The sequence below is a fragment of the Brassica rapa genome, chromosome A03, assembly GCF_000309985.2.
Source record: "Brassica rapa cultivar Chiifu-401-42 chromosome A03, CAAS_Brap_v3.01, whole genome shotgun sequence".
Classification (NCBI taxonomy): Eukaryota; Viridiplantae; Streptophyta; class Magnoliopsida; order Brassicales; family Brassicaceae; genus Brassica; species Brassica rapa.
The window spans coordinates 26,779,842-26,910,580 of NC_024797.2; the positions used below are offsets into that span (position 1 = coordinate 26,779,842).

The 130,739-nt window shown below is 37.2% G+C and overlaps 25 protein-coding genes, 1 long non-coding RNA gene, 2 other non-coding genes and 1 pseudogene across 49 annotated transcripts; 12 read left to right on the forward strand and 17 right to left on the reverse strand.

The window, feature by feature from the left end:
* Window positions 1–2,181: 2,181 nt before the first annotated feature.
* Window positions 2,182–13,467, reverse strand: LOC117132792. 2 transcript variants are annotated; one of them, XM_033287897.1, is made up of 4 exons: window positions 13,300–13,467; window positions 5,221–5,387; window positions 4,882–5,106; window positions 2,182–4,796 (listed from the first exon to the last, which is right to left on the reverse strand). In XM_033287897.1, the coding sequence occupies exons 2-4, from the start codon at window positions 5,359–5,361 to the stop codon at window positions 2,688–2,690; spliced, it is 2,475 nt and encodes an 824-aa protein (XP_033143788.1). In that variant the 5' UTR covers window positions 5,362–5,387; window positions 13,300–13,467; the 3' UTR covers window positions 2,182–2,687. The 2 variants fall into 2 exon arrangements, with proteins under 2 accessions (XP_033143788.1, XP_033143787.1); XM_033287896.1 differs by lacking the exon at window positions 13,300–13,467 and having other exon boundaries at window positions 5,221–6,520.
* LOC103861478 lies at window positions 8,860–13,473 on the reverse strand. 7 transcript variants are annotated; one of them, XR_631559.3, is made up of 7 exons: window positions 13,300–13,473; window positions 13,048–13,214; window positions 12,757–12,918; window positions 10,484–12,672; window positions 10,020–10,181; window positions 9,730–9,871; window positions 8,860–9,432 (listed from the first exon to the last, which is right to left on the reverse strand). XR_631559.3 is itself a non-coding variant. In XM_033287898.1 (4 exons), the coding sequence occupies exons 2-4, from the start codon at window positions 13,186–13,188 to the stop codon at window positions 10,567–10,569; spliced, it is 2,409 nt and encodes an 802-aa protein (XP_033143789.1). In that variant the 5' UTR covers window positions 13,189–13,214; window positions 13,300–13,473; the 3' UTR covers window positions 10,302–10,566. The 7 variants fall into 7 exon arrangements, 1 of the variants encoding a protein (XP_033143789.1); XR_631558.3 differs by having other exon boundaries at window positions 10,020–10,187; XR_004456364.1 differs by lacking the exon at window positions 9,730–9,871.
* A 761-nt stretch (window positions 13,474–14,234) lies between these two features.
* LOC103861479 lies at window positions 14,235–15,020 on the forward strand. Its single transcript, XM_009139191.3, has one exon. It carries the CDS (start codon window positions 14,477–14,479, stop codon window positions 14,858–14,860), a length of 384 nt encoding a protein of 127 aa, XP_009137439.1. The 5' UTR covers window positions 14,235–14,476; the 3' UTR covers window positions 14,861–15,020.
* A 2,971-nt stretch (window positions 15,021–17,991) lies between these two features.
* Window positions 17,992–21,154, forward strand: LOC103861480 (heat shock 70 kDa protein 6, chloroplastic). Its single transcript, XM_009139192.3, has 8 exons — window positions 17,992–18,640; window positions 18,720–18,972; window positions 19,059–19,138; window positions 19,215–19,357; window positions 19,441–19,539; window positions 19,662–19,851; window positions 20,000–20,398; window positions 20,561–21,154. Exons 1-8 carry the CDS (start codon window positions 18,077–18,079, stop codon window positions 20,963–20,965), a joined length of 2,133 nt encoding a protein of 710 aa, XP_009137440.2. The 5' UTR covers window positions 17,992–18,076; the 3' UTR covers window positions 20,966–21,154.
* Window positions 21,155–21,780: 626 nt separating this feature from the next.
* LOC103861482 lies at window positions 21,781–24,375 on the reverse strand. 2 transcript variants are annotated; one of them, XM_033287900.1, is made up of 7 exons: window positions 23,773–24,375; window positions 23,324–23,691; window positions 22,940–23,240; window positions 22,616–22,852; window positions 22,385–22,533; window positions 22,215–22,292; window positions 21,781–22,128 (listed from the first exon to the last, which is right to left on the reverse strand). In XM_033287900.1, exons 1-7 carry the CDS (start codon window positions 24,047–24,049, stop codon window positions 22,048–22,050), a joined length of 1,491 nt encoding a protein of 496 aa, XP_033143791.1. In that variant the 5' UTR covers window positions 24,050–24,375; the 3' UTR covers window positions 21,781–22,047. The 2 variants fall into 2 exon arrangements, with proteins under 2 accessions (XP_033143791.1, XP_009137441.1); XM_009139193.3 differs by having other exon boundaries at window positions 22,385–22,539.
* Window positions 24,376–24,392: 17 nt separating this feature from the next.
* Window positions 24,393–26,974, reverse strand: LOC103861483 (uncharacterized protein At5g49945). Its single transcript, XM_009139194.3, has 3 exons — window positions 25,917–26,974; window positions 24,942–25,145; window positions 24,393–24,858 (listed from the first exon to the last, which is right to left on the reverse strand). Exons 1-3 carry the CDS (start codon window positions 26,877–26,879, stop codon window positions 24,628–24,630), a joined length of 1,398 nt encoding a protein of 465 aa, XP_009137442.2. The 5' UTR covers window positions 26,880–26,974; the 3' UTR covers window positions 24,393–24,627.
* Window positions 26,975–32,562: 5,588 nt separating this feature from the next.
* LOC117132793 lies at window positions 32,563–33,138 on the reverse strand. The gene is made up of 2 exons (XR_004456367.1): window positions 32,843–33,138; window positions 32,563–32,698 (listed from the first exon to the last, which is right to left on the reverse strand). It is a non-coding gene; the product is annotated as an uncharacterized LOC117132793 (long non-coding RNA).
* Window positions 33,139–35,009: 1,871 nt separating this feature from the next.
* Window positions 35,010–35,641, forward strand: MIR824 (microRNA MIR824). The gene has a single exon (NR_120800.1). It is a non-coding gene; the product is annotated as a microRNA MIR824 (primary transcript).
* A 3,160-nt stretch (window positions 35,642–38,801) lies between these two features.
* LOC103861486 (GATA transcription factor 25) lies at window positions 38,802–40,895 on the forward strand. The gene is made up of 7 exons (XM_018657741.2): window positions 38,802–39,123; window positions 39,209–39,289; window positions 39,390–39,523; window positions 40,111–40,218; window positions 40,307–40,412; window positions 40,523–40,582; window positions 40,665–40,895. The coding sequence occupies exons 1-7, from the start codon at window positions 38,872–38,874 to the stop codon at window positions 40,707–40,709; spliced, it is 786 nt and encodes a 261-aa protein (XP_018513257.1). The 5' UTR covers window positions 38,802–38,871; the 3' UTR covers window positions 40,710–40,895.
* Window positions 40,889–42,387, reverse strand: LOC103861485 (thioredoxin-like 4, chloroplastic). 3 transcript variants are annotated; one of them, XM_009139198.3, is made up of 4 exons: window positions 42,244–42,387; window positions 41,445–41,949; window positions 41,292–41,345; window positions 40,889–41,209 (listed from the first exon to the last, which is right to left on the reverse strand). In XM_009139198.3, the coding sequence occupies exons 2-4, from the start codon at window positions 41,889–41,891 to the stop codon at window positions 41,081–41,083; spliced, it is 630 nt and encodes a 209-aa protein (XP_009137446.1). In that variant the 5' UTR covers window positions 41,892–41,949; window positions 42,244–42,387; the 3' UTR covers window positions 40,889–41,080. The 3 variants fall into 3 exon arrangements, with proteins under 3 accessions (XP_009137446.1, XP_009137448.1, XP_009137447.1); XM_009139200.2 differs by having other exon boundaries at window positions 41,445–41,885; window positions 42,244–42,338; XM_009139199.2 differs by having other exon boundaries at window positions 42,068–42,313.
* Window positions 42,388–42,613: 226 nt separating this feature from the next.
* On the reverse strand, window positions 42,614–45,606 carry LOC103861487 (geranylgeranyl transferase type-2 subunit alpha 1). The gene is made up of 8 exons (XM_009139201.3): window positions 45,369–45,606; window positions 45,134–45,296; window positions 44,877–45,037; window positions 44,708–44,812; window positions 43,851–44,609; window positions 43,575–43,752; window positions 43,249–43,420; window positions 42,614–43,155 (listed from the first exon to the last, which is right to left on the reverse strand). Exons 1-8 carry the CDS (start codon window positions 45,482–45,484, stop codon window positions 42,770–42,772), a joined length of 2,040 nt encoding a protein of 679 aa, XP_009137449.2. The 5' UTR covers window positions 45,485–45,606; the 3' UTR covers window positions 42,614–42,769.
* Window positions 45,607–45,625: 19 nt separating this feature from the next.
* On the forward strand, window positions 45,626–47,512 carry LOC103861490 (protein SICKLE). 3 transcript variants are annotated; one of them, XR_004456366.1, is made up of 4 exons: window positions 45,670–45,766; window positions 45,925–46,257; window positions 46,410–47,305; window positions 47,340–47,512. XR_004456366.1 is itself a non-coding variant. In XM_009139204.3 (3 exons), exons 2-3 carry the CDS (start codon window positions 45,945–45,947, stop codon window positions 47,072–47,074), a joined length of 978 nt encoding a protein of 325 aa, XP_009137452.1. In that variant the 5' UTR covers window positions 45,670–45,766; window positions 45,925–45,944; the 3' UTR covers window positions 47,075–47,415. The 3 variants fall into 3 exon arrangements, 2 of the variants coding, with proteins under 2 accessions (XP_033143792.1, XP_009137452.1); XM_009139204.3 differs by having other exon boundaries at window positions 46,410–47,415; XM_033287901.1 differs by having other exon boundaries at window positions 45,626–46,257; window positions 46,410–47,415.
* Window positions 47,392–51,424, reverse strand: LOC103861488 (NADPH--cytochrome P450 reductase 1). 2 transcript variants are annotated; one of them, XM_009139202.3, is made up of 17 exons: window positions 50,927–51,424; window positions 50,729–50,788; window positions 50,559–50,635; window positions 50,410–50,467; window positions 50,244–50,327; window positions 50,122–50,158; window positions 49,903–49,972; window positions 49,584–49,775; window positions 49,410–49,502; window positions 49,101–49,326; window positions 48,928–49,011; window positions 48,685–48,836; window positions 48,511–48,607; window positions 48,210–48,437; window positions 48,021–48,143; window positions 47,814–47,927; window positions 47,392–47,702 (listed from the first exon to the last, which is right to left on the reverse strand). In XM_009139202.3, exons 1-17 carry the CDS (start codon window positions 51,236–51,238, stop codon window positions 47,622–47,624), a joined length of 2,088 nt encoding a protein of 695 aa, XP_009137450.2. In that variant the 5' UTR covers window positions 51,239–51,424; the 3' UTR covers window positions 47,392–47,621. The 2 variants fall into 2 exon arrangements, with proteins under 2 accessions (XP_009137450.2, XP_009137451.2); XM_009139203.2 differs by lacking the exon at window positions 50,559–50,635 and having other exon boundaries at window positions 50,927–51,169.
* Window positions 51,425–53,690: 2,266 nt separating this feature from the next.
* On the reverse strand, window positions 53,691–57,172 carry LOC103861491 (MADS-box protein AGL24). Of its 3 annotated transcripts, none has more exons than XM_009139205.3 (9): window positions 56,947–57,172; window positions 56,496–56,715; window positions 55,529–55,610; window positions 55,247–55,311; window positions 54,573–54,672; window positions 54,441–54,482; window positions 54,297–54,338; window positions 54,073–54,209; window positions 53,691–53,992 (listed from the first exon to the last, which is right to left on the reverse strand). In XM_009139205.3, the coding sequence occupies exons 2-9, from the start codon at window positions 56,675–56,677 to the stop codon at window positions 53,974–53,976; spliced, it is 669 nt and encodes a 222-aa protein (XP_009137453.1). In that variant the 5' UTR covers window positions 56,678–56,715; window positions 56,947–57,172; the 3' UTR covers window positions 53,691–53,973. The 3 variants fall into 3 exon arrangements, with proteins under 3 accessions (XP_009137453.1, XP_009137455.1, XP_009137454.1); XM_009139207.3 differs by having other exon boundaries at window positions 55,247–55,308; window positions 56,947–57,170; XM_009139206.3 differs by having other exon boundaries at window positions 56,496–56,711; window positions 56,947–57,158.
* Window positions 57,173–57,435: 263 nt separating this feature from the next.
* On the forward strand, window positions 57,436–61,260 carry LOC103861493 (annotated as a pseudogene).
* A 103-nt stretch (window positions 61,261–61,363) lies between these two features.
* Window positions 61,364–66,011, reverse strand: LOC103861492 (ubiquitin carboxyl-terminal hydrolase 16). The gene is made up of 11 exons (XM_009139209.3): window positions 65,731–66,011; window positions 64,126–65,428; window positions 63,934–64,019; window positions 63,687–63,772; window positions 63,415–63,577; window positions 63,179–63,302; window positions 62,928–63,085; window positions 62,627–62,711; window positions 62,337–62,549; window positions 62,174–62,235; window positions 61,364–62,067 (listed from the first exon to the last, which is right to left on the reverse strand). The coding sequence occupies exons 1-11, from the start codon at window positions 66,009–66,011 to the stop codon at window positions 61,590–61,592; spliced, it is 3,039 nt and encodes a 1,012-aa protein (XP_009137457.1). The 3' UTR covers window positions 61,364–61,589.
* Window positions 66,012–66,388: 377 nt separating this feature from the next.
* LOC103861494 (rho GTPase-activating protein REN1-like) lies at window positions 66,389–76,480 on the reverse strand. The gene is made up of 25 exons (XM_033287903.1): window positions 76,257–76,480; window positions 75,247–75,739; window positions 73,413–75,169; window positions 73,183–73,318; window positions 73,012–73,050; window positions 72,787–72,823; window positions 72,396–72,472; window positions 72,237–72,307; window positions 72,035–72,113; window positions 71,801–71,945; window positions 71,522–71,638; window positions 71,359–71,436; window positions 71,230–71,285; window positions 71,076–71,145; window positions 70,929–71,013; window positions 70,570–70,813; window positions 70,158–70,388; window positions 69,798–70,058; window positions 69,652–69,710; window positions 69,417–69,477; window positions 69,246–69,329; window positions 69,044–69,157; window positions 68,802–68,971; window positions 68,522–68,690; window positions 66,389–68,434 (listed from the first exon to the last, which is right to left on the reverse strand). The coding sequence occupies exons 4-25, from the start codon at window positions 73,273–73,275 to the stop codon at window positions 68,105–68,107; spliced, it is 2,670 nt and encodes an 889-aa protein (XP_033143794.1). The 5' UTR covers window positions 73,276–73,318; window positions 73,413–75,169; window positions 75,247–75,739; window positions 76,257–76,480; the 3' UTR covers window positions 66,389–68,104.
* Window positions 67,160–67,241, forward strand: TRNAS-GCU. The gene has a single exon. It is a non-coding gene; the product is annotated as a tRNA-Ser (tRNA).
* Window positions 76,481–76,540: 60 nt separating the features above from the next.
* On the forward strand, window positions 76,541–77,974 carry LOC103861495. The gene is made up of 3 exons (XM_009139212.3): window positions 76,541–76,865; window positions 77,315–77,409; window positions 77,558–77,974. The coding sequence occupies exons 1-3, from the start codon at window positions 76,671–76,673 to the stop codon at window positions 77,682–77,684; spliced, it is 417 nt and encodes a 138-aa protein (XP_009137460.1). The 5' UTR covers window positions 76,541–76,670; the 3' UTR covers window positions 77,685–77,974.
* A 386-nt stretch (window positions 77,975–78,360) lies between these two features.
* Window positions 78,361–79,984, forward strand: LOC103861497. 2 transcript variants are annotated; one of them, XM_009139215.3, is made up of 6 exons: window positions 78,361–78,817; window positions 78,881–78,971; window positions 79,039–79,190; window positions 79,276–79,303; window positions 79,482–79,590; window positions 79,694–79,984. In XM_009139215.3, exons 1-6 carry the CDS (start codon window positions 78,551–78,553, stop codon window positions 79,773–79,775), a joined length of 729 nt encoding a protein of 242 aa, XP_009137463.1. In that variant the 5' UTR covers window positions 78,361–78,550; the 3' UTR covers window positions 79,776–79,984. The 2 variants fall into 2 exon arrangements, with proteins under 2 accessions (XP_009137463.1, XP_009137462.1); XM_009139214.3 differs by having other exon boundaries at window positions 78,382–78,817; window positions 79,036–79,190.
* LOC103861496 lies at window positions 79,861–87,405 on the reverse strand. Of its 2 annotated transcripts, XM_009139213.3 has the most exons (20): window positions 86,174–87,405; window positions 85,952–86,085; window positions 85,274–85,411; window positions 85,019–85,137; window positions 84,761–84,928; window positions 84,502–84,595; window positions 84,314–84,419; window positions 84,130–84,243; window positions 83,516–83,679; window positions 83,314–83,434; window positions 82,723–82,947; window positions 82,451–82,641; window positions 82,132–82,299; window positions 81,955–82,060; window positions 81,394–81,531; window positions 81,193–81,309; window positions 80,903–81,106; window positions 80,593–80,790; window positions 80,420–80,494; window positions 79,861–80,344 (listed from the first exon to the last, which is right to left on the reverse strand). In XM_009139213.3, the coding sequence occupies exons 1-20, from the start codon at window positions 86,249–86,251 to the stop codon at window positions 80,219–80,221; spliced, it is 2,784 nt and encodes a 927-aa protein (XP_009137461.1). In that variant the 5' UTR covers window positions 86,252–87,405; the 3' UTR covers window positions 79,861–80,218. The 2 variants fall into 2 exon arrangements, with proteins under 2 accessions (XP_009137461.1, XP_033143793.1); XM_033287902.1 differs by having other exon boundaries at window positions 83,314–83,679.
* A 2,127-nt stretch (window positions 87,406–89,532) lies between these two features.
* Window positions 89,533–93,075, reverse strand: LOC103861499 (glucose-6-phosphate isomerase 1, chloroplastic). The gene is made up of 14 exons (XM_009139216.3): window positions 92,403–93,075; window positions 92,201–92,317; window positions 91,970–92,068; window positions 91,803–91,886; window positions 91,454–91,597; window positions 91,305–91,370; window positions 91,151–91,219; window positions 90,937–91,044; window positions 90,716–90,768; window positions 90,479–90,617; window positions 90,233–90,389; window positions 90,068–90,146; window positions 89,925–89,991; window positions 89,533–89,843 (listed from the first exon to the last, which is right to left on the reverse strand). Exons 1-14 carry the CDS (start codon window positions 92,925–92,927, stop codon window positions 89,709–89,711), a joined length of 1,842 nt encoding a protein of 613 aa, XP_009137464.1. The 5' UTR covers window positions 92,928–93,075; the 3' UTR covers window positions 89,533–89,708.
* A 3,380-nt stretch (window positions 93,076–96,455) lies between these two features.
* LOC103861500 (protein MODIFIER OF SNC1 1) lies at window positions 96,456–103,517 on the forward strand. Of its 2 annotated transcripts, none has more exons than XM_009139217.3 (10): window positions 96,456–96,842; window positions 97,213–97,281; window positions 97,627–97,710; window positions 97,791–97,835; window positions 97,927–98,275; window positions 98,755–98,857; window positions 99,209–99,283; window positions 99,439–100,429; window positions 100,513–100,741; window positions 100,843–103,517. In XM_009139217.3, the coding sequence occupies exons 2-10, from the start codon at window positions 97,253–97,255 to the stop codon at window positions 103,123–103,125; spliced, it is 4,188 nt and encodes a 1,395-aa protein (XP_009137465.1). In that variant the 5' UTR covers window positions 96,456–96,842; window positions 97,213–97,252; the 3' UTR covers window positions 103,126–103,517. The 2 variants fall into 2 exon arrangements, with proteins under 2 accessions (XP_009137465.1, XP_009137466.1); XM_009139218.2 differs by having other exon boundaries at window positions 96,457–96,842; window positions 97,630–97,710.
* Window positions 103,518–104,041: 524 nt separating this feature from the next.
* LOC103861501 (protein NBR1 homolog) lies at window positions 104,042–107,181 on the forward strand. Its single transcript, XM_009139220.3, has 7 exons — window positions 104,042–104,242; window positions 104,440–105,296; window positions 105,400–105,523; window positions 105,624–105,878; window positions 106,054–106,203; window positions 106,303–106,857; window positions 106,940–107,181. Exons 1-7 carry the CDS (start codon window positions 104,213–104,215, stop codon window positions 107,039–107,041), a joined length of 2,073 nt encoding a protein of 690 aa, XP_009137468.1. The 5' UTR covers window positions 104,042–104,212; the 3' UTR covers window positions 107,042–107,181.
* On the reverse strand, window positions 107,118–108,111 carry LOC103861502. Its single transcript, XM_033288841.1, has one exon. The coding sequence runs from the start codon at window positions 107,964–107,966 to the stop codon at window positions 107,448–107,450; it is 519 nt and encodes a 172-aa protein (XP_033144732.1). The 5' UTR covers window positions 107,967–108,111; the 3' UTR covers window positions 107,118–107,447.
* Window positions 108,112–108,346: 235 nt separating this feature from the next.
* Window positions 108,347–110,353, reverse strand: LOC103861503 (alpha/beta hydrolase domain-containing protein 17C). The gene is made up of 5 exons (XM_009139222.3): window positions 109,910–110,353; window positions 109,556–109,592; window positions 109,237–109,473; window positions 109,110–109,157; window positions 108,347–109,033 (listed from the first exon to the last, which is right to left on the reverse strand). Exons 1-5 carry the CDS (start codon window positions 110,209–110,211, stop codon window positions 108,554–108,556), a joined length of 1,104 nt encoding a protein of 367 aa, XP_009137470.1. The 5' UTR covers window positions 110,212–110,353; the 3' UTR covers window positions 108,347–108,553.
* Window positions 110,354–113,212: 2,859 nt separating this feature from the next.
* On the reverse strand, window positions 113,213–115,145 carry LOC103861504 (31 kDa ribonucleoprotein, chloroplastic). The gene is made up of 4 exons (XM_009139223.3): window positions 114,561–115,145; window positions 114,192–114,293; window positions 113,581–113,862; window positions 113,213–113,485 (listed from the first exon to the last, which is right to left on the reverse strand). The coding sequence occupies exons 1-4, from the start codon at window positions 115,023–115,025 to the stop codon at window positions 113,423–113,425; spliced, it is 912 nt and encodes a 303-aa protein (XP_009137471.1). The 5' UTR covers window positions 115,026–115,145; the 3' UTR covers window positions 113,213–113,422.
* A 3,337-nt stretch (window positions 115,146–118,482) lies between these two features.
* Window positions 118,483–120,419, reverse strand: LOC103861505 (probable pectate lyase 18). Its single transcript, XM_033288840.1, has 3 exons — window positions 120,174–120,419; window positions 119,231–119,980; window positions 118,483–119,146 (listed from the first exon to the last, which is right to left on the reverse strand). Exons 1-3 carry the CDS (start codon window positions 120,281–120,283, stop codon window positions 118,786–118,788), a joined length of 1,221 nt encoding a protein of 406 aa, XP_033144731.1. The 5' UTR covers window positions 120,284–120,419; the 3' UTR covers window positions 118,483–118,785.
* Window positions 120,420–124,490: 4,071 nt separating this feature from the next.
* Window positions 124,491–130,634, forward strand: LOC103861506 (protein STICHEL-like 2). Of its 4 annotated transcripts, none has more exons than XM_009139227.3 (8): window positions 124,491–127,071; window positions 127,391–128,792; window positions 128,878–129,097; window positions 129,176–129,361; window positions 129,432–129,623; window positions 129,699–130,125; window positions 130,214–130,265; window positions 130,387–130,634. In XM_009139227.3, the coding sequence occupies exons 2-8, from the start codon at window positions 127,437–127,439 to the stop codon at window positions 130,459–130,461; spliced, it is 2,508 nt and encodes an 835-aa protein (XP_009137475.1). In that variant the 5' UTR covers window positions 124,491–127,071; window positions 127,391–127,436; the 3' UTR covers window positions 130,462–130,634. The 4 variants fall into 4 exon arrangements, with proteins under 4 accessions (XP_009137475.1, XP_009137474.1, XP_009137473.1 ...); XM_009139226.3 differs by having other exon boundaries at window positions 124,493–127,071; window positions 127,343–128,792; XM_009139225.3 differs by having other exon boundaries at window positions 124,494–127,071; window positions 127,353–128,792.
* The last annotated feature ends 105 nt before the right edge of the window (window positions 130,635–130,739 follow it).

Here is a 130,739-nt window from a genome sequence, read left to right on the forward strand (position 1 = left end):
ATTTTCTTATTGGAGCATTTTCAGCTGGAATATGAGATATCATTATTTCATCAAAATGTCTGGCAGGCATTTTAAAAATGGATTATCCTACTTTTCATTGTAATCCATTTCACATATCTCATTCCATCAGCTTATCATATGCTTCTAGCAAACTTGCGAGCATATTTCTAAGTATCCATATACTTTATCCCTCTGGATTGTATATGTCTTTATTACATGCACAACTGCATGTTTACATCTGATCATGGGGATCATCTTACTTGAATTTACTTTATCAAGTTCTTTTTCAAGTGCGAACATAATTTCTCAATGTTCCACTCACTAGGATTCTTTAATTCTCTCCCTCGAGATGATGACACTCCATGTCTAAAATCTCGTACTGAATTCCACTCTAGAACTAATAACATATTCAGTTTTCCCATTTGGGATGAATTATGTTTCAAATCCTTTAGAGTGAGATCTTAATTTGGGGTTTGTTTAAAGAAATCACATATTATGAACTTGTTTGATGATTCATCACCATGATGGTTTCCTTTATTTTCTTGACATGCTATATGTGAAAAACTTCTGATTTTTCAACATTTCACAATAATGTCAATAACACTATTGGAGATGGCTATATATCAGTAAATTCCAGATTTATCACTCATTTATAATTTGGCCATCCTTTTCTTATGCATGTCTTTTCATCATAAGCTCCTCTAGAGCTAATAGTATGTTTATATTACTAAATATTATACTTATTTATTATGAGAGAAGAAAGATATTTGTTACCTTTAGCAGTCATGTGCGCGATCCAATATCTGCCAAGAATTTCTATCTTCATCCTGAATCTCAAAATATTCTTCAGGAAAATAATTATCATTTCACATCAATATTTTATTTTCATTTTCTGGACCAACCAGAAAAATCTGAATCATCAAGATGAGTATTCAAGCTATGAAAGATGGTTCGGGCTCATAAGAGACGAAGTTTAATATACTTCCTTTCTCTTTTTCTTTTTGATTCTCAATATAGATCGGCTAAATATTTGGCATACGACAACTACGTACCCAATTTTCTTTCTGGCCGCATCTATAGCAAACTTTTTTTGTTTGCCTTTTATCACCCGACCTCTTTCATTTTTCGTGGAAGTTTCCATTATTTTCTTAGGGACGGAATCTTCTTCCTCATCCTCTTCCACGACTACGATAGGGGGTTTCAACCGGATCTACACCCTCGTCCTTTTCTAGTAGGACCGACTTGATGGTTTAGTATCATGATTTCATTTTTTTTTTTCAAGGAGGATTTACATCAACTCCAACTATTTATTGAATCCTTTCTTTCAAGGATTTAATTATTTTAGATCTTTTTTCATGATACACCTCATCTTATAAACCATCATTAAAGTGGTGTAAATTATCATGACTTTATCTTTTTCTCATCCAATATTGATTATATCGATGATTTTTCAAAGATTATTTTCTCTCAGGTGCATCTTTGCACCCACTGCCCAAGTCTTATAATTATTTCTCGTAATATCAAGGGCATTTATTTTGAGCTTTGTCAAAATTTACTTGATAACATTATTCATAGTATAATATTATAATAAAGATGAGAATTTAAATGCATAAATTAAAAGCAAAAAATAAATGCATAAATTAAATTGCAGAAATTTAAATTGCAGAAATTTAAATAGCATAAATAAAATCGGGAGGCTCAGCTTACCACATGATCCGAGGAGTCATAGACTACCATATTGATCATTTTTCAAAGCCCGAGGAGACATGGTCTACCATTTTGATTTTTACTTTTTATTTACGGAGGCAAAGCCTTCCACGTAACTTTTCTTTTTTCAATTCACGGAGGCGAAGCCTACCACGTGTTTTTCTGATCGTGAAGACATAGCCTACCATAACAATCAGTCGGGGAAGGTAACACCTATCATCCCGAATAATAAACGGAGAAGGCCCAGCCTCATACTCCGAAACAAATAAAATTTAAATAAATTAAGTATATTGAAACACATAAATTTAAACATTACTCGACTGGTTTAAGAACTTTCGGATTGATAAACCTCAGTTGGTCAGAGTTTCGTGCTGATAACGTGTTGTGAACTATTAATTCAGATATATATATCTTTATATATCTATATATATGTGTTTGTGTTTTGATAAAAAGGAACAAACGTGAGAGAGAATCAAAAGATGGTCATATTAATTCTCTTCTTATTGACTTTACTTTTACAAATGAACATGAGAGCAATATATATAAGGGAAGAAGTCGGTTAGGTTGACCGACTTAATACAAAAAGACAAAACAAGATATTTTGCTTAATGGATAATCATTATCTAAAGTTAGTCTCATTTCCAAGACAAGTGTCCATTAGGTGGACAATGGATAATCATAATTTTTAACAAAATCAACATTTTTTCTTTAACTTTTGAAACGCAAAACTATAATTTTATTTTATAGAGAAAATACAAAACAAGGTTAAGAAGAAGCTTGACATGTATCAATGTTTGAATTAATCCTCCTATATATGTTACGAAATAAAAACATGAAAAAAGGAGAAAACTGATGGAAAAAAAAAAAGAAGAAAGTTCATCAAGACATTATAAGTTACCTCCCAACACTTCTGTTATTCTCTAACCAATCAACCAATCCATCCACCTATTAAGAATCCAATCTCCACTATCTGTGAACACTCATCTCCATGGAGGAGGGAACTCCCAACGTGTCTCCGGCTCTTTTCGCTTTCCACCAATGCTAATAGATAAACTCGATGAAGGCTCTACATTTGCTCCTGAATGATCTCCCATAGCTTCGCCTTGTCCAGGTGATAGAAACTGTCTCAAACTTAGCGACTCTCGGTTTCCCATCTCAACCCCAAACCCATAACTTTGATCAAAGCGTGGCTGCACTGATCCATTCAGACTAGGAGATCCACCCGCCAAGCTCATGAACATGTGCTGTTGAGGAAATGGTGGCTGTGCATATGGAGCCGATCCCATCATTTGAGGCATCATCACTGGCGTACCCCTTGCGTCCACCATACCCCTTGGGTCCACCATGTATGGGATAGCTGTTCCAGGAACATATATAGGCGATGATGACATTGACATTCCAGGAGGACCAGTAAATCCGTTGTACCCATACATAGGAGCTGGAGAAAAGGACACACCAGGTGCTAAACCCAAAGAGTTTCCTGTTTTTCCCATGTATAATCCTGTTGCTGTCTCGAGGGACTTACCATTGGACAGGAACGAAGCCATCTGGGAAACAGTCTCTTTTCTGTCAACGTCCACTTTTGTACCTAATAGAGAGATAACCGGTTCATCCACTTTGTGCCCTCCATAGGAGGCTGTGCTCCACGGGTGCTGCCCATAATAGGGACCCTGATCACGTGAATCGATGAAAAACTGTGGCCTGTCATTCAAGTCGAAGTTTACTTCCTTCCCTGATTGCTGAGAAACTGAAGGTGACGCGCTTTGCTGCCCATTGTGACTTAGAAACAATCTCGTTTCCATCTTCAACTCAGAAGGTGGAGGAATGTCATCCTCTTCGTTTGTACAATTCAAATCCAGGTTGAACCTGCTTGATCCTCGGAAATTAGCTTCATGTGAGGACTCTCCACCCCTAGAGTTTGATGAGGAGAAAGGAAACTGTTTCCAGGGAGTCTGATCTTCAACTTGATCATCTCCTACATCCGCTACATTCAGATCGACACATATCACCTGCTTTTCTCTTGAATCCCCGCTAGGAACTTTGTGAGGTGATTCCGAGTGAGATACACTACAAGCAGCCAAACCTTTCGCACTAAGAGATCTTTCCAATTGCAACGGTGCCGCTGCAGGCATACCAGAATATGAAACAGACATAATGTCATCGGTCTCATCAGGACAAATATCTTCATTGAGGTCAAAGCCACATGGGCTTTTCTCTCTCCCTACCTCGGATTTAGCAGGTTCTGCCAGGTGCTTCTCTTTAACATCATCAGCGTTCACCATCCCATTCTCACGTTTATTATTCTTCTCTTCCAGGTGATCTCCAACATGTGGTTCCTCAAGGGAAAGACTTTCACCCACTGATAATCTTTTAGATGGAGAACCTGTGTGTAGATCACCACTGTGGGAGTGTTGCGAATCAGACTGCCCGCTTTCATCAGATAGTTCTTCTGAAGAACTGTGAGAAGCTTCCCCAGAGTCTACGTCTCTTGCCACTTCCTGTGCGACTTTGGTAGCGATCTCCAAGGCATCCAAGATACCAAGGTCAATATCAGCCGTTGTTTTGTCGATTGCTCCAAGGCGCTGGGATATGGTCATTGATCTAGAAGACCTGCGTTTTTTTCTTCGTTTCACTCTCTTCTCTGTGTCTAAATGTCCCTTACCTTCTCTTTTGTCTTCACTCTCAACTTTATCATTTCTACCATGACCACCTGATAATCTAGACGAACTGTCAGAATCCTGATTGTCCGTCACCTGAGCCAATGAAGGCACATTTTCCCTATTATGGGCAATACTAACATCGTGCGACGCGCATACGGTCTCAGACGCATTCCTGCTGACCTCATTTGAATCAAGACTACTCTGCAAAATACTATTTTTCTCCAACTCCATGCTGACAATAACAGAATCAGAAGACACAGCTACAGAACTAGATGACACTGCTCCAGCTCCACCAATCTTTTCAAGAAAATTTCCAGGGCTTCCTAGCTGCTTTTCCTTAGATATCTCAGCACTAACCGGAGCAATTGATGGACCTTCGACACTATCGCGTTCTGAATTAAGAATGCTAATAGAGCTTGCAACTTGTGCCTGCCACCAACAATATAAGCTTGCTTGTATAAGCAAAAAGATCATATTTTGTTTCAATATATTTTCTCAGTAAATTGGACCTTACCTTGGCACTGAGATTAGAAAGAAAAGCTGTACACTCGTCTGGCTGCATCACTGGTTGTGCGTCTTCTGTCTCTTGTTTATTTGAAGTAGCTGCCTTTCCAGACTCTGATTCAATGCTTATTTTGTTTGGTACAGTTGCACTATTATCTTCTTTACTCATCTGCGGCGGCTTACCCAAAGAGACTTCTTCTACACACGCTCCTCCACGGGTAGGATCTCCAGAAGTCTGCAATAACACAAAGCAATAAAGTTGACTGTCAAGTTATCATCTTTGGTAAAATCTGATTCCTTCCTAGGATTCTGAGAAAGCTGGTTATAGGGAAAGGGAGAAGATTATTACTTGGACATAAGCATCGCAGTTGTGAGGATTGGCGGAGAGCTCCGAACCTAGGAATGGGGCAGCCTCGGAATCATCCGCAGAGGGTGGGGCAGGATCTTCCATCTTCTGATCGATGCTCGTGAGTAGCTCAGTGTCATCCATCGTCTCAATTTTCTCCGTCGTCGAGACTATATAACCACCAATTCAATTTGTGATTTTGAAATTAGAATCTATGCAAACGCACTCACACAATTGGTCAATTCCTTTGAATTATAAACCGGTAAGGATTTTGATAAGCTTGAAGTAAGCTCATCGGGGGGGGGAGGGAGAATTGACGAAGAGCAGGGTAGAAGGAAGAAGAAGAAATGAGAATTTAGGGATTTTGATATTTGATTTGTTGATTTTTTCCATAAAGTTTGCGTGATTACATACATATAAAGTATAAACCAAAAGAAGATAATAACTAACAGCCCAATGGACAATAAACCGAGGCCCAAATGGTTCTTATCAGATTTCACGGTTATCCTTAACCTCACATTGATTGTAAAATAATTTTGGGGCCCGGTTGATGTTCGGGTAAATTGAGGCTTTGTGGTTGTGTAAAGTCCTGGAAGCCGAAAAATTGCCAATAAATTTTTTTTAGACTTTAGAAATATGTAAAGCTTTAAAAGCCACTTTTAAACAAAAAAAAAACTGGTTTTTAGTTCTTTATTTTCAACAGCCACTTTTTAATGCTTTTAAACCATTTCTTTTTATTATTTTTTTCTAAAAAAACGTGAACGCTTAAGGTTTTAGGATTTGCTCAATGCCAAAATTATTTCGCTTAGATGATACTAATTTTCCTCATCCATCTGATGGTAAGTATTATTTAGGTGATTCAGAATACGCATTGCACCGTAGATATCTTTGTCTTTATAGAGGAAATACATCTCTTATATACTAAAGCACAAGTCACATGTGGAATATATTTTATTAAAAAAATCTATCTAAAACAAATTCTCATCCCTAATTTCCAGCAACTCTATCCTATTTTTTCTCAGAATCCACGTTCAAAATCACCATGATTTCAAACGGTTTTCTTCTCCTATATACTTTTTGATCTTTTAGTTCACTCTCTGTTTTATATTTTCTATCTTCTCCATTATCAAATCCCCATGCTTATCAAGGACAAACGTTAGTATCTGAGTTTCCAATTCTTTTATCTAAAATTGAATATTTACAGGTATGTTTTTTGGCTTATCTTTACGTAATTACTATCTTTTGCATTAGTTTTAGTATTTCAAAAGGAACATACAGACCTGTAACCCACATTCTAATAGTACGTTTAATATCTTTAAGTTTTACATCTATTTTAGTCAAGGTCAGAGTTCATCTCATGTTGAAATATATTCATGGTCAATTTTACATTGCCATATCAAGAGTCGAAAGTATAGAGATCTTAATTGTTAGTGAGGAGGGGGGGAGGGGGAAGGATACAAAAACAACTAATGTTTCTAGATATTTTTCATCACATTAGAGAATCTTGAATCATCTTTAGGTGAAAATAGAATAATAAGTGTAGCCACCACAAAAAAAAACAATGATAGAGATCTTCAGAGCTTGGAAGATGATGAATCCCATAGAAAGGTGATGAATATTTTCTAGAGTAAATGCAACTTCTTTGTTTGAACGCAGCCATCTCTTATCATGTTTATCGAATATTTGACTAGATTATTAATTTTTAGTGAAAGATATATTAAAATTTCATGATCAAGTAATTTAATAGACAGGGAAATTGATCCGTGCATGGCACGGGAGAACACTAGTATCATCTAAATCAGTTCTAAAATCAACAAGAAGAAAGAAACTACAGAGAAATTTTTAATCGTCACCATTCATGACTTCGTTCAGTGATAGAAAGAACTTTTGGAGTATAGAAAAAAATGATGTATTGTCAAAGACGAAGCAAGGTATAACATATGCAAAAAATTGTGGTGGCAACCATGGTTCTCCATAATTTTATTTGTAAATCAAATCTTGTGGATCCTAATTTTCAGTCAAAAGAAAATGAAAATGAACAAATGACAAATGAGGAAAAAACTTCCAGATACGATTGAACAAGATCTCAGTTCAAAACAATACATGGAAGGTGTTCGAGATGAACACTGCAAACAACATTAGCAACCGTTAAATCTTATTTTTTATATTTAATAAAATGTAATCTTATTTAAATAATAAAAATAATATTTTTTGTTAGAATAAATAATAAAATATATTTACTGCTAATTTTTTACTGATAAATAAAAAGTAGATAGAAAAAAATAAGTTATAGATTTTGGAAATGAATGTGAAATATATACTTATAACAGTCGCAGCTTCTAAAGTTTTTGATGTCAATCAAGCTTTTAAACTTTTCAAAATAACAGTCACAACGTTTAAAGCTAAATTCTCTACAGTCATATTTTTAAAACCAAATCATAAAGCGAAAGTGTTTACCAATCCGACCCTTGGTCTTGAATAGTTTAGTGTAGACGAATTTTGGAACTCAAACCCACTCGCGATTCACATCTATCGACCTCGTTTACATTTCCAAATTAGTACTCCTATATTACACTCAATTAAACACTCAACCCAATTCTCTATCTCCTACTAAGTTTAATGGTAAATGCAACTCTTGTTAATTGTGAAAAAAAACTCTGGTTAATTATTTGAAATAAGTTAGTGAAAAATAAGAATTTCTCTAAAATCAACTCTCAGTTAGGCACCATTTATTTTTCTATTAAACTATAAATACTATAGTATATCACCAAATATCTTATTATGTTTTATATATTTCTAAAAGCCATATAAATTTATATAAACTGAATATTTTGTGAGAATGTAAGTTTTGAATTTCTTAGGGAGAATATAAGTCTTTTTTAACAACTGCGAAAACAACCGTTAATTTAATATTTTTTGTATGCATTATACACTAATGCCTGATAAATGTATGATGTTATAGATAGTTTTTGTAAAAAAATAGACAACGACTCAAAGACCAAATGTGTGTTATTTTCAGTTAGATACATAAAATGAAAATAGAACAAGAATCAAGTGAGACCATAACTTGAAATTGGATTCAAGATGACTTACAGCCATGGATGGTCTTGAGCATAGTGAAGTGAAATATTGGAATAGGGTCTCCAATTTTTTTTTTGAAAATTTTACTTTGAAAAAGGTCTCCAAATTTGTAAAAAATAATTTTATGTTAAAACTTTAATAAAATGTTTATGGCCCCCAACATTTTAGGGACGCCGTGCTTACACTTAGTGGGAGTTATTGGTTGGTGTATTTTGATGGATTTAAAAATTCAAACTAAATCTAGTGTTATTGGTTCTACGATTTTAAAATATGTATTGAAATTATGTGTTATTCGTTTAATGATTCATAAATTCTAATTCAAATCAAGTGTTATTCGTTTAATGATTCATAAATTCTAATTCAAATCAAGTGTTATTCAATCGTACGGATTTACTAATAAATTTGATTTCATAATGTATTTGAATGGATTTGCATGAATTTCTCTGTGAAAAATACAAAGGCCCAAATCCGAAAGAAAACCTCCGGATTTGTAAATACTAATCCGAGAAAATTTGAAAATTTGTATATTTTACTTGGATTTATAAATACTATATGGATTTCTAAATCAATAAAAATATATAAACCAATAACACCTCCTTACAGTATATATACTATATACTCGCGAGTTAAGAACTTCCAAAATCTCAAGAACTACCAAAAGGTGTTTACATGTATACAATGGAAACTCACTCAGCCCCCTTGAACGGGTTTGTCTCTGCTTTTTTGAGTCTCAGATGCGATATTGTCAGTCTACAATATAAGATTTTCTTCAGAGTGCGTTAATAAAGTAGAACAAGAAAAGCTATATCCAAGGGAATGAGAAGAGAAGGGACCAAGGTGCTTTCGCCTATTCAGAACTTCGAGATGTGTCCTTTGAATTCCTCGAACCTTCTATGAAAGCAATCATACCAGGCTAGAATTCTTTGGACCAGATAAAGTATGAACTCAAGACTTGAGGAAAACCAGGAAGAGAGACAGATTCCTCCCAATTTCCACGCCGACTGAAATCCTCTTTTTACCCTTCTTTGGATTTGACCGTTCTATACTGATCTTCTTACCAAGAAACATCTTTTTGTTCTTTGCTATAGCTGCTGCAAAGTCCTCATCATCCACAAAGTCAACATATGCCAGTCCCTGCGAGACACAAGAGCATCAAGAATATTAATCCACCATACTGGCATGCTTCACTAAGACATAAAATAGCAGCAGATAGTCATCGGCAGTATGCATAATTGATATCTATGATGAACAGATTTACCAATCAATGCACCTGGAAAAATATACTCAAGTTCCAACAGGATTTCATCTAAGCATGATCATACGGAAACTAGGAAATTTCCAGATTCATTTACAGTAACAGTAAAGACTAAGAAGAGCAAATACTAATTCAAAGTCGAAAGTACGAGCATTAGACCAAAGAAGAGCAAATACTAATTCATCTAGAGGCTAGAGATGCTTCATTCCTTGCTCATTCAAGCCACAGAGAAGGACTTAATGGAAACACGGCACTCATAGCTTCCCTTGCTTGTCTTAGCTTTTCAAGGTTTGCATAATTCCTGAGAAGCTTTATATACTGCAATAACGTTGATTGTCAAGCATGAAAGTTATCATTTTTTTAAATGAAAATTTGGTAAAAGAAAATCTGTTTTCCTGCCAGATTCTGAGTGGGAGAAGATTTCAAGCAAATGGAAGGTAGAGAAGATGTTATTATTGGATGATACCTTCTTTATTGCGTCTGACTTCCAAGGCTAAAAATGAGTTTCTGGGTGCTTCTTCTACTTCCCCAACTGTTACGTTTAGCTGCTTTGATATTGGTCTGATTATGCATATAATTTGAACCGCTAGATATTCTCCAAGTATTGTTCTTTACGACAGCTCAAACTCTGTTTCTAGGAACCACACAAACAACAGCTCAAACTCTGTTTCTAGGAACCACCATTGTTTGGTTGGTTTAAGAGTTGTATGAAACAGTTCAGAACTGCTACAGTAACATAAAGCAACACTTGAAACGCAAAACTATAGTTTTATTTTATGGAGAAAATACAAAACAAGGTTAAGAAGAAGCTTGACATATACCAATGTTTGAATTAATCCTCCTATATATGTTACGAAATAAAAACCTGAAAAAGGGGGAAAACTGATGGGAAAAAAGAAGAAGAAAGTTCATCAAGACATTATAAGTTACCTCCCAACACTTCTGTTATTCTCTAACCAATCAACCAATCCATCCACCTATTAAGAACCCAATCTCCACTTTCTGCGAATCACTCATCTCCATGGAGGAGGGAACTCCCAACGTGTCTCCGGCTCTTTCCGCTTTCCACCAATGCTAATAGATAAGCTCGATGAAGGCTCTACATTTGCTCCTGAATGCTCTCCCATAGCTTCGCCTTGTCCAGGTGATAGAAACTGCCTCAAACTTAGCGACTCTCGGTTTCCCATCTCACCCCCAAACCCATAACTTTGATCAAAGCGTGGCTGCACAGATCCATTCAGACTATGCGATCCACCCGCCAAGCTCATGAACATGTGCTGTTGAGGAAATGGTGGCTGTGCATATGGAGTCGATCCCATCATTTGAGGCATCATCACTGGCGTACCCCTTGCGTCCACCATGTATGGAATAGCTGTTCCAGGAACATACATGGCCGATGATGACATTGACATCCCAGGAGGACCAGTAAATCCGTTGTACCCATATACAGGAGCTGGAGAAAAGGACACTCCAGGTGCTAAACCCAAAGAGTTTCCTGTTTTTCCCATGTATAATCCTGTTGCTGTCTCGAGGGACTTACCATTGGACAGGAACGAAGCCATCTGGGAAACAGTCTCTTTTCTGTCAACGTCCACTTTTGTACCCAATAGAGAGATAACCGGTTCATCCACTTTGTGCCCTCCATAGGAGGCTGTGCTCCACGGGTGCTGCCCATAGTAGGGACCCTGATCACGTGAATCGATGAAAAACTGTGGCCTGTCATTCAAGTCGAAGTTTACTTCCTTCCCTGATTGCTGAGAAACTGAAGGTGACGCGCTTTGCTGCCCATTGTGACTTAAAAACAATCTTGTTTCCATCTTCAACTCAGAAGGTGGAGGAATGTCATCGTCCTCGTTTGTACAATTCAAATCCAGGTTGAACCTGCTTGATCCCCGGAAATTAGCTTCACGTGAGTACTCTCCACCCCTAGAGCTTGATGAGGAGAAAGGAAACTGTTTCCAGGGAGTTTGATCTTCAACTTGATCATCTCCTACATCAGCTAAATTCAGATCGACACATATCACCTGCTTTTCTCTTGAATCCCCGCTAGGAACTTTGTGAGGTGATTCCGAGTGAGATACACTACAAGCAGCCAAACCTTTCGCACTAAGAGATCTTTCCAATTGCAACGGTGCTGCTGCAGGCATACCAGAATATGAAACAGACATAATGTCATCGGTCTCATCAGGACAAATATCTTCATTGAGGTCAAAGCCACATGGGCTTTTCTCTCTCCCTACCTCGGATTTAGCAGGTTCTGCCAGGTGCTTCTCTTTAACATCATCAGTGTTCACCATCCCATCCTCACGTTTATTATTCTTCTCATCCATTACATCGTGCGGTTCCTCAAGGGAATGACTTTCACCCACTGATAATCTTTTAGATGGAGAACCTGTGTGTAGCTCATCATCGTGGGAGTGTTGCGAATCAGACTGCCCGCTTTCATCAGATAGTTCTTCTGAAGAACTTCGGGAAGCTTCCCCAGAGTCTACGTCTCTTGCCACTTCCTGTGCAACTTTGGTAGCGATCTCCAAGGCATCCAAGATACCAAGGTCAATATCAGCCGTTGTTTTGTCGATTGCTCCAAGGCGCTGGGATATGGTCATTGATCTAGAAGACCTGCGTTTTTTTCTCCGTTTCACTCTCTTCTCTGTGTCTAAATGTCCCTTAAATTCTTTTTTGTCTTCATTCCCAGCATGAGCAGTCATACTGTCATTCGCAACTTTATCATTTCTACCATGACCACCTGATAATCTAGACGAACTGTCAGAATCCTGGTTGTCCGTTACCTGAGTCAATGAAGGCACATTTTCGCTACTATGGGCAAGACTCACATCGTGCGACGCACATACGGTCTCAGACGCATTCCTGCTCACTTCATTTGAATCAAGACTACTCTGCAAAAGACTAATTTTCTCCAACTCCACACTGACAATAACAGAATCAGAAGACACAGCTACATGTCCTACCGAACTAGATGAGACCGCTCCAGTTCCACCAAGAAAATTTCCAGAGATTCCTGTCTGCTTTTCCTTAGATATCTCAGCACTCAGCGGAGCATCTGATGGGCCTTCAACACTATCGAGCTTAAGAAGGTTACTAGAGCTTACACCTTGTGCCTGCCACCAACAATAATAATAAGCTTGTATCAGCAAAAAGATCATATTTTGTTTCAATATCTTTTCTCAGTAAATTGGACCTACCTTCACTGGTTGGGCTTCTTCTGCCTCTTCTTTATTTAAATTAGCTGCCTTTTCAGTTTCACTCTTATCTTCTGCGTCCATGTCATTCACATTTTGACCTTTACTCTTAGCCAAAGACTCTTCTTCTACACACGCTCCTCCACGGCTAGGATCTCCAGAAGTCTGCAATAACGTTGATCGTCAAGCGTGAAAGTTATCATCTTTGAACGAAGATTTGGCAAAATCTGATTCCTTCCTAGGATTCTAAGTGAGCAAAAGGGAAAGTAGATAACGTGGGATTATGATTATTACTTGGCAGTTGTTAGGATTGGCGGAGAGCTCCGTCTCTAGGGTTTCAATCTGATGATTCGAGGAGGGTGGTGGGGCAGGATTTGCGGGTGAAGCGTCGTCCATCTTCTGATCGATGCTCGTGCGTAGCTCAGTGTCATCCATCTTCTCAATTTTCTCCGTCGTCGAGACTATATAACCACCAAATTCAATTTGTGATTTTTGAAATGAGAATCTATGTAAACCGGTTCAAAGCTCTAAGGTTGCGAAACTCACCCAATTGGTCAACTCCTTTGACTTCTAAACCGGTGAGGATTTTGATAAGCTTGAGGTAAGCTCATCGGGCTGTGACAGAGAGAGAGGGGGGAGAATTGACGAAGAGCAAGGTAGAAGAAGAAGAAGTGAGAGAGAAAGAAAGAGAATTTAGGGATTTTGATATTTGATTTTGTTAATTTTTTTTCCATAAAGTTTGCGTGATTACATATAAAGGAAGATAACTAACAGGCTTTATGCCTATAAATAACTAAGGCCCAATGGACGAGGCCCAAATTGTACTTTTATCAGAATTCATGTTTATCCTTAAACCTCAAATTGATATGAAATTTCTTGGTCTTTATTGGTTTAGGTTGACCAATTTTGGAATTCAAATCAGTATGTTATTCATTCAATTGAGCACTCACACCAATTCAATTGAAATAGGTTAGTGGAAAAAATGAGAACTGCTTTGACATCAACTCTCAGTTTACTTCAAAATAAACTAAAAACTTTATTTTTCTATAAAATTATCGTAGATCACCGATGTTTTCTAAAATTTTATTATATTTTATATAATTAAGGGCAGTGATTAAAATTTATATAAACTGAACATTTTGCGAGAATATAATTTTTGAATTACTTAGTAAAAATGCAAGTCTTAAATTTTGTTTTCATGTATAAAACATGTTAGGCATTAAGCTTGAGAAATATACGATGTTATAGATTAGTTTTGTGAAAAAATGACAGTGGACTCAAACACCAAGTGTGTCTTATTTTTCACTTAGATACTTAGAATGAAAATAGAATAAAGACCAAGTGAAACCAATATACTCGCGAGTTAAGAACTTCCAAAGTTTCAAGAACTGCCAAAGGGTGTTTACATGTGTACAATGGAAACTTACGCTACCCCAAAATTATAAAATAATTTAACAGTCTCCCAATTATTTACAGCATATTACTGATACACGAAGTGTGAATGCTATTTCAATCCATTGCATGTAAGGCCAAACATTTGCCAGACAAGTGCACATGCCCCAGCGTAAAAAACGTAATTACAATCTCCACCAGATGGAATATTATATATTAATTAAAAAATTACACGATTCATGGACCTCGACACATTTATAAAAGGCACCCATTAGCTAGATCAGTCCATCTATCCTCATAACATTGGTCAAGAAGAAGTAGAGAACACAACATGAATGGCTACTCCAAAATGGATTCAACCGACCAGAACCCCGACCCGGTCGATCTCTTGCAGACCCAGAAACCCGATCAAGAAACTGCTGAGATGAAACCGAGGCTGAGCAGGAACAGGTCAGTGGCTGCATCAGGGCAAGTGCTTCGCTCACCAATGAAGACTGCTATGTCTATGAGAAGATCTTCGTCTGTCTCTGAACGTTACTGTAGAATCTATGACCAGAGCTCTGCCACGTTTCCTCTTCCTTTCAATGAAGAAGATGAAGATGAAGATGAAGAAGAAGATGATGATAAAGAGAGGATGCATAAGAAGAAGAAGAGCAACAGCATCAAGAAAAAAGCATTCGTAAAGGCTTGTAAGCGATTCTTTGGGATCTCTTAAAACTCTTTTTTTGTTTTTGTTTTCCTCTACCATATAATATAGATATGTTTGTTAAATTCCGATTGAAGTCTTACCACTTTTTATGAAACGTTTAATACAAGAAAATGTATCTTACAATATCATCGACTGTTTCAAATATTCTATCATTGATTTTGACGTATTTTGCTTTCTTGATAAGATTATACTATCTTAAGATTTGTATCTTGTTTTGAAACTCAAAAACTATCAAGAAATCTAAGAGAGTATGAATATTTTCTTGTATTGATTAATGAATCTTGAGACCAATATATATACATATAAACAACAGATTTGGAAGATTACAAACCAAATGTATACGTATATATTCAAAGTTGTGGAGTGGAGTGTATCCGTTTACAAACCGATACTATGGATCACCCATTGCGTTTCGCAAGTCTGAATCCATATAAACAACAAGAAAATCTGTCTAAAGATAATATTCTATACATGTGATCATATCATATAACATTAAGATTAATAAATTGAATATAATTTTATTTGGAAGATGATGACCCTTGACTCCAAGATTGTCCTTTAGTGTAAAAGTCGACCAAGAGTCGTCGAGACCCATGCACTTGCACATGGAGTTCGATTTTTTTTCCATCATTTTCTAAGAGAAAATGTTTTAGATCACTACATTTTAACTATGAAAATAAGAAAAACTTCCAACCCACGTTTTCTCAAAAAGAAAAACTTCATCCAACCCACGTTCGAACAATCTGACCATTAGTTTCTTCAAATGCTTTTTCAAAAAGAAAAACTTATTACGAGGAATATCGACGAGCTAATTGGCAGTTTTGAAGTCCACAAGCTTCAAATCTAATGGAATTGCTTCTTGGTATTTTGTAAACATCTCGTATATATGTTCTCTGATGATTTTTTTTTTTTTTTGACAAAATAACACTATCTAGCTGACTAGCTCCTACAATAGAAGTAATCTTTGATCTTGACTTGTTTTCGTGAGAAGCTATTATTTAAGCTATGCTTGTGAACATATATTTGTCGTTCGATAGAAGCATATCCTTGTTATATTAGAGCAACAACATTGGTGGGACTTGAAACAAAGTCCTTAGAGTTGTTTAGTAATATTTGTAGCTTAGGACTTTTTTTCGGGACTTTAGTGAAATTTGTGAATATTGGTGGGATTTTTAATTGGTCCTTAGGTTAAATTTTTTTTTTTTTTTAAAGTAGTAAAAAAATATTTGATAAAACTTATCACCAATTTGAATTGAAACAACAAACAACATTTTATTATTAAAAACATTATATTACATATCATAAAAAATACAGATTCAAATAAAAGCAAACAGACATTTTATTCATTTGATAGAAACGTAAAAACTACATATAATTTGGAAGATGTCCAAATTTAGTCCATATATTTTCAATCAAATCTTGTTTTAATTGTAGATGGGTTTGTGGATCCCGAACTTCTTTCCGACGACCAGAAGTGTTGGGGGGGTTTTGTAGACTTTTTAACAGTAAATGTAAAATCCTCATCTTGAAATTCCTCAACAGTGTCTGAATCTCGTTCATCTTGGACTATCATATTATGATCATAATACAATTTAATCATTCACATCATCTTCTCAGTCTACATTTTATCTGATCAGAATTAATGACCCAACCATTTAGTACAAGTTATTAGACAACCACAAACCTATCAACTCATTAAATATCAGTCTACATTTCGCAAGTCACAAGCTCTTTCTACTAATTCTATCACAAAGAATCAAGACAACCCAAAGCTACCGTATAAGACACAAAAGAATTCATCACTATAATCCCTAAAGCTACCATAACTATAGCTTTAAATCATTCACAAATAACAATTAGTATAGAATTATTTACTCAAAGGAATTCACAAATAAGCCGAATGTTGAATAAATTCGAAGCATACAATCATAAAAAAAATTACCAAGCTAAAGGGAACACGAAGAATCACAAACACACACCATCGTTAAAACTCAACCTAGTTAAAACTCAAACTCAATCCTAGAATTCTCAAGCCAGTTCTGAGTTTGATTGGATTGCTAAACGGAAGACAGAGAAGAAACACTAACCTGCTTTCGAGTTCGATTGGATTGCCGGACGGAGGTAAGGAGAGATCGTCGTTGATTGAGCGGATAGAGAGAGAATTGGGAGAGGCGCCGGATGATTTCTCCTTCGAACTCGTCTTTCCCCTACAAACACGAAGCATGCAATGAGAGATCGACTTTCAAATCTTAAAAACGGAGGACGGAGAATGAGGACATACCTGTTCTAGCTTCGATTCGGCGGAGATCCTTCGGATTACACAAAGGAGAGGTGTTGATTGAGCGGATATATATCGGTGTTTCGATTCGGCGTAGATAGATCGGTTTCGTCGAAATCGCCGTCGAGAGGAAGAGAGAGACGGAGACCAGAGACACCACGCGAGAAAAACACGAGTTTACCCTACCCCTTCGTTTTACCTACCACGCCATGACACATGCTCTTTAAAGACGAGGTCGAAAACTTCTTAATTAGTCTACGTCCCTCTTCTTTTTCGTTATTATTGGTTTATTTTAAAAAAAAATTACACTAAGAATGTATGTAAAATACGCCGATAATGTTGGTCTTACAATCTATCAACGAAGAGAACAATGCATAAATCTACGTACTTCTGAGTGGGGGCAACGACACCCACAACTATTGTAATGTCTTCTCGGAGTTCAAAGTAATTTGTGTTGAAATAATTATGTTTTTAAACTTTTAAACCTGTAATTATTAAATCTATTGTTATTATTATTGGAAAATTTTAAGTTGTAAATCTTAAAAATTTATGGGGAAGGTTTTTGGTGAAAATCTATCTTATTAAAATAAAAATTCCAAATCAGGTACTTTTATTTATACTATGTTTTAGTAAATCAAAATTTAAAACCTCAAAGTTAACCAAAAACACGAATAAAAATTAATTCACTAAAATCTTGTTAAATAAATACACCCATCAGACTTTTGAAAAAGACAAATGTAGGTTTTGTGTAAAAGGGAAATAATACAGTAAAGGGCCTATCGAAGCCCATAAAGCCCATAGAAGGCCCCTTCCAGAATCTTCTACCGCCACACTCCAGTCTCCACCGTCTTCTTATCTTCTTCCTCCTATTCACCTACCACTACCACTAGGGTTTCTCTTCTCTTCTCACGTCGTCGCCTCTCCTTCTCTCGTAACCTCAAAAAATGGCTTCCTCCACCGCCCAGATTCACGTCCTCGGCGGAATTGGATTCGCCGCTTCTTCCAAGAGGAACCTCAATGGCAAAGCTAACCTCAAGCCGAGAAGCGCCTTCTTCGGCACCAGAGCCGGTCCTTTCTCTGCCCAGACCTCCGCCTTTCTGAAAATGAACACCCGGAAAGGCTCCAGATACGCCGTAGGCCCGGTCCGCGTGGCGAACGAGAAGGTCGTCGGGATCGATTTGGGAACGACGAACTCCGCCGTGGCTGCGATGGAAGGAGGCAAGCCGACGATTGTGACGAACGCCGAAGGTCAGAGGACGACGCCGTCTGTGGTGGCGTACACGAAGAGCGGTGACAGGCTCGTGGGGCAGATTGCGAAGAGGCAGGCGGTTGTTAATCCGGAGAACACCTTCTTCTCGGTGAAGAGGTTTATCGGTAGGAGGATGAATGAGGTTGATGAGGAGGCTAAGCAGGTGTCTTACAGAGTTGTGAAGGATGATAACGGGAACGTTAAGCTCGAGTGTCCAGCCATTGGGAAACAGTTTGCTGCTGAGGAGATTTCAGCTCAGGTATTTGAAAAAGTTTATCCCTTTTTTGCTGTGTGTTGGTTGCTTTCTTATGGGGTTTTGTGTGTGTGTGTGTTTGTAGGTTTTGAGGAAGCTTGTGGATGATGCTTCGAGGTTCTTGAATGAGAAAGTGACCAAGGCTGTTGTTACTGTACCTGCTTACTTCAATGACTCGCAGAGGACAGCTACTAAAGATGCTGGTCGGATTGCTGGGTTGGAAGTTCTTCGTATTATCAATGAGCCCACGGCTGCTTCTTTGGCTTATGGGTTTGAGAGAAAGAGCAATGAGACTATTCTAGTCTTTGATCTTGGTGGTGGTACCTTTGATGTCTCAGGTACTTGACTTTAACGTTTTGCTAAGGTTTTGGCTCTTGATGTTTAGCATCTCTTAATATGTGTGTTTTTTTTTATTGTTATACAGTGCTTGAGGTTGGTGATGGTGTGTTTGAAGTACTTTCTACTTCTGGTGACACACATTTGGGTGGTGATGATTTTGACAAGGTGAGTTTTTATGAGCTTTGAATCTGTTTACTCTTTCTTCGGTGCTTTACTTGATAGATTTAACTTTTGAATGCAGAGAGTTGTTGATTGGCTTGCTTCTAACTTCAAAAAAGATGAAGGCATTGATCTTCTGAAAGACAAACAAGCACTTCAGAGGCTGACCGAAGCAGCAGAAAAAGCTAAAATCGAGCTTTCCTCCCTCACTCAAACGAATATGAGGTACAATTAATTTTCTTGCCAAAACGTTGATTTAGTTCTTTCACAAGCATGCATATTCTGATCAATATAATTTATGTGACCAGCTTGCCATTTATCACGGCCACGGCTGATGGACCTAAACACATAGAAACCACCCTCACACGTGCCAAGTTTGAAGAATTGTGCTCAGATTTACTCGACAGGTAATTTAACTCACAGTTCTTATGACGTATTTATAGCCTCACAAGTTAAGCTATTTGCTTATTCTACTACTATTGATTAACCATGGAGGCTTGAGATTCTTATCCTTGGCTCTATCTTATAGGTGTAAGACTCCCGTTGAGAATTCGCTGAGAGATGCAAAGCTCAGCTTTAAGGATATTGATGAAGTGATCCTTGTTGGTGGATCGACACGTATTCCTGCTGTTCAGGAAGTCGTCAGGAAGCTGACTGGCAAAGAACCCAATGTGACTGTTAACCCTGATGAGGTTGTAGCTCTAGGTGCCGCTGTCCAGGTGTGTTCTCGTGACCTTTTAATCTTCATCCTATTTATGTCGTTATTACTAACACAATTTATGTGCAAACATCAAAAACATATTTGTGGCGAAAAACTTGTTTCGCTGCTGTGAGTTCTCATAAAGTGTCATTTTATTTTGATTACAGGCTGGTGTTCTGGCTGGAGATGTGAGCGACATTGTCCTTCTTGACGTGACACCGCTTTCCATTGGTTTGGAAACCCTTGGTGGTGTTATGACCAAGATTATTCCAAGGAACTCAACTCTACCTACCTCTAAGTCAGAAGTCTTCTCTACTGCTGCTGATGGACAGACAAGCGTTGAGATTAATGTGCTCCAAGGGGAGAGGGAGTTTGTCCGGGATAACAAGTCTCTTGGTAGCTTCCGTCTAGATGGTATCCCACCAGCACCACGTGGAGTTCCACAGATCGAAGTCAAATTTGACATTGATGCCAATGGTATTCTGTCCGTCAGTGCCAGTGACAAAGGCACCGGAAAGAAACAAGACATCACCATTACCGGTGCCAGTACATTGCCCAAGGACGAGGTTCGTACAATTTACAAAATCAAAACCACATTGCTTTAGTTAATATCTATGTCTAACTTTGATACGCATTGGTAGATATGTCCATGATCATATTAGTGTTCTGTTTCTCTAGTATTCATTTCTGTTCATGTTAACAAAAGTGGCTGTGAACGAACGGTCCAGGTAGAGCAAATGGTCCAAGAAGCAGAAAGGTTTGCAAAGGATGACAAGGAGAAGAGAGAAGCAATTGACACAAAGAACCAAGCGGATTCAGTGGTGTACCAGACAGAGAAGCAACTTAAAGAACTCGGAGAGAAGATTCCAGGTGAAGTGAAAGAGAAGGTGGAGGCCAAGCTACAAGAGCTGAAGGACAAGCTTGCAAGTGGAACCACTCAAGAAATCAAGGACACAATGGCTGCTCTTAACCAAGAAGTGATGCAGATTGGTCAGTCGATGTACAACCAGCCTGGAGCTGGAGCTGGAGCAGCAGCTGCAGGTCCTTCCCCCGGAGGTGAATATGCTTCAGCAGATTCAGCAAGTAAAGGTGGAGATGATGTGATTGATGCTGACTTCACGGACAGCAAATGATGAAACTAAGACGGTTTTGTTCAAAAAAAATATCCAATGAAAGCACGTTTTCACATGATTTTGTAGGTTTTGATTTGGGTGAGACAATTATTTGGCGTTACGAAGCAGCACTATTTGTTTTAATACGTAATAATATGTCGCAGTCAAATATAACTTATTATCAACTTTTCAATAATAAGTTGGGCTACATTTTCTCTAAAATTGTTACAATGAAATAAATTAACATATACATCCAAAAAACTTATAAATTGCACCTATTCTAAAAATCACACGCTTTGATGCTAATCTGATAAACTTTTTCTCTGTTAATACAAGGATCTACAGAGGGTCCATGAAATCAAGAAAATTGTATCGTATATCAAATTTGAAAAAATGTAGTTTTCAAAATTTTAATATTTGTATAAATTTCACATTATCCCGATAGATTAATCACAATGATTAAATTTATTCTATACTATTATTTACGAAATAATTTTTCAAAATCCAAAAATAAATTTTAAAATAAAAAGATATCTGGAAAATATCTTTTAATAATTTAAAAATACTATATATACTATGTTGTTATCTGGAAAATATCTTTTAATAATTTAAAAATAAAATAAAATAGAAACACATATAACTAAATACTAATGAAGTAAAATCTTAATTTTATATAACTGAAAATTGAACATTGAGTGATTTTGAAAATTACCTATTAATAGTAAATAAGTGTACAAAAAATTTAAAAGAAAATTATACGTAAAAATGTTCAAATAAAAACATAAATAAAAATTGGTTAAAAAAGTAAACATAAATAATAATTTATCATTATAGTCTGTTAATTAGTAAATCTATATTAACAAATAATTACAAAATGTTTATGCCTGCCCATGCGAAACAACTAGTTGCACATTAAATCATAATCATACTAAAAAAAATTCAATGAAAAAAAAAGAAGAGTAAAACACACAATTCAGTTTAATTTTAATTTAAACAAGCATTAGGTTGAACAAGCAAAGGGAAACTAGAAATAAATACGTCAAAGGGAAACATAAGACTAGAAAGGAAGATAAGAGCGAGCTTCAGTCTAGTAAAACACAGTTTCAACGTCTAGTAAAACGTAATGGTCTTGGGAGAAAACCCTTCCGGGGTGCTTTCCTCATACGTTTGGGAGGACATCCTACCTATAAGTGATGTATATAAGAAATGAAACATTGAGTATTTGGACATGTATTTACATTTTGTTGAGAATCTAAGAAAAAAAACTTGCCTGATCATGGTACTTGGATATTTTAAATTGCCTTAGACTGCGACGAAAAGATTGAGTATGCGCAAGCATTCTGTGCTCCTGTTGGACAACGAGTATAAAGAGTTAAAACAGGTAGGTTGTTGCTCAAATAGTTAGAGAAAATCTATTGATAAAGAGGATGATGCGCGTACCTCCTTTCTATGTTCTTTATTTGAGAGATGCTTATTGAAAGCATCCAGGCTTTTGCAATCACAAAAACACAATTTGCAACAAAACATTCCGGTAGATGCAACAACTCTTTCACTTTCACTGCACTTGTGAAGAATGTGTCTTCTTGTCTCTGAAACTGGGAAAGGAAAAAAAAAAGCTCAGCGTAATTAACTTGGTGGTTATGTAGTGGAAGAAGATGAGAGAACAAACACCTGCAAGTAAGCTTTCCCAGAGCCACTCTGCAGAAGTGACCAGGAGTGGCGTTTCAGAAGGCCTAACTGAATAGGCCAAAAAACAGTTGTAGTTAAACTTTTGTAGTTTCAGACAAATAATTTTTGAACGAGACTTGCTGGAAGCCACTTCATCCGATATGATCATAACTGAAGCCGGAGCAGGATTAACTCTTGTCCATATTTCAAAATCTGTAATCATGCGACTGTAATGGACCCCTGTCTCAACAAAAGGATAATAATAATTTCAGTTGAAAATTGAAAAACCATAATAATAAAATAACAGGGAAATGTGGACTAACTAACAGGGAAGGGTATGTGCAAAATCGACACCAGTGGAAGAGAGTGCTAGAAGGTGGTGAACAGGGGTTTGTGTTTGGTCGGCATAGGCGGTGATGGAGACAGGACCAGAGTAGCCTATTTCCTCGAACGCCATTTCTATACTTGGACGCACCTGACGAGCATCATACCCCTCAGGAATCGGGCAGTCGTTCATGTCCCACAACACATGTATTTTAGATGTGGCGTGTTCAGGCGAGGCCGGGTAGTTCCTTGCCCACGACTTCGTTGCAAACAAGAATTTTGTGACCGGAGGTGTTATAGCGTCCTGCGCTTGACAAAAGAGTTGTTGCTCAGAGCATTAAACAAAAAAGTATTTGAGATAGAGAGAGAGAGGGAATGCTTGCTTACTTCCATTCCATGCTTATAACTGGAGAGATGATTCCTGAATTTCTTCAGGCTTTGGCAATCGAAATTGCACGATTTGCAATAAAACATGGCAGCAGATGATAATTCACCAGCCACAACAACAGGTGGTGCGCCTCCTTCTTCTAGTAATTTTTCCCAGCGACAATTTGCAAAATAGACCAGGAGATAATCATTGCATTGCTTCTTTGAATAAGCCAGGAAAAGGCCGTATCTAGTGCGCTGTTGTAGCCTGGCCAGATCCCAGGAGAAGTCACCATTCACCTGATCCGATATGATCATGATTGTACCCGGAGGTGGATTTTGACCTCGCCATTCCACCATATCCCGATGCATGACTGAACACGTGCTTCCTGTGAGTTGGCGGAAGTAACATAAATGTCTAAGTCTAGGTTCTTTTTTTTGTTATATATACTAACCAGAGAAAGACTAACCGGATCTGGTATGTGCAACAGCGACTCCACTGGAAGAGAGCCCTCGCAGGACGTGGCTAGGGGTTTGTGTTTGGTCGGCATAGGCAGTGATGGAGACAGGACCAGAGTAGCCTCGTTCCTTGAACGCCCTTTCTATACTTGGACGCACCCGACGAGCATCATACCCCTCCGGAATCGGACAGTCATTCATGTCCCACCACACCCCTATTTTTTCTGTCTTCGCCGCATCGTACCCCGACATCCTCTCTAACAAAATCTCAGACACAACTTCCTCCATCCGTAGTTCTAGGTTTTGTTTTATATACACCAAACTAACGCGCCTAATAAAACCTAGTATTTGTGTGGGCTTACTTGTCAAATACGGAATTTTTTTAAAAAAAATCAGGGAAAAATTTGGAAATATAGACTAAAAATTCAATATTATTGTCCTAATATGATGAGCCTGGCGTTGAAGAAGGTGCAACGCTCAGTGCAGACCTTTCCCCAGCTTGGTGGCTACAACTCTCATTGGAGCTCAATGCAACGCTCTGCAAGTGAAAACTAGGAACAAAGCTTTGAGCTTTGACCTTTGCATAGACGTAGGTGACGTTTGAAATGCAATCAAGAGAAAACTTTAGCCATTAATGCTTCAATTGTAACTTTTTCTTTTATTAGTGCAACGCCTAACTGAGAATAAAGGATGTTACTTCCAGTGAACAAGAAACAAGGCCTCGGTGCAAGTGGAGGTTCATGAAAGTAAAGGGAAAAGATCTAACCGAAAGGATTAAAACGGGGAGTGTAGAGGAATACAATAGCTATTCCAATGGCAAACATGGGATTGTGCGACCTTAAAGAGACGTTCCTATGCTTTTGAGTCTAGTGACCACGACTCATCTTAACTTTTGGCATTGACTTTTTCATCTGGCGTGCACGTTCCTTTGCCTCTTTCTTCCTCAGAGCCTCACCGCTAAGCTTAGCCTCTGCCTCCTCCAGTAATCTCTTCTTTTCGGCTTTCTTTCTCTGCAATGCCTCTTGCCTCACACTCTCAAGTTCCTTGTACGCTTCCTGCGCCACCTTTTGCCTAGCTCCGTCAGTTTTGTTCCGTGCCTGCAGACAGTGATTTAAGTTTATTCAACCTGACTAACACATAACGATAACATGGCAAAGTGATAATATGTTTGCCCCTCTACCTGCGAGCTGAGCTTGTAGCGTCCGATTAAGTCAATGTAATACGGAATTAGCGCTATCAACCGGACCATATCATCCATGTGCTTAGCATCAGGCAAGGCAAACTTGAAAAGCAGCATCTTCCTGTGTTTGCCAGGATGTTGGTCCGAAAAATGCATCGAAATGAAATACTTGCCAAACTTTTCGAAGGATTTGTCACCAAAAACCTACAGAGCGCAATTGCATCATTGAAATCTGATTAGTATTACAGATAATTTGAGTATATAGCCCCACATCAACAAGCCAAGTAAAACAAACAAGCTAAAGTCCAATAGTTAAGATCTATTTTCCACATTAACCAATTCATTCGCTCAAGGCAACTGTGTCACAATTGACATATAAATTTGGAAGATATATATGCTAAATATACAACATTAAACACTATCCATGCCGCAGCAACATCATTTTTTAACAGTGTATGCATGCAATTTTTTGATTAGTGATCAAACATCAGAGAAAAACACAGTATCAAATGCTACGGCAAATTTTGATGTCAGATAGAGGAACATCAAAGCTTACTAAAATTACTGTTCACTGGAAGTAACAAGATAAACTAGCGGAATCTTGCACTACATTAACATCACAAGTTTCCACCTTACATCTACAGTTAGACAGAGAGACAAACGATTCAAACCAAAAAAGGAAGCCGGTATGGTTCTTAACAAAAGGGAACTGCCAAGCTTACTGATCACTGAAAGTTCTTATTCTGATCAATCACATCCCTCTGGCTTAAGAATATCTCATTTCCAACATTATTACAGAACATCTACGTCTACTTAAGTGACCAAGTTACCAATACAGCCACGGAATATAGAGAAATGGAGGCAAAGCCAGTTCATTTTCACAAAACTTCATACGAACTTCAAAGAAGACACTAAACTAAACTTAACCAGCATCATTGTCAATCATCAAACAACGAGAGAAATTAAGCATCAGACCTGATCAAGCACAACATCAGTGATCATATCCCCAGCCACCTCCTTAGACTCAGAGACCACAGCCAACTCCTCCGCCACCCACTTCCTCCCACCAGGAGCTCCCACCATCCCTCCAAACCTCTGCAAATCCCTCATCTCCTTAAACATCCCTTTCGCCGCCTTCTTCCTCGCCAACGCAAACACAACATGATCCATACCTTCATCGTTCATATAAACCTCGAAACTGATCTCGTCTTTACAAGGCACCACGCAGTTAAAAAGCCTCGAGATCAGATCGTGCCTGCTCTTAAGCTCCAAGGTCGCCAACATCCCGTGGCAGTACCTACGCCCGCTCGCGTAGAATTTAAACACGTTCGTCGCCTCTTTTAACAACAAAGGAGAGTCATCTCCTTCGCCGACGCCGAGAAGGCTGAAGTTCTTCTCGAAGATCGCGTCCTTGAGAGCGAACTTCGAGGCCCAGGAGAGAGCGAGGCTCTCGTTGTCGCGCTTGCCGAGGAAGTAGTTGGTTAGGTATGCGATCAAGATCGAGACGCAGACGATCTCAACTGTGAAGGAGGAAAGCTTCTTCTTCTCGGGAGTGGCAGTGTCCTCTGGATCTGGAGTCTGTGGATCTGAAGGTGATTCGGAAGCGATCGGAGATGGAATCTCCGTTGGTTCGTCTTCTGGTAATCCTTCGAACTCGTCTTCGTCCCAGAAATCGAATGAGGCTGGTGAGAGCTTGTTGGAACCGGTTTGAGTCGGGGGAGGGTCCGGTTTAGTGATCGGAGTAGAATCGGGTTCTGGATCTAGAACTGTTGACTCGGATTGAGTTAGGAGGGGAGGAGTGAGCGAGTGGTGGAGCTCGGTTGGATCCTCGTCGTCTTCGGCATCGAAGCCTTCGAAGTGGGAAGAAGCGAGAGCATGGTAGAGACAGAGGAGAGAGATCAGAGCGATGGAGAGGAGAGAGAGGTGGTGAAGATTCATTGCCGCTGCGAAATGAGTTGAGTCGTGCTTGCCTCTGCTTCTGATCTAATGAATCTATCTAAGAAATTAAATTATTTAAGGAAAATAAAAATTAATAAATCTAAAAGTTGAGAGTAAAAAAAGAGTTTTGTAAGTTTTTAATTCAAGAAGCTGTTAAACCCTTCACTACTAGGCCAAGGAGCTTCCACAACAAATTGCATCATAGAATGGAAGTTGTGTGGCAGGCAGTCCATGGGCTTTAAGACGCGCACATTCGCAGTTACAAAGGTAAGTAACTATAGAGTAAGAGTTGTCATCTGTTGCAATTGGGTCATTGTTTATGTTGTGGTGGTGATGACTATTTTACTGCATCGTCTACAACCGAATTTTTGCTACTGAAACACTTGACTTATTATGTGACTCTCTATCCTGAGATGCAGCCTGGGCCCTATGGGGAAGCAGTAGAAGCATGGGCTTAACTCATAAGTACATCTATATAAGACTCTGCATTGATAGTTTCTCATGATTTATGGTATGCTTCTTATTTAGTCCAGAACCATGCAAACATCAATTTATCTGAGTGACTGATTCGTCATTTGATATATTTTATTATTAAAATTTAAAACTAAACACTACAGAAAATACTGATTAAAAATCGCCGTGTTTGATCGCTCACACAGCGGTAAACGAACAACATTTTAATCGCTGCCGCTAACGATCGACAAACAAACAGGCCCTAAGGGACTGACTCGTTTAAACGCAGCGGTTGTAGAAATTTGCGGTTTTTAGCAGTTTTAGGAGATTTGTACGACCGATTCTGCGGTTAGAAATTGGTGCGCATGCGAAATACTTATGACTGATTAACTACTCAATGCAACAACGGTTAAATAATAAATTAACCACATTTACATTTTATATAATTATAAAAATATCAAAAAGCATAATATTATAATAAATATAAAAATTATACTTAGAAAGTTATAGTTCTAAATTTTTAAAAATTATATAAAATATTTATATTTTATAATATTAATTAAAATATAATACATATATATTTTAGTATTTTTATAATTCCAATTTTTAAATTTTATTGAATATTTTTTATTTTCGTATTTATATTGTTTTAAGAAAAAGCAAAAAATGTATCCTCCCGCAAACGGCCGCAACTGCAAACACTACTTAGAATAATATTTGAATTTATGAAGTTTAGAGCGATTTGAGGCGATTTAAATCGGTTTGAGTGATTGTTGTAAAACACCAATAATTGCTATCAAACGTCGTACTAGAGAAACCAATTATACCGTAAGTGGGTAAAGTGAAGACCATGCACCCGTTTATTTGTTTGTAACATTATAGACTAGTTGATAACTTTGAAACTCTGATAACTTTTCATATTGTAATTATGTTTCCATCATTTGCGCGACTAACTTTATGCAACTCTTTCTAAAAATTATATTTTTAGGTTAAGGTTTTTCATATCAGCATTCTTCAACAACAGATGATTTTCAGTGTCTAATTAACATGTCATAAAATTATCATCTACATTGTTAAGAGATGTTTATGCATTTACAAACACACATATTTTAGAGGGTGTTTAAGTTCGACACCTTCAAACAAATTTTTGGCGCCTACATATTCGCTTCCCCACATAAATCATCTCTCGACGACTACATTAAGAAGCCAGCTCTCAGTCATCAACATATGAAATATAGTTTATTCTCTATTGTTCAAACTGTTTAATTTCTCTAATTTAAATCACTAAAGTGAAACAAACCCAAAGTTCTTTTAATAACACCACCATCACGTACGGTACTAGTCCACCATCCCTTGTCCCAAGCAATTGTACGATACATTTTGCTTCGAATAACAATATTCGTCGACCATGATATATGATATTTGAGTTGACATTTTAGTGTTCCTTAATGTGCGAATAATATTTTGCAGTTATTCACTTAGGCTTGAATAATATTATTCGTCAACCCTGTGATAAAACTAAAAGAATGATAATAGAGTTTGACATTTGGTTGTTCCTAAATGTGAGAATAATTCCCACTAACTTTAGCATAATGACACTCGAATAAAATCTTTCGCTACATAACTCAGCCGAGTTTTTGCAGGTGCCTAACAGATGTCAACTAAATTATACAATACATTGTAATGGACTAGTGGGAGTACTACTTATGATTTTCTATTGGAAATTTTTAAATTAAATCATTGATGTATAATGTTTTAGATTTGAAACTAACATTTTATTGACTTCAATTGATTAATGGTCAATCATCAATATGCGAGCTAGTATATATGACTAGTTTGGAAACCCCAATAATGAAAAAGGTGGTTTTAAAACCACTGAACTAGAAGACAGAGATGCTGTTACAAAAAAAAAAAAAAAAAAGACAGAGATGCTAGAAAGCTCTTAACACATTCTTTATAGTTGTGTATACTTATCATATCTCTTTCCAGCTGGGATCCTATCGATCATACAAACTTAGAAACATAACACAACGTCCAAGAAATTGTTGCGGCCAAGACCACTGAGATTGTGAAAAGAGCGTTGGTTCCAGAACTATTGATAGTTACCTCTGCCACGACAGTTTATTTGTTTGTGTTCGAGTAATCTTGTTTCCTGTTTTATCACTCCTAAATTATCGTTTCTCAACCAAGCACTATCCATTTTAAATTTACAGAATTTAAAGAGAAACCTCATTTAGCTAATTGACAAATCCATTCACAAATGTTATATATATATATATATATATATGAACAAAAGTAAACCTAAACGAACGTTTCAATAATTTTAATAGAATATTTGATAAAATGAACTAAATTTCTGGTGTGGCAAACTGTGCATTTAAAGTAGGTTATGTAATATTGAAAAACATGTTATACAAAAATATGTCACAGAATGGCTAACAGTCTTGATCATATGCTATTTTCAAACTTTAACTACAGATCCCCATTCATCATCATTGTGGTCGTTACATTTCTTATATTATTTTGTGGCAACCTGAAGTTCTCGTGGTTCTTCCGGCTTCACAAATATAAAAGTTTGTATGACTTGGGGTTGCGCAAAAAGACGAATACAAGTTGGTCCATAACACCATAAACATATAACCAAGTAGCTGGTGCAACGTGGTTCCTCATGCTTCGTATATTATAACTATATATATTTATATTTATACAATATTTTGTGTTTCTCTTGGTAGTGACGACTAAGAAAGTAGATATCAGTAACAATTTGAACGTTTTTTCTATACTTAAACTAGTGCAAGTTACAACACATCTTTATATGATCCGATTCATGTAACTAAAGTTTCTATATATCGCTTTTGCATTTAAATAATATGTACTATTTGAGAAACTGTTAACAAACGATATATTCCGTCACCTAACTATTTATGTGTTTCTTTACAAAATGATTTGGCAAGTTGCTTCGTCTGTGGCCTACTTGTGCCACATTAGATTTAATATTGGAAAATAAATCCAGCCTATACAGCCACTCATATTAACCATTAACGAACATATTAACCATATACCCATTAGTTTACAAAAAAAAACACCATATATACCCATTCATACTAACTCCATTACTAGGAAAATGCATAGATGATTAGAAACATAAGCGGCATATACAGGAGAAGCAAGGCTAAATTCAGTCATATATAGCTTTTAAAAGACATGAATGATTAGAAACCTTCGTAGAAATAGCAGGGAACCGAACTGATAAGCCAAATCACTTTTATTGGGAATCATGAAACACAGGGCTTGAGATCGGCCGTTGAATTTCAACTTGTGTTCTCCGTTTGCAACTTTGAAGATAATGACTATATATATATATTCAAATGTGAGATCTGAAACCAACAAAAGTCTTCATGTAAAATGACTAGTTAGTTAGACCGGAAGCAGGTATCTAAATCTCGATCTGTGAACGTGCTCATGAAATACTCGTAACTCTCAAGTATGTGGTCTATGCAATACAGATTTCTTGTTGTGCACAATTACGTCAACGAAAGAGTATCAGCTCGTTAGAACGGGATAGTTGCGAAGTACTCGATGAAAGTGGACGATATGCATGCAGAGCCGTGTTTAGAGGCTTTTGAAAAAGACATTTGTCTAGTTTCTCCAAATTTTGTAGAAATTTTAGAATTTCAAATTACAAAAAAAAAACTTTTACATGATAGTTAACATATTCTCTTAGTTAGATTTTTATTTTTATTTGAATTTGAATTGAACTTCTGTTTAAAGTAACTAGGTTTGTGATCATTTTTGCTATATTTTAAATAAAACTATAAATATTATACTTCTAAAAACTGTAAATATTTGATCACATTGGTTTTTTTTTTATGCTATGAGTTAGATTTATTTTATATATTTATGAGAATTTGATAAAGAAAAAATAATATTTCAATATATAGTTTATTATAGTTAATTTAAATGCTAAGATTTACATTTTTGATAGCTACCAACATTTCAATCAAAAATTATATCTTTGTATTTATATTATAAATTCATATTTTTTGTTCATGATTTAAAAGTTTTATTTTATAAAATTTTGGTGAAGAAAATTTAGAAAACGTTTATGTAATAAGTGTTATATATATATTATTAAAATTATATCATGTAAAATATATTTTTGAACTCGTTTTGGATCTCAGAAAACTTTTGCACGGTACTGTATGCATGCACCGACAGTTAATGACTCCAAAATGGGTAAGTAAAGTGGTCGATCGCACTCGTTTACTCTATAGGTGTCATGTGTTTGGCTACTTTCCCCATCCACATTGAGAACATAATTAACTTGGTGAACTGAGATTTCAGATTCAAGTTTTTCGTCAAAGAAAAACATCAAGATACATGCACTCGTATGTGTGACCTTTTCTGACCATGTGTCATATTTTTTAAATTATGGTTTTATAATAAGAATATGGGAGAAAATAGAATATGGGAGAAAATAGAATATGGTACACATAATAAGAAGAAAGTAGAGAGTAAAAAAATGGGAGGCAGACAGATCGGGAAGGAGCTAGAAAAGAGACGTGACCAATTTTGTATTCATTAAAGGAGACAATTAGTTAAAGCTTGGGAACTGTACGTATTTGGTCTATATGTTCAATTTTACTGTTCCTTTTTGCTTCGCGGAACTTCTTTTCTCTTCAATTTCTAGGTTCATAATTAGATCCACTGTTAGCTTAGCAATCGGTTAAGAAATGTTAGCCGGCCGACATACCCTAACAATATTTTATTTTTATCATTTGGGATAATTTTTTGTAATTTTTTCTATTTGAAGAAATGTTAACAAATTAAATTGTTACTAGAAAATGATAAATATATTCAAAATTTCTAAGCATATAATTTTTTAATAATATTAATCTGTCCAGTTATTGCCATATGTAGAATAAGAGGCCTTTCGCACTTCTTTTCTCTTCCTTTTTTTCCTTCTTCTGTTTGAATATTTCTAGGTTCACAATTAGATCCACTGTTAGCTTAACAACTTCCGGTGGCCTGGCCGACATACACTAACAATATTTTCTTTTTCTTTTTTATCATTTGGTATGATTTTTTGTGCAATTTTCTTTTCTACTTCCAGAAATGTTAACAAATCAAACTGTTAGTTGAAAATGATAAAATATATTCAAAAATTTCAGGCATATATTTTTTTTAATAATATTAAATTTTTCAATAAATAACGATTTTATGAGTTTTGATACAGTTGTAATTTTTATCGCATTAAAAAGCTAATACTTTTTCCTAACAATTTGAATATTTTTATATAAATTTTTTATTTATAAAAAATTAGTGATTTAGTGAAACGAAAAAACTAGTTATATGATTTCTATTAGCTAAAAAAACCACAAAGAAGTTGGAAATTAAGTAAATACACATAATGTGATAAGTTATGTGTCTATGAACAAAGATACTAATGTGTGGAATTTAGGATATGAGTTAATTATGGGGAAAATTATATATATGAGATGCAATTTCACATAAAAAAACTACATTTAAAAGAACAGTAATTGTTCTAAGTGATTCAAATTTGCATCAGTTATATAATTCAAAGTGAATGCAAAAATATATAAATGTGAGTGACCAAGGGAATGAGGAAGAACACTATATTTCTTAACATTTATTAATTTTTTTAATATTCATGAAGAATATATTTTTCTTTTTATTCATTTGTTTGTAGAGAATTATAAAACAAATCAATTCTTTATTAATTTTGATAAAAATTATTATTTTTCATCATTCCTAAAATTTAATTATTATTCGTTTTTATTGTTTCTGCTATGGCTACCAGTCACACTCAAAAACTTAAACTATGCGGAAATATTTATTTCTAATTATTTAAGGGATATTTAAAGCATAGGTTTTCAATTAGTGTTCCCCCAAGAATAAATACCGTAGCCGAGTGTAGCCTAGCCTTTGACCAAATGTAGGACGAAACTGAGCAATGTTCTGTTTTCGATAGATGAAGCACGAGCCGCCTGAGCTAGAGACTTTATGCCAGAATTAGAAGCCCTACATATCTCACTCAAATCAATTAAATCATATAATTATAATCAAAATCTAAATAATGCACTAATCAATAATTAAGTTATAAATTAAGCTCAGTCTTCATTGCATTACTCGTATAAAACCCTCTCTAGCTTCCCTAGAATTCTCCGTGCTCTATTCCCTTCGTCGCTCTCCCTCAATAATATATCTCTTGCCCTAGCTGCTTCTTCTTCTTCTTCTTCACGATCCGCTTCACATCATGCATCCCCACGATTAACGTTTTTTTTCCCGACGGTTACCATTGATTTTTCAGTGGGATCTCGTGACGGAAAAGTCATCATTTCTCTAAAGTTCTTAAAGGAGAGGAGTTCACTTCCTAAGCTTCGATTACTTCGTCCGTTAGTTTGATTCCGTGTATAATTCTTGTTTATTAACTTTCAATTTTACTTCACACACGACATTTTTTTTAGCTGAATCGTTTTCCGAGATCTCTCTAGTATTTTGAGAAGTCGCAATTATCATCTGATAGATCAGCTGCATGAGCATTACTTACCTGAATTTTATTAGCTGATCCAAATTTTACTGTTCCAGGAAAGATGATGGATTTCTTCTTTTGGTTTGCATGTGCAGATCGATGCTCATGGGAAGAGAGATTATCTCTCAATCTAACAGATCTGTCTCCTCTTCTCAGGTCCATTACTTTTGTTAGATGTACATGTTTCATAAGGTTTTAACAACCCTTGACTGTAGTACTTCTGTTGTGTTTTTTTTTTGGTATACAGTATCTGACTTTACAATAATGATTATCCTCGTCCTTCTACAGCTATTGTGATTATAATGATTTTTTTTTCTAGAAGTATTGTGATTGTCATTTGGTGATTGTACTCTTTTTCTTATTAACAGCTTAATAATAGTCATGAGCATATAATAAAAGCAACCATCGAAATTGATCCAAAGATAAAACACAGATAACAAAATGACTCATGTGTGTTTTTTTTAAATTGATTTTCTTGCATTTCTTTAGTGGTACCTGAAAAGAGTATTAAAGCATCATTATGAAAAAGGTTTACCATATACCCAAATTATATGAAATGTACAGATACATTTAGGTGGAGACATCTATCATCAGAGAATTAAAGCATGATCTTTGAGTTCCTTGTCAATAAACTTTGATTCTTCCTCGGTAACACTTTCAAACAACTATATGATAAGAGAATATGCCAAATCGACCCAATAAAATTCAAGGGTTTGAAAACACTTTGGGAACGATAGAGCCTAGACATCAGTATTGGATAGTTTCATCTGTGTGTCCTGGCCTCCAGATGTCCAAAGGAACGAAATGTATCTTTTTGAGAAAGCAATAGCTTGGATGGAAACTTTATGAGATAAATACAGGTTAGGTGCTTGCTTGAACTAACAAGGAAATGAATGGAGCTAACAAGGAAATGAATGGAGCTTGTTTCATTGAATAGAAATGATGAGTTTCTATTGATTAATAGCAATTCATTTTTGCCTTCAATGATTAAATAGAAGTATATTTTGCTGTTGCATAAACTAGTTAATTTAAATCTAAAAATTCATCTGCCTTTGTTTATGCAGTGCTACATTATAGATTTGGGGGCTGCCGTGGTTAACTAAACTGAAGACTGGCGCAGGTTCCCTCGAGTTGTCTTTCATGTCTAGACCATTTGTGAGAAGGGATTTTTTGTTTGCACCGTTCACCCCACTCTCAATCTGTAGTGAGTATTAAGGAAAATAGCTTGTTCAACATATCACACTACTCTTTTAGAAACAAAACTATATTTTAGATGCTTTTCCAGCTTGATATACGTTGTTTTGTTATGTATACCTGTATTCTCCCGGCTACCAAAACGTTAAGAAATAAGGTGAACATCTCCCCAAAACCTGCATCCAATTAGAAAGGTCTAGGTCACAGCCATTACTTGCTATCTCTCGATTAAGCTATTTTATTTCTATCATCATCATCAGATCATTCAGGAGTTAAGTATAAAATAAAATACATTAAGTCCATTCATGACATTTCTGGATGCTGCATACATAATATTTTGTTTTTGGACTATGCCACACTTCGGACAGACATTTTTCCTACGAGATGTCAAACCTCTGTCTGGAGTGTTAGAGGTATTTCATGATAGCTAAGAACTTGAATCTTGCACTACTTAGCTACACTAGTTTACTTCATAGTAAATAACTTGGGGAGTGGGGAAGGTGCTGGGTTATTAGTCCCTTCTCATCGATGGTCTAGATGTGCGAGGTGACTCTCATTGAGGTAAAAGAGATACGGTGACTATGGGAAGCATTCACCATAATGGTATTTCTTAAAGGTTAGAAGATTTTCAACTAGTGAAATTACGGTATAATTTCTTGATTTTAAATCAGTGATATGCTAATGCAACACTTGTGATACTTCCGAGTATAGCTGTGTGATATTTTCTTCAGGTTGAGTACACCACGCCATTATTCAAACTAAACCTAAACGATGGAAGCATGTCGGAATGACTTTATTGCAAGGTCCTTTGCAAAAACTGAAGAAGTGCAAGAGCTAAAGAAGTCAGAAAAAAAGCAATGACATTAAGAAAATATTGCTTGTACATTGAATTGATACACATAGCAATACTTGGTAGATTCTAACTACAAATGAAAGACTGTGTATATATACTTAGCCAATGCTTCATATAAATAGAATTACTTCTTATACATGGACTATACTATATCTCAGGACACGTATTAGTGTTGACTTCTTAATGAGTTTACTTAAGCCTGCGAGTTGAATGTTGAATTGAACATACAAAAATACAGTGCGGTTTGTTATAGAATCAGTTAAAGTTTTGAAAATTTTACCAAATTAAACTAATTGTTCCGATTTGATTTTAATTTATTTAATCAAAAGTTTCGAGTAATTATAATTACAATTTTTTTTATGCTAATTCGGTTTGAAATTTGGATATGGACCACCATATGGTATCTTGGTGCGAAACGTAATTTTTGAAACCGTAATCTAATTAAAAAGGGGATTAAGGGGCTCTCCAAGGGTAAAAAGGTAATTCAATTCCCTGATCCATCGCTGGCTATATAAACAGTTACCTGCAAAAGCTAGGGTATAAAAGCCCCAAATTTATTTTTTTCTCCGCGCAAAGAGACGAATCCTTCGCCATCGACCCAACGGTACCTCCTTCATTTCTCTCCACTCGTCGCCGGAGATCGGTAAACCTTCTCCTGTTGAGGTCTTTTCTACCTCCTAAACTTTTCAGATTCTCGATTCAACGATTTGAGTTTGATTCTGTTGGCAGATCGTACGTAATGGCGACGTTTGAGCTGTACAGGAGATCGACGATCGGGATGTGTTTGACGGAGACTTTGGATGAGATGGTTCAGAGCGGTACGCTGAGCCCTGAGCTAGCTATCCAAGTCCTTGTTCAATTTGACAAGGTTTCTTTTTTTATTTATTTCACTCAGATGTGACTGATCTTGGAGTCATTTGGTTTGCTTCTTTTGTTTTTAATGATATATATATATATGTGTGTGTCCTTTTGTAGTCTATGACGGAAGCTCTTGAGAGCCAAGTGAAGACCAAGGTGACCATCAAGGTCAGCTTCAGTATTGTTACGCTTTTGATCCCTTATTGTGAAATACTAAATCTTCTACTTTGTTCGTAACTGCTGTTCATCCACTTACTTGTAGAGACGAGTCATCGTTTGTTTTAGGTTTTGCTGATTTGAACCTGATGGAACAATGTTGTAGAGTAGAATGTTTAGGTTAACCTCTAACAGTGACACAGTGTCATTCTTCCTGTAAAGTCTTAAGCTTTTTTGGTGGCAAGTGGCAACTTGATTTAAGCTGTATGGGGTTTGTTTAATTATCTGCTGATGAATCGGTGCTTACATTGGTTTATCTCAGGAAATAGTAACATTGTCATGGATTCTATCAATATCAGTTTCTTTGGATATGCTATATGCGAATAATAAATAGGTTGTAGATGGATTAGATTAGGCTGTATGGATTCATTATCCGGTTTATAAGTGTAGGAGCTTACATTTAATACCTCAAGACTATCCAGATTAGTGTCAGTCCATATAGCTTGATCGCAAGTTATTGTTTGCTAGTGTTTTCGATGATTGACTTTAATTCTCTTCCAACATATTACCATTGCTGATGGTGTTTTTAGAACCAAATATTAAACGCTGCATTCAAGACTAGGCAGATGAAGCAACCAGATACTTAATCTCGTTTTTTCTTTTATTTTTTATTTTCTTGTACAGGGGCACCTGCACACTTACAGGTTCTGTGACAACGTCTGGACCTTCATTTTACAGGACGCGATGTTCAAGAGTGAAGACCGTCAAGAGAATGTTAGTCAAGTGAAGATAGTGGCATGTGACTCTAAGCTGCTCACGCAGTGAGAGATGTTAATTACCAGTAACAGAGAATACATGCTTACTCCCTTTGTAATAGATTTTGAGTTTTTTTTTAACCACTTTGTAAACTCAGCACTTGCTATATATGTTGAGCTCCGTTTGCAGCCAACAGTTTAGTCTATATGTAAATTCTCGGCCCAAAGACAAATGAGAGACTGTTTTGTTTCTATGAGAAAGTTACTTACCACTCATCTTGAGATTACCTTTCATTTTATTAATTCTGTTTGTGAGCATTTATGTTGGAATTTCAAATATTTTGGGTATTACTTAAACTCGAGTGAGCACCCGGAAAACTTTAAAATTCAAAAAACTCGAAATTATTTAAAATTTTAAACTATTTAAAATTTAAATAAATATTTTAAATACATCAATTTATATTTATTTCGATATGATATTTAAAAATATGTGAATCTATCTATTATTAATAAAAAGAGAAAAAATTATAGAATTTAGACACGAATTTATTATTTATTTGATCTAGCAATATAAAATATCACATCTTGTTAGTATAGGATTGGGTTTCGGCCCAAAAAACATGTAGATCATAACAGACGAACGGTTCACCTCTACCAATAGCCGTAAAGTATTCAAACTCGGATCATATAGTGTTATACGTTTTCGGATTAATCTATTCTATAGCATTAAGTTCATTTCTCCAAGCTGATCGAATAGCCGACAAGTTTATCAGAAAGAAAAAGAAAAAAAAAACATAAGGGACTGGATCCGATAATTCGAAAGTCTATACAAATGCCACACCTAAAGTATTATAAATGCAGTTTTGAGAAATTCGTAACAAGTGAGTCCGTAATGGGCTTTTGGATTACAAAATAGATATATAATCAAACAGTCCAAAAGGTTAATAGGTAAAATCCAGTGAGCGGAATAGTCGTCGGAAGGTTGCTGCGATTTACCTCTCTCAAGTCACCGTTTTACCGCCGGTGAATTTCCACAACGGCCAATCTCCCCTTCCTCCACACGCGCCGATCACACCATCTCTCTCTCTCTCTCTGTATTGCCCTCTTCTCCCATGTTAACTATCTCTACTTCCTCTCTTGCTGAAAGCTCTTCTCTTTTGGCAGTTCCCGATGTTTCCTCAACTGGAGATTAACCCTTATCAGATTGGTAGCACCCTTGGTGAAGACCATGTCTCTGCCTCCGCATCTCGCATTCCTTATATAGACGAAATCGCCAATCATCCTGAGTCTATCTACGCTGCCTCCGGTTTGATTCCCGACGGCTCTCAGTTACTAGATTCCCCCGCACCGGAAGGAGCTAATCAGCTGACGGTCTCGTACCGTGGTCAAGTTTACGTTTTTGATTCTGTGGGTCCTGAAAAGGTGAGTACTTTTGTTTAGATTACATAATAAAAGTGTGCACTTTTGTGTGTTTCTGACCTTTTTGGGGGGGAATTGATTTCGTAAGGTCGATGCTGTGTTGTTGCTTTTGGGTGGTTCTACTGCTGCTCCACAGGGGATGGAGATAGCTCAACAGAATCATCATATGGTTACCACTTTTGTTGTTTGTTTGTTTGTTTGTGTTCCAAGTTTTATACAATGGTCACTTCCATCTATGTTTTTTTTTCTTTTTCCTTCTTTTTGTTTAGCCTGTTGTGGAACATCAGAGCCGGTGTAGCCATCCGCATCGGGCACAGTCCTTGGATAGGTTTCGGAAGAAGAGGAGTGCTAGATGTTTTGCGAACCAAGTAAGATATGGTGTTCGCCAGGAAGTGGCTTTAAGGTCAGCAGATTTTTCATTCTCTTGTTTTACTTGTTTTTATTCTAGATTGAGGTGCTACACATCCGAACCTCTCTTTGATTTTCTCTTTAACCAGTTTGAGCTATAAGCCTAGGTGGGTACACTTAGTGTTGATGTAGCTTTTGCTGCAAGTGTAGTCTTAGCAAAATCCAAAAGGTTGAGTTGTATCTGTTAGGAAAATGGATTATGTGATGTTTACTTCTTTAAAAAGCATACTAGTATTCTTGTATAACTAAGCTGGAAAGTTTCTCCTTTTTCTTTGGCTATACTCTGGTTAATTAATAATTACTCACACTTATATGCTATGTGTTAAAAAGACCGCTTCTGTTCAAAGTACATCACTATTTTTGTTAAGTTTGGCGACTATGAAAGTGATTATGCAGTGGCTCAGGTTTCAATGTCCGTAGCTTGTTATATGAGAATATGTTTGTAGTTGAGCAGGATAGAACTTAGTTGTGGTTAGTGTCATAAGTAGCTCAAACTGAGAATAAATGACGTGTCTATCTCATCATCGAGAGATAGGATTTGTCACTTTTCCTACAACTCTGACTTTGTTTAGTCTTTACCAGAATGCCACGTAATAAAGGTCAATTCTCCTCTGCAACGACGGCTGATGGGGCTTATAACTCGGGCACAGACCAAGATAACGCACATGATGATGGTCGTCCAGAGTTATCGTGCGTTTTGCCTCTACCACTTAACTGTTTCTTCAATTAGTGCTCAATTTTTTCTTGCTCTTTAAATGTGAGTGTGTCTTACGTGTAGGTGTACTCATTGCGGCGTTAGTTCCACATGTACACCGATGATGCGACGTGGACCTTCAGGCCCCAGAACTCTCTGCAATGCATGTGGACTCTTTTGGGTTTCCAGGGTGCGTATGAATCTCCACAAAGTGATATAAATGCATCACCTACTCTACTCATTCTGTTTTCACATATACTATGTGCTTTTAACGTTTTTAAAATTGTTAAATTTTCATAGGGTACATTGAGGGATCTCTCAAAGAAAACAGAAGATAATCAGGTGGCAATGATAGAACCTGTAAGCATTTTATCCATGTGTGTCTCTGGTTTGTTTTACACATAAAAGGGAAAGCTTCATTCATTATTGTTTGAAACTGTAGGGAGAGCTTGGGAGTGATGCCGATGCTAACAACTCGAACTATTAACCTGCAACGGTCGAAGAACACTTTGCCTTGTTTTCTCTTGCTAATGGGGATAACTCTAATATGTTAGGTGATCACTAGATGATGTGATAAGAATCAGAAGATAGAAGAAACTCTTATAGTATTAGTTGCTCTTCTCTATGAATGTATCTTCTCATCATCACATATATTATAGAAACCTAAACCGAATCTCAAATCAAATTACCATATTAGAAAGAAAAAAATGTTGCATCTGTCTTATTCAGTATGATACTTGCAAGAAGAATGAGAGCTGTTTAGGCATCTTTACAACAAGTTTGGGGGATGTTGCTGCTGTTTAATACTATCGTTTACATCATTATCTATGATTTCAAAGAGATAACCAAAAGTGGGGTTTAATCCGATGTGCTTGAAGATTCAGAGGAAGTATATTTGGCTATAGAAGCGTCAATCCTCTCCTTGTCTCTAGTTGCAAATGCTTCTAACAGGACTCCATTTTTGTAGAAGTGGAAGAGAGGAACTGACTGTAGACATAGTAGTAAATCAAAACTCTCTTGTTGTGATTGTTGTTGTTAGATACCAAGATTGCAAAGAGGCTTGACGTACCTTGATACGGAGCCTTTCAGCGACTTCAGATTGTTCATCATATTCGTCTATCACCTGCAAAATCATTTGAGCAACTGATGAATCTTACTCAGCCAACAAGATGGAGTGTTGTAAACATGATGAAGTTTTATTCATACTGAAAAGGATACTAACATTATGCTTAAGGAAGATAACGGGAGCTTCTTGGTCACCAGATTGCTTGCAGAGCTTTGAGAACCCCTGCTCTATGTACTTACAACTACCACATGAAGGACGATAGAAATCAACCACAACCAAAGTGTTAGTCTCCTTGGCTTTCTCCAGGACTCTAAGAAGTTCATCATCTGTCTTGAACTCAGTGACACACTCAACCGGACATAGATCTTCTTCGTCTTCATCACTCAAGTCCGCTTGGATCTCCTGTCCTAAGCTATTCGCTCTCCACGTGCAGCTTTTGTTAATTATAGTCATGGATGAAGAAGAAGCTTCAGCTCTTAGAAACGACAATCTGACTTCATTGTTGCGACTGATCCATCTAGGAAATGCACTGGTTTCTATCGGTTTAACCAGTCCGTTGCCAAATCTTAGGTACTCCGGATGAAGAATGCTCTGCTTCTGCATTGAAAATGAGTGTCAAATCACAGTTCAGTTGGATGATTTGATCAAGTTTTGCCACAATCTGGAAACATCAAAAGAAACTATATTAGAAGAAATATATAAGCGTTTGTTACAAAAAGAACATGCAAGTGCAAACTCACTGAACAAAGAGACTAATCAGAAATGCAAAAAATACATACATTGAACAGAACCAATGTTGATACATGTTGATAAACATAGAGATTTTAATGGGCGTCTCAGAGAGATGAACATAGGAAACCCAAAACAAAACCACAGAGCATAAAATATCTGAGTTGTGGGCATCTTCATGTTAGAAAAAAAAGAGTAAATATTTGTGTTGGATTTGGACTCTTACCTGTGTCAGAGGATGGCTTGAGATTGAGAGAAGTAGATGAAGTTGAAGCACGGAAAACTCTTTGGAAATGGGAAACAAGAATCCTCATCCTCCAAGTTGGCAACTTTCTAACCACACAACAGAAGACCAGGTGATTATGGTTGTTGCACTGGGCCTTTACCTTAGTGGGTTTGGGTTTACACTCAGCACTTAATTGTCAACAAAATAGTAATGCCGGGTTCCAACAGTATCTCTCACATGTGCCTCTACCTGACATAGGAGTATTGTTGGAACCTATATAGAGTGTGTGCATATGCATGTACCATGTACTAATTAGTTTATCTACTAACAACAACAATACGGACATAAAGCAGATAATTAATACAAAATGTGGTAAATAAATGGTGCACAGTCATTATATATAAACAAAGTCATATAACAAGACTGTTGAGAAACAAAGCACAAAAACAAAGTATCATCAAGAGAATCCAAATAGCTCTGGGGAGTCGATAATCTATAATTTAAAGTAAAAATCTTGGCCTATGATCTAACTCCTAAGTTTCTGGCCATCGAGCCATACAAGCTTTGGCACAACCTGCGGGACAAAAGAACTGAACTCGTCCCCTGCAATCACGTTGCCTGCTATGTCCAACTGTTTCAGATCCAAATCTCTTAACACAAAATACGCGTCCCAGTATTTGGTGACCAGACTAGTCATCTGTCTTCCAACTTCATCCTCAGTCCACTCCGAATTAGAGAGCGGTGAAGAACAAAGGTACCTCGTCGTGTCAACTGAGTGCTCACCGATGTTGTTGTGTGAAACATCCAACACTCTCAGCTGTTTCAAATGTCTTAGAGAGTCCAGTGCTGAAAAACTCCGGATTCTGTTGTGACTCAGGTTTAGGCAAGAGATAAGTTGCATTGCCTCCAATCCTGAAACGCACATACACAACATTTAATCACATATGCAACGGTTTCAAATCAAGGACATAAGCATGTTAACACAGGACATTTTGAGAAACTTACCTTCAGTTGAATGAAGCTCATTGTGACTGAGGTCTAACATTTGGACAAACAGCAACTTCTCGACAGAGGCTATCCGAGATAGCGATAAGTTATTCAGCCGTAAACATATAGAATTGTTTATATCCCTGTATTGAAAGAGGTATCTTGACAAGGATTCAGTGCTTGAAGTCACCTGCGTGAACATTCCCTTTATGAGTAATAGGCATACTTGAAACATCTAGAATCGAACCATATACTGTAGTACAGTTAACGGGAAACAAATTATAAAGTATTCAGAAGAACAGAATCTCAACTTATGATTCACAGCTAAAACAAGACTTAAGTACCTTGTGGAGTAAAGCTACGCTGTGCTCATCCTTGTAGTAACGATAGTGCGAAGAATCCAGCACCATTAGATCACTATACAGCTCGAGGATTTCTTCATAGTGAACACCCTTAACACCATTTTCAGATATCATTGCTTTAGCCATCAAAAGCCTTGCAAGAGTGAGCTTTCCAATTTTGCTAAACAGGAAAAAAGAACACAAAGTTCAAGACTACAGTTTATCTTCCCCATTTCAGATGGTAAGGATTGAACTCTAACTCAATAGTAGATAGGATACCTGTCAGACAATGCACGAAATAACTCAATCTCTTCCTCTATAGCTTCCTGACGCCATTTCAAACCCATCTGTTGATCTAAGTTGACGAGAAAGTTCAAATCTTTTGACTGTGCATCCCAAATATCGAAACCATCCGTCCACGAAACAATGACTTCTTGTGAATCTTCTCGGACGGTGTCATGAACATGCGCTGTGAAGACAAACTCGTAAGGAGTGCTGAAGTTACATCCTCTGGAAGAAACAATTCCTGGAGAGTTCCCAATCCTGACCTTCACTTTGTATTCCTTGGGGAAGCAAGGTTCTGAACTCATATAGTTAAGACGAGCAACCCATACACAAGACACCCGAGAGTTTTTATTCGAAACTGGCTCCCAAACAAGGTCCTCATTTCCTCTCAGTTCAGAATCAACCGCAACAGTAGACGAGCTTACTCCACTAACAGCTTGGTCAAAGTAAAGAATCAATGGAAACGAACCCGACTCAGAACAAAAAGTAGTGAGCTTAGAAGAAGCAGAGTCGTTTAAGCACCCAGCTCCTCCAGATAGATTGATACGGGAACCATGTGAAGGCCATGAGGAAGTGAGAAGAGGAGTCTCCACATTAACAGTTTGATCAAGAAGCCAAAGATGATAAAACCACCCACTTTGGTCATCTTCGTCCGTAAATATAGCATCATGAACAAGTTTATATTCTTCAGGAATCTTCTCATTTGGCATGAACCCCTCAGCCTTTCTTGCAAGAAAGCTTGAAAGAAGTACACTGCAGAATATCAAACAATAAAAAATATAAATATATTTACAAGAATATGAACATGTAAATCAGAATAAGTAATTTATTTAAGTAAATAATATGCGTACCTACGATTATGCCAAGCAGAATAGTTGCTGAAATCTTTACTGATCATATCCTCTGTATACTTCAATTCATCTTGTTTTGACCTGTTGGTTAGCTCCACAACAAACCTGGTAAAGGAACAACACATTAATACGCAGTGGTGCCTTGAAAAAGAACGTTGGCATTGCCCACCTGCGATAGTTCCAAGCGTGAAAGTTTCTGGAATCAAGGCTCTGGAACTTATCCAAAAGTCGTAACTCATTCCCTACGGAGGAATGGCCTTTACTCAAAACCCACTTGCGATGATGCCAAGCACCGTATGACTTGAAGTTCTGCCTCAAAGCACTTTCTACCTGAACTCAGAACAGAATCCACAGTAACCAACGATCAACTACTTGCATAAAGTGCAAACCTTTACATGAATGGCTGTGTGGAACAGGAAAGCTCACCACTTTAAGCTCTTCATCGAGAATTGACTTGACCAAGTCTTGATTAGACTCTTCTCGTGAAAGGGTATCCTCCACGGCGAGCTTACGGTAGTTCCACGCAGTGTAGGCCTCAGGGTTGATCTCTAAGAGCTTCGTGCTCAAGTCAATAGCTTCCTTGGTATAACTACAAACCCCAGAACGTTCAGACAAGCAACAGATGATTGGTTAAGTAACTAATCCGAGAGAAAGTTTGTACATTTTGTTATGGTGATTGGACATGAACTGAGTCTGGAGAGATCGGAGCTTAACGGCTTTAGAAGCGGAGGCTGCCTCCTCCTCTGGCTTGTAAGCCTTCCTTGGACGGCCGTGCATTTTGTCTCCGACGATGAGAGAGGCTAGAGTCGTAGCGGCTTCGATCGAGAGAGAGAGAGAGAGAGAGGCTCTTCAATCGAGAATTTATTCCGGTCTGGTTTCATGATTTCAACCTGGTTGAATTGAAATTACGGTCGATCACTAACCGGTTCTGTATTTTTGGTATGATCAAGAACCGGGTTTTATAAATGTGGAGGCTTTTGTCATCGTTGTTGTATCTATTATTTTCAGTTCAGGGATTTGATTTCAAGCTTTGACGAAGAGGAAGTGAAGATTTTGAAGGTTTGCATCGATCTCTATTTAGTTTTCCCAATTTGGGTATCTGTAAAGCTTGAAACTTTAGGGTGTAGACAACTTTCGTTGGGTCTTACAGTGTTGTGTGGGTGCTGTGTTACACTATGCTTGCGTTTATAATGCTTTTGTATCTTGTTGTTGATTAGCTCTGAAGCTAAAATCTATAATGGAAGATTCAGAGAAAAGGAAACAAATGTTAATAGCAATGCGCAATGAAGCTGCTGCTCCTGCTGCTGCACAGAATGATGGTTCTGAAGGACCTGAAACTTCTGTGAGCACGCGTCAGCTTTCAAATCCCTTGGCTGAGACATCTACTCACCAGCAGGAATCTTGTGAACCGACAAGGTTTGATTATTACACCGACCCAATGTCTGCTTATTCTAGTTTCAAGAGAAACAAGACTTCTAAGCAACAGGACATCTCATCTCCTGGTTATCAAATGAGCCCTCCAGTACCGCACTTTCCTCAATCTGTTCAAGGTACTTGTTTCTTCTGCAACACCCTTTATAGTTATGCGTCGGTCTTACTTTACATTTTGGCTATATTCCTGTGAGGCCAAATAAAGTAGTCCACTGATAAGTCTTCCTAAACAGTGTTCCAGTTCTGATCCTTTCACCAAAATTGTTAACAGGATCGTTGGGCAGTGACTATCAGGCACATGCCAATCATGGCGGTTTCCAAGAAGCTCATTGTGGTGGTGATAATCTCCATGCTGAACCAAGAGGTGTGGCACCCTCGCACAGAGCTCCACCCGTCCCTTGGATCAACAACTATAGGCCTCCGCCTCCTCCATTTAACCATTTAGGTCCACCTCAGTGGGTGCCTCGCCCTTTTCCATTCTTTCAAGGAAACCCTGACATGGGGAATAATAGATTTGGTGGTCGAGGATGCAGCTACCACAATACCGCTCCACAGTTTCCTCAATACGGACCACGACAAGCTTCTAACTGGGCCGGAAACACATATCCTAGCTCAGCAAGAGGGAGAAGCCGAGGACGCAACACAAGCTTTGGAAGAGGTGGAGGAAGAAGACACATAGAACAAGGTGCAGAGCGGTTTTACTCCAACTCCATGGCTGAAGATCCATGGAAGTATCTTAAGCCAGTCTTATGGAAGAGCTGTTCAGTAACTTCGAGCCGCAACTCAACAGGTCAAGCTTGGCGTCCCAATTCTATAGCACCAAAGAAACCTATGATAATAGAAGCTTCCCACAAACCTAGCAATAATCAGCAGAGCCTTGCTGAATACCTTGCTGCTTCTCTAGATGAGGCTACAAGCGATGACCCAAGCAATTGATCATGACAACTTGAGCAAATGGAAAACACCAAATCCAAGCATCTTGAGCTCCATCAGGATGCCTGGAAACATCACCTGTGAATCTTTCCGAACAGGTATTGTTCCATGGATGGTGTTGAGGTTCTTAACATAAGAGAATGATGGTTATCTTGGAGGTGCGAGTTAGAGAGTAGACTGGTTAGCAATCCTGGTGTTCAGTCAGGGTTCTGATTATCCAATTGTTGTGTACCCGTGACGATTTTGATTATCCAATTGTTGTGGAAAGCTATCAATAAAATGTGTTATACTTCATGATGTCTATTAGACAGTACAAAGCATGAAGCCAAAATCATCTTCACTCATTTATTGGGCTGTATAGTTCTTCGTCCCTCTTACAATTTTGTTCCTTACAAAGACACTTACACAAACCTTTTCAGTTTTCGTGTTTGACTATAATAAGAACATAAAGGAAAATAAAAAGTCAATATCTAAATGTTAAAAAACAGCCTTCGTATTAAGAAAGCTAAGAAGCTGAGATTCCCAACTAAAAACATCATTAATCACCGATTCACCATACATCTCTCAGGTACCTTCCTTCAGTTTGAAGTTTCTTAACTATAGCCTCTGCCTCTGATGAACTCACACCTTCCTGGAGATTTGTAAAACATAAAAAAAACATAGTTGGTATTAATCTTCCAGGAAATCTAACCAAGAGAAAATCCACATTCTACCACTTGTTTCACAATACTCATTCCATTACCTGCTCCTGAACAATGGTATGTAGAGTCCTGTGGACATCTCTCGCCATGCCCTTAGCATCACCACATACATAGAGATAACCTTCTTCCTTTATCAGATTCCAAACTTGTGAAGCCTGAACACATAATGAAAAGCAAAATAGAAATGGGATTACTATACATTTCACTTTTACCAAAGCCTGATGCTATGCATCCCCGGATATGCTTACCTTCTCTATCATCTTATGTTGAACATACTCCTTCTGTGCTCCCTCGCGAGAGAATGCCACAATGAGCTCAGAGATCACGCCTTTATCAACAAAGTTATTGAGTTCGTCCTCGTAAATAAAGTCCTGCAACATGTATCAGCATCTCAACACGATGACAATTCTGATGAAAAAGGTGCATCCAGGTCTCACCATCCGTCGGTTTCTACACCCAAAGAAGAGCAAAGATGGACCTAGTTCGACTCCATCTTCTTTTATAGCCAACCTTTCCTGCAGAAACCCTCTAAAAGGTGCCAGTCCAGTCCCAGGTCCCACCATAACGATTGGAATTGAAGGTTTGGATGGTAGTTTGAAATTAGATGCTCTAATAAAGATTGGCGCTCCACTGCATTCACTACTTTTCTCCGCAGGAACTGCATTCTGAATTTTTCAAAGCTGTTAAAACCAAAAAAAGCTAACCGAAAGATAGTGACAAAATGAGGGTGAGAATTACCTTCATCCACGTAGAACACAACCCCTTGTGGATTCTACCAGTAGGAGTGGGACCGTACACTAGTGCGCATGTAACATGAACTCTGTTTGGCGCCAACCTGTATTAGACGACAGAGAAGCTCAAGACTAGTTTTCCTTTCTGCCAACAACTAGTATCTCAAAAACAAATAATCACCTCGGCGAGGACGAGATGGAGTAGTAACGAGGTTGTAGACGAGGAGCTATTGCAGCAAAAAACACGCCTAGTGGGGATTTTGCAGATGGAAATGCAGACATCACCTCTAAAAGACTTCTCTGACTTGCAACAATCCATTGTGAGTATTCATCCTACAGCCAAAAGAAAAACTCAAAGGATGATAACTCATGAAAACTTAACACCAAGAGAATAATATATACACCACCACCAGTGATTCAGAACCTTTCCATCAGGTGATGTCAGGTGCTTAAGTTTCTCGGCTTCACTTGGTTCAGTGGCATAGGCCGCCAAGGCAACTAACGCAGACTGAAACCAGAAGAACAGTTTAATATTTAGGAACAACTAAAAAAATCAAAAGCTATGTGATGCTGATCTCAAAAATAATACAAGATAACCTTGCGAGGAGGGCTCAAAAGGTCTGCGTATTTTGCCAAAGCAGTACCAAGTGTGCATGGACCAGGGAAGGGAGGCGGCAGCGAGCTTCCCCGTGGTGAGCCATCTTCCTTATCAGTATGTACGGAAAACACTAAATCTAGAGAGTGGCCAAGCAATTTCCCAGCTTCCTCAACTATTTCAGCATGATTCTCAGCATATACTCCTACATGGTCTCCTGTTTCATATCTGCCAAGAAATGCCATTCATTTTTATAAACGGGTGAACGATCTGCCATGAACTAAAACATCAGATCAGTGTTAAATACTTACGTAATACCAGTGCCAGATATGTCGAACTCGAGATGAATACAAGACCGATCAGATTCTGGTTTGTGAAGCTCTCTCTGCACAGCTACATTAGCTCTGTTCTCCAAAAAGAAACAAATTTTAGAATGCAACCAAAAAAAAGATAACATTGTATTTATTACACGGAGCTTCATATACCTGCAAGGATGATGAATGTCAATAGCAGAATTTCCGTTGGCAACATTCAAGTCCACTGATTTCTCAGATTCAAAACTAGAATCATGAATCACTAGCCGGTATTCAGGAATAACAGCTGTATAAGGAGTTACCACACTTGTATCATCCTCGTCTCTCAGGAGCTTGTCAAGCTCAGGCCACAGCGATTCTTTCCTGCAAACCATCCAAGAAAACATGAATAATACAGCGTAAAGGTGATCAAGCCAACTCTGAAGCTTCCCCTTCTATACTAATCTTTCAATCAAAGTAGCAAACGTAACAAAGAGAATCAGAAACAAACCAGGCATTAAAATCGTCCTCAATGCTCTGATCATCATCTCCTAGACCAACTTCAATAAGACGCTTTGCACCTGCATTGAATGTTGACGACAATAATTACGTTACCCAACAGGAAAATAGAAAACATCCAGTACCATTATCATCATAGGTTAACATGTCTCTTTCCAATATATACTAGCATTAGATAAGAGCTGAAAACTATGGAAACATACTCACGTACCTTTCTTAGAGAGCTCTTCATCAAGAACTATCCCAATCTGTTCCACCATATCAAATTACAATCAGTTAAGGTTGGAAGAAAATCAATAAGCTAGAAGCAGACACATTTTCTTAGCACACTACCTTATTAAAATGTTCATATTGGCGATTACCAAGAGCAAACACGCCATATGTTAGTTGTTGAAGCCTTATTTCCCCTTCATTTCCCTGGAAACATGAAACACAAAACACTGAGGCCTGGGAAAAAAAAAGCTACTAAAACCATATCAAATCTGAGGGGAAAAAAGACCTCGGTAAACCATTTGTAAAATCTGGCAGCATTGTCAGTAGGCTCTCCATCTCCATAACTAATCAAATTACCGAAAAAAAAATGAATCCAACAAACTCATGAAGGGCATAAAGCAAAAGAAGTCACATTCAGATTCAAATATGTCATACGTAGCAATACAAAAGAAAGCCAAAGTTTCCTTCTTCATCTTTTCTTCATATTGGTCGTCATCAGCAGCATAATCATCCTAATTAAAACCATAACCAGATAAGATAGAAAAAAAAATCAAATCAAGCGATGAAAACTAGCCTCACACAGGTAGTGAAGTAGTAGATCATACCAAGTCAATAACTTTGACTGCAGCTTTCTCATATCTCGCTTTGATTTCTTCTGCTAATGCCTAAGAAAAAAAAATAAAAAATGTTCTGAAATGACCCAACTCATAAAGACTAAACCTTTGAATCACAACTGTAACTCACACGACAGAACACAGAATCATAAAAATCACAGCTTTTTAGCAAATAGTCACACACACTACCTTAGCAAAACCTTCAGCTGTTCCAGTCTGAGTACCAAAGAAGATAGAGACTCTAGTCTTCCCAGATCCCAAATCCACGTCATCATCCTCGTCCTTAGCCATCAGAGACTTGGGGATCATCAAAGGCTTCAGCTCCTGCCCCCGATCCGACGTCGTTTTCCTCCATAACAGCACCACGAATCCAACTACCACCGCCAAAGACGTGGTTACGACCACAAGAACGACGTCGTCCGAGACAGAGTCGCCTAGGTAAGGACCCAAGATTGACCTGAGCTGCTTAAACAAATCGGAATCGTACAAAGCGGAGCTCATCTTCTCTCTAAGAACTTGAGAAAGATTGGATCTTTCCCGTCGCTCTATCTATGTGTCTGTCTCTCTCCAAGGATGGAGGATTCGGGAGAGATCGAGGAGGGAGATGACGGTAGAGAGACGGCGAATTGAATTAAACGGCGATGGTTGAATCTGAGTGGGGCCCTGTCCTTTTCGTAACTCTTTCTTCTTCTTCTCTCTTTTAACATTGTCAAAGCTCAAAAGGCATGTGGGGTCTCTGTTCCTTCGGGTTGTTTGGTTTGGTTTAGTTTATTTCATTTTCGGTTTAGTTCGTTTTGCTTATAATTGTGCTTGAATTTCACGAAAACAAATTCAGTTCGGTTCGGTTTAGTTTAACATTCGGTTAGTGAGAGTTTCCACCGAATTTAACTGAAGTTTTCGAGTTCCTGTTAAAATTTTTAATTTAAATTGATTTATAATTTTGGTTTTTTCAGTTAGTTTTGATCAAAATTTTGGTTTGTTTAATTAATTCATTTTGAAATTTGATTAAAAACTGATTGGTATAGTTTTAGTTATATTTTTATTTTGTTTTTTCGAAAAACAAAATTATGTTTGGGATAACAATTCAAAACTATGAAACTTTGGTGGAAATAGGGTGGAGTGGACTTTTGTAATTGCCAAATTGAACCAAATTCTAAACTGAACATAAACCAAAAACCTAAAATGTTGGTTTGGTAGACAGGTTCAAATCCGCAAGGCTGCTAGTAATTCTGAAAAGTAAGATCTTTTCTTTAAAGAATGATCTTTTTCCATAAAATACCAATGATTTTTTTCCATAAAATACCACTTTAATAAATCATTAGCTGAATGTAATATAAAATTTATATGAGAAAAAGAATCAGTAAAGATTTGGACAATCAGAGGAGGAAAGGTAAAACTACTTTAGGGCATGATTATCGCACAAATCTTTAATGGAGTTCTTATTTTATTTTATTTTATTTTTTTTTGTTCAAAAATTTTTTTAAAAAAAAAACAATCGCAAGTTGGCACGTGCCGGGAGGATCCGCGAACAGTTGAAAAAACCTTTCAAAGTCGGCTCTTATTTGAAGACTTGTGGGTCCCTCTTTAAGATTCGCGTAGGAAACCGCGATAAAGATGGTCTTAGACATACAATCAGGAGCTGGATAAGTATAAATAGACAGTGTCTGCTTCTTTAAACGAAGCTAGCCTTGCCTGTTCTTATGCCCATTCAAAACTGCTCTTTCAAACTCAGACCAACCCAAGCTCTTGTTCACTAAAACCTGCCCCAACAGAATCATGTTCGGGTTTACCGTCTTGAGATTCAAGTACGCTCTATGCAGCATCAAGGCATTATGCATATTCCCTCGAGACGCAGAGACGAAGATATCGCTCTTCACACTCACGTAATAATCCACTACAGCCATCAAAAAAGCTTTCCCTTCGACCTCAGCTAGCTCCTCCGCAGAGGCTAGGCTTTTCTTGTTTTCCATCACCGGGAAGAGTTTGCGCAGGGTGGAGATTCTTGCTTCTCCTCCGTAGACTTGGTGTGAAACTAGATAGAGACGGGTGTTGTTAGTGAAACCCAAAGCTGAGAGGAGTAGACCGATCTCTTCCGGTGTCAATGGGCAACGGCCTTTTGATATCCATAGCGTCTAACGCTTTGGAACTGGGAGGAGGATATCTGAGTCGATGCACAAGAGAGTCCCCTAGCTCCCGAATGCGAGGACTGTCCTCTGCGACTGATTAAGGTTCTGCAATGGCTGAAGTTGCTTCATTATGGAGCATCGATTCAACAAAGTATGTCAAACGATGAAGACGATTCGTACGTACAACAAGGAACGAATAAAGGACCATTTTTTTTGAAATCTGGTGCCGGCGACTGGGAAAAAGATCAATGAAGAACTATCTGAATCTTAGGACACGAAATCGCAGATTATACTTGTGTGGCAGATGCAGACTGTAAACACAAGTATTCCATCTCTTTGAGTTTAGTGGTCTTGAGGAGATGTGAGGGAAAATTGCTGAAATACTTTCGCCCTGCGGGTACGTTGTTTCGGTTTATTCAGGTTATATCGGGTTCGACCACAACCTTACCAAATTGAACCAAAACAATTAACTAGGTTTGATTTTCAGTTATATTTCAGCGAACAAACAAAATAACGTACTCATTCCTTTTGATCAAAAAAAAAAACGTATTCATTCCTAGCTGTTTGAAATCGAAGTTTGTCTAACGGTTTGTCTTTCTACTTTCACATTCTTCGGTGGCTTTTGTTCGTTGAAGCAAAATATAAAATGTTTATGCATGTTTTGGGATTTCACTCTTGTATGTTTACCAAGTTTATTAATCAAAATCAGATGTTTAAAAAGCGGGTAAACACTAGGGCAACATTAGAAGTAGAACACTATGAAAGTACAAAGTACTAATAAAGCAAAACTAACGAGGGTTTTGACAATAAAGAATACAAGACAATACTGATATCCAATGGGTTTTTTTTTTCAGTGCAAAATAGTTTTAAATGAAAAAAATAACAATACTGATATCCAATGGGTTTTTTTTTTCAGTGCAAAATAGTTTTAAATGAAAAAAATAACACGATGTGAAAAACTTGCTCCAGTCTCCACAATACGACAAGAATTCATTCAAATATTTTTCAGCACTTATTCAAAGGATAAAAAAGAGTAGTGAAAAGGAAAGACTTGCAATTTGTTTCATCCCATCGAAGTCAACCCTGCACGCACTCTCTTCTCTCGCCGTATTATTCCCAAGATGGAAGCCTAACCCAAAGAAAAAGATCCACAAAATGAGTAACATACAAAACTTAAAAATGTATTTACAATAATGGAATCAGTTTTACCCAAGTTTAAGAGAAGTGTCGGAGAAGTCATCTTCAAGGGGAGCTCCACTGTCATAGCTTGACACATTCGTGGTCGCCGACTCTGTCTCCACAGCCTCCTTTAACGCCATCGTTTTAGCCATTTCCATCGTCACTACCTAATATTATATCAAAATCAAGATTTACCTTATTAGTATTACTTATAAAAATATTGAATGATCTCTACAATAGGTATAGAGCCATACTCTCTCCCTCAGTCTCCTATTCTCATCCACCAATTCCGATCCCTGCGAGTATTTACTCCAGTTATATTAATATGTGGTATACTTAATATATATAGGCTTGGTTAATCATCATATCATTTGATAATATGAATTGTACGTACTAACCCGTTTCTCAAGTGAAGAAATCTGGCTCATCAAAAACTCTCCCTAGTTAACAACAACAAACAATGTCACCTTTTTATATATGTGCTACATTAAGAAAACATGTATGATATTAGTCTATATCTAGTAATCAACCTTTTTCTCAGACACACGGCTGAGTCCGGATTCGAGCATTTTCTCCAACCGCTGCAACTCTTCTAGGTTCAATCCTTCAAGATCCTCTCCTCTCAGTTTTCTGTTTTACGTTAGAATACAACATATCTAGTAATCATTTGTCTTTATAAATTCAGTTTCAGGAGACGACTAAGACCCCACATCGCACACAATATGCATATATACGCTAATAATAATGTGGATTCTTAAAAAGAACCACCCATCGTCGGATAAGAAGATAACAAACTAATGTCTTATAATATCGAAGAACGCCTAAACTATTACCGTAGCTTTTGTGATGATCTCGATCCAAAGATCTTTGTAGAGTTGGTTGGACTCATTCAAAAAATTACCCAACCAGATATCGGCTCGTAATGTTATCAAACAAAAGTTCTATCCACCTATACTAGAAGTTGTTAGCTACAAATATTTTAATAAATATGAGAATAATGAGTCATATTTGCAAGCTATTAAACTTTTCTGAACTCAAGAAATCATTCTTAAAATCTATTTATAAAAGCTTCGACGAATCTACACATGGAATGAAATTATGACTTCGTTTTTAGATGAAATAGATTCTAATATGTAACATAAAAATCATTCTCAAACATAAAAACCACACATGCAAAGTCGCAAACATATAAATGATGCCATACCTTAGCTGCTTGGTTTTGTCTTCGACTTCCTGACTTAGTCGGGAGAGGTTACAATTCTCAACCTGCTAGATGCAAAATCAACATTTTTAGGTTCTGTTACTGATATGTGAAACCAAGTAATTAAATGCTTCGAGATTAATGATGACAATTATGATATGCCATTCTATACCGCTAAATCTGGACTTACACCAAACAATTCAAAGAAACCCGCATAACAAGTGAATACTGGAGAAAGAGAGAATGATTTGATGAAAGAAAAAGAGTGAATGATAGTGAGAATACCTGGTTATATGGAGAAGGCTGGCCCATCACTTTGTTGATGTTACTTGCATGAAGATTATACCTTCCCAATATATCTTTCATCCTACACGTTTCAACAAACAATCCATCTTTCATATTAACATTTACATTGTCCAAATATGCAATTTGCGAAATTAGTTAATTAAAGAATACACTAGAAGCACGTCTCTAGTCCCCATAAAGAAAAGGAAATCAAAAGTAGACATCACGTCATAACATGTGCAGAAGATATTTATTAGATGACTACATTCTCAGAGATGTATTTTTTTTTTTTTTTGAACGACGAATATTTTAATAAAAAGCCGAAACAGAGTTCAAGCCCGTGGGCTAAAGTTACATTCTCAGAGATGTATATATGCTTCTGCTTCTCACAAAAAAATAAACGAGCGGTTAAGACTCAATCCCCAATCATACCAAGTGGACATTGTTAAAAGACTTTTGTAATACATAAAATAATGAGAAAAATCCATTCTAATTGTGGTAAGTACCATGTATCCATATATGCACATGCTTGCATAGGTTAGCACAATCACACTATCATATTCTACTTTCCCCTTCCTGATTATACAAAGTTAGCCATAAGTCTAAATGAAAAAAACTAATAAAACGTAAATAGCACATACTTATAATTCATAATTTGTATATTTTTATTAGGAAAAAGGGATGAGAGCAAGTACAATAAGAGTACAATAATTTAAGTTGTCAGAATCTTTATTTTTCTTACTTCAGTATATCATCTAATTATGCGGTGACACGAGTTGATTACGTACATGATATCTCCAAGCCCGAGAATAATTTAATTTATAAAGTAAAAAATAACCAAATATCTGATATAATTACGTATCTTAACATAATAGCATCCCTCCAACAATTTTGATCTCTATAACACAAAAAAAAATTGAAAAAATAAAATAAGAGAAGAAGATCTATAACATGAAAGTAGAGATACCTTGAGCTAGAGAACTCGAAGAGCTTGCCGGTGGCAGAGAAGATGATGAGAGCAACATCGGCATCACAAAGAACCGAAAGTTCATCAGCTTTCTTGAAGATTCCTCTTCTTCTCTTAGAGAAGGTAACTTGTCTCGCTGTTATGTTATCTATCTTCTTTATCCTTCTCTTTTCTCTCGCCATTTTACACGATCTCGTTCACTACTGATCTTGAATCCTGCCTACATATAACAACATTCAGACCAAGAACCAAAGAAAGAAAACGAAGTGGGAGGATGGTTAGCTAAATAGGGTTTATATAATATTCTCAGGAAACCCTAGATGGGTAGAGATAGAGAGAGATAGAGAGAAAGAGATCAGATCCAGAAACTAAGAGAAGTAAAAGAAAGAACAAGACTAGGAAAATCCAGGAAATGTTCTGCTTAAGGGGAAAACAGATTCATAGCTGTTACCTTTCTTTGAGTGGGAGGATCTTAGATTAGGTTTTGCAATCTCACAACCCACTTTATTAATTTCTGAGAAGATAGAAAGGCTTATTTATTCCCTAATGTAGTGTGTGAGAGAGATAGTGACGGGAGAGTTTGTGTGTTCAAGATTGGAAAGACGAGTCTGCTTTTTTTTAGCTAAACAGTGATTCACTTATTAATGGACCATACGTTTTGTGTTCCATCAGTTTCTCAAATTAAAAATCATTAAATGTGTAAATACACATAAACACATTTTGTGTTCTGTCTGACTGACCTGGCAGGCTAGAGACTACTACAGTGTGCTTCTTAATTAGTTGTGAAACATTAGCTAATTTACTTTGTTGCGTTTCAAGTTTCAACTCAAGTGGATGGCCTATTGTTGTGTTTATCATAATAGTGGTTATATACATCGCTCATAGTCATACCAGTCCGTAGATTGTATGGGATATAAATATGTTATTATAATTTGATCAAAAATGTCATTATAAATTTAAGTTCTTTTTTTTTGTTTTGCAATTCGGAACCCATAAAATTTTATATATTAACTGTTTAAAATTTTGGGACAAAAACTAATGTTTTATTTAGCTGAAACAAGCTCATATTTGTTTTCAATATTTCGCCATGACTCATGGATTAATCTGAAATATTAACTTAACAGTAGCAGATTCTATTTGAAATATGTTTTTTTTTTTGTTATTTTGTAATTCTTAATTAGTAGATAGATATTTTATATCTACCTTATTGGTTTTGATATTTCACATAAATGGTGTGTATTAAATATTCCATCTAATTTTTTCCTCATCGTTCATCCACACCAGATGCGACAGTTGATAAGATCTCTCATATCTTATTCCACCATCATTAACTATCTTCTTCTTTTTTTTTTCTGATAGGTCAGCCATTTACTAAACCCTAACTAAAGTTGATCTCTGATCCGGTTACACTAAAAAGATAAGAATGACAAGTAGACTAGTCTTCTATTTTTTTTCCCGTGTCAGTGAAAAAGTAAAATTGTAAAAATTAGTGGATTTGGGCCATATTAATGTCCAAAAATAGGCCCATCAACAAAAAGTAATAATCATAAAATTCTTTCCGGCAGTGAACCTTCCGACTCGTGAAGAAGCTTTACGACAACGACAGCAACCGGTAGAAACGTGATCCACCAGACAAGATGCACACTATAAAGACAAGACAAGACACGAGATCAGTAGACTCAAATTAGAATTAGCCGGTGAACATTTCGGAACTAACCTCTAAGGAAAAAGGATGATGATCTCTCAGTTCTTCGTCTTATCTCAGCGTGGAGATAACATCGTCTTCCGCGACTGTAACCTCCCTCTCTGCTTCTTCCTGTCTTATTTTTTTTTCTTCTAACCTCATTGATCTGTTTGATCTACCAGCATTTCTTATGATTGTACGATCATTAGATATCTGAAACTCGTTGTTAAACATTCTTTGTAAAGCTAAGTTTCTTTAGTTTTTCCGGAGAAAACCCATTAGATATTTCTTTGTATTTACTTGAAGAACCTTGTTTGTTTGAGCTCATGCGATTTAACTTGGTGTATCAAACTAGAATTTTGAAGATGTGGATCGTTTTCATTTTGCGACGACAGACCGAGCCGAGGTACCAAAAGGCAGTACAGAGACATTCTTCCGTAAAGTCAAGTTCTGGAAGGAGGATGGTAATGCTGAGGCGCCACCTATCTTTGTAGGTATCATCGTCCTCGTAAGATAAACCAATGCTCAAACATAACAATCCATAAATGTCTTCAATAAAAAAAAACAAATCAAATTAAATGTTCTCTACTGGTTCTGTAATGGTTTTATCTAACTCTGTGCTTTATAGAATGTGGATGGTGTGAACTACTTCCATGTCAAGGTCGTTGGTCTATATTTCGTTGCGACCACAAGGGTTAACGTGTCACCGTTTCTTGTCTTGGAGCTTCTGGAACGAATCGCTCGTGTTATCAAGGATTACCTTGGTGTGTTGAATGAAGATTCATTCAGGAAAAATTTCGTGCTCGTGTATGAGTTACTTGATGAAGTCATTGTAAGTCTCATCACTAGAATGTATATTACTGCATCGTATAGTAGTGAGCTCTACTGAATTATCCTCTTTTTTATTAGGATTTTGGTTACGTGCAAACTACATCAACCGAGGTATTGAAGTCCTATATGTATTCAACGATCCAATTTTGATTGCTCCTGCACGTCTTCAACCTATCGATCCTGCTGCCATCTTCACTGTAAGATTGATTTTCTTCTTTTTTTCCCCTCCTTATGGTATATGTGATTGACCAGGGACCCCCTTGGATTAATGATATGCAGCAAGGAGCCAAAAGAATGCCTGGAACAGCAGTTACGAAATCTGTTGTAGCTAATGATCCTGGTGGTCGGAGAAGAGAGGAAATTTTTGTGGACATTATCGAGAAGATCAGTGTTACTTTCAGTTCAAGCGTGAGTAGCTTATGTGGCAGTCTCTATCTACCTTACCACATCAAGCTATTTATTTTAGCAGATCAATGCTATGTAGTTGCTCTTTATGTTAGGTTTCTTCCTAGAAATTATTTATTTATATTTTTTTCTCTTGATTTATAAACAGGGCTATATACTGACATCTGAGATTGATGGCACTATTCAAATGAAGAGTTATCTTTCTGGTAATCCGGAAATTCGTTTAGCTCTTAATGAAGACCTTAACATAGGAAGAGGAGGAGGATTATCAGTATATGGTATTTCTTATTTCACCCCTTTTGAATCATCATTGTTTATTCAGAAGAAATCTACGTTCATTAACTATGAACTAAGCTGCATGATTCCAGTTACAAGTCCTTCATAATCGTTTCTGTAATATATATAGTTACTTTCAACTTCATGCACATAAAGTGCGCTTGACCTTGCATTATGATCTAATAATTGGTAACACCACTAGTGAAGTATAACTTGGTTCTTTTGTTGCAGATTATAGGAGTTCTCCAGGTTCAGGGGTGATTCTTGATGACTGTAACTTTCATGAGTCTGTTCGTCTTGATAGCTTCGATTCAGATAGAACTTTGTCCCTTGTGAGCTTTAATTTTTTTTTTACTACAGATTAACATTTTGTCATAACATGTTGTTTTTGCACTTTAAACTCTTGTTCTGTTTTTTCAGGTTCCACCAGATGGTGAGTTTCCAGTGATGAATTACCGTATGACACAGGAGTTCAGGCCTCCTTTTCATGTTAATACCTTGATTGAAGAGGCTGGACGCATTAAGGTGCTATTAATACGTACACATCTTCTAAATCAGATGGAAAACTATATAATATAAATCTTTATCCAATATTACTGCTGGCTGAAATTTAGGCTGAAGTGACAATTAAAATACGCGCCGAGTTCCCTTCAGACATAATTGCGAACACGATTGCTGTTCAGATGCCATTGCCTAATTATACTTCCAGGTACTTAAATTTTTGGCTGGTAACGCTAAAATGCATTTTCATAAATGTTGAATCACACAAGAGATAGATGCAACGGCCAACGGGTTATGTTTGTTGTGACAGGGCTAGTTTTGAGTTAGAACATGATGCGGTTGGACAGAAGACAGATTTCAAGGAAACAAGCAAAATGCTCGAATGGAGTTTGAAAAAGGCAAGTGTTGGATCTCTAGTTTCACTTATAGTATGGTTGTTCTTACGTTAGCTAAATGTGGTGTTCCAGATTGTTGGCGGGGCTGAACATACACTGCGTGCCAAGCTGACATTTTCTCAGGAATTTCATGGTGACCCTGTTAAGACAAGAGTTTTCCTTATTTCTCTAGTAGAGCACTACTGATAAAATAATCAATTACGTTGTTAGGTAATATCACAAAGGAAGCTGGGCCTGTCAGCATGACTTTCACGATACCCATGTACAATGTTTCTAAACTTCAAGTAAGTAATATGTTGACTGTTCCGTTTTTGTATTACCATCAGTCTTCCTCTCCAGTCACCTGTTGTAATGAATTGTGTGATGCAGGTCAAATACTTGCAGATAGCAAAGAAATCAAGTAGTTACAATCCCTATCGATGGGTGAGGTATGTGACACAGGCCAATTCGTACGTGGCTCGGATATGACTTACTTCCAGATAATGCTTGCACTCTCTCTTTTACTTCTCGAGTGTGTGTGTTCACTTTTCAAGTCATACTTGTTCTAAGTTCTAAAGGGTGTTGAGAAGATGCTTCACAGTACGTGTCCAGTGTTGTCTCTTCTATCTTACTTTTCTTTATATATCATCCAGTTTTGGTACTCATCATCAATATTTTATTTTGTTGTCTCCTAGTGATCTGTTTTCATGGAATCGGTAGAACTGAATCCAAGATTCTGATTTCTACATTAAGCAAATTGCAAAGATATAAAGATGAAATATTACGACACTTCTTGATGTTTTAATACAGCTTGTGTACGCGATTAGATTAACTTTATTTGATGCATCTTACAAAAATTATCAAACTTATTAACAGAAGCTCCATTCAGTTACGGTGATACATTTTCATGGGCAAAATCTCTCTTCCCCACTGTACACTACTATATATACCATTCCTCAGTGACCACTTTTTTCTACTACATTGACTAAATTGGGCCAGTGGACAAAAAAATCATCGTCTCCCTTACCTTTCTCTTCCCAAGGACACGCGATGTCTCGAGTTTCTGCAAGTTTCTTGACAAGAACGACTCAAGTCCCCTAGCCGGGAATGCCTTGTGAAGGGAGGAGAAGACGAGGAAGATGATGATGTTGGAGAGGGAGCCTCGGACTGTCCGTGAGCCCGTCCTTGATTATCTCCAAAAATGAAATCAGCAAAGTCGTCCATGCTTGTACTGTCTGTGCTACAAGAGCATTCATCTGAGGTGCTATCAAAGAGAGAAGAACTGTCACTCGACGAGTCCTCTTCCAAAATTCTCTGCAGCCTCTGGAAGCTGGAGTAAAACGACTGTATGTTGCCAGGTCGATCACCACCAGGAGTGTTGGAAGACAACACAGGACTTGCAGTAGACACAGTAGCCTTAGGTACCACCGGCACACTGCTTTTTTTATTGGATGCTTCAGATTTGTTACATAATACCAATCTTGGTGGCGTTGGAGAACACCTGTGTATCCAGTTCATTTGAATATATAACATAAGTAACTAGATCAAACATAATCCACAATCTTAAATAGACTGATAGATGGAGTTATTATTGTAATATTATTTACCTTGCGTAGAACAACATATAAGCTCCCTTTGTCCATACACTTTCAACATCAGAAGTTACTACCTGAAGATAATCACAACAGAAGAATTAAACTTAGAAAATTTTATTCAATTGTAACAATATTCAAAACAGAGCTTACTTAGAAACTAATTCACAACTCTTACCGTGCTATCATCAGCTTTGTACCACTTGTTTTGACTGTTTCTAACATAGCACACGTAGTGACCAGAAAATGCTGCATTCATTGTATCCAAGTGAACAATAACTCCATAGAGTTTGTAGTCATGTGATTTTTCACTTCCACCGCTGACATATGGAGTCAAATCTAGAGTTTCTGGAAACCTGACCAACTTATTGAGCTTCCCGAATTTCCCTGACTGCAAGAAGTTTCCTAAATTGTGAGCAAACAAAAAAAACACAGATAGACTCAAAAGAACAAGCCATGTCTAGTTACCTGGAATCGTTTTAGTGCAATTGTAAGGACATTCGGAGGCTCTGTGATTTTCAGTTTCTTTTTGGCTCTCTCATAGGACTTACAACTGCTCACACAAAGAAAAAAAAAGCTTAGCTTCGATCAGCTTTTGAAAGTAAATCCTACTACCATAATCGGATAAAAGGTTGCAGTTGATTGGTTAGAACTAGTAGGCAAATACACGACCATGAATGTACTACATATAACTGTCTTGAAATGCATCAGGGAACTGTATCAAATGACCGTACTAAGTTCAACACATGGAAAGGAAACGCTGACAGACCTGCCACATTTATATTTGTTTTCTCCATCCAATATTTCAGTTCTTGTAAATCGATGCAAAGCCTCCTCCAAGGTGCTGATATCACCATCAATCTCAACTGTCAGATCCATCATTTTCTCACGCCGCTCAGATTTTTCTTGACATTTCATGCATTTAATCTATTGTTTTACAAGAAAAAAAAACAATCAGCACTACTAGTTCCTCAAAAACAATGTATAATGCGGCAAATAAAATGTAATAGTTAGCAGCACCTTTGATCGGAGGTATCCACCGAATGTCAAACCAATGAGAGTAGTATCTTCTAATTTCTTAGTCTTTGGCATATCGCATCCAGATGCCTTAATGCACACAGACTGCATTGTGTCGACAACAAACCTGCAAAAGGCAAGAAAAAATGGGAAGGGAAAATGAAATCAAAACAAGTTCTTCCAGTTGTAGTATACAGATAATGCATTAAGTTTATTTGATAGGCGAAATGTCAGTTCACCTAAGGAATTCATGCGCATCTTCTTGCTTGCCATTCCCAAGACGGATTCCAATACTCTGCAGCTGTGATAGCAACCCACTAGGGGACAGTGAAGACTTCCCTTCTTTTGCCATTAAGACCAGCTTCTCAAACCCACAGGTGAAGCACTGTTCTTTGTTTGGACCTAACAGTTAAATGAACTATTAAGAGCTTGATATAATAATGATAACTAAACATCAAATAAGCAACATATATCACATAGAAAAGAAAAGAGAACAGAACCAGAGACGCACATGTTCTAGAATGGAGTTGTTGGAGGAAGTATGTGGTCAGAGGAGCAGTGAACATCAGGCATTGGAAGACCACATTAGCAAAGCAGCTGCAATAAAATGAGAACTTTCTTGCATTAGCGAGTGTGAGCTATTATAGTTCTTTTTACAACAGAGGATGAAGATTATAACAGCCAGCAAAGAACATACACTTCTTCAGAAAGCATTATTCCCAGACTAAAAAGACTTTGAGAAGAAAAACTGGGGTTACCTATTGCCACAATTGATGAGGCCACAAGGCTGGAACTCAATTTTACTTGTATACAGCTTAGAAAATAGTTCATATGAAAAGAGCCCCTGCATACACACAAACGAATTGATAAGAACAAATAGCTGTGTTGATTTGTTGATGCAGGAAATAAGTGTTGCAGAATGATGATAGTATCAAGAGCGCAGTGATAACCTTATGACTATGGTTTCCTGCTATCTCATTCTCAGCTAATGACTTCGGTCTAGTCCACTGGTCTACAGCTTTCAGGACTGACGCCTTCATGCCACTTCTTCCATTTAGAGAATTTATACGATGAACGTCAAGACCATTCTGTTTCTGATGGTCAAGAACTCTTCCAGATTTTGCACCTAGAGCAGAATGTTTCATAGCATCAGCACACTCCCTAGTATCTGAGGCCTTGGACGACAAACGTTGGACTTCCCCAACCTTCATAGGGGCCAACATAAAGCCGCTTCCAGCACTGGTGCTCTTTGACTTCTGAAGTGTCACAGTGGACAAAACAGTAGGGTTCAAAGGACTCGGCACATCAAGAGAAGAGGATCTTGGCAAAGAAATTTCAGCTTCATCAAATCTTTTGGCGATTCTTTCTCTTGAATTCACTTCACCGGAAAAATTACGAGTTCCTAATCCAGCCCTAGTAGTTTCTTTTAGATTATTATTCCTAGGCTCAGATATTTTAGCAGCTGAGATGTCCCTAGAGGAGCCAAATGACAAATTCAGAGAGGATTTACCAGATTTAGAACCATCACAATTCTCACTTACACGCTCTACTGATCCAAGAGCAGTACCCCAAAAATCAGATGACTTCAGAAGAGACGGATCAGCTGATCGTGGATGCCCATCCGTACCTACTGAAGAGACTAAACTACTTGATTCGCTCGGGTTCTGCCCGGGATCACCCCCAGGTTTATTCAGACTCAACTTAGGCAAACTAGCAAGGTCATTTGCAGACTCAACCAACTGCACAAATTTAGGAGACAACGGTTTGGATTTCACATCATCAATATTGCTGAAAAAGGTCTCCTCTGACTCTACAGAAACATGATCATCACGTGGAGGCTCTGATATCTCGGAATCAGATGAACTGGAGCTCTCACAAAAAGAAATATCATCATCATCACCAGAGTCATTACGAGGGGAAGAGGAGAAGCCAGAAAACGAGGATCCAGATGTTTCCGCAACGGAAACAGCTTCTTCCTTATCCATAAGTTCATCTTTGTTATCTGCACTTTCTCCACCCCCATCTTCAGGAGATATGACAGGATTAGAGAGTATTGCTTCCCTGACTTGTACATTAGTAGTAACCTGTTCTGTATGCAGCAATAGAGTTTCATCAGGGGTAAGCCCTTCATTTCCTTCTCTGAACTTCAAATCACAGTCGCTTTTCTCATCATCAGTATTATATAAGACAGAAGCAGGATGACATTCATCTCTGTGACCTTGCCGCCAGTGGATAATTTGACATTTCCCGGAACTGAATGAAAAAAAAAAAAAGTATCAGATGTAACGAACAATACTAACACATACACGTAAGGACAAATGGAACAAGCTTGATAATTTAAGACACAATGTAAAAAGCTAGATAACTGACATAAATTTATCATCAACAGAACATTGTCACTCACAGATCAAGCAAGATTCAAGTACTACACTTTCTCCATTAATTACGCTATTATATTATCCCGACATAGAAAAATCAAAACACTTTACTTAAAAGATAACAGGGATGCACTTTGAGTACTGCTAAAGTTACAAAAACTACCAATATATGCATACCAATAGCGAACGGCTTTGCAGCGAGAGCAACGAGTAGAGGCAGGAGAATAGCAGACAGGACACTGAAAGCTATTAGGGACATAAACAGAAGAGAACTCAACGGAGGACTCTAGCTCAGCTCTAGCAGCCTCCTCAGACGCATGGATAAGAAGTCTCCGAATCTCCTCCCTTCTCAGAGCAGCCAGCCTCCATTTGCGCCTAACAACGAAGGCGACAACAGGTAGAACAAGAGAGATCAAAAGGAATAGACTTGAAAGCCCGAGATCCAGAACTAGGAGCATTTATCTTCCCCACCAGATGCAGAAAAACAATTGGAGCTCCGAGTCAGACCACAAACCATAGATTTCGCCGCCGAATTGGTCGGAAAGGAGGTTACTTTGAGGATCAGAAAACGAGATTTGGCATGCAGAGAGAGAGAGAGAGAGAGAGAGGAGAAGATGGTTACAAAGTTTAATCTGTTGGTGGGTAAGCTTACAAATGATGACCCAGTAACAATCGAAGATCAAACCCTCGAGAGCCCAAGTTGATTGGTTCTCTGAAAATGTAAAAAAATCAAGTCTTTTCTTTCTGGTTAGGGTATGGAACGAAGCAAGATAGAAAAGTGAATAGAGATTCTTCGGTAGAAGGAGGAAGAAATTAGCAAGAATATTGCTTCTTCTTTTTTTATTACCTGGTATACTATATATTTTCCTTTTTTTTTTCTTTTTACCGCCAACAGAAATTGATTTTTATTTTAATAATTTGACGTCAAGACCAGGAAGTCTGTTAATTTATTTAGACAAATTTTTCAGGTGATGCTTTTCCTTTTTTTTTTATTGGATAAAAATAACAGTTCAACGATGATAATGGTTTTTAAAATATGGTGGTTCCTTTCACGTATATGGAAGGGTGAAAAACGCTTTATACTTATCTTCTTACTATTTCTCAACTCTCTAGAGTATACATGGAGAAGACAATTAATTTAATAACATGAAGAGTTGGAATGAAGCCTGTTAAGACGTAACCTCCCTTTTTGCTGAATTGGTAACCACCCTCTAAAACTAGCTCATTTACATGCAACACTGACGCTTCTTAGAAATTAGATGCACAGGTTAGTGATACGAGAGAGGGATGATGAAGTTACGGTCAACGATGCATGTAGAAACAAATAAAGTGGAATTTAAGCACATCTAAGGTGGTGTTTAAGCAAAGAGTGATACCAAACAACATCCATGAAAACATTTTTAACTCATGAGTCATGTCTATATATATATTTTTTAACATATTAATCTCTTAAATGTCGTCCTTTCCAACAGAGGAATACAGTGAAAAGATTTATTCATTTATTTCAGAGTTCTAAGAAAAATACAGAAGTGAATTGGTCTTCCGACCTAACTAGATAAGCTACGCCGAATGTACTCTAATGTTGTTTATTACCTCTTAAGCAAAAGTCGCTTTGGCCGAGTGGTTAAGGCGTGTGCCTGCTAAGTACATGGGGTTTCCCCGCGAGAGTTCGAATCTCTCAGGCGACGAATGTATTTTTCCACGAAAACTTTTTAGAATAATTAAGAAGCCCAATTATTCTTGTATTAAGCCCAAAAGCAAGCAATCGTCTCAAAACTCTTTTCCATCCCCTCTCTTCATCTTCTCCACACACATCTCTCAGATTCTCTCTACTCCTTCAGCTTTTCATAAAGTTTCCACCTTTACGGCAACAATGGGCGTCAAAAGCTTCGTGGAAGGTGGAGGATCGCCTCTGTAGCCGCCGGCTGCTCAAACTCACTCTCTCGGTCTCATCAAACTCACTCTCTCGGTCTCCACCGTTTCTCTCGGCGTCAGTCTCGTCAAAACGGAAGGCGCCGCCGCGCTATTATCCGGCGTCTCCGCAACCCTTCTCCGTCATACGCTTTACTCCACCACAAGGACGGGTCTTTACGAGGTGCTGAAGAACAAATGGTAAAGTTAGTGGAGAGCGGCGTGATGAGAGATGGGCTGGGGACTCACGCGGTGTAGGCAAGGGCCTTTCACTGTTGTGCTCTTTGTTACGTTGGAGCAAGTCAAGAAGCTGCTTCGTGATTTTTGATCAATTCCATTTTATTCTTTAAGATGATTACTAGCATTGATAAGAATGATTACTTATATTGGTTTATTCCTTTTTGTTCAAGCATTGTTGTTTTCATACAGTTCAACTTTTTGTTTCTATACTGATGTCAATGTCACTACCAAAACAATATAACAAGCAAACAGTCAAGAACACACGAACAAAAAGTGTAGTTTATTTGGTCTTGGAAGCAAAGAGAAGTGAATGAATAAGGCATATAAATGGAACTGGAGTTAAATGGTGGCTGTACATGTGGGGAAGTTGGGGTTAAAAGCAGCTCTTATAAAGAGATCATCATCTGGACAAGGTCCTAGGTGTAGTGCTGGGTTGGTTTCCTCCTTTGCCTCTGTCCCCTCCGTTGTCTGATCTTCCTCTGTCAAGAACATGCGGGCTTTGGAGTTTGCTGCTGTCTGAATCCTGGTTCTGGTTCGACTTCGACCCTGTTTCTCTTTCAGTTTCCTGCACACTTCGGTTTTGCTCCGTAGAAGGACTGGGTTGCCCTGAGCTGCTTTTCCCTTTATCCATGTTTGAGAGCTCGTTAGCGATCTGACTCCGTCTCTCTTTCAAGAAATTGAGCCGCATTGTCAATTTGGAAAGTGCAGAAGTTGTTGTTGTTGTGTTTCCCTGTTTGTTTTTTTAAGTACTCAGCTCCTAGTTTTTGAACGTTATTTGGTTATAATGTAATGGTACGTTTGTGTTGTTGTTACTTACCTCTCCCTTTGTGCCAGACCTCTTAGACATGCCCGCAACCTTTGAGGTTTGTTGCGAGCTTTTGCTACGTGGATCTTGTATTTTCTCTATCTCATTTTCTCTTGCAGACCCTTGCCCATCCTGTAAAACGTTACCAGAGGCTGCTTCGGTATCCTTTTGTTTCTCTTTCCTGTGACAGAGTTTAAATAAGACTATTATTAATTAGCTTTGATAATGATTTAAAGCAAAGGTAGTAACTAGTAAGTAAGATTAAATGTGAAACTTGTTGGTGAATCCTTACATCTTTGAATTGTGCTCTGGACTTCTCCTAGATTCTCTGCTGCCACCATGCGGTGAACCAGAGCCTTTAACGTCTTGCTGACCAAGCCTATTCTCAAGATCATCAACCTTATGTTCCAAGTTGACAATATCAGCCTCCGCCTGAGCTACTTCTTGCAGATCTTTCTTCAACTATGAAACAAAAACATGTGTTTCAAGTTGAATATGTATTTTTAACACAGGCAGAAAATGAAGGAGAGCAACCTTTTCATCGGTTGTTTCTGGAATAGTTTGATTCCCTTTGGACATGTTAAGTCCTGATTCAAGAGCTGACTTCCTGTCTATCTCTTGCTGCAACTGTTCTTGTAGTCTTTCCACCTTAGAGAAAGAAGGTAAACCACATTCACATAACTAAAACAACTTGTAATGTATAGCGAGGACATGGTGTTGTTATAAGCAAGCTTACATCATTCTCTAGAGCTTGGCGCCTCACGTACAAGGCCTTCTTCCGCCGCTCCAAACTAGCCTGTAGAACTGCATTGTTCTTAACCTGTTCCAGGATATATAAAGGTTGTTACAGGTCACAGACTCGTTACAAGTCACCAAGCAATAATAACTCAAATGGACTTATCCTGACTTCATCTGCAATTCTGTTTTGTAGCTCCGATTTGGTTGATTCAAGTCTTTCAATGTCAGCACTGCAGAATATAAACATTGTCAGTTCTAAGTATCCATGTAGAGTTAGTAGACCACAATCATTTACAGAATCTATTTTAGTTCCAAACAAGTATAAAGTTCTAACAAGCTCTCCTTTTGAGTTATTGATCTAAACAAAGATGTTAGTCACTAGTAGAGATGATAATGATACTTACTCGTCCTCGTCTACCTCCAGTGTGAAATCAATAGATTCCATAGAAAGGTTCTTCCTCCCCTGAGCACATAAAAGACCAAAGTGCTACTAAACGTGTGGATCCCTTAGGCACTTGGGGATTATAGGAAGAAGAAAAAAGAAACTTACATGGGCACGGCCCCAGAGCCTTTTACTTCCTCCTGGTGCACTTGATAATGTAGTTGATGAGTTCTTATCCTCAGCTTTTGAGACCCCTAACACAGCCTTTACCTGTGCACTATCAGAACCTTTAACCAAAATATTCTCATCCTTTCTTGCATGCTCATGCCGTGGTAGTGAAGACCGTTTAGAGCTGGATAAGAGCTTCTTAGGAACTTTGGGCTGCGTACTTCCTTTTGGGGTGGATTCAGAGCTTGTAATTTCAGTTATCTGCAACATGAACAAAAGTAAATGTCTAATATTCTTGCAAACACAGTCGCCAAGTAAAGATGGCGTGAGAGCCAAGGAAACTAGATTAGTTATTGAGACCTGAATAGAGGGCCGTGCTTTATGGTCATGGGGAGTTTCGGCTGAGGCTTCACTCTCACTGTATGATCTATCAGATTCATTTTCAAAACCCTCTTCCTCATCAGTGTAGTCATCAGATCCCTGTGTGCCGTCATAGTCTTCATCATCATAGTCTCCATCATCTGTTCCCTCCTCCGTTTCACTACCACTCTCTTCTGAGTCAGAGTACAAACCAGCTGACAAGGAACCTTCCTGCAGCCATAGACCATATATGTAGTTAGGTGTCAGTGTCTGAATATAATAAGCACACTGGTATATAAACTAAAATGGTCCTTTTAAAGAGAGGATTACTATGCAGAATGGTAACTTCTCATCAATTATGGCCATGTGACAAAGGAGTGGTTTAAACATAGAGAGTCAAGTAGAATCTTACTCCAAAAATGCTTTCATACTCTTCTAACAATGTGATCACTATAGCCTGAGCATGATTGGCTGCAGCAGCTGCTTGCAGAAGTTGCATAGAACCATCACCGCCCACATCAAAATCATTTTCAATGTTACAGTCCCCAGCCAGAAGAGGTCGAAGTAGTAATGGTGCCATACAAGCTGCAACAGCGTTGGTGTTCATCCGGTTCACATTTTTGTTAGAGGCCACTAGCTGCATCATCATCAGGATTCTTGCAAGAGGAATAAACAAGGTTTTATTGGATTCAGTGACTGGTGGTTTTGCACATAAACAAGGTTCAACTCTAAACTTTCATAAGCTAATAGTGAAAATAGATGAGAGACTACCTTTGTAATAGGCGTCTATTTGGTTCAGGGAATGATTCACAAATTGCTTCCCTCATAGCATTGACTCTATTACCACGGAGAGTACCTGATAATGTTATGCGTTAGATAACTAGGAATGATTCAAGATGTCTCAATGATAAAACTTACGGCAAGCTTCCAGAAGGGCGTTGCAGCAAGATGCAGGTACTGGAGAGGAAGGCAACTCTCTGAGAAAATACTGCAAAAATCATTGATACAGTTAGAGATATTTAAGAGCCAGCAAAGACTATAACTCAGCATTGTAGTGACTAGTGGTAGGTACCTTAAGACAATCAGCAATAACATGAGCATCTTCGGTTGGAGAGAACTCATTTTTCCCTGAAGCAAAGTGACTACATATTAAATACTAATTCACAATGCAGTAAATCAAGAAAACGCATAAACTCAAAACCTTGCTCATATTCACGAATCCGATGTTCAACATCATCAACATCAGCAGCTTGTCTCAAGATTCCTTCTGTATTGACTCCTGCAAGATATTTTTTCTTTTCTGCTCACTGTGGCTAAAAGATAAAAGGAGTAAAGCAAGATGAAAGCATGAAACTAATTAATACCATGATCTTCAACAAATCTAAGTGCCTTTTCCAAGAAAGATGGAGTTCCATCAACATCTTCTAGAGCAAGTAATACTGGTCTTCCAAGGACGGTTGGTCTTGCTGGTGCCTCATCTCCTGTTAAAAATATGAAAAAATTATATCATTGGATGTCACCGGTTATCTAAACTATGCCAACATTCTTATGAGCCTTTTATTACTCTTTGACACTCTCTCAGCACTCATGTTACTACATGGTGTTTAAGGACTAAAAACCATTGAAATTTTTGACAAACATACTATGTTCATCAACACCGGCAGGGGCATCTGATTGATCATTCCTGAAGATACCATTTTGACCCATAACATGAGAAGCACTAGGTGCTTGTGTCAAAGCGTGTTCTAGAGCAGCTTTCCACTCATGTAGATCCTCCATAGTGTCAGCCTGCAATATAAAAAATGAGATGGATGCAACTGATAGTAGCAAGAGTGAGGAGATAAAAACAGAAAAGGAAAGCAAAGTTTTGAAGGAACCTTGAGTGTGAAGGCACGTCCATCACGACCATCTGGGAAGAGAACAGTCAAGAGCTTTTTATCTGCCTTAACAACCACGCTAAACAAAAATAAAGTCCAAAGTTATATGTTGTTAGTAACACCGAACCAGATATTAACAAAATACATCAGTTAAAAGACTATAGTAAGAAAACAAGTGATGATTCAAGACAATAAAGCTAACCTGCCTGAACTGTTGAGATCAATTCCCCCAAGGGTTAAATTGACCTCACCTCCTCTCTGTTGGACTGCGCTCTGTAAATAAAATAAAACAGAAACCTACTGAGAAAGACAAACAAAATCATTTGGCAGAACCCTTGATCATCAGAATATGAAAGTTTACCGGGTCACTTCGAAAGAAAACCAGTGAAGTACGAGTCAAGATAAACCATCTTTTCTTCCAAGATGTCCACCCAAGCCCTGTGTTAATTAAACCTTATGAAACTTATGAACCAAATAAATACAAGCTAAGTTAGCACCAATCAAGAACCCTCAAGAAAACTACTCCTAAACTCCTGCTTTTGTAAACAATCGAAGTAGCATAGGTTTGAAAATGAAACAGAAGGAGGTGATATTATAGCCTCCACAGCAAGCACAGCCTGTATAACCCACCTCACATGATGTAACAGTTATCCCCAGCCGAAACTGGAAATGCTGCACCTTCTATTGAACAACTCAAAATAAATGAAAGGCTATGTGAACTAAGAATCTCATCCTAAGAAGTAAAAACAAACCTTTTGAGGATATATATAGCGGTCCACTCTTGAATACCTACAAAAGTAAATACCAGTACTACATTAGAAAAATCACTGAGATATCTAACATAAAAAAATATACTAGTAACAGTAAGGATTGTTTCTTTTCGTTTGCCTTAGCATTATTGTGTTTTACATTAAAATGTGTACATTTCAATCCACATGATTATTATATGAATGCTCAAATGTAGAAAGTAATATTACCGTGTTGCCACCACGGGAACGAGGGTCTGCGTTTCCAGACTGTCCAGGAGGAAAAACACAAGTATTGATCAATATGAGAAACATTGAGCATCTTCAGAAGGAAGACAACAACTAGGTTTGATCGGAGATGAATAGTGAAAATAAAAAAAAGAGAGAGAGAGAGAGACAGACATGATGTTCCGGGTCTTGTTCATTAGCATTCTGTTGTTGTGGCTGGAATTGAGGAGGCTGTGAAGAAGAAGATTCTCCGTTTCTGTTAGCCATTGCTTTGATATAATGCGAGTGGTCACACCATTGAAATGCAGCACTAAGGCCAAGGGAAAAAAAAAAGAAAATAATGAAGATGATGATGATAATAACCGATCTCAGATCATAAGAAGCATGAATTCAATAAACAAAACCTTGATTTTTGATCTGGAGAATGAAAGATGATAATAATAATTGTTAAATTTTCTTAAGGGTTAGGAGAGAGAGAGAGAGAGATTTGGATTTGATGAGTTCAACGGTGTTTTGAGAGAGAAGAGGTGAAGCGAAAATGTTGGGCGTAAACCGAGGAAGTCTTTTGTTTCATCATTCATTGGGCAGTTGTACACGCCCTCCCTTCTTGGAGGGAAAACATTTCTCATTCTTCTATCTTTTGACCTCTTCTCTTCTCCAACCATTTCTCTCATAAAAATACACATATGTCCACTCTTATAATTTACTCTCTAACCTATAGTTAATATATCAATGTCTATACCTAGTCTTTATATCAATTACTACATTTTATTAAGTAAGTTTGGGATAATAATTATTTGATTTTGTAATCAGAGCAAAGGGAATAGAAATGACAACCGTAATACACCCTTGCATTGGTGTATCGTGCCGACCACGACCATCCACCACTCTCTCTTTTTACTTTGTGTTAATGGTGACACCTTTGACTATTTATTATATATATACAGACATCTTCCATCTCTTTGATAAAAGCTACGTGGCCCATTCATATAAAACAACTTATCATTTGAATAATGCTGGTGCATGCATGGGGACTCCATTCATTCGTCTACTTTTTTTTTAATTTGTTTGATCGGTGTTTGTTTCATTATATTATTTCATGCATTATAATCTTTGTTTGTTGGATGTCCGAGCCAGCCAGCATCTATGTCCCGAATGGCCCTTTGGTACTAGGAAAGGATTCAAGAACCAAATTAACTGGATACACCGCAAACTTTGCTAACCGTAAATTGCATGAACCTGAAGATTTCACCGGTTAAGCCGTAATGTTATAGTAGCGGCCAGCGGGGAAGGTCATCTCCATCGTTGAATAGAATGGCTATCGCAGTTGGGCCCCAGTTTTTATGATCGACAAAATCACTCTTTGGAGTTAGTTCATATATGAGCTACTAAACAAAAAGAAAGAATACTATTGGGCTTAAAAACAAAAGGGATCACACAGGCCTATTCGTAGCTCACAAGTCACAACACTAGATGAGAATCATAAAAAAAAAAAGACAATACTCCGACCAGCTGGTTCGGTCCAGGCTTTGGAGTTTTGGATCAGTTTTCTCGCCGGTGAATCGGTTTAGCTCCCAATGAAACCGGTGTTTTATCTGATTTCGGCTTGTAAACCATACCAAGTTTTCAGTTAGCATAAAATAAAATAAATAGTTTTAATTAAAATGATAATATTAGACCACCTCCATCGGAGGTTTTAATGAAAGGTTCTAAAAAAAAAAACCAAAAAAAATAAATGGAAAATGAGTTAAAATGACAGAACCGGTGCTAAATATAAGAGCATATGCAATGGTGTGCTCCACCAATGAGTCCTTAGCATTATTTTATTTAATTTGTTTTTTTTTTTTTTTTTTTGAATAGTTAAGGATTGGAATAAAAAATGTTTGTACAATGGTGTGTCTGAAGATGGAGTCCTTAGCCAAAAAAAAAAAAAATTAAATTGAAATTGAAATTTTATTAATTTTATAACTAAAAATAAAGATACAATGATGAAAGGAAAAGATACACAAATTATTAATCTTCATCACCAAATTTGTTCCAAATATTTTCGATTAAATCATTCTTCAATCGTTCATGCATATGCCTATCACGAAGATCATTCCGTACCTGGCAAGACAATCTCGAGTTCAGACGTTGTGGCTTAAATCCTCCAAAGCTCTTCCTGAAAACACATAACAGAAAAGAGTTACAAGTATTTTTTATTCAAATAAATTACCTAAACTAAGGATAGTTACTTACCAGCACAAAATCATGACCGTTATTACCATGACCAATAGACAAACTCCCTTTGCAACCCCTGAATTCTTCTTACGTAACAAACCCACCGTCTTCTCTAGCTTTGCCACCTTCTGGTCAGTCTCAAAGAATTGATTCTTGAGCAGCCTGTTTTGTCTCTGAAAGTCACGCATCTCCTCCATGATCGCCACATCCCACCACTTCCAAATGTGACAGTCTCCATCGTCAACGTTGACGCACGAGAAGTACCTTCTGCCTGGATCTCTACGAGTGTACGAAGTTTCAACAACTGGCTCAGCACCACAATAGCATGTCGTCGGGATGCCTTCATCTGCCTCAGGTTGCACTGGGTACTGAACCGGCTCTTCAATTGGGTAGCTACTCTCAGCTTCATCCGCGTAGGCTTCAGCTTCTGCTAAGAGTAGGGAGGTCATGTCAAACTCCGACGATGAAGAAGGCTGGCTGTAGCTATAGTCTTGTCCCATGGTTGTTTGACCTGAAAAAATAGAAAATTTGTAAGCAAAGAAGAAGGATTATTAAAGAGCAATTATAAGACTACAGAGCAACGAAACAGAATAACGAGATCGAGAACTAATAAAACAAGATAGGCAACACTACAGAGGGCATCCAAGATTGAGTTCTCGAGTTCAACAGACAACAAGATTTGAATAATCAAACCATACAGATACGCAAACTAAAAACCAAACACATATAAACCGTAATAAGAAAACAAATAGACGTTCAAATCGATTGAAAACAAATTGGTCTTTCGAAACCGAAATCGATTGATGTTGAAGAACAAATACGAAGATCCCTTATATTGAAACCGAGAACGTTTTGAATAAGTTGAAGCCAAAAGAACCGGAAATCAATTGAAAACCCTAAATTTTTTGGAAACCCTAAATCGAATGTATCCCCAAATCGATTGAAACGGAAACGAACCCTAAATTGAGACGATAACATCATAAAACCTAGTTTAATCATTAAATCGACCACATAAGACTTCGATTTACCTTGGATCTTCGTGGAAGAACACGATCGAAGATATCGCCTTTTCGTCGAGAGCTTTGTTTTTTTTTTCTCCGCCTTCGGTTGAATGAATTTTTTTTTTCCAAAACGAAACACATATGCGAGCCAGCCCTATCACCCTCCGCCACGTGCACAAGGATCAACTCCTTAAGCTCCTTATCTACGGACTCATCCTTAGTTATCTTAACCAAAATATTATTATAAAATTGCATAATCCATCGGTTTAGCTGCTAAGGACTCCCAACGTGCCTCCGTTGCATATGCTCTAACACTTTTAGAACTGATAAGGACCCTATACGTGCTCATTTGTTATTGGCTAATGCCTTCTCTTTCTTCCTCTTCCTTTTTGTCGATGTTTTTTTTTTGTTTGAGAAAGAGATCTTCGTCGATTTTGATCCATGGTTTTGAGAAATCATCTCTTCACTTCACCATGGCTGCTTCAGATTCGTCTCTCCACCTTCAACCCCAAATCCCTTCCTTTCTCCTTCTCCAGACCCGCCTCAGCTTCCCTCTTACCTCCTTCCATCTCCTTCAAACTCCACTCTGAATCCCCTTCCCTCTCCATCTGCGCCGGAAACGTTGAGATGGTTGAGGTAAAAATGTCTCAGCTTTGTGAAAGGAAGAAGCAGAGGTTTTTTGTTTCTTAATTTTCTTGGATTTGGTGGTGGGAGTCTAAAAATGTCTCAGCTTTGTGAAAGTTAACACTTTTGAACTCCGTAGAAGGTATACGCTGATGATAGTTTGTACTGGAAATGATCATTCCATAGAATGGGAATGCCCCTTGTCAAATTCAGATACTTAAGCCTTCTTTTGTTTCTTAATTTCCATACGTTTGGTGAAAGTTTAAACAATGTCTTACGTTTGGTAAAAGTTACCACCTTTGAACTCTGTAGATGGTATAGACTAATGATAGTTTGTTTGTAAATGGTCATTGCTTAGAATGGGAATGACCCTTGTTGAGTTCAGATGATCTTTACTGAATTACAGATCTTAATTCCATGTCTATTTTCCTTTGCTCTAAATATTTTTGTATTTGTCTCAGGCGATGTGCAGAGACAGCCGTCTCGTTCCTGGGGCTGCAGCTACTGAAATAGAACTGGTTCAGAGATTGAAGGAATATGTCAACGCAGAAACAGGGTACGTACTCTCTTCTACTCAGCTTTTTCCGATGATATCATTTTGAGTCGTATGTGAAATATTCATCACTGTAAGGGTAAGGCTAGCTTATAATACAAAACTGCTTATGGTTTGGTGGCTAAACTTGTTTTATGCTTTGATCTTTTAGGTTGGACAAATATGCCATCTCCAAATACGCAGAGAGCTTCAAGTTTCTTATATCGATTAGTTTTAGGATTTTGGTGTGTAAATTGATTACGATCGGGAATGACTCGTATGTCCAATTGGTTGTCTAAGCTTATGATTGTTGTGCCATTGAAAAGATCTTGAGATTGTTGTGATAAAAACTATTTTCATGTATGGTTCTTCTAGACGATGTATGCTTATAGTATATGGTTCTTTTTGAGAAGTTGGGTTTAGTTTGTTTGAGTATAATGCAATGTCTTCTGTGTAGTTGGAACAAATCAAGATTTCGAGTAATCGGTTTTTTCTCATTTACGATTTGTATTTGTATTTTTCATATGTTTTATGTAATTTTTATTAAAAATTTTATGTATGCTTTTATTTTAAATCATTCTAATTAAAAAAAATTTTAAAAAATATTTAAGAACCCCTATAGGGTTCTCCCATTGGAGGAACAAAAAGTTATTTCCATTAACCAAGGTTCTTAACTTCTCATATCACCTTTAAACCTATTAATTTAATTATTAGAGCCCATTAGGGGTTCTAATGGATGGAGTTGCTCTTAATCTTGCAAAGTAATTAAGCACCCATTGCTTTCTTATTTAATTTTGATGTTACTAATATATTTAAGGTATGATTGTGGGTTTCAGGCTGGGTAATTATGGTTTGCAGCTGGTTTAAGTCGACGCCAAATTGACTCAATAATTAAATTTCTTAGCGAATGTTTGTTACTCTTATATCTAAATAAGATTCAACAAGAAGATTCTAATATTCTGACAAATATTAATGTTAGTTGCTTGTTGTCTTACTACATACGACTCTCTTTATCCTTTTTTCTCTTTTTCTTTTCTTTTTTCCGGCTAAAATAAAACAAATAGTAAGTAGGTCGCGTCTCCCCACAAATAAGACAAGGTTAGAGACGACGAAGAAGAATCAAAATCAATCGTCTTCTCCATTCAGAGAGTTTCCTCTCAATTCCATGGAAATCGAGGTCTCCAGCTCGACTCCTGATGATTCAGTAAACCGCGTCGTCTTAGATAGCATCCGAGTCAAGCGGAAGACGTTGCAGAATCTGCTCGAGGATTGCCAGCGAGCTCTCGAGCTGCTCAATCTCACCGAAACAGGTCCCGGCGGCGATGGAATCGAAGCCAGTGGCTCCCAGGAGGATAATAATAGCGACTCGCCGGAGAGGGAAGAAGAGTTTTCTTCTTCTTCTTCCGATCAAGGAGATCCTGAAACCGATAAAGTATGCTCCTTTAAATTGATTAAATTTTAAAAATTGCACCTTGATCCCATGATTCTTGTGCAGTTGTATGATCTCATCAAGTCTAGAGTCGAAGGTCATGACTTTCGGGAAAAGATTGAGTTAGCTCAAGTTTCTCTTCTCCAAGATCTTCCTGGTATTAACACTTCATTACTGTTTTGTTTTTGAACTTACTTAATAGAGGCTGTTGAATTTGGCAGAAGATGGTAGTAGCACTTGGGACGTAGTTAGTGAAGATGATGTATGGGGCGAGGGTGAAACGGAGGATGATTATGTTGTTGTTAGGGAGGAAGATATAGCTGATGGTATTGCGTGTTTTATGGCTACTTATTTATCTTCCCTTAAGCAGACCAAGGTACATTATACCCCCCCCCTGTTCTCGTATCTCTGTTCTGTTTCCATGTCTGATCAACTTATTGCGAGTGTTCTTCTTTGTGTAGGATATATCACCTGATCAGCTTCAGAAAGGTAAAATCTTTAACTTCTATGTGTCACGATTAGAAACAAAGATTGTAGCCTCTAGGGATTTTTGTTAGATAGATCTCAAATGTCTTGCTAAGATGCTAGTGAGAGTGTGACTCTTATGTCTCTCTCCTTATCAAAGAGTGGTACTAAGAGAGTTTTTGCTTATGAACTGCGATTGTAGCACTTAGCACGATGTTTTCAGTGAAGAAGCGAAAGGGGAAGCTTCGTAAAGCATGGGAAGGAAGTAAAGTTATTTACAACGTTGCATCCTGGAGCGCAACTGCCATAGGGTACAATACATTACACTCTCTTTTAACACATTCAATCATTAGTTTGTTTGTCTGACTGCTTCTAAGTAGTTCTCACCGATCAAATCTGTTCTTTTGGCAACAGGATATATCAAAACCCGATGATCTTGAGTATTGCATCCAAAGCCTTCTGGGTGTCTTGCAAGGCCATATCAAAGCTTGTCTGAAATCTGAATTGGAACACCCATCTCACTCACATTGGTGCTCATAAGTTACCAACAGACTCAACTCAGCAAATGTTTTATATCTTTCTGATTTATCTGTACATATGCTATTTGTTTGTGGCCTCTTCTTCTCTGTGATGTTATCCTCAAACATTCAATGTTAAAGATTAGTTTGATCTCAATTCAATATATGCTTGTTTCTGAAGCCGTCACCATTTGTTTGATCTCAATCTTCTTCACATCACACATAGTTTGGTGTTGTTTAGGTCCCCAACGCAGGGACTTGTTCGCCAGATATTAAATCAGACTTATTCTCCATGAATTTAGTCAATTTTGTAAAGAGAGTTTTTGTATTTCACTTCTTGTAATACACTGACATGCTAGTGCTAAAAGGAAATGAGATCTGATCCCTTACAGTTTCGAGCTATAAAGCAATCTTGAGCATTTTAGGCGTTTTCCTTGCAAAGAATCCAGCGAAGCTCCACAACCGATCTCGGAGGCTCCAGGTCTTGCTCTCTCAACGAATCTCCTAGTAGCTTTTGCATCTCTGCTGCAAATGTATCGTCTAACATCTGCAAATATGCACCATTTAATAAGATGAGGTAAAGTCTTTAGTCATGAAATCAAAAGTATAGGGGGGGCCTTACTGAGACAACAACTCTAGGACCCTTATACCAAGCTCTGCTGTTCTCTGTCTTGTTCTCCAAAAAGCTTAGAACAATCTGTCATGGGGGCAAGAGAAGAAGAATCAGCTCTCCCCAAAAACACACACGCCAGACAAAACAAAACTCAGGAGACACTATATATTGAAATAGTTGACCTCTCCCATACGATCCCAGTATCCTCGAGACAATGCGATGAATACATGCGTCGCACAAACCGAATGTAGATTATTCAGTGTGTTGGTGAGCTGCTCCTTCAAGTTATGCATGTCTGATTCTCCAACACTTTCTTTAGAGAAGGCGCAGTGGAGACCACTGCCCTTAGAGTCCTGAAGAATCTTCTTCAACGTTGTCGCCTTTTGTAGAAAACAATAAAAAAAAAACTATTACAACACGTGCATTTTAATAATGGGATTAGGATCTCAAAACATGCTAAAACCAAACAAGATTAGGAAACATAAGACTCACATTTTGTGCGAGTTTTTCGACAACAGCTTGAAGGTAACTTCGAAACTTGGCTCTGAGCATCACCGTCACCTCAGAAAGACGATCCCCATGAGCTACGTTCCCACCCTCAGGAATGCATGATGAAGACCATGCTTTGAATTGATCCTCTATATTAGACCCTAGAACATCAAGCATTCTCTTCATAGTGTTTAATAAAAATCCCAGCTGCACCAGCAGATAAAATAAACTTTTCAGCAAAACAAAACAAACAGATCTTCATTAATTTTAAGGAAAAAGGTGTTGGAACTCACCTCATCCGGAACTACATATGGCTTTTTTGGAGGCAAGATTTCTATTAGAGGTGATAAGACATTTGCATACTGCTTCTCCAGAGCTTCCACAATTGCTTTTTCAACATCAGCAATGGCCTAAAAGAAACACAATCTATGTTGTAGCTTATATACATGCAATGGAAGAATACACATAAGGCATCGAGGAACCGCTAAACTTACACTCTCCAGGACAAAGATATATTTGGGCCATCTAGAAATGATAACTTGATAGTCTTGAATGGTTTCGTTCAGCCTGGTGTACATTTCATCAACAAATGGAGTTGTTGAATGCTGTGTCCGGACTCCGCCCCATTGTACCTGATTGAATGATAGGTTTTTTTAATGGACACTAAGGAGTCAGTTACTCAATGATGCACCATAAGCTCACAAGGACACACAGATCCAGCAAAAAAATTTGTTACTTCTCTCCACAGTTTTGATTTAGAATTGAAGAAAACCACACAGAGAAGCCAATGCCATATATATATATATATACTCCCTCCATTTCATTAAGTTAGATATTTTAGAAAAAAGAAATGTTTCAGAAAAATAGACTTTTTGTATTTTTTATGAAAAAATTGTGATTTTTTTTTAAAAAATTGACTTTAATGAATTATTATTGGTTAAAAATTATTGAAAATTACAAAAAACGATATATTTATTATAATGATTTAATGTGTTTTTTAAATATGTATGAAAATACTAAAAAATCTATTATTGTGAAAAGGAGGGAGTATATACCTTATCAAGTTTGCATGACTCAAGTAAGGAAAGGCGTCTATCTTGAATCCAAATCATAATATACTGGTGGAACAATTCTTTTGCATCAACACCAGCTTGGATAGGACTGCAAAATGAACATCATTCCAGTCAATAACAAATTGACAATAAAAAATCAAATAATCTAAAATGACCTACCCAATGTTCCAGCTGGAAAGATCACGTTGAAATTCTACAGTTGCAATAACAAGCTCTGCAACTGCTGGTGAAGGACCAGACGGTGGAAATGCAGCAAGGAATGTTCGAAGTCTGTTTCGGAGATCAGTGCTATATATGGATGCTGACAAGTTTGGAAGGTCAATAAAGCTGCATAAAACAAAAATATGACAAACATTGGGCAATCAACACCTGTAGGTAGATGCTACAAGACCTCCTTTCATATCTCAATTATTTGGAAATAGTTGAATAAGACTAGCTTAGCTTAGCTGAACGTAACTTTCTTCACTTGCATACTAACCTGGGAAGTATATATTGATTGTGGATCTCAATATCAGTATAAATCTCATTCTTTACATTCTTGCAGACCATAGTCATTTTCTTGTAAGCAGACGACATTGAAGAAGGATCCCAAAAATTGGGATCATTGTTGTTTGTAACAAACTCATCTGTCTCACCCATATGCATTCTAGATCTCTTCTTTGCTCCTACCTATAAAAATCATTGATGCCAAATAGATGAGAAAAATTAACCAAGAGTAAAGTAAGGCATTTGAGAAGGTGTATGCTTTACCTGGAAGTAATGACAAAGATTACTCTGATCCTTCGGAGATAATATATCATGCAGAAGCATGTACACTTTAACAGCAGGAGCGAGTGCGGGCGCTGGAACTCCTGTTGCAGAACTGACTACATCATTCATTCCAGAGAAAGAAGACTCATCAAGAGATTTGTAGTTCTCAAAGACCAGCTTCAGAATCTGCTCGGTTTGGTTCTTGATTTCATTTAGGATCCAATTCTTTTGCAAGGAAGAAAAAGGAGATTCATAAGCGGTTCAGAAGCAGAAAAAGCATTTATATGACAAGACTACTATGCTTACACACAAAAAAAAAAATCAACAGCAAACAGAAATAACTTGGTATTTTGATGTCTAAAATTTTCAATGTGAGCAACTACGTGAAGTCCTACTCATTGCATGCACAACAATGAATACAATGGTAAACAAACACACAAATATTGCTACTGTGGTGCTATGACTCATGTATTTATGATCAAAGTATATAAGCTCACTTTAGAGTTGAATCCTATTCATTGCTTAACTTGAGACAAGATACACACAAAACAACAAAACGGAAAAAAAATAATAATAGGATTGAGGATCTACCTCTTGATGACTCAAGGTAGCCTTGCCATTTACTTTCATGATAACAGGTGCTAGCAAGTCATGCACCAAATGGAGACAGTCTGAAGTTGGTGTAGCGACATCCATCACATAGGTCAAGTATCTTAATGCAACAAAACACGACAGAGAAAACCGAGTTATAGCATATCCTCCAATGATTAAAAAGAAAGAAAGTGCGGTATACGTGAGCTTGGTGTAGACATCTGAAATCCCATAGTAGGAGGCAAATTCTTCCAAAAGCCATTTCCATGAACCATGTAACAACAATTTTCTTTGCTGAAAACACTGCATTTTCAAGGCCTTTTCCAGGACTAGGTCATATGCGACTGTTTCCGCAACGGAACAACCCTACAGGAAGATGAAACAAGCAAATCAATACACCAAAATCTTCTGAGCACTATACAATGAGTTTTATATATATATATATATATATATGTGTGTGTTCATACACATAATCTGCAGAGGATACACATACTTAAAACAGAAGATGGATTTTGTCAATAAATTTGAGGAACGTTTCATTAATTGAACATAGAGAGGAGCAGAATGTACTTTCATAAGCTCTTTTACAACCATGAAGCTCCCATGTTGTAATAAAATTAACAACTATTATAAAATGATTTTTTTCTGATAATTAACAACTATTATAAAATGATTTTTTCTGACTAAAATTATCTAGTTACTATCAACAAGAGAAGAGGTACGTAGTCTCTCAGTCTGTTACAGATAGATGCCAATCCACTTAATTAGAGGAAGCAAACAAAAGGAGAATGAGAGAGAGAGAGGTAGCTAACACACCTTCAAATGGCTATTATCATCAGAACTTGCTGAATAGTCAAAATGGATCTGGATTTTTCCCACAAGTTGATGTCCCGGCTCACGAAATACAGACTCCCAGGAAAGTGAATAAGCCTGTATGCATTCTTCATTAGAAACATTTGAAACGTACTAACAAATGAAAAAGGTACGTAAAATGACTCACGGAAACTTCAGTAGCTTTAGCTAGCGGGACAAGCGCACGCCCAAATTCCTTCCCGTTTGATTCAAATATTTCAACTATCAGATCATCTTCATGACTATCAGGAAAGCTGTTGAAATTCCATGTAACTGTGTCAGACACCACATAGATGGAAATGGAAGAGAGGAAAGAATGTCAAATATATAACATACAAAACATGGCCTTCTTCATCGGATCCGGATTTCATGATAACGGCAGCGTCATCTACAGTTGAGCTTTTCAATCTTAACCTACACAAGTGTTTCTCTGAATGGCAGAGTCAAATGGATTAGCCCATATCTATGAACGTCATCTCACCAAAAAAAAAAAAACATAAAGCAGTGAAATGGCGAAACATGGAACTACATCTTCCTCACCTCGCCCACACATACTGTATATATATAAGACATATGCTAAGTAAGAGAAAATAACCTTTTGCACGAAGATTGATCTTCTTTAGAGCCCGCCATTTAGAAGATATACGTGTTGCGATATTGGAAAAGTGAACCCGCAGTTTCTCAATCTTTTTCAGCGATGGCTCTACATATAATATACCATTACCCGTTGGAGCTGCATCCAAATCTGTTTTAACATGCCATACTGCAGAAGTAGACAAGTTCATTTTTTTTTTCTATTGGTTATAGGAGGGCAGCCAAATAAGAGCAGATGGAACATGGAATAAAATTTTACTTTGAACTATCATTTTGCCAATGTTTTTCTTGGGTTTTGGTGCAACTCCCTCGTGCGGAGCTTGTGAAGATTGACTCACCAGCATTTCCTCCTCCGATAGCGAAAGGTGTTCCTTCACCCTGTATTCAGTTTCAACCCCCAAAAACATCTGTTACTCAATGATTACTTTTGAGGCATGTGGATGAAAACATATAATTTGACTTTCAGTTTTGTATAAAGAAATATAAAATATTTACACTTCAATAATAAACTCACCCGAATGCTTCTCGTAGAAGAGCACATTCGTTTTCCAGAAACATGCGAGCCTCCATGCAACCCTTTTCCCTCGCATGAAGGCAAAGTCGCACACATGCATCGTAGGAAACCACTGCATGCGATGTGCCACGAGCGCTACTGTATCAAGGTACATAAGAAATAGAAGGCTCAATCCAACTTGTTTACAAAACTGACTGAAGATAACTATTAGAGATGTATTGGGTGTAAGATGCGTATCTCCCTAGAGACCCCGAAGACTAAAAGAAAAGATTTGAAGAGCAAGATAATCTCAAAATATTATTAACATATTTACTTTAAGTGTTTAGGAAAATTAACATTATTTAGTATTAGTATTATGTTAATGTTATTGCTATATATATGTGTCTTGTATTTTTTTTATCAAACACAACACAATAATATTTATATTCTACTCCTTCCGTTTATTAAAGATGGATGTTTTGATGTTTTCACACATATTAAGAAAACATATTAATCATCCATCGTTTTTTGAACTTATCAAATTCCAATGTTTTTAACCAATAGTCTTTCAATAAATTCAATTAATTTTATTGAAATTTGCAATTTTTGTATAAAAAACATAAAAAATCTATCTTTGTAAAACAAATTTTTTCTCTAAAACTTTTATCTTAATGAAACGGAGGGAGTATTATATTTTACATGGTATCAGAAGCTTCTGACACTTGAATACTTGCTGGTTTAGTTTCTCCAGATTCCTCTACTGCCCAGGAAATTGGAGGGGCACTCGGAATATAGCCTACTTCTTCAGAAGAGAACTTTTCATCATTAAGCTCCTGTAATATGAACTAAGATTATGAGAAGATCAGTAAAGAAAAAAAATCACATCCTTGTTGTTCCACACATCACTAGGGATCTGGTGACCTGTACAGAAGCTGAGGATGATACGTTGCCGTTATGGGCCTTGGGAGCAGGCGAATCTGATACTCTGCTGGAGACCATGGTGTGAGTTTGAGTTGCTAAACTGAACAAACGAACGTCTTGCTTAAGAGGAGATTCCTCAGGGAGTCAGTCACAGATCACGCAGTGGAGGAGACGAAGGAAGCTTAATCAAAAAGCTTTCACTGAGGAGCGAGGGAGAGAAACGAAGGTCAAATTACACTTTTGTTTGCTTTTTTTATTTATGAAGTCAAAATAACCAAATTAGAAGTCAAAGTAACCAAATTAGATTTCTTAAACATGGTAACTTTGTTTTGTCAACCATAAAAATGTGATTAATAATTATATTTTCATTTATCGTTTTAATTAAGAGAAACTATTTATTTAATATATATTAAAATTTTGCACATAATATCATTGAAATTTTGTTTTCATCAATTTTTTTTCTTTTAAATACGATTTTTCTTTACAAAAATAATAATCTTCATAAACGTGTACTATGTCTTCGTGAATTTGTAAAAAAAAAATCTAAATTAATGAATGTCTTCATAAACGTTAAAATATAAACTTGTATGTATATTAAAGTTCTTTCTAAATGTATATAGCATTTTCATGAATTTAACTTATCTGCATATTTATAAAGATATTATTCAAAATTTACAAAGATATTTTCAAAATTTGTAGCATATTTTATAAAATTTAGGTATCAAATTCAATAATTTCTACAGTAAACTTTAGGAAGATGCTATATATATTTCTTGGAATATATTTGTTAATATACATATAATTCTAGTTTAGTAAAGATTTCATAAATATATATTTATGATGGTGATCATAAATACAAATTAAGAATGTATTTTTGAAATCATGTTTCTGAATATTTTCTAAATTATATAAAGATATTATACTTATTATGGAATATCTTTATAAACTCAAATTAAGATAGATATCATACACATTCAAGAATGTCTTACTAACTTTTTTCAATTATCTTTTTTTAGAAGCAAAAATTGAAAAATTACTTTGAAAAAAACGGTTTTATGAAAGAAAATTTTAGAATATTTTTAAAATATTTATTTATTTTTATATATCTGAACAAAAGTATAATTATCATTTTATGAAACTTAATTTGATCATTTGATTAGTTTGAAAACGATAACTTGTTTTGGGTTATTTGAAATTTTTTTTTTTTTTTTTTTTTTTTTTTTTTTTTTTTTTTTGTAACACTCCACTTTTAGTTCTCTTTTTAATTTTCAAAACTAGAGATTGACCCCACGCCCGTGCGGGTGTTAATTTTATACGGTTTTAAATATTTGTTATTTTATCATTAGTGTTATATATTTAAGATGTGTCGTCGTATAACTAATTGTATTCCAAAATATTTGGATTGAATCGGGTAATAAGATTATTTTTGGTACAAATATACACTCTTTTCAGATACATTGGTTAATTAAATATTTTTCTATTTCTACACATCAAAATCAAAATCATTCAGACCCGAGAGGATCCAACTCAAGCATCATACATACATTTATAATATCCCAGTGGCGCCTAAGTTAAAAATCCAAAAAAATTATCCGAAAGAAACACCTTGTACCTCAATGAGTATCCGAATGTCCATACTTAACTGATTTTGCAAATAGATTAAAAAGGAAACTCTTTCTATATATTTGGCAAAAATAAGAAAATAGAAAGAATTTTTTATTAATAAAATAGTTATATGAAGTGAACATTAAGTGATAATAAATGTAATACTTTTTAATATTTTGATTTAAATTATTATCTTGTTCATATAAACTATGCCTTTGAATTATGTGTTTTTTGCTATGTAATTTTCACCAATTGGAACTAAGACAAAAGAAAGTTTTAGTAAAAACATATTAACCAAACGATTACCCCATATGCAAACTCGGTTATCTTACATTTTTATTTTTTTTTTATAATTGCACAAAGTGTAATATTGATTAACTAATAAATAAAAATCTACATTATTACTTTTACGGTAAATATAATTAATGATGTGATATATTGTTAAAGTAATATAATTAATGAATTACTAAAATAAAACTATACTTATATTTTATATCATTAATATTTGTTTTTCATAATTAGTGTTTTATATTTTATATATGTCGTAATATAACTAATTGTATTCAAAGATCCGATCGAATCAGATAATATGGTTATTTTTGGTACAAATATCCAAACCCGTTTTCAAATACATTGGTTATTTAGATATTTTAGGATCATATACATCAGAACCACACTCATCCAGACTCAAAGAATTCAACTCAAACCTACACATAAATTTATAATATTCAAGGAGTGAGTAATTTTAAAACAAAATAAAACGATACCCGAAAGGAACGACTCGTACCTAAGTGGATTTTAGTGTTCATGCCTAACTGATTTTATAAACTAATATAAATGATATTTTTTATGTGTTTTGCTAAATTAAGTGAAACTGAAAGAGTTTTTTTTATTTAGTAAGCAATTATATTGAGTGAAAATTAAGTGACAATGAATGTAATTCATTTTTATTATTTTGATTTAAGTTATGATTTTATTCACTAAACATGTTTTTGAATTATGTTTTGGCTACGTAATTTTCCACTGATTGAAAAAAAAAATGTTATAGTAAAACAAATTAAAACAAACGCTTTAACCTTATGCAAAACTCAGTTATTTTGCTTTTTGATTTTATAATTGACACAAAACTAATATTGATTAACTACTAAATAAAATCTACACTATTATTATTATGGTAATATAATTAATGATGTGAAATATTGTTAAGACAATATAATTAATATGAGTGAAATATGGAAATACAATTAATGTAGTACTGCTATCTTCGTTTCCAAACAATTTTCAGTTATAGTACTATTCATGTTTCCAAACATTACTAAAATGTACTTCAGTTTTAATAATATAGATATAGAGAATTCTTCTTTTTTCTGTTAAGGTTTTGGTAGTTTTTTTTAATCAAAAAAAAAAGACTACCAAAACTCTGGCGAAAGCAGATGATTTTCAAAAGAAAAACGACTATTCAGCAATATCTTTATACAAAAAGTGGTGTTCAAAAATGGGAAAAAAAAACTGAAGCAACGTTATATTTTGATGTATGTTGTTATGTTAGCTGAAACTAGATGGTGGTGGGGACAAATCGACTTGTGTCTTGTGTTTTCTTACGGAAGATGCTACAAACATGTAACGATTCACTTTGCTTGAGTTGCAATACTCATTACCATTTAACCACACGGAGAGATTTGTTGAGCATCCCTGACATAACTCTGTTTAGTTTGTTTATAGAGAGAATCAACGGAAGAACATCTAGAAACGTGTTGAGATCTAAACAAGTGATCGATTGATGAAGCCTGCAATGTTTTCAGTACACAAGTGTTTCCTGCTCTTATTGCAATCTTTTATTAATATTTCAAAATCATAGACGTTGCAGAAATAAATAAGCAAAACAACAGAACAGAGATTGAGACTCATTTGTGCGTTTGAGAAAGTTTTATTATGCGTACATGTCATCCACATTGCACTCGCCAAGGTACACTTTAACACTCCTTGGCGACCCGCAGCTACCTTCAGCTATCAGAACTCTGTCGTTTGCAGACATGTGAGCTATGATCTTGTATATCATCTCAATCTGCAAATTTCAAAACATACAACTTCTTGATCATGTCCCTGCGAAAAGTTACAAAAGATACAAAGGATTTAAACACGTTACTTCTTCAGGAGCATGGCAACGATCAGCTATCTCATCCAGTGTCAATGGCTCTACCGGATCTTTACAACTACAGGCAGAGAAAGAAGGATTAGTATCTAACTCTGGTCTCTCCTGATAAGAAGCACACATGGTCTAATTCTTACCTGGCTTCATTAAGAACTGACAATACACGCTTTTGAAGTGCAAGCACTTCAGCTGCCGCCTTCTTCCCGGCTTCCACACCTGAACTCGTTGTTGTTTTATAAGATTCAGTACACAAACTTAAGCTGGCAAATCACAAAACATAGATTTGGTCGGAATATCTATACCAGGTTGGTGGTAAGCATTAATATTGACAAGTGAGGCATACAACCCAACCGCTCTTTCATAGAGAGCTATAATAGCCCCAACAGATCTTGGTGTCACTTCCTCGATGGTAACACTAATGGACTCTCTACCGTTTGCATATAAAGCAGATCTAGTTCCCTGCAAACAAATACAAACCAGCTCATCAGAGGGGAAGATCATCCAAATACAGTGTGTGTAAAAGTGTAAATATCGTTCTTGAATCAGACCTGAAGCATCCCAAAGAGGTAGTCTCCACAAGTGACACCTGGCTCAAGCTCCCAATCATGACCTGGAGGTCTGTCACGTAGCACCTCTATGAAGGTTGCAAAGAAGTTGGGCACACCCTCCCTCAGTTGTTGAATGTAGCTACAATGAAATTCAACAAATTAAATACTGTTGCATATAGAGATTTATTATTGCTTTGTCTTGACTAGGAGAACTCTATATGAATAAAGGAAACTCACGCGTGCTGATCTGTGCTCCCTTTGTTTCCATATACAGTTAACCCTTGATTAACCTGCAAATTCAAATCATTGTTCCTTGGGTGAAAACTCAACTCAGTCATGTGCACAAGTGACTAAGTAAGTAATCAAGATCTAATGGTTTACAGATCTTAGGACATTTTAATGCTCATGAACTCTCATTTGGGGTGCGGAGGTCTATATTGAAGAAAGAGAATGCTTACAGTGTTACCGTCAAGATCAAACTCCTTTCCTAGTGATTCCATGACCAACTGCTGCAGATACCGGCTAAATAGCAATAAGCTATCCTTGTAAGGAAGGATCACCATATCCTGTAAAAAAATGAAGAAAAAAAAAGTGAGTACAGAAGGTCAAAAATAAGAAACTCAATCTCCTTGCTAGTCTTAGACACTCTTGAAAAAAGTTGAGGAAAATTACTTTGGAACCAACGCCATCAGAAGCCCAGTACCAACACATGGCTAAGAGCGCTGCAGGATTATTCTTGAGCTGAAATAAAATTTACCCTGGTGAGTAGATTCATCTTCAACAAAACAAGAATGAAGGAGTTCGTTCATACACAAGTAAGACTTACCGAAGTTGTCCTAGTAGCCTCATCCATTATTGCAGCACCAGAAAGCATCTCTCTAATATCAATTCCCTATACGATAAGTGCATTAATACACACACATAAAGCAGCTAATGATCCTACTACTAAGTTTAAGCATATGTATCAGTACTTACCTGAAGTGCAGCTGGAAGGAGACCAACTGCAGACATAACAGATGTTCTTCCACCCACCCAGTCGTACATAGGAAACCTAGCTAACCAACCTTCAATTCTCGCCGTGTTATCCAGCAACGAGTTTTCTTGTGTTATTGCAACACCCTGCATAAGCATTATATCTGCTGAGGAACTAGAGTTGGGCAGAAGTTGAAGCTAAATCATATGCAATATATCTGAAGGTGTCTAAAGATCCATGAGAACCCAATTTTTTGATGAGACAACTTCTTATTTAAGATATTTTCCAACTGTGTAGCCATGTTCGCAGAGACATGGATCTCAGCAAAAACAAAAACCTGAGATCAAAAACCTGTTTTGCGAAGTTCAGACCAGCTTCTCGGAACGCCTTCTGTACTTCCAGTAGTCCATTTCTAGTTTCAGGAGTGCCTCCACTCTAAGAAACACATAAGAAACTTAGTCATGCTCGCCAAAGCGTCACGTAAACAGCTAGTGCACACTGCTGAATAAAGTACACACCTTTGAGATAACAATTACTAAAGTTGAGGCAAGCTCTGGCCCAAGCTGTGCAATCTGATGATCTATTCCAGCAGGGTCGGTGTTGTCAATGAATCTTATCTATCAACAGTCAAAAGTAAAAAACAGTCTTAAAGAGCAATGGAGAAAGAAAGAAAGAAGCAAGCTTTCAAATATAGTACCCAACAAGTTTGAATCTTTCAATCAAAAAAGAGTAAGAACAGTGTTCAATACCTTCAATGGAGGATTATCAGGAGCCAAGGCCTCAGCAACAAACTGAGGACCAAGAGCAGAACCACCAATCCCCACAGAAAGAATCTGAGTAAAACGAGGAGAAGACGGTGGCTTGATCTGCAATGTACAAACCAAAACTGATTCTAAATAGCAAAAGCAAAAACAAGACTCAAACAAATGTGAGATCAAACAAACACCAAACCTTGCCAGCAATTATATCGTCAGCGAAACTACAGATCGAGTCAAGAGTGTTCTCAATCAACGTCTTCAAAGTAGGCTTTGGGACAAGATTAGAGTTCCTAAGCCAGTAGTGACCAACCATCCTCCCTTCGTCTGGATTCGCTATAGACCCTTTCTCAAGCTCGTCCATGGCCTTGAACGCGGCTTTGAACCTATGCTCCATGTCGACCACAAACTCATCGGTGAATCCGACGCGGCTGACGTCGAGATACAGCCCGAGGTCCTTCTGCTGGTACAGCCAATCTAGGTACCGCTTCCAGAGCGCATCTGGATCTTTGATAAGCTCCTTCTTGGCGGCGGTGGCGGCGTCCGTGTGAGAAATGTCGGAGCGAGAAGCGGAGAGAGTCAACGGTAGGTGGGTGGGTTTGGAGGTGTGTGGGAAAGAGAAGGAGTCTCCTCCTCTTGTCGGCGGCGCCGACAATGCTTTGACGGAGAGGGTTTTGGACGGTTTGAGAGAGGAAGAGAAGAGGCCTGAGAGAGAGGCCATGCTTTGGGGACAGCGATGTTTACGAGAGAAGAGTGAGAGAAGAGGTTTTTATTCAGACAGGGTATCTTTTTGTGTGTGTTTGTGACTCTTTTGATATTTGGAGGAACCAATGAACAGAGGTGGTCGAGAAAGAGTTTTGTCCTTTGGTGGAAGTGAACGGTTCTGCTTAGATTACGATTTAAGGAGCTATACGACTATACCAATGCTCCAATATCTATCTTTACCTTTGGCATCATATTCTATTTTGACATATGGCCCGCCATTTCTAATATTTGGTAATAAACTAACGCTTGAGTTCCACTTAAAACAAAAATTGTGGTGGTGGTGGTTGTAGTAGACCAATGATTTGTGATTTTCTATTTGGTATTGATATTTTTAGTGAATATGACCTATGGTTGATTAGTAGAGTCAAGTTTCCCTGGAAAACTTTAGCATTGTAAAACCGTTTGTCCCACAACTATATTACCATGTCGAGAAATCGACTTATCAATATGAAGTGTACTTAAGTCGGTTTGAGATTTTGGATTTTCGAATCGGTTCCGGGAAGTACCCGATAATGGATACAGAAAAATTATATTCATATAGGAACCAATAGACTTTCGGTTTGGATCCAAGTCAGTTCCAACCGTTTCGGTTTGGATGATAATTAGTTTTAATAAAAATAATATGTATGTTTATAATGTGAAAAAAAAACAAATTACAAACAAATTGATATGGTCTAATGAAATGAATTACACATAATGTGACAAGAATTACCGATAAGTGATCTGGTACCTTACATAAGTTCTGGTTTAAACAGGTATCCAATCGGTTTGAGTAAGAAACGGAACCGATACCACGAGTATCCAAACCGATATCAGAGTGCTATAATTTCTAACTTGAGGATGTAATGTCAAGAGGACCTGAGATCTAAAAAGGAACCAAATGAGAGACCAACGGTTGCGGTACTCACCCATCTATTTTATTTTGGAGTAGGTTTAAGCTCCTATGATGTTAGTTGCTCAGTCATGTTAATCAAATGTTTCTTATGTTAATAAGAGAAGTACACAATGTTTAATCAAATGCATACATAACGGGTTTACAAGTAGTAGAGTCTAACAGTCCAAATATTTACATAATCATTTACTTTGTTTATTTTCTTACTCAAAGACTTTCTCAAGTAAATTGCAACGTTGAGAATCAAAATCAGGAGCGGTGAAATAATAGTTATAGAAAACATGTATATGGCCGAGAGATAGTTTGAGACGGCTAGGAATATTATGACTTGCACGATAATAAGGTGCAGCTGAGACGCCATTAATGTGACCGGAGTCATCATGTGGGGAGATTGCATAGAGAGCAGCTTCATACAACTGTGTTGAGCCAGTACCAGCAACAATGTACTGGTCTTATGTTACAATGTTCCCATCAACCTTATGCACCCTCAGTTCCTCACATACAATCTCTTAGCCAAGCTCTTGTTCAAAAAACTAGCAAAGGTTCTCGTTGTTATCTAAAAAATTAGTGAGAGATTTTCCATTTCAGGTATCACAATTGTTGTCGTCTCACCTATTTCCCATTCCGTATGGATAATGTGTCAAGAAGAGCGGTGGGAGTCCTTTATCAGTGTGGTGATTGCATAATCTCGACTCCTTTTACTTTTCGACCCCATTTTTATCATTATCCAACATCTTTTTTTTTTTTTATCAACATTCTCCAACATCTCTACATTGATCCGCCAATGATAAAATTCTGAGTTTAGAGATGATTAATGTGGGTCTCTGAGGATGGAATTTTTAGGGTAATATAAGATACGGTCTCTTAGTTTTTTAACTAAAAAACTAAGAGACGTCTCTTAAATAAGAGATATAAGAGACGCCTTTTAAAATTTTTTTTAGTTAAAAGCTAATAGACTGTATCTTATAATACACTAAGAATTCTGAAACTCGCATTAATCATGCTCTAAACTCGCATAAGATTGTTAGGTCATTCGCATCAAAATTGTCAAGCTTTCACCAAAAAAATAATATTTAATTATAAAATATTTCAAAATTATGTATAATCTCTCATTTAAGTTTTTTGACATAGATTTCTTAATTATTAAAATATTATTATTTTTGTGAGAGATTTTAATTTAAAATTTTCCAGTGAGTTATATATTACATAACAACCGGCTTAGCATAATACTAGGTAATAACCCGCGCCTTGCGCGGGATGTGATTATTAGTTTTGTTATTTTTAATAAAAAAAAAAAAATCTATTTAATCTGGATATCGGTTCGGTTTTAAGTTATTTTTTTGTTTTTAATCTCCTAAAATATAACCATTATTTTAAATTAATATTTATTTTGGTTTATTCTGTTAGAACATTTGTTTTTTAGTTTTTTCGGTAAAATCCAAAAATTATTATTATTTATTTATTTTCATGTTATAAATTTAAGATAATCGTCATGTTGAACCAATGGTTTCATAGTTTGTAAATGGATAATAGTTCAAGAAAAAAAAATTATTAAGACAAATCATTTTACTATAACTTGGTCGGTAGTGAAAGAAACATTAAGAAAAAAAATGTTTCAACTTCCAAAAAAAAATTGATACTTCACTGGTGGTAAATACTTACACAGTGTTCACATCAAGGTGCACATGCATATGTATGTAAAAGTATATAAAAATAAATGATAAATATATAAATATATTGTTAATTAGTATTAAATAACATTTTTGTTCTAAATAATACATGAAAGATAAAATTAAAATTAATTAAAAATTAAAAAGGCTTTGACTCTGATATCCGAAATGATTTAGAATTTTAAAGAATATCTGATTTGATCCGTAAATAAAATAAAATTTAAAAAATAATTGAAAATTTTAATAATAACATTTTATTACAAAAATAAAATATTATTTAACTTTTTAAATTTTAATACCTAATATAATAAATTTAATCCATAAAAATATTGTAAAACTTATATAAACTATAATATATATAACATATATATATATATATAATTCTGTACATATATGTATATATATGCATATAACAGATCAAATTTGATATCCGTTTCTAAAAATATTAGTATTTGTGATTTATTTTTTTTAATTATATTTTAGTAGTTGATTTGCTTCGTAGAGTTACGATGTCCATATTTTTTGGTTCAAATCAAAACGGATAACGAATTGAATCAAAACTTATAAATATTTTGCCCAACTTTATCCGTAAACAATAAAAATAATATATATATATATATATATATAGTTTAGCTTTTGATTTGTTATTTGTTTTGATTCGAACCGAAAAATCCAAAGTTTTATTTGAACCATGCACATAAGTTTTATATTAAAAAAAATAAAAAAGTATATAGTGTGAACACATTTATGAATATAGTGTGAACGCGTTAACATATTTATTATCAAATCATTGTGAGGCTGCCACGTGTATATTATAGTGTGAATGCATTTATTACAATGTTTCTCCTTTAATATATAAGGGATGTCTACAAAAACAAAAAAAAAAATGATAAAAACTGATGAAACTTAAGAACATTTTCTCAATGTATTTATGTACATGCATATATAGTCACCTAAATTAGTATACTTTTCGGTGTGAAATAAGTTAAATCATTTATTATTATTTATTAGCTCTACCTTTTAGCAGGCGCAAATCAATGGTCATATTCATTTACAGATTAGATCAAAAATCAAAAATCAAAAATAAACAGAAAAAAAAAAAGAAGCTGAGTAAAACCGTGCAGCCCTGAACTTCGACGCTTTCTCATCTTTCAACCAATCCGTTCAACGTTAAGCTTCATCCCTCACTTTCTCCACAGATCCTTCGTTTCATCCTTCTTAGATTCCATCGATCACCCAACAGAACCTCCGATCTGCCCCCTTACTGTTGGATTCTCACGATTTCTAGGGTTTGCGAGGTGCCCCCAAGGTATTCGATTTTTTTTGTTCAGTTATTTCTCTTCTTCCCAATCTCGTACCGTATTTAATGCGATTAGTGACGAGGCTGTTGAATCTTCAGACTACTAAGTTTGTGTGTCCTTTCGTGGAGTTTGATTGACATTGGTGAATGCATTTTGTATGGTGTTTATGATGAACTTTTGGCTGTTTGTTTTTAATTGCTTCTTTTTTATGGTGAATTTTTAGAAAGTTTTCGACTTTTTTGAAATCTATAGATGCTAACGAGTCAAGGTTGATTCTTTATCATATCAATAGTTCTTCAGAGTCGAGTATAGTTTGATTTTCTAGGGGGTTTGAGCTTGAAGTTTTGTCTGTGAACTAATTCTGCATGTGACTTACAGGTTTCAAAAGGGGTACTTGGATCCTGTAGCTGCTTAAATAATGACCTCTACCACGACAGGAGATCGAAGGTTTTTATTCTGCTCTTTATAGTTTGTCGTTGTTATGAATTTTTCTATGTTTTATTACTGGGTTATGTTTTTTTGGAGGGTAAACACAGTGTGAATTTTCTTCCTCTTTCAATCGCTTTGCTTTTTTTCGTAGTGCCTGCGTGATATTCACTTTGATGTGGCCTTGATATGAAACACTTGTTTCGGATTTGCTCTATTCCAACTACTGTTAAAATAAAATCACTATATGTGAAAACTCTGTGTCTGGTCTGGCTTTTCTTTCCTTGAAAGAGCTTGCTTGTTCGTCTTGTCTCGCGTCATTGTTTGCAAGCTTTAATACCAAATTGCCTTTTCTGGATAAATTAGCAGATGGGGTACTACAAGAAGAAGTGGCATGACTATATTGGGAAAGGTTGCTGTTCCGAAACCGATTAATTTACCAAGCCAAAGGTATTTGATGAACGCATGATAATATTTAATCTTAATATATATATTATTTCGTTCCTGAATACTTCTCTTCTGAATTCAAGGCTAGAGAATCAAGGCCTTGACCCGAATGTGGAAATTGTTCCAAAGTAAGTTTTTACCTGTTTCAGATGCTATTTCTCACTCTTATCTGTAGTCAAGTTTTAGACATTTCAGTTTTCTTCTCGGTATCTATTTCAGGGGAACTCTTAGTTGGGGCAGTAAATCACCACTTAATGCGTGGGGGACATCATCGCTGTCACCACGAACTGAAAGTGGTCCTGGTTCACCAAGCCACCTTAGTAATCGCCCTTCTTCTGGAGGAAGTGTCACTCGACCTTCAACTGCGGACAGTGACAAAGCGCATGATTCTTCTTCTACTGCATGGGATTCAAACTCCCGGCCTTCATCAGCATCCGGGGTGTTTCCATCTAATCAGGCATCAGTTGCACTACAACGTCCACATAGTGCAGACACGAGACCTGGAAGTTCCCACTTATCACGATTTGCTGAATCCGTGTCAGAGACTTCTGCAACATGGGGTCAACATGTATGGTTCTTCTCTTTAAAAATGGTGTCTATTATTCATCTGACTCTGTGGAGCATCAGCTTAATCCTTTTTTTGTATCCTTACATCTGTTGAGCGCCATGTTTGTGGGACAGGGAATGGTAGTAACTTTTCTGGACTAACGGTCGATATCCAATCTGAATAGAATTATAACTGCTGGATATATCATTCGTCTTTGCTCTGGAAACACAAAATAGGATGCTAAATTTGTCAAATTTAGGTCACTTATATGTTCTCCTAGAGAAATAGTTTGTAGTGCGTAAGATGATCTGGAAACCTGGTGGCGCATTTTCTGGTTGGTAAAATGGAATTTGATGGAAGTGTTTACATGATTATTTTGAAAATTTCCATGTCATCAAGTATTTTTTATGTAGGATAGCTTTGTACACTTACCTAACTTTTTGTGCAGTCTGCACTGAAATTTATCTTTACTCCTCAAGATTTCTCACCATTTTTTACAGGGCGATACTCCAGCAAAAAAGGATGGATTTTCTTTGACTTCTGGAGATTTTCCTTCTCTTGGTACTGAAAAAGAAAGCACTGAAAAGAGCGCAATGCCACAAGGTATCATCTGTAAACAGTAGAGAATGTGTCACTAAAATATTATAATACAATCAGCAGTTTCTATGTAAAGGAGGAGAAAATAAATGTTTCAGTTTGTACCGAATTCTATCTCATACTCGCCGTCCTTGCTGTGTAAAGAGTGACGTTAGCAAACACAGTTTCGTTTTGCAACAATGTTAAAACCTTAAGGGACTGGGTTTTCTGGCTTGCTGTTTGTTGAACACTCTTATGATCTTATATGACCTCTTAGTACGTGCCCCTCGAGGGTTTTAGAATTACCTAGATATAGTGTGATCTGATTTTAGGGAGTGAATACGTTAGACACTGCTCTTAGAAACTACGATTTTGCAGATGCTGGACCTGGAACTCGTCCTGCATCTTCGTCTGGAAGATCTGCGGAAGAGCGCGGTGTGGATTGCACACAAGGTTCTTAGTTTCAAACCTTTTTTATGTTTGGCATTTCATTTCTATAGTTACTTTTGTTCCCATGATTTCTTCTTACTTCTTTATTCCCCTTACATATTTTTAGTGAATGTTCTCTTGGGAACTTTGTCTGACCATATCTTGATTTCTATATGCAGAAGCTAATGTACGGAATGGAGATGACAGTGCCTGGAGAAGAGATAATCAACCATACAGTGAAAATGAATCTAGATATTGTAGAGAGGAAGGGCAATTGGACTCCCGTGGTTTACAACCTTATCCCAATGCGAATTTCCCTCATCAATATGATGCTTGGCGAGGTCCTCCAGTAAATAATCATCAAGGTGGAAGCTGGTACAGAGGGAACCAACCTTATGGTCCCCCAATGGGTCCTGGGGGATTTCATGTGGATCCTTTTCCGTTTTATCCTACGCAAGTTCCACCTGTTCCTGGACATGAGACTGGTCCTCGGGGTAATCACGCTATTAATGAAAAGATGTTCAGGCCTCCAATCCTTGACCCTTATGTCCACCCAAGACCTGGGTTTTATCATGGTCCAGTGCCACGTGAAGGCTACTATGGTCCTCCCATGGGGTATGGCGGTCCTAACAACAGAGACCTGCCTTTTGCAGGGAGGCCTGCTGGTCCTCATGCTTATCACCAGCACCCTGGCCAAGGTAGATATGATACGTCTGCAAGTTCAGTGGCTTTGGAACGGAATGAGCCATCACATTCTCAAGAAAGACAATACAAGATTCTCTTAAAGCCCCAAGATGGGAGGTTAAAGGAAGATGAAGCAAAGCGGGAAGAATTTCTAGGAAATAGGCCCTCGACTGCAGAGAAAGTAGCTCCACACATGCAAACTTCAAAAAACAACAGGAGAGTAAACAACAATGAGACAAGTGGTGAGGTACAACCAATTACGGTAGAAAATGCTGCCCGCGAAGATCCCAGTTTGATTCAGAAAATAGAGGGCTTAAATGCAAAAACTACACTCAATTCTGGGACCTCTGCAAATAAAGTTTCAACAAGAATGCCTCGAAGTGGTCATGCAAGTGATAGTCAGAACTCATTACCCTATAAACAAGTTGATCCTGCCACCAACAAAAGCGCCGAGCTGGCAGCTATTAGTGGAACTACCATATCCAGGTCTGTTATTATTTGGTCAGTAACGTTTTGGCGGGTTATGCTATCCTTCATTCGGAAAATGTTGATGTTAGTAGTACCTACAGGAGATCTACTCAACAGACTCAAGGTGGAGCTGATCATCAGGCCAAACAAAGAGTGAACAGCGGAGGCAATGATGGTTGGCGGAAGACAGCTGTTATGTCAGGCTCCTCTGCTGTAACTTTAGCTCCAAACCCAGAAAGATTTGCTGAGATAAATGTAGGTGACACGCTGGACACCGATTCCATCGGGAAGCCTGGGTCTGGAATATCTGTGGAGCCAAACGACAACCAGGTATAAACTGGTTCATGTGATTGTAATTGCTGTACTTGTTTCTATAATTTGTTGCCATCCTTTTGTGGTTATACTGAGTGTTTGACATGTTCTCTTAAAAGCGTACTACAATGAGAGAGTTAGCCAGACAGCGTGCTCAACAGAGGCAAAAAGAGGAGGAAGAAAGAGCAAGAGATCAGCGGGCTAAGGCTCTTGCTAAACTAGAAGAATTGAACAGACGTTCCCAACTGGCTGGGGAGGGTTCAGTCAAGAACTTGGAAGCTGCGCACAATGCTTCTACCCCTGACATGCCAGAAGTTCCTCTGTCACATTCACCTGCATCACGGGAGAAGAAGACCACTGTTACAGCTGAAGATTCTATAGAAGTCACTGAAGATTCAGGAAAAACGTTACTGCCTTCACCAGAAGATGCAAATAATGAAGGCTCTACTCAACATGATAACCCTCCACGTCACCATGATGGCGCTGCCTCAAAACAGAAACGCTTGGGTTATAAGCAGAAGCAAAATATCGTATTTGAGAAAAAAATGGCGGGGAGCCCTTTCTCTGAAGCTACCACAGAGGTGGTTGATGTTGTTCCACCTCCTGAGGTGTCAAACGAAGGTGTTCTAGGTCATAACTCAGTCATGCCAGCAGCGTCAAGCGTTTCAACTGAGTCAACTAACACGAAAAGAAAAAATAACAGGAATGGTAAGAAAAAGCACAGGGCTGAGGAGACGACAGCAATGAACCCGACAAGAGCTACCGTTGGAAAAGATTCAAAATCCGGAGATGAGTCAACTGAGATTGGTAGGGAAAGGGCACCAGAAATGGAGTTTGGGTCTCTTTCAGTCCCAAGCTTGGATATTAAAGTGTCTGGTAATTCGTCTGACCAAATCAGTTCCTTCACGAATGAAGAGTCGCAAAGCAGAGTAAAACACAACTGGAAATCTCAGCACTTGCGTAGGAATCCAAGAAACTCAGTGGGAAATAAGCCTGCAGAGAAATTTTCTGGTAGCAGTACTGTTATTTGGGCCCCGGTACATCCACAGCATAAAGCTGATATCTCCACAGATGCAGGCAGTCAGAAAACTGTTCCTGAGTTTAGCACCTCTTCGAAGAGTCAGCATCAAGGGCAGACTAGTTCTAAAAGCAAAAGAGTGGAGATGGAGAGATATGTAGCAAAGCCCATAGTAAAAGAAATGGCTGAGCAAAGCGTCAGTAAGAATCCAATAACGACTGCCCCAGAAATGACAGAAAATGTTCTGCAAAAAGAAAACTGTGGGGGTGAAGGTACAGGAATTCTCCAACCTTCTGGTTCAACTGCGGGGAAAGCTGGGTCTCCTTCAAAGTCAAGACATGGGAATGGTATGCAGGGCAAGCATGGTAGAGATCATGGATCATCGCACCAGCGAGGTTCTGTAGCTTCTACCAAAGCTTTGGAGGATGGACAATTCCGTGGAACAATGAACTATCACAGAAATAACCAAACTGAACAAATTGCTGTAGGCTCTTCTAAGGATCACACCACATGTAATCCTGATGGATGGAACGATGGCTGGTATATGCCTCCTGAAACGCATTCCTCTGCGGCTGAAGAAGTAGAAGCAAATGGTCCTGGAACCGTTGCTGTTGGAAAAGATCAGGGAATGAGCATTCACGGTAAGCAGCATGCTTCCAGAAGCAACAAGGATGGAGGAAGTAACTATAGCGACCCTAGAAAAGCGAATAAGAGGGATCCCAGTAAAGCTCATATGCAGCAGTCTGGACATGGGGTAGGTCAACAAGATCTGCCTGTTGCTTCAAAAGAAAGTCGTGGCCCTGAGGATCATGTGTCGCACACAGCTGTTAACTCTAATGTTAATAGGGGAGGTAACCATGGTGGTCGTGAATACACGAGAGACAAAACTTATGTATCTCAGAAAAGGGATGTTGCTGGATACGGACATCAAAGATTTGCTTCAGAACAGAAAATGACATCAGCTGATACACCAGCCCAGACTCAAAACCGATCTACCACTAAGGAGGTCCAGGGTGAGCATCATCCGAACAGCATGTTCCAAAAGAACACAGACCATAGTCATCGGTTTGGAAGAGGGCATCATGACTCACAAGGAGGTTGGGGCTCATCGGCGCAAGAGAATATGAACCACCATCACCATCAGAGGCCAGCTTCAAACAGAGATAGACAGAAGCAGAATCTGCATTACGAATACAAGCATGTTGGCTCACATACTCATGATGGAGAACAACAATTTAAAGACGGATCTCAGGCAGAAGGTCCACCAAGATACAGGGAGAAAGGACAGGGCCAGCAAAGGCATGGTGGACAAAAGATGTACCAACAGCAAAGGGGTAGTGCTGGGAGAAACACCGGTCATGGATTAACAGATGAGAGGAACTAAGATTTGGCATCTATGTTATTATAGATAGTAGTAAGAGCTGCGTAGCTGAGGCCTGTTGCATTTTGAGATATGGCCATTGAAGGAAGCTATTATTTTGTAGGGCAGGGGCATAGCCTTTAGGTGCCTGCCAAAGGAGGAGGATTCTGAGGACGTATTGGCAGATAACAAAGTCTATGCTCGAGGGTCGTGTTATTATGTATGTCAGTCACTTATTTGAATATGCATCTCATCAAACTTTAGCCTTTTGGTGTTACATTTGCTGGCAGTTGGACTGACCTGTTTTGTTAAGCCGTTGCTGGTTGTGTTGTTTGTTTCTCTTTTTGTTGTCGGAGTATGTGAACCATTTAACATGACCTACTTTTCTTTTGAATTCAATTCCTTTTTTCTTAGAAGTTGAAAGATAACATTTTGCTACCGATATATACATATGGAACAATCCTTGAGCAATTAGCAATTCTAAAGTCTCAAAATTATGCAAAATTGTTTAAATCATTTGTTAGTAATGAGAAATGACTAAATAGTTTCACAAAATTTTGTTGGGAAAGTATATTAAATAATCAAATCATTACACACAACAATAATTAGATGGGTAAGAGCATCTCCAACACAACTATTTCCAACTCCATTCCATATTTTATTTTGAAATAAAAAAAAATAGAATGGGAAATGAAGTGACAAAAAAATAAAAACATTACTCTATGGAATAATCATTTTATTTTTTTATTCATTACTCTATTTTCTCAGTTTTGTAATAAAGTACCGAGCGAGGTTGGAGATGACCTAAATCTATTAAAAACCACAAAACTAAATTAATATCGCTTTTATTCTCTCATAAATGTTTTTTCTTGGGGCTTTACTTAGCGTTGTTGTCTTTCTGGACAAGCCAAATAACCAGACAAGTCAATATCTTGTTGGATAAGTCAAATTCATTATTAAAATCTAAAAATGAATTAAATAATTAGCTAAATAGCATCGTCTCGATATAAATATCAACGCGACCGTCAATATTCTTGTGTTGACGATAAAAGCGGAGTACGGGTACGCTTCTCAAAGGATAAGTTACCTCTTCATTTGCCGATTCTGAGCGATGGATTCTACTTCTCCACTCGTCGTCAAGGTTTGATTGATTCCTTTCTTTATCCTCTGTTTTAGCTGCGATCGCGTCGATCTTCGTATCTCTTCCTCTAGGTTTACTAGATTTGTTGTTTCGTTTTTTTTGAATTTTTCCATGGATCGAATGTGTAAAACCGCCGGAAAATTGAAGCGGAGATTCGTGTGATCGTGATCGCGACGGTTGTTTTGTGATCATTGCAGGTGAGCTATGGAGGTGTGCTTAGGCGCTTCAGGGTGCCTGTCAAAGCTAATGGAGAGCTTGATCTTGACATGGCCTCTCTTAGGGGAAAGATCGCTGCTCTGTTTAACCTCCCCGTGGATGATGGTTTCTCTCTGACTTACTCTGATGAAGATGGAGATGTGGTGGCTCTAGTTGATGACAACGACCTCTTTGATGTCACGAGTCAGCGACTTAAGTTCTTGAAGATCAATGTGCAGTTGAACACTGGTGTGACCACTAACTCTATTGCTACGGAGAGAAGTGGGAGGAGTTCATCAGCTTCGGGGATGCCTGATATTCAAAACCCGGTTGCTATAATCCAGAAGGGGATAAATGATGTTATGATGGCTGTGCCTAACCCGATGCGTGATACTATTTCCAAGGTGTATATTGACCTTACTTCTAAAGCGGCGTCTTCTAGTCCTGTGGTTGGTGAGCTGTTTGATTGCATTTCCAAGCTGGGGAAACTCTCGATTAGTCAGGAAGGTACTCCTTGCTCTCCTGTTACTAAGCCTTGTTCTTCAGTTCCTTCCGCTGGTGAAAAGAAGGATATCTCTAAGAAGTCCCAGACCGGAAAAAAGCCTGCGATTTTTGGTCATGTACCAACCTCAATGGGAGTGGGTGCTAGTTTCAACGAGTGTCCCTTCAGTGGCGGTATCGTAAATGGATCCCGTCTTAATCCAATGAACCTCAACAAGTATCCCCTTGGTGTATGTCACTCTAAAGAGGGCAGCAATGGTGATTACTGGACATCCTCACTGGGAGTCTTCCATAAGGGCATCCAATGTGATGGATGTGAAGTTGTTCCAATAATGGGACCTAGATTTAAGTCTAAAGTGTAAGGAGTTTTTTTTTTATTTCCAAGTGTAGAAATTACAGACATCGTAGGATTTATATATGCTTTTGTTTGTTTCTAACTTTCTATGGTGAATATTTTGCAGGAAAGAAGACTATGATCTTTGCAATAACTGCTTTTCGGTGATGGGTAACGAATGGGACTACACGAGAATGGATGAGCCCGTCTCAGCTCGACATCTACATCCCTTTGGAGGACTACGTGCCCCAGTATTACTCTTCTTCTATGTTTGAGAGTCATTTGTTTCTATTCCCTCTCTTTCTCTACTATAGCTTTGTGGAGATCTTACCGTACTTTTTTATTATATAGTTTTCTAATCCGTGGTTGGGCCCTGCGCTGCCACCACACCATGGAGTCTCAGATTTTAGGAGTACTTGGACTAAACTCGACAGTCGCTTTGTGCTTGATGTGAATGTAATTGATGGAACAGTTGTTGCTCCATCTGCTCCATTCACTAAGATTTGGAAAATGAGGAACAATGGATCGCTGGTGTGGCCGCGTGGCACACAGATATTCTGGATCGGTGGGGACAGATTCAGCAACTCATTTGCAGTTGATTTACAGGTTAGAATGCTATTTCTTTAGTTTTGCCACTTCTTTTACACTTAAAGATCAATTATGCCGTTTAAATTACTCATGAGTGTCTTTGAGTTAGCTTCTTGCACAAAGTGGCAATAGTGTTTATATGTATGTAGTTATAAATAATACCATCTGTTTACTGGTCTCAACATCATTGCAGATTCCAGCGGAGGGTGTGCCCATCAACGGTGAGCTTGATGTGAAAGTTGATTTTGTTGCACCAGAGTTACCTGGTCGATACATTTCTTATTGGATGATGGCTTCCCCTATTGGTGTTAAGTTCGGGCAACGTGTTTGGGTGTCGATAAATGTACTTACGAGACCTTTGCTGCTCTTTTCCTTGAATCTTTGTTTCTCTTTGTCAAAATGTCTTTGATACCTTTTTTTTTGTGGTTGGTTGCGTGGTCAGGTTGATGCATCGCTGAAGGGAACTGGTGCGAATGAGTTTCATGGACTGAACTTGAATGCCTTTCCTGATGAAACATTTGCACGAGAGTTTACAGGGACCAACGTGAATTATGAGCCAGCTCAAACCGGCAGCTCCAGTGTTAACGGGACATTGAAAGGTGCTGATCTAGAACGAGAGGCCGCTGGGCCACAGATCCCGGGAAACGATGACCTGCTGGTTGGTGACGTTGAGCCTGTTGCTCCTAACACTCTTACTCCATCTTCATCTTCGTCTTCGTCATCATGCAAAATAGTTGGGTTCCGAAATATGCGTACTGTTGAGGCCTTGGGCGGTGGTTATTCATTTACAATGGACACCCCTGCTCCTCTTCAAGAGGATATAGAGAAGAACGACTTGGAGACAACCATGCTCAAGGAGCTAGAGGAAATGGGATTCAAAGAGATTGATTTGAACAAGGAGATCTTGAGGGACAATGAGTACAACTTGGAGCAGTCTGTTGAGGCTCTTTGTGGGGTTAGCGAGTGGGATCCTATCCTAGAGGAGCTTCAGGAAATGGTAAGTGTGTGCGCACTTTGTAAATAAATGATTTGAAAACCTGATCGAGAAGGATGTTGACAAATATGAGAAATGTTTGCAGGGGTTCTGTGATGATGTGACGAACAAGAGGCTTCTGAAGAAGAACAATGGAAGCGTTAAAGGCGTGGTGATGGATCTCCTCACTGGGGATAAGGAGGCTTAATGTTATTATTTTCTAAATAAAACCTTATGAATGATTATGTAGTGTGTTTGTGTTAGACCTACTTGGTGTGTTCTAATGCTCTGTGTTGGATGGATGATGTTTATTATCAGAAATAAATAAGTATTAAGACTTCATGCTTTCTTCTGATTTCGATGTGTTTTATGTCATCCTGGCAGATTAGTTAAAGGAATGATGCTTAACCTGTTAACCAGTGTTTTAAAATTGATTTTATGGCTTGATGATGGTTTCCCTTTCTCAGCTGATAACATTTTTTGCATTTTGAACGTACGAATGTATATTAATGTTCAATTAAAGATTTAAAAGTAATCTCACCTGCAACTGTTGGCAAACAAACGAGCAAATGAAGACGCTCGTATTGTATTTGTATACTCACTTATGAATTTGTTTAAAATCTCCTCGAAGACGAACTGGTAAACAAACTCTTAAGGCTCTTTCTGCAGTCCATATTCTTCTTCTTGATGGCATAGTCCGCAGAGAAAGTATGTTCTTCTAACGTGAGTGCGCGTTCCAGTTTCTTAAAGACGGAAAGAATCTCGTATGGATCCCACAAGGACTGTCCGTATTCCCAGTCCAAAAAAGAGTGATGACGATGCTTCTTTGTTGTAGACAACAATGCCTCCATTTTGAAACGTGAAGGTTTACCTCTCACAAAAGCTTGCTTTCTTCGCGCTTCGAACTCCAGAACGGTGCTTTCAGAGTTTTGGGAGCGGCTGAGCCAAGCCTGTGCGGCTGCTTTCATCACCTCTACTCTCTTCTTGACTTCTTCTTGTTCTTCGCCTTCATCTTTAGCCTCTCGTCTCTTCCTCATCTGTTTTCTTCTCCATTTGGGAGACTTATGGAGATCGAAGCAGATACTAAGGCTTAATGTCAGCCTTCCGAATCTACTAACTTCTCTCTGTCTCATCTCAGTGCCTTGTTTTTTTTTTCTAGCCTATAGATTTTCAGATATAGTTTCATTCATTTATACTAACATTATCTTATGTATGGGAACTGTTGGAACAACTTATGAAGGCTCATTCAAAGATTTAATAAGCAGAAACAATAATTAGCGTAACGCTTTTATGAATAAACCAACCTCCGTTTATGACCTCCCAAAGAAATGGTCATTCAGGCTGCTCAGACCTCTCTCTCTTAGCTGTCTCTATCATTGTTCACAAGAACTTACTTGGATCATGACAATGTGGATCTGCAAGCGGTGCGTGTGCTCCCACTTAAACCCTGCGCGTCAAAAAAAGTTGATCCAAATTCATTAGTAAACACTGAACTATAGCAACGAAGATGAAAGGAGGGATTACAACAACACACATATCTTCTCCAATGAAGCAATGTTTCAAGACAAGTCAAAAGTGTCGTGTTTGAAACAGTCAGAGAAGTTACCAAACTTGTTAAATCTATTTTTCTGTTGAGATTACTACAACACAAACACACCCCCAATAAATTGAACGAAACTCCAATACAAAATCTTTAACAACACCAAACCCCCCATTCCTTTTAATCCGTAGCTCGACTTCTATCCAACCAATCCACACTCTTACGTGCTCTCTCCATCGGCTGAGGCTTATCTCTATATATGTCCACGCTTCTCCTCGCCTTCTCCATTTCCTCAAACGGAATCTTCAGCTTCTCAGGCCTCTCAACGTGGCTCAGCTTGTATCCCTGAAACCTCAGCCTGTCTACGCTCTTCCTCGGTTTCTCTCGTCCATCCTTGCTCTTCCTCGGCGGTGCATCCACACTATGCCGAGGAGGCTGCTCACACCCTCCTTCCACACTTCTTCTCGAGAAAGAACTGTTCCTTTTCGACGCTGATTTCTCCACAGCGCTCACAAACTTCTTGAGATGGCCAATGTACTCGGGGAAGAGTTCAAGATCGCAATGGTTTCCTCCTTTGAGCCATAACGGTTCGTATTTCTCCTGGCAGAGTTCCCAGAGCTGCTTCCCGTGCGAGAAGTCAACCACATCATCTGCTGTTCCCTGCAAAATAAAAAATGATTGCACCTTTAAAACTTACACACAAGTGTCCATGAAACCACCAATCAGGGAAACTTACGTGAATCACGAGGACAGGACACCTCACCAGAGAAATCTTGTCAATGTTCTGAAGGAAAAGATCAAACAAAATGCTGATAAGGAAGAAGAAGAAGAAGAAGAAGAAGGCAACTCAAAAAAGGGGTTACCTTGTAGATGTCAAACCAATAAGTGCGTTTGACAGGATACATAACTCTAAGACCAGAAAGAATAGGACTATGGAGAATGGAAGCTCTTAGACGAGGCAAACGTGTAGCTAAGTCAACGGTTGGACCACTACCAACAGACTGACCATATAGGATAATGTTCTCCTGCTTTGCACCATAAGTCTCTTCCAGACATTTGTAAGCAGCTTCGATATCAGCATAAGTATTTTGTTCGCTTGGCTGTAACAGAACAAAATAGATTTATCTTCACAGTGAAAAATTTGAATCACAGAGAGTCTTATGATCTGTGTGGTTGACTCACCTTCCCTGATGATTGGCCATACCCTGAATAGTCATACCTGTAAACATATTTAGAGAATGTTCCAAAGTTTAAATAAGCTGAAACTGTTATCTTCAAGAAACCAATCCATTGTTCCATCAGAAGAAGTACACTTTGGGAATTAAAGTACTTGCCTCTAAACGGAGATACAATAACAGATCTAGAATGTCTAAAAATAGAAACTTTTTTTTTGTCTCGGAGCTGTAAGAGATCCCAGATTCAGACCAAACCTCAAAGACAACATCTTTGCATAAACAACAAGACTCTTTTTAAATAAAAAAATCTAATCTTGGAGATTCAAATAAAGTATCAGTGAGAATTACAAAAGGAACTAACCCCATCAAGTTGACGCGGAGGTGAATACTAAGCTCGACGAAGAGCTCATACATCTGACCAATATCAGCAGCGTTTCCGTGAGAATACAGAAGCGTCGTGACGGCCATAGGGTACCTGATGTACATGGCCACGATCTCGTTGCCTCGGCGCGTGGGAAGACGCAAAACGTCGACGTTTTCTCGGTGGGGAAATGGGTCCATCAGCAGAAGCTCCGTTGCTTCGTCTCTGGTAATCTTGTAAGAAGGTGGATTCGGCGGGAAGAACGCTAACTTCGCCGCCATTGAAGAAGTCACACCTCCCATCTCTCTATCTAAAACAGAGTCCCACTCTCCAAAAGTCTCTCTCTTTCTTACTCTCACTGGTAGCTGGGAGTTTCAGAGAAGAAGACGAAGATGATGATGATGATTGCGAGGAAACATTCCTTCTCTTTTGTTTTGGAGAGATGGAGAGAGAGAGAGAGAGGGCCTATGACTGCTTTGAAGCCTAAAGTTAATTCCTTTTTCTGACATTAATATGCAAAACTAATCATGTGCTTTATTACCGATAACGAAGATGAGCATCTTGTCTGTTCTGTTATTTGAGTTAAAAAGAATTATAAAAAAAAAGTTATGTTCATTGTATTATTGCAGAGTTAGCCTAGCTAGTGTCTAATTAGCCTTAATAATAAAATCATGAGAGCATGTGTGATTCACATGGCTAACATCATTACAAGTAAAAAGATTCTAAGATTGTTTTCTATATTAATATGGTTTAAGGTTGTATTTTTAATAGAAAGAGGCTACTATTATATTTAAAGATACATATGTAATGAACTTACAGGTTGTAGGGTTTGAGGGTACAGGTGGAATGGTTGGTTGGGTTGCCCTTTGAAAGAACTCACATCATGGGTTAGGAAGAGGAGGGGGACCAATCATCCATCCCTCCAACCTTCTTTTGCCGTCAAAGTTTTGTATCCCTCTGCTTTTTTTTTTGGGTCAACTACTCTAAAGTCTTTCTATCCAATTCCATTAATGTAATGTAAACTAAACTTAATTTGTTTTTGAATCCTGATAAGCTAGTAGTTGATGCTTACTTTTCAATACTTATGGCTATGTAGGGCAACCACTTTGCTTGCTATTTATGACAACATTGAGATTTGACCCTCCTTTCTTACATGGGATATACTGTATTTGATTTAGTGGGCTAGAAATCAAATAAAACCATTATCATTTTTTTGCTTGTGTTCATAATCATTCCCTGGTGCAACGCCAAACTAGGACCTATACTTTCATTCCTTCCGAATGTTAAATAGGTGCAGTATATATAACGTTGCAGGGTCTTTTCCAAACTTGGTTTAGTACCTATGAAAACTTTTACTAGTTGTGATGTCTTCCATTCGTTACACAAATTCATAGGTTCTGTACATACACATTCTTTCATTTGATCAATAATTTGACATTTCATCAAAAAGAATGTTACATAGTTTCAGTAAAAAAAAAAAAAATATATATATATATATATATATATAACTAACGACTTCTGATGCAATTAGCGTTTGCATTCATTTTTTATTTGGAATGTGTAAAACCACTTATATATTTTTAGTATATTTTATTCTAAAATAGAAGAAAAAATCTATTATAGATATAGAATAATATTTTGTTTACCTTTTTCAGCATTTTGTTTGCCTTTATATTTAGAAGTAAAAACAGTATTCATCTATATTTTTCTGAAAAAAATAGAGAAACTTTATTATATAAACATACATTATATTAAATTCATTTCTATAGTGGAATTTCTTTATTTTATAAAGAAATATAGAGAAAGAATAGAAATGTTTTAATAATAAGTATTAATAGTAAATCGTATTTGTTATTATAAAATGTTGGTGATGGATCATTGGATCAAAAATAAATTAATAAGGAGGGCAAAGAGACAAGTGTGAAGATTAATGGATATGTCTGGTCGAGAAGCTAAGAGCCAAGGTTGGGGATAAGAGAGAGTGAAAGAAAGTTCCAAGACATAGATCAGGCCGAGAAATGAATCATCAATGTCGCTCTATTCTCATACACTCTGTTTCCTCTGTCCTTTGTCTTGAGTCTATTATTTCTTATGATGTTAAGCCTGTTACACATGCATGAATATAATGGACCATTTCTTTTTTTGTATCCCGACAAGTGTTGCAATTCCATATTCTGATAAAAGCGACTTCACGAGCACGATCAAGACTTTTTGCTTATTCTTTACTATCTTTTTATTTTAGTTAGTGTTTATCTTCTCAAATCAAAATATGCCATCATGATGAGTCGAATCAAACCACATTTGTTTCAGAATATTTTTTACGGCATTTGCTAGCAAGTAGATATGAACTTATATGCCTAAGTTTCTTAATATGTTAATATACATATATAGACAATCAAGATCTTATCCGTAGATAAATGAACTTTTTCATAGAACTTGAAAACACCTTTTCTCTATGTTCTCGTGATGTCTTAATGTTATAACTTTTTGTTTAACGACTCTTAATGTTATAACTTAGTTTAGATACATCTCACTTTCTCAATTTCTAATTAAGACTTGGCTCATTTTAAAGATAGTCATAGCTCTTAGGTTAGCGTATTTTTGACAGATCGGCCGCTAAATACTACCCTTACATAACCATGCAAGGCCATATTTATAAAACCTAGAAAATGGTATCTGAAAGATTTAAGATTAAGAGTAATTCTCTCACAAGTCTCAGAAAACTAGCTTGTTTTGCGAGTTCTTTTGCTCTCTCTCTATGTTGACTAACCTAAATCTTCTTCAAATTCCTCTTCTTTTATACTTTTGAGTTCTTTTCATACTCAAATCATTTTTTTCGTCCAGCTGCTTCTTCTTTTCTTTTTTTTGAACACACGTCCAGCTGCTTCAAACTCTTAATATTCTTGGGCTTATAGTATTGAGGCCCTCCAATTAGAAGACACAAATTTTAGGCTCATCATATACTGGACTTGAACATTTCATCTTCTTTTAACCTTTGATGAATATATTGCTCAACAATCCTTCACCACAATGTGATAACAAACAAGATATACCCCATGAAGCAAAGCCGATGATTTGGAATCGTGATCGTCAAATATCTAGACGTATAACAAGATCATCTTCACTATGATTACAGCTTCACTTTAGCGTGTGGTTAACAAGAACCCAATCCTCACCTGTCACTTCCTTTCACCTCTTTGAAAAACGATAGAACAAGATCCATCTTACATCATTTAAGAGAAGGGAGTGCTTTGCTATAGAAGCTTTCCACTATTTGGCGCGTTTGTGGTGAGAGGCTCCTTGTTGCTAATATTTAAAACACTGACAAGGAATAATGACAGAGAAATGTGGATAGACCGTCAAGGAGAAATAATGATACAAAATTACATTAGAACTTAGAAGAAGCTTCGCATTCGGAACTCTGTCCCCAAAAAAAAATCACCAAAGAGTGTAAAAATCTCGTCTAAACAAAATGCAAAGAGACAGAGGGCAGAGAGAGATCTTTCTCAGTCCTTAAAATCCACGCCTTGGACGCTCCTCCGCTACATTCACTCTGATCGCTCTACCCTCCATGTTCTGCAAACAACAACAAGCCACAAAGGAATTGAACATCACAAAATCATGTAAGAACTGCATTAGCATAATATAGAAGAGGAACATGAGGGGGGTACCTGTCCATCAAGAGCAGCGATGGCATCATTGAGTTCAGTCTCATTAGACATTGTCACAAAACCAAACCCACGTGAACGACCTGTCTCACGGTCATAAACCACTCTAGCTTCCACAACTTTGCCATGCTCACTGAACACTTGTTCTAGACGACCATTGTCCACATCCCACGGTAGGTTTCCAACGTAGACTCTGAATGCAGGTTCATATACCCGAGGTTGACGTTCTGGACGTGATCCTCTGGGTGCTGCCTTGTTCACCGTCAAAAGCCGTCCGTTTAGATCCTAACCAAAAAAAAAAAATGAAAAGATCAACTCAGATGCTCAATAATGTTCTCACAAACATAATCAGAAGTTGCAGACAAAAAAATCTCCAACTCAACTCAGCTGCCAAAATGTCTCAGACACAACATTTCAATGCAAATACAACAAATGAGTATGAGATAATGCATCAATCAATAAAATGCTTTCTTAGAGCAGAAAGAATAAAACTTTGGTTGGATTAAGAGCAGACAATGCCACTTATGACCCAAAACAAAAGGATCAGTATCACTCCAACTCCACCAATACATGCTAATAGTTGAGATATGATTGATACACATATGAGAACTTACATAACGGTTGAACTTCTCAACAGCAGTCTCAGCTTCTTCCACTGTACTCATTGTCACAAATCCAAACCCACGACTCTGGTCGGTTTCCCTATTGTATATAACCTTCAACCAGTGAAGAACCCAAAGGAACAAGTTAGTATTAGCAAACGCTATCTCTTGAACTATAAACAAATGTGAGAAGTCAACTAACAACAACATCAACAGTACCAATATACTCAAAACCAATAGAGTGTGAAAGTTCCATCTAATTCATTTCAAAGATGCTTCAAACACTTAAAAGCAAAGAACTTTGACTTCATCTCGTTCATTTGACACATAAAGGATGCAAATTGCAATGCACAGAACACACAAGAATGAAACCAAACTCACCTCGGCGATTTCAACTGTACCGGCTTGCTCAAAGAGCATAGCCAAGGCCTGGCTGTCAACGTCGTAAGCCAAGTTTCCGACGAACAGCTTCGCTTCTTCCGGTGGCTCCGGAAAGTCGCCACCTTCGCTCACGTCTCCTTCCCCTTCAGAAAACGTCGCTTCTGGCGGCTCGCTCTCCTCGACGGCGACCGATGATGAGCTCCCGTCTGCTTCTTCTCCGTCTTGCTGAGACCAATCAGAAGTCTCGGCAACTGAGGTAACAAAACGTGACTTTTTGAGGTGGGTTTTGGTTTTGAGAGAGAGGGAGAATGAGAGGGGGAGGTTAGTGCGTTTGGTGAGGAGGGAGCAGCGAGTTCTGGAGGAGGAGATAGTGGAGAAGGAAGGGTGGGAGAAGATGGTGGAAGAGGAGGATTCTGACATGGCTAATGGCCTCAAAAAGCTTGAGGTTACTATTGAAGAAGCCATAGCAAAAGGATTGTGAGAGAGAGAAGGAAGTGTTGAAGAAGAAGAGGAAGGGAGGGTTTTAGAGCGGTTGATTAGATAGGGATAAGGAGGCGCAAGACATCAAGAGAGAATAAAATAAAAATGTTAGATAAAAGGGAAATTAGGGACCATGTACATAACAGAAAAAATATTGAGTCTATACCCATAACAAGTTGATGGCTATAGTATTCTCTATATATTATGTATTAATGACAAAACTATTCTGCGCGTGTGTTTTATTAGATAAATGATTTTTTTTAACTCGTTTTTGTAAGAATTACAAATGAAACTGAACCGTATGCACATCATATATACTCATCTTAAGAATGAAATAATGAGGAAACATCGCTAAGAAGAAGTAGAAATGACGACAGCTCCAAGAATGGTGGTAAACGGAGCTCGAGCTCGGCGGTGGTTTTGTTCGTGTAACTAGAATGCAGCAATGATCGATACAGAAGGTTGATTATCAAACTGTTCGTCTAACTTTAATTGCCAGAGAAATGAAATTTTTTGAAGAAGATAAACAGTTACCATTACAATATACTATTTTATTTTAGTAGGAATCATAGAATACAACATAATTTTTTTTTCAAAGTGTTTTTGTTAGGTTTTTTATATTAGAGAAACATTCAAGTGATTAATGATCTGGTGATTCAATTCTTATGTATTCTTACATCCATCACATTTGAAAAATTATCAGTTCAAATTAGAATGCAATATTTTGTTATGTTCTATTCTATATAATAAATATAGAATAGAAAGGTAGTTTTACAACTACTTTCCCAGTTCCTCCCTCCCTCCCTCCTTCTCTCTCCCTCCCTTCCTCCCACTCCCTCCCTCCCTCCTTCTTTTTACACGCTACTTGATTATACTATTATACTATGTCGTAATTATGTATAGTATCGTCACATAATATATGAAACTATCATGTGCGTGTGTTGGCCTTATTGTGTTCCATAGATTGCGTGTTTTTGTTTTGCTTGACTTGACTAGTGCAGCAGATGATAGAAAATTACACTATTGTTTAGTATAGGTTGTTTATTTATCTTGCATGTCCACCACTTTTGTTTTTTTTTCTATACATTACTTTGCTTATAGTACTATACTATGTCATAATCATGTATAGTACAACTACGAAATAGATCAAACTCAACCTCGCAACTATTTAACTTTTCTGTGTGACGATACTATATGGTATGTAGTATAGTATGACAAATTTTGTTTTGGAGTGTCAACATCACGCGCACGCGCTTAAAAGGAGATTTTAGTCATATTTGTGTACAAATTTTCTCATCTCCCAAGAAAAACTGTAGCATGGCTATATTCTTAATTTTTCCTCTGTTATGAATATAGAGCAAATTGTCCCAATGTAATGAACAAAAAAATTCATTAATGCAAAAAATAATAATAATGAATATTAATTAAAAAAATAATGAATATTTTTGAGGTTTCTAGCCATAATTTTTCTTATAGGATTTATATTTTATTATTTTTTTCTTAATTTGAGTTATGTGGTTATATTAGTCGATGAAAGTTTATGATATAGTGGTTGTTAAGTCAATGGTTTAAATTTTGATTTGCAAGCATTTGAGTTTTGTATATTGCAGTGAGCTAACACCGTTTTTTTTTCATTCGATATGCATCAACCACCCGCCGCTAATAGTCTTCTTCTGAACAAATTGTTGTTGTTTTCTTCCTTTTTAAACTCTGTTTATGCCATGTTTAAACTTAAACACACATTCTATCTTGAATGGTCTAGTCATTGTTTCTCATGGTTTAAGTAAGGATTGGACTTGATACTTGCGTTAGCCTTGTAGTTATATCATTCAGCTTATCATAGTTGAATATGGAAATGGAAAGGGACTTTTTGGTTAGCAGTATAGGAGACGTGAAGTCATGCATATATGTGGGATTTGGTGTGAAAAAATTATATCATGAAGAACAATATACAAATTGCATACAAAGTTCTAAAGACATATATGCCAGTAGTCCTGGTTTTAACGAGTTCTCAGAAGAATGTAATTTGATCTTCATTACTTGTCACATCAGAAGATAACTTAACTATCAATTATACGAAAACACCATTAAGATATATGCATGTGATAAATCTCATTCCACGAATATATTTAAACATAGAGTGTGTTTCGAATGCAATTCTCATTTTTGGGATAAACTCTCGAGTCTTGATCCATCTCACTATGCTCTCTAAAGAACATGCGACTTGTAAACTACGAAAAAATGAAGACTCAGATACCTAACAGTTACAACTGAATTAACCGGCCCACGCGGACAGCACAAGCTCAACAGCATTACCATCAAAGTTTTAAATCATTCTCGTTCAATAGGAGACATATGTTTGTAACCTAATGTGGAAAATTCTCTAACTGGTTTGATGTTATATATGACAAAGAAAAGAAAGGGGGGAGGGGGGGGAATATCTTTATAAGTTTGTAACTTTATATTCGCATAATTTATCAAGTACTGACTTGCCAATTCGAACCTGCTACACAATACCCACTGCATCACATGGTTCGCTGCAACCAGCAACAACAGAATCTTTTATATTTCTTCTTTTCTTTCCTGAGTTAATATGTTGCAGAGCAGCAGCACATGTGACATGACATGGCCAAGAAAAAGAAGTATTATAGTATTGGTTAGTTATTTGGAGAAAAACAAATACATTGGTTAGTTATTTTAGTTGTTATAAAATTTCAAAATTTGAAACATATCCACAATCAGTGGAGAGTAGTCAACACAAATACGAGACCCACTCCATCAAAAGTAGGACTGCTGAGACCCATGACTGTTTTCAGTCATCTTTTTGGAGTATTTTTCCATTTTTCTATTCCAATGTTTTCTTCAAATCTCACCATTTTTTTTTATGTTCTAGCACGGTCACATGCTTTTCTCTATTTTGAAGGGTAAGTTTCTTTATCTAACCACAATCGATGCATCGACCAGAGTGAAAAAGTCGTGGCTTTGGTCAAACATTGACTCTGATCCCCCACGCTCACCGCACCAATTTGATAAGAACTTGTATGTATTATAACCAAGAACCTCCCAACCTCCCTCTCTTAGTCTCTACACACAGAGTCTAAGCCTCTTCTTGAATCTCACAAATCGAGATCTCAAGCCACAACTGATTCTAACTGAATGACTAACAGAAACAACTAACGAGCCCCTTATATAGCGAGACTCGTGTACCATCTGTTAACTAACTAACTAACTTGCCAGCTCATCACTCCTCTGAGCCATTCCCTCGTTGATACGTCTCTGCCTCCTCGAGATATAAACCCTTGTTGGCATATCAGGCTCAAACAACTTTGACCCAAAAGAGAGTTGCCCATTTTACACAACATTCCAAACTTCTGAATGGGTGGGTCTATGGCTATAATATCAAAGATTCACAAGAGAGAGTTGCTTGTGTCAAAGACAGAGATTCACAAGGAAACATAAATTATATTAATATCAAAGATCAACACATCTGCACTTGTTCCTACACTTGAACCTCCTAATAATAGATTCCTTAAAACAGAGAATCCTTACAAGGGTCCTAAAGAGCAGTAAAGCGAGAGGTTGTATTCTCCTTAATTTTACCCCCATAAAGAAGTAAAATCATAAAGACAGTAAATTAAGAACTACAGAAAGTTATAACTTAACTCCCTTAATTGGTGCTTTAATTGCCTTTTCTATACTAATTAAGCTAAAAAAAACTTAACTGACCCACTTAAGGCCACCACAATCAGCAACGAGAACCCTTGCGGCAATTCAGTGCACCAGAACCCACCGTCAATGGTCCAACAAGAGAAGACGGTTTCGCCCCAAGACTCGACGCCTTAGCATAGCTAGACGACTGAGCACCACCGGACGGAGTAAAAAACGCACCGTTTAACAACAAATCACCTGATGATCTCCAGTTCCACCTCTTCCACTCACTCTCCGGCGCATCCTCATGCTTAGTCACCTCTTTGCTGAATCTAATATTCGGGGCCACAAATCTGTTCCCTTGACTATTGATAGTAGGATTAGCACTTCCACCAATCGCATACATCTCCCAATGTGTATAGTCATTGTTCACCACATGGAAGTACCCATGTCTACACCTACATAACATTGGTCCCAACACATTAACTTACAAAACCACATTAACTAACTCAAAATAAAAAAAAAAATCAAATCTTATTTACCTTGGCATTCTTTGAACAAGCCCTTCACCAAAATGATTAAAAGCAATAGTAATCTGCATGTTCTTGTCACGAGCGTAAGTATCACTATGCCCAAGCAACATAACCTTATCATGATGCGTCATGTAATTATTAGACAAAGTAATCGCCGTCGAGCCCATTATGGCATCAATAAGCCCATCTTCACAGTTAGACAACGAGCAGTGATCAACCCAAACATGACTCCCTCCGAAGATCGACACACCGTCACCGTCAGACACCGTTCTCCACCCGTAATGCCTCGGCGAGCTCCGCACCATAGCGTTCCCGCCTCGCTTGCAGTCGTGGATGTGAACCCCGTGGATGATGATGTTCGTCACGTACTGGATCGTGACGCAAGGCCCGCCGGCGATGTGCACGGAGGCGCCGCGGCCGTCGATGGTTTTGAAAGAGTTCATGATGAGCTCCTCTTTGAGGCGGATGGTCATGTCTCGCTGGAAGATGATCCAGAGAGGCTCGTCCTGGACCACGGCGTGGCGTAAAGTTCCGGGCTTGGGGGTCACCGGGTCGTCGTTGCCTGAGTCGGTGACGACGTAGATGCGACCGTCGCGGCCGCCGATGGCGTTTTTGCCGAACCCGATGGCGCAGTCGGCGAGGCGGTGGCGGTGGGACTCCCAGTGTGGGTCGCAGCGCCAGCAGTCGTCGATTGGGTTGCCGGTGGTGCAGGAGAGGTAGTCTAGCTTCCTCCGTGCTGCGACCGATGCGTTAATGCTCCTGTGAAACAGAGAGGAAGCAAGAAAGGTTGAGACTTTATTACATTTTTTTGGAAAGAAAAGCAGAGAGATTTTTTGTAAAGTTTGTTTTTTTATGTTTATTGTCGGACTTGTGAAGAGAAACAAGGTAAATGAGAAGTTGGGTTTCATGTAAAAATGTGGGTTAAGGAGAAATGTGAAAGAAAGATTCGTACTTGTGAACTTCTTCGACGATGGCTTCTGGGTCCGGAACTGGCGAAGAGAAGATAAGTGGAGCATAGAGAAGAAAGGAGAGTATGGAGATAAAGAGCTTCTTCGTCTGCATTTTTCTTCTCTCTGTTTTCAGTACAGACCAACTCTCTCACTCTCTTGGATTTAAGTGAGAGAAGAGGGAAACAAATAAGGATGAGGGAAGTTTTGAGTTGGGATAGAGAGAAGATGAAACTTTGGGGGGTTTATATAAAACAATGTTAAAGGACGTTTGTTATTGGAATTTTCGGTTTAGGTCCCACTCTTTTATTTCTTCTTTTGTAAAAGAAACTTATATGATAATGCCCAGGATGAACCAATTGAATGCTTACACACATTACAATTAAAACCTTCCATAAGCTAACTGCTGACATTAAAACAAACACTCCAGTCTAATTAGGTCGAAAATGTTGTACTTTTCAAATAAGTCCCACTTGATATGTTTAGCTGAATAAAAACAATAGGAGGTTGGTTTGAGTAATAGTAAGGATCCAAACGTAGTAACTAGTAACCATTCTAGTTGATAACCAATACAGACAAAAGAGCTCAATGTACAGGGAGGATGTCAAACCAACGGAAAAGTATCAGTTTATAGCAGTTTTCACTCAAAATAAATTTAACAAACGTTTGAGATGTTATGTAAAGCTGTAAACCATATAACCACCAACTATAACGATCCTAATAGAAATTGCCTATAGATTGCAAATTTTCTTTCTCTCATGCTTCACTTTTGCTTTTGCGTTTCATTAGACTTTACATTTTAGGTTTTAGATGTACACGTCCCGTATAAATTCAGGATATATAGTTACGTATATTGCAAAACTAAATGTAATATACATTAGTTGCACAAAAATAAACATTGAAAGGTGGTGTTTCGAAAAAAAACACATTAAAATTGTCCGTATCAGAACCGTTATTCCAGAACAAATCATTTGGTTATTCTGAGACCTATAACTCTCGAGTCTCAACCATATACTAGCAACATGTTAGGTAAAATGTCAACTAAAAGCGAAGATAAACCGACAGAACATGTCAAGTAATCGAGTAAGGAGAAAACAAAATCTATAGAAATGAGATTATGAAAAAGAAAATGGTAGGAACAAGCCATGTAGTTAGTCGAATGATTCCATCAACGATAATACTCCTTGAGTTATAGAGTTATATGGTTTTTGTTTCAAGCTCAGTTGATATATGAAATTTCTTCTTCCTCTTTTACTATTGACCAGCTTTTGTTTAAATCTTAAACTGTAGAGGAAATTAGTTTCAGCTATTTTCTTAATGATTCGTGTTTGTGAAAAGAACGTGAAATCGTCTCTTAATGCACGGCAGGGAAATTAGATACGAATCTATGCTGTAAAAGTTAATAGGGACTGGTAATGATATGTTAATGTGGAAAGCATTGGAGAGACGCAAAGTGAAAGTATAAGTGGGACATCCGGACATGTAAGGCCTCGTGATTTGCAGGTTTTACGGGATTCCTTTCAATTGTTAGGTTGTTTTGGTAGTTTAAGCATGCTAGTATTTGGACAACGTTACCAAATGATACGGTTGGTTTTAAAAATTAAAAGTTAAAATGAGAAAATAACGATAATGTCACTTCTTGAATAAGAGTATAAATATAAGCATATACTTTTGTTAACAGCAAAGAATTGCAATAATTATAGATATATCTTGTCGGTATGAACATTTTTCATTTGAAAGTTGAAATTAGAGTCCGATCCAAACAGTTTAACGTGATCTCTAATTCTAACTCAAAGTTGGTCTCGTCTATTGGTTAGGAATTGGAAGTTCATCTAATTTAAATTAAACTAGGTGATCGGTCCGCACCCTCTGCGGACATAAGAACATGATCAGTTCGCACCCTGTGTTCTCTCTCGGTCCGTACCTCACGAGAGGGAACACAATAACGTCAGTACGAAGAGGCAAATATTGTGTGTATGTATAATTGCAACGTCACAAAATATTTTGTGTGTTTACGAAGATACTTTCATTCAAAAAATGAAATAAATAGTGTATAGTTTTAGAAGTAACAGATTTTATATTATCATTAATTAGAATTATATTGTATATGTTTCGTAATTCTTTATTTTAGGTGAATAATATTATTTTTCCATAAATAATAAACAAACATTTATGTAGACATATTAAAAGAAAATATAATAAAAATCAAAATATTATCCATAAATAATATAAATTATGAAGTACATTTCTCGATAAAGAAAGCAAATTCAATTAGAAACTTGCAAAAAATTAAATAAATTTTGTAAGCAATTTGACGGGTTAACATTATTTGATAGATTTATAAATTTCTAAATTTTATTGAACATGAAATAATATTAAATTGACATACCGTCATCGGTCTCCTAACTCATCACAACCCATCTAGCAAATACAAAAAATAAATAATTGCAACAGTTTATTCATTTTAAAATTTGTATTTGAAAAAAAAAATAGATTAAAATTACGTACTGTGGCTACGAAATATTCTGAAAAACTTGTTTGTAGACAACATTCAATATTTTTGTCTGCGACTTCCCTTCTTTACCAGTTATTAAGATTTTTAATCCAGACGACTTAACTCTTGAAAGTGAAACTTTGCCTTGCATTTTGTAAGCATTTTATAAATTATTTTAAAATTATGATAAATTTATTCTTTAAACAGCAATAAATAATTTAAAAATAATATTAATAAACATTTTTGGATTTTGTAATATTTAAAATAGTTATTATATAATTATATTCGAACACAATTCATCAAGTAGAGTATAAAACTATTATAATTATCTTATATAAAATTTCGTTCATTGTATTTAATAGTTTATAAATATTAAAAGTAATAAATAAAACATTATTAATATTTCTATAATACTTCCAAAGTAAAGTGGGTGGCAGAGTCGATGAAAGTGGGTGGCAGAGTCGATTCATCAAGTAGCATATAATACTTCCAAGGCAAAGTGGGTGGCAGAGTCGATGAAAGATGAGGAGCCTTTGCGTCTAAACATATTTTTCTTAGCACACAAGCATCATCGTCGTAATACATTAATAGTATGAGAGGAGAGATTTGTGAATAATACTTTAAAAAATGAAAAGAGAATGTTTGTATTTTAAGACCTTGAGTGTCTCATATATATATACAGTCGATTTATTTCTCATATTAATGACGCACAAAATTTTGCACAATAAATAATGAAATCGTTTAAACAAAGATATTAAAAATTGTATTGTCAAAAAATGATTTGCATATGATATGATTTTAACTTGCGCAAATAATCCATATTAGAAAGGTAAGTTATTAAAAACAAACAACCTAATTAGAAACATTAAAATATTTTGTAAGCAATGTAATAAATATGATATCAACATGCGCAAGTTTACCGTTTGAATAATAAGGAAAGTTTTTAATATTTGTCTTAATTCTAAATCTTGCCCAAGGGTAAACTAAATCGATAATATTTAATGATTTCAATTTGCGCAAGTAATTCATATTGTGAATAAGTGATTTGCATATTTAATGATTTCAACTTGTGCAAGTAATCCATATTAGAAAGGTAATTAGTAGGGGTGTGCACTTTATCCGATATCCGAAGTAGCACCCGAACCCGATCCGAAAATGCATGTCAAGTTTTTTATTTAAAAAATTAACAAAAAATTACATCCAATTTTTTTTAAAAAATAACTAAATTAATGCCTTTTTAGTTTTAAAGTTTTATGTCTAAATCTATTAACCATTCAATCTATTAAAAATAAAAAAATTAGTTAACTGAAAGTTATATTTTTAAATATAAGAAACTTGAGAAATGAAAATTTTAATTTTTTTTTTCAAAATCTAAATATCCGAACCCGATATGAGATAACTGAATCCGAACAAAAAATACCCGAACCCGACCCGAAGTACAGAAATACCCGAACGGGTTCTACACCTCTATACCGAAATACTCGAAAATCCAAAATACCCGATCCGAACCCGAACGGGTACCCGAACGCCCACCCCTACTAATTAGAAACATTATAATATTTTCTAAGCAAATGTAATTAATATGATATCAACATGTGCAAGTTTACTGTTTGAATAATAAGGAAAGTTTTTAATATTTGTCTTAGTTCTAAATCTTGTCCAATGCTAAACTAAATCGATAATTATTATCCCCTAGCTATATATGGGCTTAACGAAATCGACAATAGTTTTGGGTTTGTCTATATAAGCGATTGATTAAAATAAATAAAAAATAAAATTCAAAAAAATCGACAAATAGAATTATAACAATTTTTCTGAGAAGCTCTATATTAATGTCATGTTAGCAGAAATCACTAAAGTGGCTTCTCTTTTAATGTACAGGAGGATATGTACATTTATTTTCTGCAAGTAAAGTATTTATGCTACCTTAACATTTTTCATGCGAATCAATATGTACCCTTGTTCATAACACAATGGAATAGTGGGAATCAACAAGGAGAGAGGCCTGCTCAACAAAATCTTCATTCTTCACCTTCACTCCACCAACAAGAGTTGATCATAAAAATAAATTTGACAACGACAGTGAAGATTTGAGTCATCACAGCACATGCATCCCAAAACTTATTATTATTTGGAGGGCAAAGCAAGACAACAATTACATGCTCGACATTATCTTTCTTTCTTTTGTTTAGTCATTTTTGTCCGTAAAGCTCGCCGATAATTTGAACACAAAAGTATAATCTTATGGCATCCACTCACAAATATACTACGTGGCACATTCATACAAATGTCTTATTCGTCGTTATGGACCCCAATTAATGATTACTTGTATACAACGGAGTCTTGATTGAATCCAAGTTTTGTTGACGTACAACTTGGAAGGATTCCAGTGTCATCATACAGTTAATATAAGATGACATACATTAAATCCAGGGTACCTATGAGAACAAAACCTTGACATCAATACACACAAAAATATGATCACATTAAATCCAAACTACTTGTTTAACCTGTTTGCTCAAAACCTTTAATATTTTCATATGGTATAGATATCATGAGAGTTTTAACATGTTTCTTTTGACAATATGTTGTTGAGTTCCCTACCTTTGGATATGCGACTCGTATCACCATTGAAAACATTCGTCCTAGAATACACTTTTCCATCAATTTTCTTTTTCAGGATCCAAACTTTAAAGTGGAAGAAACTATAAAGGCCTTAGAGTTAATATTGGGAAACAATCGGTCAACATATTGGTCTTTCATCTCTAAAACAGAAAAAAACAGCTGCAGAAACTTTTATATACAGTAAATGAATAATACTATTTAGTTAAGTCATTAGAATTAAGGAAGTAATTTATGAAAGTCTTAAAACCCTACTGGACCGGCTGAGCAAACTGATATAGAGGCTCGCAATCTGGTAATAAATATAAATTAAAGTCCATTATCTGATAAAATTACAATGGAAAGAATAGTCAAAAACTCGCTTTATAGAGTTTTTTGTCGGTTCCCTTTGGAGATTGCGCTTCTCCCTCGCCTTTAGTCTAGCAGCATCCTAATTGTTTTCTTGCTCTTTGTTTCAGACCTTAACCAATCTTCTAGAGGAACCAATTTTTTTGCATAGGTATATAGTTTATGACTTGGCTCTTTAAGGTTGCTCTGTTACAAAGAAAGGCATAACTTAGACTGTGGCGTGAGACGTTTTAAGATGCATTGAGTAGACAATAAATTGTTTGAATCCATGATGTAACCGACACAAAGTTCATACATTCAATGCATACCAAATACTTGGTGTAGTTGGAGGACGATTTTCCATATTAGTGAAAAACAATTTATTACACAAGTTGACAGAGAAAGAAGCAGAGTAATATACCTACAAGAAAGTTGAGAAACAGCGAGTTTTATGGTTGTCTGTCAAATCCGTATGGATTTATAATACGTACTTATGTTAGTTGAGCTGAACAAACAAAGACGAAGAGGAAAAAGTTGTTTAGTTATTCATTCGTTTGCTCCTCGTTATCCAACTTAACAGTTGAACATGTTATGTTCCAAGACCGTCTTTTATACAAAACACAAGATTTAATCCATAACCAGTTTATATGTAACTTATGGAAGTTTTTTTTTTCCTGTAACCTTTCATTTCTAGTATATAGAATATCAGTAACTATAATGAAATCAAGAGATAAATCATCTTAAAATAAGATGGAACAACGATTCTAAGAACTCTTGAGCTTTAGTGTTAATGCATGATTTTCAAAATTTAAAATCTTCAAACTAAGAACAGTTAAAAATCAAGGAGACATCAAACAAAACATTTAAAAAAGGTTATTTTATATTGTCACAATACACTATAGTGTCTGGTCAAAAAGATGATAAATAAATAGGTACATTGTTTTGTCAAAAATGATGAATTCAATAATACTAGTAAAATAAATTATTGGATTCTGAATTAATTGTTGGGGGAACACGTGAGTAGAGGGTGCGTAGGGTCAAAAAACATGGCAGAGGAGCGGACCACACGAAGTAAGTAGGAGTGTGTTCTGTTGGTTTTCGTCACGAAAGCCAAAGAACACTCTTCAAACTGAAATCGCCGAACGAATCTTAAATGAAGCAAAAAAATCTTTCTTCTTTTTTTTTTTTTTCTCTCTCTCTCTCTCCTTCTCACTGGTTGGCTCTCTGCCCCAAGGCGCCACCTTTCTCTGCAAAAATCACTGCTTCCTACCCCTAACATATGTCTCCCTTCTCCATCTCTATCCACACACCTCTTTTTATTTATTTATTTATTATCACCCCTCTCTCTCACCATCACTCTTATTTACCACTCTGCCACCAACTTCTTCTTCACCATCTTCCAAGTGGTTTTAGGGTTTTGGATTCTCCACATTGTACTCCACTCCGTTCAATACACATTGGTAATCACAAATCTTGACGTTTGGAGTTTTCAGTTTGTCGTTTCTTTAGTTGATAACCTTATTAAATCATTCAAAGTTTTGTTTTTTTTTAACATAGGGTCTCTGTTTTTTGAGCTCTGTGACTGTTTATATTTAATATTTTTCTCCCATCTGTTTTTGTGTTTGCTACATTTTCATCGTTTAGCTAGCTTCTACTTGTTTGTTTGGGTTTGACCCTATGGTTTTTCCTCTTTCTCGGCTTCAATGTTGCAGAAAGTCACTAACTTTACAGTCTTTATCAGGCAACAGATGATGAGTTTCTAATCTCGAAGTTTCACAGGAGAGAGAGAGAGAGATAGCTTGTGTCTGAGTTTGGCGATTGGAAAATGGGGGAAGTAAGGAGGCATTCGTTAGATGTACCCATCACAAGAACTCTTGTGGCTCTTCGTAGGGTTCGGTCACTGAGAGATCCATGTACCAACTCAATGAGCAAGTTTGCTTCTTTGCTAGAAAACGTCAAATGGGAAACCGCTTCCAACAACGGGATCTCGCTTCAGTTTCTGAACGATGGTGGTTCTTGCAAGGCTGATGATGATGCTGCTCATGTGGGTTTGGTTCCTTACGAATCATACTCGATCATGGAAGAGCTAGAGAACGGTTGCGATCTTCACAAGCTGAGCAACAGGGTGCTAAATGGGGAAGGAGACGCTTGCTCGCCTTCAAGTGAAAGATCTTGTGCTGTTAAAGGTAGAGAGTTAGCATGTAATGTGCCAACCCATTACTCCACAAAAGGAGCTAGCTCGGTTGGTGAATATGGTAGCCATGTAGGTAGTCCAATGACCTCAACAAACCATAGCTATGGTCTAGATGAAGATGTTGAATGTAACCGTGGCTGTGGAATAGCCTCTTGCTGGTCAAGAACGCCGAGGTACAGAGGATCATCAAACCAGTCCTCTGATGTGGAAGAGTATCCTTTACTATCCAGCAATCCGGAGAGTAACGCTGTGACACCGAGGAGTAATCACGAGACTGTGTCAAGAAGTCTAAGTCAGAAGTTTAGACCAAAGTCTTTCGATGAGTTAGTCGGACAAGAAGTTGTAGTGAAGTGTCTGTTGAGCACTATTTTAAGAGGAAGAATCACTTCTCTTTACCTCTTCCACGGTCCTCGCGGGACCGGTAAAACCTCAACCTCTAAGATATTCGCAGCTGCTTTAAACTGCCTTTCGCAGGCAGCTCATAGCAGACCGTGCGGCTCGTGCAGCGAATGCACTTCATCGAGAAGAAGCATGGTCGTGAAGGAGATAGACTCAGCTAAACTAAACCGGCCTAGCTACCTCAGGTCTCTCATCAAAAGCGCTGCTCTCCCTCCTGTTTTGTCTAGATTCAAGGTGTTCATAGTCGACGAGTGTCAGTTGCTAAGTCAAGAGACTTGGGGTACGCTCTTGAACAGTTTGGATAGTTTCTCTCAGCATTCTGTTTTTATTCTGGTTACGTCTGAGCTAGAGAAGCTGCCGCGCAACGTTCTCTCAAGGTCTCAGAAGTATCATTTCTCCAAAGTGTGTGACGCGGATGTAGCTAGTAAGCTGGGGAAGATTTGTGTGGAGGAAGGGATTGAGTTTGATCAGGGTGCGGTTGACTTCATTGCTTCTAAATCTGATGGTTCGCTTAGGGATGCTGAGATAATGCTTGATCAGTTGAGTTTGCTTGGTAAAAGGATAACTACTTCTTTGGCCTACAAGCTTGTAAGTTTATAACACATCTTTCATTTAGATTATTAATCATCATTGTCTTGAGAATATATGATAGCTGAGTTGTTTTGATCTACAGATTGGAGTTGTTTCTGATGATGAGTTGCTTGATCTTCTTGATCTTGCACTGTCTTCTGATACTTCAAACACGGTTATAAGGGCGAGGGAGCTTATGAGATCCAAAATAGATCCAATGCAGCTTATTTCACAGCTGGCTAATGTGATTATGGATACTATTGCTGGAAAGTCTCAAGAGAATAGTTCAGCAACCAGACTTCGGTTTCTTACAAGGCATACCTGTAAGCACACCCTAATGATTAACTTCAGTAATGGTTTCAAATTAAACAAGTCTGAACACTTTGTGTTATATTATACAGCTGAAGAAGAGATTCAAAAATTGAGTAATGCATTGAAGATACTATCTGACGCTGAGAAACACTTGAGAGCATCCAAAAACCAGACAACCTGGCTCACTGTTGCACTGCTGCAACTTAGCAACTCCGACTCGTCTTCTTACGCAGCAAATGAAAATGGATTGTCTCTAAGAAGCCAAGGAAGCAAAGGTATTTGACTTATATGGTCTTTTCATTATTTCATTGCTAACTATATAACTGACCTTGGTCCTGTATCTAGATGGTGACCTCTCAAGCACATCATCGGAGTGTCCTGGTGATGTGGTTAAACAAACCGAGGAGTGTCAAGATGTAAACTGTAATGAAACAGTTGAAACTGTGTGGAAAACGGTCACAGAGTTGTGCTGTTCAGATTCACTAAGGAGATTCTTGTGGAAACGAGGGAGGTTAACTTCACTTACTATTGACAAAGGTAACTTACTTTTTTTTTCAAGATATGATTCTTGAAAGTATCTTTCTGATAACAAAATCCATTATTTGTTTTCAGGTTCAAGTGTGGCAATAGCAGAACTAGAATTCTACACACCTCAACATGTAACAAGAGCTGAGAAATCATGGAAAATGATTGCAGACTCATTCCAAACCGTGTTAGGATGCAATGTTGAGATTCGAATGAATCTTGTTATCTCTGAGTGTTCTCCACCAAAGAGTGCTAGAGCAGCAGGAAGGCTTTTCTCTGGACTTTTCAGCTGCTCTCGTAGAATGCTACACAAGTCTACTTATCTGACTACTATAAACGACTCTGATCATTCACCTGAAGTTACAAATTCTCTGAGAAGTTGCCAAGGAAATGTCTTGAGGGCTCGAAGTGTACGTTCTTCAGCCAATGCATCGTCGCGGATGAGCAGTGCAAGTGATCAAGGCGATGTATATTCTGTTATGTGTACTCCACATATGCCTCAAGATGACAAAAGGTAAATGATGATATAGATTATTTCAATGTTGAGTTGTTTTGTGACTTGGATAGCTACTGAACGATACCCTGACTCTGAATTTGTGCAGGCCAGGAGATGACACTGATGTTTTGTGTTGGAGGAGGACTCCACTAGGCAAGGTAAACATATACATACTAGTCCTAAGAATTCGGTTTGGTTTGGTTCTTTTGTTTCCTGTCTAGTGAAGAGTTGGTCTGAGCTAGAACCGGAAAGTTTAATTGGTTCATTGATGTCTTGTAGGGTCAGGGAGAGACACCGAACAACAAGAGCTCAAGGCTTATTGGCAGAGTTCTTCCCTGCACTGCAGCTGGTTAAGTGAGCTTGATGACGCTCCCATTTTGTGGAACCATTAAGCTTAGCAAAAATTCATGAAGACATTGCATAATGTGTTTCAAGACCATATATTAGATTAGCATATATACTAATCAATCATCAAAGGACATGAATCATTTTAGCCTCTAATTTAAACACTTTATTCCCTGAGCTCAGATGCTGATATAGCCAATTAGTAAAATCGTAAGTGGCTATAATGTTCACACTATGAGGTCTAATCATAATTTAACAAATGTTCTCTGCACTCAAACTTCAAGTGT

Excerpts from the sequence above, each read along its gene's own strand:
- LOC103861504 (XM_009139223.3), bottom strand. The coding sequence starts at position 115,025 with ATGGCTTCTTCAATAGTAACCTCAAGCTTTTTGAGGCCATTAGCCATG. Across the intron at positions 113,863-114,191 it reads TTGAGAAGTTCAACCGTTAT|GATCTAAACGGACGGCTTTT; the intron begins GTAAGTTCTCAT and ends TTTTTTGGTTAG. Across the intron at positions 113,486-113,580 it reads TCGCTGCTCTTGATGGACAG|AACATGGAGGGTAGAGCGAT; the intron begins GTACCCCCCTCA and ends TGTTGTTTGCAG.
- LOC103861482 (XM_009139193.3), bottom strand. The coding sequence starts at position 24,049 with ATGGAGGAAGTTGTGTCTGAGATTTTGTTAGAGAGGATGTCGGGGTAC. Across the intron at positions 23,692-23,772 it reads TGTTGCACATACCAGATCCG|GAAGCACGTGTTCAGTCATG; the intron begins GTTAGTCTTTCT and ends GCCAACTCACAG. Across the intron at positions 22,853-22,939 it reads TTTTGCACATACCCTTCCCT|GGGTCCATTACAGTCGCATG; the intron begins GTTAGTTAGTCC and ends TTGTTGAGACAG.
- LOC103861495 (XM_009139212.3), top strand. The coding sequence starts at position 76,671 with ATGGTTTTGAGAAATCATCTCTTCACTTCACCATGGCTGCTTCAGATT. Across the intron at positions 76,866-77,314 it reads GAAACGTTGAGATGGTTGAG|GCGATGTGCAGAGACAGCCG; the intron begins GTAAAAATGTCT and ends TATTTGTCTCAG. Across the intron at positions 77,410-77,557 it reads TATGTCAACGCAGAAACAGG|GTTGGACAAATATGCCATCT; the intron begins GTACGTACTCTC and ends TTGATCTTTTAG.
- LOC103861503 (XM_009139222.3), bottom strand. The coding sequence starts at position 110,211 with ATGGGAGGTGTGACTTCTTCAATGGCGGCGAAGTTAGCGTTCTTCCCG. Across the intron at positions 109,593-109,909 it reads CTCCGCGTCAACTTGATGGG|GTATGACTATTCAGGGTATG; the intron begins GTTAGTTCCTTT and ends ATATGTTTACAG. Across the intron at positions 109,474-109,555 it reads ATGGCCAATCATCAGGGAAG|CCAAGCGAACAAAATACTTA; the intron begins GTGAGTCAACCA and ends GTTCTGTTACAG.
- LOC103861480 (XM_009139192.3), top strand. The coding sequence starts at position 18,077 with ATGGCTTCCTCCACCGCCCAGATTCACGTCCTCGGCGGAATTGGATTC. Across the intron at positions 18,641-18,719 it reads CTGAGGAGATTTCAGCTCAG|GTTTTGAGGAAGCTTGTGGA; the intron begins GTATTTGAAAAA and ends GTGTGTTTGTAG. Across the intron at positions 20,399-20,560 it reads GTACATTGCCCAAGGACGAG|GTAGAGCAAATGGTCCAAGA; the intron begins GTTCGTACAATT and ends CGAACGGTCCAG.
- LOC103861501 (XM_009139220.3), top strand. The coding sequence starts at position 104,213 with ATGGATTCTACTTCTCCACTCGTCGTCAAG. Across the intron at positions 105,524-105,623 it reads TTGGAGGACTACGTGCCCCA|TTTTCTAATCCGTGGTTGGG; the intron begins GTATTACTCTTC and ends TTTATTATATAG. Across the intron at positions 106,858-106,939 it reads TAGAGGAGCTTCAGGAAATG|GGGTTCTGTGATGATGTGAC; the intron begins GTAAGTGTGTGC and ends AAATGTTTGCAG.
- LOC103861483 (XM_009139194.3), bottom strand. The coding sequence starts at position 26,879 with ATGAATCTTCACCACCTCTCTCTCCTCTCCATCGCTCTGATCTCTCTC. Across the intron at positions 25,146-25,916 it reads CTGATGTTGTGCTTGATCAG|GTTTTTGGTGACAAATCCTT; the intron begins GTCTGATGCTTA and ends TGCGCTCTGTAG. Across the intron at positions 24,859-24,941 it reads GCTACAAGCTCAGCTCGCAG|GCACGGAACAAAACTGACGG; the intron begins GTAGAGGGGCAA and ends CACTGTCTGCAG.
- LOC103861500 (XM_009139217.3), top strand. The coding sequence starts at position 97,253 with ATGACCTCTACCACGACAGGAGATCGAAG. Across the intron at positions 97,282-97,626 it reads ACCACGACAGGAGATCGAAG|CAGATGGGGTACTACAAGAA; the intron begins GTTTTTATTCTG and ends TGGATAAATTAG. Across the intron at positions 98,858-99,208 it reads AAAGAGCGCAATGCCACAAG|ATGCTGGACCTGGAACTCGT; the intron begins GTATCATCTGTA and ends ACGATTTTGCAG.
- LOC103861479 (XM_009139191.3), top strand. The coding sequence starts at position 14,477 with ATGAATGGCTACTCCAAAATGGATTCAACCGACCAGAACCCCGACCCG.
- LOC103861497 (XM_009139214.3), top strand. The coding sequence starts at position 78,551 with ATGGAAATCGAGGTCTCCAGCTCGACTCCTGATGATTCAGTAAACCGC. Across the intron at positions 78,818-78,880 it reads GAGATCCTGAAACCGATAAA|TTGTATGATCTCATCAAGTC; the intron begins GTATGCTCCTTT and ends ATTCTTGTGCAG. Across the intron at positions 79,304-79,481 it reads ACCTGATCAGCTTCAGAAAG|CACTTAGCACGATGTTTTCA; the intron begins GTAAAATCTTTA and ends CTGCGATTGTAG.
- LOC103861490 (XM_033287901.1), top strand. The coding sequence starts at position 45,945 with ATGGAAGATTCAGAGAAAAGGAAACAAATGTTAATAGCAATGCGCAAT. Across the intron at positions 46,258-46,409 it reads CTTTCCTCAATCTGTTCAAG|GATCGTTGGGCAGTGACTAT; the intron begins GTACTTGTTTCT and ends AATTGTTAACAG.
- LOC103861506 (XM_009139227.3), top strand. The coding sequence starts at position 127,437 with ATGGGGGAAGTAAGGAGGCATTCGTTAGATGTACCCATCACAAGAACT. Across the intron at positions 129,098-129,175 it reads GTTTCTTACAAGGCATACCT|CTGAAGAAGAGATTCAAAAA; the intron begins GTAAGCACACCC and ends TATATTATACAG. Across the intron at positions 130,266-130,386 it reads GGAGGACTCCACTAGGCAAG|GGTCAGGGAGAGACACCGAA; the intron begins GTAAACATATAC and ends GATGTCTTGTAG.
- LOC103861502 (XM_033288841.1), bottom strand. The coding sequence starts at position 107,966 with ATGAGACAGAGAGAAGTTAGTAGATTCGGAAGGCTGACATTAAGCCTT.
- LOC117132792 (XM_033287897.1), bottom strand. The coding sequence starts at position 5,361 with ATGGATGACACTGAGCTACTCACGAGCATCGATCAGAAGATGGAAGAT. Across the intron at positions 5,107-5,220 it reads ACTGCGATGCTTATGTCCAA|ACTTCTGGAGATCCTACCCG; the intron begins GTAATAATCTTC and ends GTGTTATTGCAG. Across the intron at positions 4,797-4,881 it reads TTTCTAATCTCAGTGCCAAG|GCACAAGTTGCAAGCTCTAT; the intron begins GTAAGGTCCAAT and ends TGTTGGTGGCAG.
- LOC103861491 (XM_009139205.3), bottom strand. The coding sequence starts at position 56,677 with ATGGCGAGAGAAAAGAGAAGGATAAAGAAGATAGATAACATAACAGCG. Across the intron at positions 54,673-55,246 it reads GACAAAACCAAGCAGCTAAG|AAAACTGAGAGGAGAGGATC; the intron begins GTATGGCATCAT and ends AACGTAAAACAG. Across the intron at positions 54,210-54,296 it reads ATAGGAGACTGAGGGAGAGA|GTAGTGACGATGGAAATGGC; the intron begins GTATGGCTCTAT and ends ATATAATATTAG.
- LOC103861492 (XM_009139209.3), bottom strand. The coding sequence starts at position 66,011 with ATGCTCCTAGTTCTGGATCTCGGGCTTTCAAGTCTATTCCTTTTGATC. Across the intron at positions 64,020-64,125 it reads CAGGAAACCATAGTCATAAG|GGGCTCTTTTCATATGAACT; the intron begins GTTATCACTGCG and ends GTGTGTATGCAG. Across the intron at positions 63,773-63,933 it reads CTCATCAATTGTGGCAATAG|CTGCTTTGCTAATGTGGTCT; the intron begins GTAACCCCAGTT and ends ATTTTATTGCAG.
- LOC103861488 (XM_009139202.3), bottom strand. The coding sequence starts at position 51,238 with ATGAGCTCCGCTTTGTACGATTCCGATTTGTTTAAGCAGCTCAGGTCA. Across the intron at positions 48,438-48,510 it reads TGTGTTCTACGTGGATGAAG|AATGCAGTTCCTGCGGAGAA; the intron begins GTAATTCTCACC and ends TGAAAAATTCAG. Across the intron at positions 48,144-48,209 it reads GGTGTAGAAACCGACGGATG|GACTTTATTTACGAGGACGA; the intron begins GTGAGACCTGGA and ends TACATGTTGCAG.
- LOC103861487 (XM_009139201.3), bottom strand. The coding sequence starts at position 45,484 with ATGCACGGCCGTCCAAGGAAGGCTTACAAGCCAGAGGAGGAGGCAGCC. Across the intron at positions 45,038-45,133 it reads TCGATGAAGAGCTTAAAGTG|GTAGAAAGTGCTTTGAGGCA; the intron begins GTGAGCTTTCCT and ends TTCTGAGTTCAG. Across the intron at positions 43,156-43,248 it reads TGAGCTTCATTCAACTGAAG|GATTGGAGGCAATGCAACTT; the intron begins GTAAGTTTCTCA and ends TGTGCGTTTCAG.
- LOC103861486 (XM_018657741.2), top strand. The coding sequence starts at position 38,872 with ATGTTTCCTCAACTGGAGATTAACCCTTATCAGATTGGTAGCACCCTT. Across the intron at positions 39,524-40,110 it reads CGCCAGGAAGTGGCTTTAAG|AATGCCACGTAATAAAGGTC; the intron begins GTCAGCAGATTT and ends AGTCTTTACCAG. Across the intron at positions 40,219-40,306 it reads GATGGTCGTCCAGAGTTATC|GTGTACTCATTGCGGCGTTA; the intron begins GTGCGTTTTGCC and ends TCTTACGTGTAG.
- LOC103861478 (XM_033287898.1), bottom strand. The coding sequence starts at position 13,188 with ATGGATGACACTGAGCTACGCACGAGCATCGATCAGAAGATGGACGAC. Across the intron at positions 12,919-13,047 it reads CCAATCCTAACAACTGCCAA|ACTTCTGGAGATCCTAGCCG; the intron begins GTAATAATCATA and ends ACGTTATTGCAG. Across the intron at positions 12,673-12,756 it reads AAGAAGCCCAACCAGTGAAG|GCACAAGGTGTAAGCTCTAG; the intron begins GTAGGTCCAATT and ends TGTTGGTGGCAG.
- LOC103861485 (XM_009139198.3), bottom strand. The coding sequence starts at position 41,891 with ATGCAGAAGCAGAGCATTCTTCATCCGGAGTACCTAAGATTTGGCAAC. Across the intron at positions 41,346-41,444 it reads TTATCTTCCTTAAGCATAAT|GTGATAGACGAATATGATGA; the intron begins GTTAGTATCCTT and ends ATGATTTTGCAG. Across the intron at positions 41,210-41,291 it reads CTGAAAGGCTCCGTATCAAG|TCAGTTCCTCTCTTCCACTT; the intron begins GTACGTCAAGCC and ends CTATGTCTACAG.
- LOC103861496 (XM_033287902.1), bottom strand. The coding sequence starts at position 86,251 with ATGGTCTCCAGCAGAGTATCAGATTCGCCTGCTCCCAAGGCCCATAAC. Across the intron at positions 83,680-84,129 it reads ATGATAATAGCCATTTGAAG|GGTTGTTCCGTTGCGGAAAC; the intron begins GTGTGTTAGCTA and ends ATCTTCCTGTAG. Across the intron at positions 80,791-80,902 it reads TCGAAAAACTCGCACAAAAT|GCGACAACGTTGAAGAAGAT; the intron begins GTGAGTCTTATG and ends TTTCTACAAAAG.
- LOC103861499 (XM_009139216.3), bottom strand. The coding sequence starts at position 92,927 with ATGGCCTCTCTCTCAGGCCTCTTCTCTTCCTCTCTCAAACCGTCCAAA. Across the intron at positions 92,069-92,200 it reads CTGATAATCCTCCATTGAAG|ATAAGATTCATTGACAACAC; the intron begins GTATTGAACACT and ends GACTGTTGATAG. Across the intron at positions 90,769-90,936 it reads TTGATCTTGACGGTAACACT|GTTAATCAAGGGTTAACTGT; the intron begins GTAAGCATTCTC and ends TTGAATTTGCAG.
- LOC103861505 (XM_033288840.1), bottom strand. The coding sequence starts at position 120,283 with ATGCAGACGAAGAAGCTCTTTATCTCCATACTCTCCTTTCTTCTCTAT. Across the intron at positions 119,981-120,173 it reads ATCGTCGAAGAAGTTCACAA|GAGCATTAACGCATCGGTCG; the intron begins GTACGAATCTTT and ends TCTGTTTCACAG. Across the intron at positions 119,147-119,230 it reads CTTGTTCAAAGAATGCCAAG|GTGTAGACATGGGTACTTCC; the intron begins GTAAATAAGATT and ends AATGTTATGTAG.
- LOC103861494 (XM_033287903.1), bottom strand. The coding sequence starts at position 73,275 with ATGGCTAACAGAAACGGAGAATCTTCTTCTTCACAGCCTCCTCAATTC. Across the intron at positions 71,146-71,229 it reads TTATTGCTGATTGTCTTAAG|TATTTTCTCAGAGAGTTGCC; the intron begins GTACCTACCACT and ends TGATTTTTGCAG. Across the intron at positions 70,059-70,157 it reads AAGCACGGCCCTCTATTCAG|ATAACTGAAATTACAAGCTC; the intron begins GTCTCAATAACT and ends TTCATGTTGCAG.